The sequence below is a fragment of the Benincasa hispida genome, chromosome 3, assembly GCF_009727055.1.
Source record: "Benincasa hispida cultivar B227 chromosome 3, ASM972705v1, whole genome shotgun sequence".
Taxonomy (NCBI): Eukaryota; Viridiplantae; Streptophyta; class Magnoliopsida; order Cucurbitales; family Cucurbitaceae; genus Benincasa; species Benincasa hispida.
Genome location: NC_052351.1, coordinates 41940210 through 42084388, shown reverse-complemented (window position 1 = coordinate 42084388; position 144179 = coordinate 41940210). Strand labels below are relative to the sequence as shown.

The window sequence follows — 144179 nt, the reverse complement described above, 5'->3', positions numbered from 1 at the left end:
ATGAACATTTCATTTACAACAAAAAAAATATATACAATTTGTTCTTTACAAGATAACAAAAACAGATAAGATTATCTTCAAACAGCAACATTTCCCACTGGTTATATTGAGCAACCAATCTTCAGGAACTAGTTTGTCTGTTTTGCTTTCTCTACTCTCTTCTCAGCAAGATATTGAGGGCAATTCCTCTTCCAGTGCCCTTTCTCGTTGCAGTGGAAACACTTTCCCTTGTCTACAGCGTTAGCCTTGCCTTTTCTCCCAGCGGTTTTCTTCTTCCCTTTCCCTTTTCTCTTCTTAATAGGAATACTCTTACTTTGTGAAGAGGAAGCAACATCAGGCTTTTTTTTGGAGGACATTCCTCTCTTCTCTGCGATAGTAATGTGTACTTCCGGTTCTAGACCTTTAGCTCTCACTATTGTCTGGTAAGCCTGTAGCTCATTAAGAACAGTAGTTAAACTATATTCAATTTTATTCATAAGCGCATTCATGGAGAACTGTAAAAAAAACTCTTCGAAAGAGATTCTAGAATAAAACCGACTTGACTTCTCTCGTCGACGAAAACCCCATTTACTTCAACCACATTGAAGTGGATCATCATGTCCAGGACATGTTCACCAACAGAGGCCTCATCCTTCATGCGATCGTTGTAAACGTACTTACTAGCATCATGTCTAAGGGAGAAGGACGGTCGTCCAAATATCCCTCGTAGAGATTCCATAATCTCTTTGGCAGTACCTATAACCTCATGTTTCTTCACCAAAACATCAGAAATGCTACGCGAGGATATAGGCACGGGCTTTATCATTCGCCCTGATCCATCTATCGTACGTATCCCAAATAGTTCAATTTGCGTTAGAGCTTGAAATGAGAGGACAATCCTCTATTATGATGAATCATAAATCGTCTATCACCAGTATAGTATTCATATTTGATTTCCATATTGCATAATTATCCCCAATTAGTTTATCAGATGCCAACAATTGTACTAGTGAACTTATCATTCTGAAAAAATATAAATAAATTATAAGTGAAATGCTTTTTAAAACCAATCAAGTTTTAGCAAAGTAATAATATATCCAAGATTAGTTTTGCAACGATACTACAACAAGACATTCTTGACTAAATACTGTCTCCAGAATAGCTCATATTTAGATAGTCATTTAGCTACCATTTTTATTACTAACTCTTTAGTAATTCTGTAAGTGTAACCCTCTGTTTTTAGACCTTAGAAGTCCAATCCCAATGATGCTCTCGAAGATGGAAAGTCAAAGTTGAAACCCACTTGAGAAATCCTATCCATTTATGGAGTTTGAGTTGTTCTGAATCCTATGTTAAAAAACCCTCCGAGGGGATAGTCGTCGTTAAACGACTAGCGAGGCCGACTTAAAGACGACAAGCAGGCGCAACATTAGAATCTCACGGTTCAAACCAACAGATGAGACCGTAGGATATGTTGACACATATCCTTCACCTACTTACTATGAACTACTTCTCCCATTCACTTTGGTCTTGATCTATGATAAACACTTTCCAAATGGAGGTCACTCCAAGGGTGACATGAAGTGCTACACGGATCTCATGGTCGGAATTATCTAGGGACATGAGAATTGAAATCAATGTAACATATATTTGATTTTTCATTGAACAGCTTCCCCTCATTCACCATGATCAATTCACACAAACACTTCCCGAATGGAGGTCACTCCTAGGGTGACACGAACTACCGCATGAACCTTTTGGTGTGAACATCTTGAAAACGTGAAAATTATAAAATCAAAACATCATATTTGATTTTAAAGTGAACAACTTCCCCCATTCACCAAAATCTCGATTCATGTAAACATTTTTCGAATGGAGGTCACTCCATGGGTGACACGAAGTGCCACATGAATTTCAATCGTGAACTCTTAGGGACGTGAGAGCTAAACATAATCATATCATATATGTTTATTAATCTCTCACTGAAGTGTTCTAACATATCATATATATTATTTGATTTTCACTGAAGTGTTTTAATAGCATATTATATATGTTTAAACTCCCACTGAAGTGTTCTAATGATTAAACGAGGTATTCGTTTCTTTAGGCTTGTTCCGGCTAATTAAACAACCCAAGTCTAGGTGTTTATCCAAGTATAACTTTTATATTTGGATTTAACCTATGATGTTTAAGTGATAAGCCAGTTTTAAAACCTTAAATCACTCACGTATTGCTCGTAAAACCGGTTAACAACGTTCAATAATTCGACCATCATCCCCAGGTAAAAGGTGTTTTATAAACTGTCAACTTAAATACCTCCAGCAATCGATAGGATTATATACCGGTTGAGTTTGTAAACTGAGTTTTATAAGTTTAACGACCTATTTTAACTATTAAAACGAGTGGTTAACCTACGTGAGCATGCAACAATTCTTTGTTATGGATTTTAAACGAGTAGTTAACCAACGTGAACTGGATGTGAACCACCTGAACCGGACCAGCCAAAACCTTTTGAAGCTAAGCCGGATCGAGTTTGAAGAAAATCGGTCAAAGTAGTAAATACTCGATGATCCTCACTCAGTCAATGGGTCAAACTCGTCAAACCGGTTCAAAATCTCACTACTCGTTCAAATCTCGCTCCAACTCGATCTCTTATTGAAAACCAGTTAAAAAATCTCACTCAAACTTGATCTCTCGCTTCATGCTCGAAATCTCGCTCGAAATTCCATTAGAATCTCACTCGAACTAGAAATCTTGCTCAAACTCGATTCAAAATCTCGCTTGAACTTGAAATCTCGCTCGAAACGAAATCTCGCTTGAAACTTGATCAGATCTTGCTGCTCGATCACCAAATCTCGCTAGAATTGTGAGCAGCGTTAAAACGTTGAAGGGCAGCGTTGCAACGCTGCCGAAAGAAAATCTTGCTCTCACTAGAATTATAAGCAGCGTTTCAACGCTGCCTGAATAGAAGCTCAAGATTTGGAAATCTGCAGCTCGGCCTTCTTCACTTATTTCTTCAATTACAACTTAATTTCAACTCTAATGACTCTAAATAAATTATATACTATTGAGCACACATATAAGCTCATTAAACAAGAGTCAATTACAAATTTAATCAAAGAATCCAAGAGAAAATAAATGTCAAAACTCATAAAACCATATGAGTACACCATTTTCATATAACTCATGAAAAAACGCCCACCACACCAAAATTAAACCAAATTGAATGCTTAAATGATGCTCTGATACCAATTGTACGAGTATTTCAGCATATAACGGAAGCAACAAGGATCAATAAGCATTCTAATTCATCAATTTTGGTTATAAATGAAGCATGTTTACACAATAATAAGACGGTTTCAAGTCATACCTTTATAGAACTTTTAGAATCTCGAATTCAGCTACAAATCTTCTCCAATTCTTCTTGTGAACCACCTCAAGATCTTTCCTACTATTCTCTTGGAGCGTTAGATTGAGTTGTGGGACTCAGAGCTTCAATCAAGGGAATTTGGAGAAGAACACACAATTGCACCCATTTGAAGAACACATTCTTCAACTCAAATTTTTTAGCAAAAACTCAATTGATGCATGCCTCATTTCCACTTCAATCCTCTATTTATTGCAGGACTGTCATGCAATGGAGAAGGCTGCATGAGGTGTAGCTCATGCTTGGTGAATTGAAGCAAGAGTCAAGTGGGTTTTGTGTGAGCAACTTGATGAAGGTGAGTGGAAAAATCCCATATTTCTCATTTTGTGTTTTTCCAATTTGTTTTCAATTTTGTTTTATCAATTGATTTCTAAAATCAACTTAGTTTTCAAAATTAAAAACTTTATTAATTTTACAAAATTAATTTCATAAATTAATTTTCTAATATAATTAATAATAAATATTTAATTAAACAATTTAATTAATTCTAATTAATTTAATATCAAATATTAAATTAATCTTACACAAACCACCTTCATGAATTTAATATTTAAATCATATTTAAATATTAATTAATTCTCCAATTCCATTTAATTCTAAAATAAAACGCGTAATTATATCTCATATAGTTACTAATTCCCTTTATTCTAATTTGAACGTTTCAAATTAACCTATCACGTTACTTTAAAGTTAATTCATTTACGAGCTAGTAGGGAAACCTTGTGTACCTATAGGTCATAGGCTTCAACGATCCGAAATTAATTGGCTAAACTCTTTACACCGAATTAACCACCATTCATTAACTAAAGGGTCACTCCACTAAAGCCCATAGTTGCACTCCCCTCACTGTAGATATATTATATCCACTCGATATAACCATGATTAATAAGTTAACCCTTCACAGGTTCTTCGTGATAACGGTTGGGTCAAATGTTTGTTTTACCCCCGAGATTACCTATTGTTCTTAAGTCCCACTGATCCTCTAATGAACAATCGATTTGTGATTCAATCAACAAGTCAAGTCCCTCTTAAGCCAATGAGAAGGTGGGGCCCTTTGTTCAAGATCTGGAGTCAGCGCTTAAGGGAACAACCTCTCTTCTATCCCTGCAAGCGGGTATGAGTGAATTCCATATTGCACCCTATGTCCTGAGCTATCTATCCGTTCTTACCCCTGAAATAGAGGTCTACTGAGTCGGCGTTGTTGAGTGAACCCTCAACTACGCAAATCTAAGGATAATCCTGAATACAAAGGAGTTCATAGTTAGCTCAGAATTAAGGTCAAGTTACCTAGGTCATCACTTTGAATAGTCAGTCATAAACAGTAAAAAGTGTTATAAAGTAAGAGTGACTGATTTCGTGGTTCGATCTTGTACAAATCCATTGCATAGGATGCCCCCACTCCTCATGTCGTAACATGAACGAATTGGGATCACATCATCTGTAGCACTTTACAACTCTTTGTAACAACTACAGAGTGGGCCGCCTTCATTAGTGCTACCAGAATGAAGCACCCAACCTCATTCATATACTATAGATCATTTTGACTATTTACTCGAACCTGATCCACTTTTATTTTTCTACATAAAGTTCAAGTACTCATATAATAGTCATGGATCTTTTAGTGATTTATTTCTAAAACGAAATAAGCAATACATATTTTCAATAACAACTTATTGAATTTTCAGAATAAGTTTTATTATTTACAAACCACGAGTTTTAGGACATAAAACCTAATAGAAACAACCTCTCTGTTGGGAATGTCCTAGAACTCGCAGTTCGTGTTAAACATTCTATTTATCAATAAAATATTATTAAGTATTTTGTTCAATAAAGTTTTTGATTTTGCATTCTATTATAAAAATCAAATAAATATATCCATGGCTATAGTATGAATACTTTAACTTTATGTGGTGACATAAACAGGATCAAGTTAATAGTATATAGCCTAAATGGTCTATAAGTATATGGGTGAAATCGGGTATCTCATCCTGGTAACATTATTGGATGCGGCCCATTTGGTATAGGTAATGCAAATGATGTGATCCACAAGTCATTCATGTAGAGACATGTGAGTGAGGGTGTCCTATGCAATGAGTTTGCATATAGACTGGACCACAAAATAGTAACTTTTCTTTATAACATCTGTTTACTATTAAAACTAACTATTTGATACTTATCTAACCTAGGATAACTCGATCTTAATCTTGAGTTATTTATGAACTTCTATTTATTCGGGATTATCTTTTGATCTGCACGGATGAATAGCTGGGGACATAGCACGACAAGAAGGAATTCACTCCTACCCATTTCAGGGTTAGCAGATAGGTTGTTTCCTTAAGTACTGATTCCAAGTCTTGAACAATCGGGGCCTCACCTTCTCATGACAGAGAAAGGACATGATTCATAAGTATTATGAATCGAATTATTCATTATACGGTCAGTGGGAACTTAAGGAACGAGATGCATTTATAGGAGTAAAACAGTAATTTTGACCCAACTGTAATTACGAACAACCTGTGAAGGATTGACTTACTAATTATGGTTTATATGGACATAAATATATCTATAGTGAGGAGATTGCAACTATCGAGCTATAATGGTGTGTCTTGATAGTTAACGAATAGTAATTGATTCGGTTAAAGAGTTCTAACAAATTAATTACAAATCGTTGGAGCTCATGCTTTGTAAGTCCATTAGGTCCACTTTTAGTATTGATGTATGAAATTCGGGTTACGTGTTTGAAATGTTCAAATTCAATTTTAGGGTTTTCGATTGATTGTCTGATACAATTATAAATGTTTAATTTAATTAAACAAAATTAGAAAATCAATTGATATTTAAATTATGATTTAAATATAAAATTGATTTATTGGTGATATTGATATTTTATTTAGATATTAAATTAATATTATTTTAATTAAAAAATCATTTAAAAATTAGTTTTATATAAATTAATTATTTGAATTAATTTTATAAAATAAATATAAATAAATAAAATTCATTACGTTAATGGATTTTTTCAATTTTAGGAAAACCCACAAACTTTTTTTATGGAATGTCATCAAATTCCATTGATTTTGGTTGATGATCTTCAAGCTGGAGCTGCCCACCATGCAACCCTATACATTTGCATGTTATTTACCTATATATTGAAGCTCCATGCATAAAGATCAAGGAGATTGCTTAAATATATTTTTCTTAATTGATAACCTGAAAACCCTACTCTCGTTCATTATTTTTAACCCATTGGTTACCATAACCAACGCTGCCCACTACCTACGTCCGAACGTGGAAAAAATAATTAATTATCATATAATTAATCAATTAATTAATTAATTAATATAATCATATTATATTTATATCCTATAGTTTGATATCACATATCTACTACAGTATTTTCTCCTCTACTTGATATAAATCATATTTATATCTAATTTCCTCCAAAATAATGTATCTCATACATTTAGTCAATTATACATATATAATTAACCAGTCCAATTATATAATATATATTGAACTTCCTCTGCCAATTTGAACATTTTAAATTAACCCAAACACTGGTTATTGACTTTTATCCAAGCTACCCAGGGGACCTAATGGACCTGTGGCTCGAAGCTCCAACGATACGTGAATAGCTGACTAAACTCTTTAGCATGAGAACCACCATACGTTAACTATCAGTGATTCCACTAAAAGACCAATAGCAAAACTCTTCTTACCATAGATATATTTCTGTATCCATCAGATATAACCAATCATGAGTACAATCACCCTTCAAGACTCTCATAAGTACAGCTGGGTCAATTTACCATTTTGCCCCTGTAGTTTACATGTCACTCTTAAGTACCACTGATTCCTCTAATGAACAATACAACATAGTCCAACTATGTGTGAACATCTCTCGGGCCAAGAGAAGGTGTGTGGCACCACATCGTTCAAGCCCCAGAATCAGCCCTTAAGGGAGCTATCTATCTACTTACCCTGCCTCGGGGAAAGAGTAAATTCCATCTTGTGTAGCTAAGTTCCCACTCCCAAATCAGACGAATCCCCAAAATAGTAGGTTTGAAATCGGCGACTTGGCCATTCGTACCCAAACAAATCAAAGGACCGCCCTCAATGGCAGGAGTTCCCAACTCACTCAAGATTAAGGTCATGTTACTTTATGGTCATCCTAGTGAAGTGAAGTCTCTGTCATGAATGGTGTTATATAATGAGACGTTAACACTTCATGGTCAGGTCTTATATAAACTCTTCGTATAGGACGCCCCCGCTCACATGTCCCAAACATGAATGATCAGGATCAGACATCTGTGATAAGTCATAACACTTATGACCATTCCACAAAGCGGGTCGCGTCCGTAGCGTTACCAGGATAAGGTTTCCCTCCTATATCTATATACTACAAACCATTTTGGTTATCACTCAGACATGATCCACTTTGTATGTCACCAATACATGCTTGAGTCACAATCCAGATAACCAGGATTTTATGTTTATTGGTTTGTGGTAAAGCAATAAAACAAGTAAATGAGCAAAATACAAGATATGAAGTAAATATCATATATTAACAACACAATTTCGTACATAATGTTTACAAACTACAGGATCACGAGACTTTAGGCATCAACCCTAACAATCTCCCACTTGTCTTAAAAGCGAAATCGGGTGTACAATAAACTTAGTACAAAACAATAAACTAGGGTATAAAAGACCAGTACAAGAAAATCTCCCACTTGACCTAATCCAACCCAACGGGGAATCCATGAGAGCCCTCATAAACAGATCAACAACATTGTGCTTCAAAGCGATCTGTGTGACGATACGTTCTTCGATGCACTATCTAGCAGATCAGTCATGGTACTCCCGCTCTATGTGTTTGCTGCGCTTGTGACTTCTTTGGCTTCTTGGAGTTCGCCACGGCCTCACTAATTATCCAAATAGAGGGTAATGGGCCTAGACATATCTAGAACAACTTCCAGGTCTGTCAAGAACTTCCTGAGCCAGACGACCTCCTTAGCAGCTTCGCAAGCCGCTACATACTCCGCCTTCATAGTGGAGTCGGCGATGCACCCCTGCTTAGTGCTTTGCCATACTACAGCTTCTCCGTTAAGAGTAACGACTGACCCTGATGTGGACTTGCGAGAGTCCTTATCAGTCTGAAACTCAGAATCCATGTATCCTATAAGGATCAAATCCCTCGAACCACACAAGCATGTAGTCCCTCATTCTTCGAAGATACTTGAGGATGTTCTTCACTGTAGTCCAATGACCCTGGCCTGGGTTAGACTGATACCTACTGACTATGCCCACAACGTAGCAGATGTCTGGACGAGTACAGAGCATCGCGTATATCAAACTGCTAACAACAGACGCATATGAGACCCGTCTCATCTCCACAACCTCTTGAGGCATCTTAGGACACATTTCCTTAGACAAATTGACTTCATGCCTGAACGGCAGTAGGCCCTTCTTGGAGTCCTGCATCGAGTACTTGAGCAACATCTTGTCAATGTACGATACCTGAGACAGTGCTAGCACTCTGTTCTTACGATCCCGAAAGATCTGTATACCTAGAACAAACTCAGCCTCTCCCAAATCTTTCATTTGGAATTGGGTCGCTAGCCAGTTTTTAACTGAAATCAGTAGACCTACATCATTCCCAATGAGTAGGATATCGTCTACATACAACACTAAGAAGACTACTAAAGCATTGCTGATCTTCTTGTAGACACGAGGTTCATCAACGTTTTGATCAAAGCCATACGACTTGATCACAGTATCAAATCGTATGTTCCAAGATCGAGACGTCTGTTTCAGTCCATAAATGGACCGATTCAGTTTGCAAATATTTTGCTCTTGACCTTGGGCTAGGAATCCCTCGGCCTGTACCATATAAATGGTCTCATCAAGATTGCCATTCAGAAAGGTCGTCTTGATGTCCATTTTCCAGATCTTATAATTATAATAAGCTGCAATGGACAGGAGGATACGGATCAACTTTAACATGGCAACAAGCAAGAAAGTCTCCTCATAGTTGACTCCCTCTACCTGGGTCTATCCCTTTGCCACAAATCGAGCCTTAAAGGTCTGTACCTTCCCATCAGTACCCCGTTTGCACTTGAAGATCTATTCACAACCTATAGGGCAAACCCCATCAGGCTGATTTACAAGATCCCATACTGAGTTGAAGTACATCGACTCCATCTCCAGATCCATGACCTTAACCCATTTATCCCAGTCAACATCCTCCATTGCCTTCTTATAAGACAAAGGATCCTCAACGTCACCATCTGCTACAATAGCAAGGATTTCTGTGAAACCCATATAGCGAACGGGTGGGCTCGCAACCCTCCCACTACGTCGAGGTTCCCTCAACTCTTGAGGTGGAACCGACCTATTGGATGAACTCCCATCAACAACTCTTGTTAATGTAGCAGGCTCTTCAACAACTCTTGTTGAAGTTTCAGTAGTTTCATTGGAAAGCTCCTGCAGCATGACTTTACTTCGTGGACTGTGCTCCCTTATATGATCCTCCTCCAAGAAAGTAGCGTTTGTTGAAACAAACACCCTATTTTTCGTTGGATCATAAAAATAACCCCCTCATGTACCTTTGGGGTAGCCTACAAAGAGGCACAACCTCGATTGTGGTTCCAACTTCTTAGGATTAATCTCAAGCACATGTGCAGGGCAACCCCAAATGCGAAAGTGACGTAAACTAGCTTTACGCCCATTCCACAACTTCAAAGGTTTTCTTGCAACAATATTGGAGGGAACACAGTTGAGTATGTATATTGCAGGCTCCACTGCGAAACCCCAAAACAAGTCTAGTAAGGAAGCGTAACTCATCATCGAGCGAACATGTCTAACAAGGTCCTATTTCTTCTATCCACTACACCATTCTACTGAGGTGTACCCAGCATTGAGAGTTGGGAAACAATTCCATGTTCTATCAAATAGTCCTGGAATGCCAAGTCCAAAAACTCTCTACCTCGATTCGATCGAAGTGTTTTAATCCATCTATCTAATGCGTTTTCAACTTCAGCCTTGAACTCTTTGAACTTTTCAAAGGATTTAGACTTCCGTTGCATAAGATAAACATACCTGTACCTGGAGTGATAATCAATAAAACTGATAAAATACTCATAGCCACCTCGGGCTCGCACATTCATAGGACCACAAAGGTTAGAATGTACTAATTCAAGAGGCTCCTTGGCTCTAGAACCTTTTCCAGTAAAAGGTCGTTTAGTCATCTTACCCTCAAGGTAAGATTCGCACACAAGTAAATAATTTTCTTCTAACTCACTTAGAAGTCCTTTCTACACCAATCTCTCGATCCTATTGAGATTAATGTGCCCTAAACGTAGATGCCAAAGTTGGGCATTTTCTTTTGGATAAATTCGTCGACATTTTGATTGAGTTACGGTAGTTCTAAACATTTCAGTATTATGGAGGGAATTAATGGCTAACGACCTTAGCACATATAAATTCGATTCCACATTTGCTGTGCAAATAAAAACACCATCTTTATGAATAAACACTTTATTCAAATCAAAAGAGACAGTATATTTACATTGAAATAAACACTTTACAGAAATAAGGTTCCTTTTTAGTTCAGGAACAATATATACATCATTTAAAATAAGAAACCTATTCTGTAAAGCTAACTGGAGTCCTCCCACTGCCACAACTGAGACGACGTGCCCAGTGCCTACTCGCATCGTCATCTCACCAGCCTTCAGCTATTGCCAAGATCTAATCCCCTAAAAAAAAGAACAAACATGGTTAGTGGCGCCTGAATCAATTATCCAGGCAGAATCATCATTCTCCACTAAACAAGTTTCAAGCACAAGTAAATCATATTTACCTTTATCGGCCTTGGTCTTAGCCTTGGCTGCTCTCTTCTCCTTCAGATACCTAGGACAGTTTCTCTTCAAGTGTCCATCTTGGTTGCAGTGGAAACACTTTCCTTTAGCAACCTATGTACGCCTTCATGGGGCGACAGGCGGTGGGTTAGCAGGTGCCTTCCCTTTTCCCTTACCACCTTTCTTCTTCTTCCCCTTTGTAGAGTTAGAAGCAGAAGGTGCAGACTTCGTTCCTGAGGTCGAACCTCTATGAAATGTCTTGGAGGATAAAGTAACATTTGCCTCACCCCTATGCCTCTTTTTACTTTTCAGTAAAGATTGGTATATCTGCAACTCGTTGAGGAGAGTTGTAAGGTTATACTTCACTTTGTTAAGAATCAAATTGCTAACAAAGTGCAGAAAGCTCTCCAGCAAAAAATGTAGGATTATGCCAACCTGGCTGCCCTCATCGATGGTAGACCCATTCAACTCCGCCACATTGAAGTGGACCATCATGTTTAGCACATGTTCACGAACAGAGGTGCCTTTTTGCATTTTGGAATTGAATATGTATTTAAGAGCCTCATGCATAAGCTGTTCAGACGGTTGTCCAAACATCCCCTGCATGGACTCCATGATCTCATGCGCTGAGACCACAGACTGATGTTTCTTGGCCAATACTTTAAAAAGACTTGCCAAGATGTAGGCTCGGGCCTTCTTATTCACCCTTGGCCAACGCTCGTATGCCTCCCGAACATTTCGAGTGGCATTTGGAGCTGGAATAGGAGGACAAGCCTCCGTGGGAGCGAACATGAGATCCTCGATGTTTAGGATCATAGTGATCATGTGTTTCCATGTTGAAAAATTATCGCCTGTTAGTTTTTCGGCACTTAACGACGTTAACGTGGCTGTTGCCATTTGAAAAAGTTGCTGAAAATACGAGCAAAACTTTATTAGATTTTGCTAAACCACTTTTAAACCAATCAGTTTTGCAAAACAGTTTCAAGTACCCTAAGTAATAGACTTCTATTTTGGAATGATGCCCCAGTGAGGCAGGACAAACGCCATCGGTGGGGTGATCAGTTGCCCCTTCGCTGGGATGAGACATTCTCAACCATTAGGCAAAACCAACTCTTGGAACTGAACCTAATAGCCACCATTTTTTGGTCTAGAATCGTTAACCTTTAACTATTTCGCGCAAGTGTAACCCCTCGCTTTCGGTGCCAAAGCACCGCCTTAATGCACTTACCATAGAGAAAAGACAGATTAGGACAAGAGACTAAGTTACCTTATCCTCTTACAGAAGATCAAATAAAGAAACGTGTAAAACTGCCATCCTTTAGGGGGACACTCCCAGGGTGCCTCGAGGCGATGCACAGTAACTTTATTCAACCTAACGAGGGAGACTGAGGGATATGTTATCGCACTTCCCGCTCCTACTTACTATGAACATTCTCTCCATCCACCTTGATATTGACTTACCCAAACACCATCCGTTGGGGGGACACGCCAAAGGTGCCGCAAAGCCGAGGATAGATCTCATGGTGTGAACTATTTAGGAGAAAAGTGAAAGGTTTAAGTGAAGCATCTTATGCCCCAAGTACCTCCCACTGAATGTTCTATCTAGGGATTCATTAACCTAAACAATCCAGCTACTGATTTTAGTCTAAGTCAACTTTTTTAAACTCTGCTCATAAACAACATTTGTCTATGAAATATGAACAAGTTCCATTAGTCACAATTAAATACTTTAATGGACTGTTTTTAAGTTGCATGCATGCATCAAGTCTATCTAATTTACCATTCCAGGTAAGTTCCCAGGTAGGGGTGTTACGTTTCCGTCAACTTAAATACCCCAGCCTAGACAGAACTCGCCTTAGACAATAGGTCCCTTATAGATAGATTTACTACACTTTAACCTTTTATTAGCCAATTTAATTCTATTAAATTGATTAAAAGATTAAAGCCTTAGGGTTGCTAATCATATTAGAACCATGATCTTAGGTCTATGTGATCCAAGTTTTAAACATTTTAAAACCATGAATTAAACCTAAGTGAGCATGCATTTCTTTCTTATTTTTTTTAGTTCTAATTTCTCTTTAACTTTTAAAAAGAAACAACTAAAACCATTGCGCACAACTAGGCGTTTATAACACTTATAAAATAACCTATGTGTCATGCTTCATGCAATGTCCGGCCATTACTATATATATAACTTTTATATAACGCGTAACAACCAAGCAAACATGCTTTCATTCACCCTTATACTATAACAATTATAATATAAAGATGATGCATATCAATGCTTTTTATGCATGCATAAATATAACTCTTATATTATATGATGCATGAGCATGCTCTTACATAATTAAATCATGCTTCTCTAGATTATAACAATTACAATAAAGAGATGATGCATGACAATTGCATAACCTAAGGTAGGATTTACTATATGTGCATACCATATGACATATGAAAAAATATATATATACATTGCATGTAATAAACAAAGGATTATGGACTGGGATGAGCCTTTACAAAAAAAAACCGGGAATGAAAAACCCTATCTATTACATTTTTCATCGAGCAAACCGGTTCACAGGCAAATCGAGTCTTGAACTGCCAGGAGGTCTTCATCGTGTAGCAAACTCCGGCATGTAGACGATCGTTCAACGCGCATTAGATGATAGGAGCATAAATAAATAATCGCGTAGATGACGATGAGGCTGTGAAACCTGACCGTCCATGCGATCGTGTAGCGCAACGACAGGTAAACGATTTACCTTGAGTTACTAAGAGATCGTTTAGTCAGTTACTAAGCGATGAAGCTTGCTGACCTAAACGATCGTCTAGTGCATGCGCTTTAAACGATATGCGAGCGTCTCATTGTCTACACGATGCGTGCAACCAGATAAACAATTTACCTTGTGATACTAAGCGATCGTTTAGTCAGTTACTAAGTGATGAAGCTTACTGACCTAAACGATTGTCTAGCACGCGCGCACATTAAACGATACTCAGCGCGATCGTGTACCCGATCGTCAACCCGATGTGACCAAATCTTGATCGCATTCCCCATTAAGTAATCAATGCGTTTAACCGCGATCGCGTACTTCTTCATCTTTACGATGCGATGGACAGCGATCGCGTAGAACTTTTTCTGCACGATGCGATCAACCCTAGATCGTCTCCTTCCTCGAAGTGCCACAATGCTTGCCCAAAACTTTGACGAATGACTCAAAACTTCAAACAAACTTTGAATACAGACTCGATAACGATTATTAATGCCCAAAAATGCAAGGGCCTTTACAAATAACCGCAAATGTAAAAGGATCTTAAACAAACTGAGGCTAATCATCCCGAAAACATCCATTAATCCGGCACATCCACAGCAGATATAACATTTAAAACAGCATAGAAATGCACCCACCATGAATGTATATGTCATTCTGTTGCAAAAGATGAAATCGGAGTATCAGAACCTGGCTCTGATACCAATTGAAGGATCTCATACCGAGAGTTCCATGAGCGTATTCAGATCGCTCCGAGTTCACCGTGACTGAAATACAATATTATACATTCAACACATACAATTATGCAAATAAACTCTAATTAATGGCATGCTATGAACAACAAAAACACAAGGGAAAGAGTGCGATATCAGTTGAAGACGTTCTTCACACTTCGGCTCTCCAAGCAGCGGAACCCTCCAACAAACCTATCAACACCCGGCAGGAACGTCGACTGCAACAGCACGATCAACGCGAATACGAACGCCACAACGGGGATGACATCACCACTAATGAGCCCCAGGTATTCTCGGAGTGAAAACCCAAAGGGTAGGCTTTGGTGAATTTGGTAGAGAACGGAGGACAAACGAATCGTGTAGGCGATAAGCAAGTGGGAGAAAAAATAGTGCTATCGTATAGCAGAAGTACTTATTGCATAGCGGAGCTACACGATCGTGTATGAAATGCGGAACGATCATTTAGGAAAAATGTATACGATCGTTTAGATAAATCGTGAGGTAGACGATTGTTTAGACGAAGAAGCAACTATCGTATAGGCTCTCGGGCAATCGTTTCACGAAATCTTTTGGGCGGTCGAAGAAATATTGAATACACCATTCAAAATGAAAACTCTTTTCATTTTTAACCCATCGGTTACCATAACCAACGCTGCCCACTACCCACGTCTGAATGTGGAAAAAAATTATTAATTATCATATAATTAATCAATTAATTAATTAATAAATATAATCATATTATATTTATATCCTATAATTTGATATCACATATCCACTATAGTATTTTCTCCTCTACTTGATATAAATCATATTTATATCTAATTTCCTCCAAAATAATGCATCTCATACATTTAGCCAATTATATCATATATAATTAACCAGTCCAATTATATCATATATAATTGAACTTCCTCTTGTCAATTTGAACATTTCAAATTAACCCAAACACTTGTTCTCGACTTTATCCAAGCTACCTAGGGGATCTAATAGACCTGTGGCTCGAAGCTCCAATGGTACGTGAATAGCTAACTAAACTCTTTAGCCACGAGATCCACCATCCATTAACTGTTAGTGATTCCACTAAAGACCAACAGCTGAACTCTTCTTACCACAGATATATTTATGTGTCCATCGGATATAACCAATCTTGAGTACGATGACCCTTCACAGATGCTAGTAAGTATAGCTGGGCCAATTTACCGTTTTGCCCCTGTAGTTACATGTCACTCTTTAAGTACCACTGATTTCTCTAATGAACAATACAACATTGTGTGAACACCTCTCGGGCCAGGAGAAGGTGTGTGGCACCACATCGTTCAAGCCTTGGAATCAATCCTTAAGGGAACCATCTATCTACTTACCCCTGCCTCGGGGAAGGAGTGAATTCACATCTTGTGTAGTTGAGTTCCTAACTCCCAAACAGATGAATCCCCAAAATAATAGGTTTGAATCGGCGACCTAGCCACTCGCACCCATACAAATCAAAGGACCGCCCTCAATGGCAGGAGTTCCCAACTCACTCAGGATTGAGGTCATGTTACCTATGGTCATCCTAGTGAAGTGAAGTCTCTGTCATGAAGTCTCTGTCATGAACGGTGTTATATAACGAGACATTAACACTTCGTGGTCAGATCTTATATAAACTCTTTGTATAGGGCGCCCATGCTCGTATGTCCTCAACACGAATATTTAGGATCAGACCATCTGTGACCAGTCACAACACTTGTGACCATTCCACAAAGCGAGCCGCGTCCGTAGCGTTACCAGGATAAGGTTTCCCTCCTATATCCATATACTACAGACCATTTTGGTTATCACTCAAGACATGATCCACTTGTATGTCACCACATACATGCTTGAGTCACATCCAGATAATCAGAGATTTTATGTTTATTGGTTTGTGGTAAAGCAAATAAAATAAGTAAATGAGCAAAATACAAGATGTGAAGTAAATATCATATATTAACAACACAAGTGTTCGTACATACTGTTTACAAACTACAGGACACGAGACTTTAGAGCATCAATCCCAACACTACTAGCTTCTGATAAATTCTACGGAGAAGGGTACTCAAACTGGAAGTCAAATATAAATACAATATTTGTCGTTAATGATTTGAGGTTTTTTTTAATGGAAGAATATCCTTCTCTTCCTAGTTCAAATGCTAACCGAAATGTTTGGGAAGTCTATGATAAATGGGTTCGGGTAAATGAGAAGGTCAGAGCCTATACCTTAACAAGCATATCTGATGTGTTCAATAAAAAGCCTGAAGCCATGGTCACTACACGTGAGATCATGGTGTCGTTGCAGGAGATGTTTGGGCAATCGTCTTCCTCGGTACAACATGAAGCTATTAAATATGTTTAGAATTCTCGCATGAAAGAAGGGACTTCTGTTAGTGAACATGTCCTGGACATGATGGTGCATTTCAACATTGCGGAATCTCATGGCACTATCATAGATGACAAAAGTCAAGTTAGTATGATAATGGAATCTCTTCCAAAGAGCTTTCTGACATTTTTTACTAATGCTATAATGAATAAGATAAATTACAATTTGATCACTCTTCTGAATTAACTACAGACTTATCAATCCTTGATGAAAAACAAGGAAAGTGAAGCAAATGTTGTTTCACAAAAGAAATCTCTGAAAGGATCTTCCTCTGGAACGAAACCTTCAGAGGAAAAGAAGTCTGTTTCTTCTTCAAAGGATAAGAGTATCCAGATGAAGAAGAAATGAAAAGGGAAAAAGAAAATCCCTACTAAGAACAGCATGAATAATGCACCAAAAGGAAAATGTTTTCATTGTAAGAAGACAGGCATTGGAAACACAATTGCCCCCAGTATCTTACTGAAAAGAGAGATGAAAAGGAAAAACAAGGTGAATCAGATTTACTTGTAACTGAAACATGTTTAGTGGAAAGTTCTCACTTAACTGGATATTAGATTCAGGTATTGCTAACCATATGTGCACTTTTTTCAGGACACTAGTTCTTGGACTCAACTTTCAGAGAATGAAATGACTTTCAAGGTGAAAACGGGTCAAGTCATTTCAGCAAAAGCAATGGGAGACATCAAATTATATATTGGAGATTCTTACATTTTGCTTGAAAATTTTTATTATGTACCCAAAATGAAAATGAATTTAATCTTCATTTCTTGTTTACTAGAACATATGTACAAAGTAACTTTTAATATCAATGGAGGGTTCATTATTTAAGAGGTGTTCATATTTGTTCTGCTAAACTCGAAAATAACTTGTTTGTGTTAAAACTGACTTACACAAAAACCATTTTAAATATAGAGATGTTTAAAACGGCAGAAACTCAAAATAAAAGGCGAAAAATTTCTCCCAATGCCTATCTTTGGCACCTAAGACTTGGTCACATAAATCTCAACAGGATTGAGAGATTGGTAAAAAATGGTCATCTAAATCAGTTAGAAGACAACTCATTACCTCCATGTGAATCATGTCTTGAGGGTAAAATGACCAAAAGATCTTTTATAGGAAAAGGTCTTAGAGCCAAAGAACCTCTAGAACTCATTCATTCAGACCTTTGTGGTCTGATGAATGTGAAAGCTCGAGGAGAATATGAATATTTCATCAATTTTGTTGATGATTATTTGAGATACAACTATATTTATTTAATGAGTCACAAGTCTGAAACTCTTGAAAAGTTCAAAGAATTTAATATAGACGTTGAAAACTTATTAGGTAAAAGAATCAAAACACTTCAATTAGATCGAGGTGGTGAGTATATGGATTTACAATTCCAAAACTATTTAGTAGAACATGAAATTCAATCCCATCTCACAGCACCTGGAACACCACAACAGAATGGTGTTGTAGAAAGGAGAAATCAAACCTTATTGGACATGGTTCGTTCGATGATGAGTTATGCTTAGTTACCTTAATCCTTTTGGGGGTATGTAATACAATCCGCCGTATATATTTTGAACATGGTTCTCTCAAAAAGTATTTCTGAAACATCATATGAGTTATGGAGGACGTAAAGGTAGTTTACATCACTTTAGAATCTAGGGATGTCCAACACAGTTGTTGGTGCAAAATCTTAAGTTGGAAGACGTTTAAAACTATATCTATTTGTAGGATACCCTAAAGAAACAAAAAGGTGGACTATTTTATGATCCTCAAGAAGATAAATTATTTGTATCAACAAATGCTAAATTCTTAGAAAAAGATCATATTAGGAGTCATCAACCTCGCAGTAAATTAGTATTGAGTAAAATGACCAGAGAAACTACAGATAGATCAACAATAGTTGTTGATCAAACTAATCCATCAACAACAGTTGTTGCCCCATCACGTCCTTCTCAAGAGTAGAGAATGCCTCGACATAGTGGGAGGGTTGTTCATCAGCCTGACCGCTACATGGATTTAACAGAAACTCAGTCATCATACTTGATGATGGCCTAAAGGATCCATTGACCTTTAAACAAGCAATGAAAGATGTTGATAAGGAACAGTGGTTAAAAACCATGAACCTAAAAATGGAGTCAATATACTTCAATTATGTCTGAAAACTTATAGATCAACTAGATGGGGTTAAACCTATTGGTTGCAAATGGGTCTACAAGAAAAAAGGAGACCAAATTGGCAAAGTGCAAACCTATAAAGCCAGACTCGTGGCAAAAGGTGTTGCGAAATCGACAATTAAAGAACACAAAAAGGAACGTAAAATAGGGAAGATCGACATACAGATATACGTGGTTCACTAACAGTGTGTTAGCTACGTCTACGAGCAGAGGGAGAACAATATTATTTGAGAGAACGTTTTCAAAATTACATCAAAACGACACCTCTAGGGTTAAAGAGTTTATATAGCGCACTACTCTAAACCCTAGGGTCAAAATCGTAAATAACTGCAAATAAATAAATATGCTGAATACAAAATCTGACTAGGTTGTTTGAAGCGCCAGCAAACAGATTCAAGACATTTCAACAAAAGGTTTTACCCAAAGAGCGGAGGTAGACTATGAAGAAACATTTTTTTCTGTTGCCATGATAAAATCTATAAGTAATTTATTAACTTCAATTAAAATATCATATATAAAAACTTATATTAGTAAATTCTTAACTTTCTTTTCTTTTTCGGTCACTATCCAAACACATAATTTTAAATATATTAATTTCAAATCTTTCCTGTTTCAAACAAAGTATTGTATTTTAAATCATTTCTCAAAATTCAAATCATATAATTTAAAATAATTTATTTAACTTTCTTGAATCCAAATGAAGGGTAATTGATTGTTTGACTTTCAACTTGAAGTGAATGGAATGGGTGAAACATAATAGTGACGTTTACAAACTATTTAAAACATACGACTATATAAGTAATACTATTTGTAACACTACAATATTTACTAGTTCGTTCTCTCTTTCTTTTCTATCAAAAATAAAATAGTCTGTATCCCAAACACAAATTATTATAATCACAGACTATAATACCAATCTGACACTCTAAAACATTATTTCAATTTTTCATCATCCAAACTATACACTGTTACAACTACCCCATCTTTTTCAAACATACAACTGTCGCAACTACCATATCCTTTTCAAATCTAAAAAAATAACAAGGTCTCACAACTTACAAAATATCTCGAGCACGAAAGCTAAAAGACAATAATACATACGATTCAAGGTCTAGGACGACACTATATCCAGAAATATTTATTGATTTATTTATTGTACGGATTTATTGTCCCACTTGGCCAAATAGAAACCACCACATTAATTTCTTTTTTTTTAAATAATTCTAACCATTTAGAGGGATGAAAAATTAATGATAATGAGTTTCTTTTCCTAGAAGCTATTTTTTAATTTTGCCGTTAATGTTAAAAAAAAATCATCAAGATTTAGCTAGTTTTTTGTGATGAAAAGAACTAGAAGAGGGGCAAAACTAAAGCGAAAGAAATTATACAAAATGTCTAACACATGCATGTATAGTTAGTTTAGTCTCACTCCTATTATTTGAATAGTTTTTTCTTTGGAAACAAATTAATAAAGAGAAATTTTTATAGATAGAAAAAATATCGAATTATTTATAGAAATAATAAAAAAAAATACTAATAGACATTGATAGACTTCTATTAATCTCTATCAATAATATACTTGTATCAGTGACAGATTTCTATCCGTTTGTATCACTAATAAACACTGATAGGCTTCTGTAAGTCTCTATCAATGATATACTTCTATCAGTTTCCATCACTAATAGACACTGATAGACTTCTACCAACGTCTATTTGTGATATACATTAATAACAATGTCTATCACAACTATAATTAAATTTTGTTATTTGTAAATATATTTCCTTATATTTCTATTTTTGAAAACCTTATTATTAAATTAGAGTAAAACTATAATTTTTTTAAACATAAAATTTAAAGGGTGGATGGATGACTCATTTGATAAAAACACAAGTGGAATTTGACTTACTTTTTTAAAATATGTTTTATAATCTTTAGTTTTCAATTTTATGAAGTGAAATTACGAAATCAATGTCATTGTATACGTGTTGATCCTCTTAATTCTTTCTATCATTTTTTTATTTCTTTTCTTCCTTTTTGAAATTCAATAATGTAATTCTCTGTTTGTTGTTTTTTTTTTCTTTTTTTTTTTTAAAAAAAAAAATTGTTTTTTTCTTTTCTTTTTTTCTTTTTTTATTTTTTTGAATTTCAACTACTTGGAACATTTAAAATATTAAGAATTCTAAAAGTTGTCGTCAAAACAAGTCTAACTTAATTAATATAAACTTTTGTTAGCAAATTAGAAGTTTGACTTATGCACCTCACATGTGTGGATAACTAGACAAGTCTATAATTTCACTCGACAAAACGTTATCGAACATAAATTTTATAAAAGTAAGTAAATTTTCATTACAACTTTGTCACATGTATCGCATAATGAGGCAATTCTATCATTTACTCGACAAAATGTTGTAGAACATAAATTTGAAAAAGTATGTCAACTTTGGTTAGGACTTTGTCACATGGGCCGTTAGTAAATTAATTGGAAGCCTAGGAAATGAGTAAAGTGGTTACATAATGTAATAGAATAGCAATAAATAGTACAAAGATGGATACAATAATGTACTATGCCTTTCTGGCATTGAAAATAAACACATATTTCAACCATAGGTGACAGATTGCTGACAGTTCAATCAATGCAAAACCACTTAAAAGTAAATATTGAGTGGCCACATTTCAAAACTGAATATACATTCAATGGGATGCATTACCCCCATTGGTTATCTTATAATCTACCCTAAAGGTGTAGTTTATGTTGTACCAAATTTCATGAATTTCATATAGTTATTGAATATTATCGACACAAAAAGTGGTTACGTAGGTCAGCACTATTTTTTTCAGTTATAAATTTAGGCAGTTGAATATTAATTGGTGACCGATATTTCATCTCCAAACTTTGTAATGTTTTATGAAAGTTAATATAGTGTTCTTGTATCTTTAATTTCGCTCATTATGAGTTAATGTTTTCTTTAGTATTGAAGTATATGAACATCCTAAAGAAAGGATAAAAAGCCTCATATGTAAAAACTAATTTGACTAGTTTAGTTTGAATTTATTGATTTTCATTATTAGATTACTTAGATTAGTATATAAAGTTGAGTCTAAATCCAAAAGGATTAGGTAAATTTTGATTTTCGTAAAAGCAATTTAAGATTAAAGGATAGTGTTTTATTTATCTGAGTTCACATTAGCCATCGAAATATAGGTTTTTTTTTTAATGACTTAACCTCCTAAAAATATTTCGGAGAAGAAAGTCATAGGCGTTAAATTTGATTCACCAACAACGTTGAATTTGAGTTAAGGTTACAACTCCTTTTTAACCAAGTATGAGCATGTTTGAAGCATATTTTCTCATCATTCTATATTCCCATTTCAAATTTTCCCAAATCTCCAAATAATTTTTCTTTGTTACCAAAAGTGGAATCTTGAAGAAAATCTCTTTGTTTGTGTGAATAATTCCCTTGGAAGATGATACTTGTAATTCTTTATTACTTGTAGCAGTGTGCATTTGTTGAACTGATAACTTCTCATTTAAAAAGTTATTAAAGTTAGGGTTTTCAATTCATCGGTCGTCTACTACAAAATTACCCCAACACGTACACATTTTTTTAATAGGAAAAACTCATTCCATAATTAAAATTGTATATATAATGCAAGAATGGTAGAGATTGGAGATGCAAGCGTTCCACTGTATATCAAGTTTATATTGAGAGTGGCAGAGCTCCAATGGCTTCCACCGATTTTTCAGCCATTTTTTTTGCATTGCTCATTCTCTTTCTTTTCATCATTGTCTCTCGTATCAGGAGGTTGAAGTTCCATGGAGTCATTCCTTGGAATTGGCCAATCGTTGGTATGACACCCACTGTTGTTGCTCATCTCAACAGACCTCATGATCGCATTGCTGCAATCTTACAAGAAGCTGGTTCCACCTTCTTATTTAGAGGCATTTGGTTTTCAAATACGGACTTCCTTTTCACAGCTGACCCTTCAAATATCAACCACATCTTGAGTGTCAATTTCGAACGATACCCAAAAGGCCCTGATTTCAAGTACCTTTTTGACATTTTGGGAGATGGGATTTTCAACTCCGATTCAGATGCTTGGAAACAGCTACGCAAAACCGCTTATGCCTTGGTCCATGATGAGAAATATCTTCAATTCTTGCAGAAAATTACGGTGAAGAAAGTGAAGGAAGGGCTTGTTCCCGTTCTTGAAAGTCTTTGTCAAAATGGGTCGGTGTTTGATTTGCAAGATTTGTTTCAGAGACTCGCATTTGATTCAACTTGTATATTGGTCACTGGCATCGACTTCGATAGTTTATCCGTTGGAGTCCGTCATCCTTTCTCTGAGGCCATTGATGAAGCTGAGGAAGTCATCTTACTACGACACATTTTTCCTAAAAAGATATGGGAATTTCAAAACAAACTCCAAATTGGACAACCCAAGAAGATGAAACATGCTTGGGAAATCATAGATGAAACCATTGCCAAAATGATAGCCTCCAAAAGGGCAACCTCGGAAAATCAACTGAAAGAAGAGGCAGATGAGCAAGGAGGAGGAGGGGGAGTTGATTTGATGACATCATATATGATAGATATGAACAAAGATGATAAATTTTTGAGAGACACTGTTTTAAATTTCATGATTGCAGGTAGGGACGGTCTAAGTATAACACTCTCCTGGGTTTTCTTTTGTCTTTCAAATAATCCAATTGCCTTGGCAAAGATCAGAGAAGAGCTTGAAACAACGATTCCACCGAATGAAGCTCGTGATCAATTGCGGATATTTTCGATTGAAGAGGTGGACAAGTTAGTTTACTTCCACGGAACTCTGTGTGAAACTCTTAGACTATATCCTCCAGTCCCACTCCAACACAAGGTGTCAGTACAACATGATATCCTTCCAACTGGTCACCACATAAATCCCTATACGAAGGTTTTGATTTCTTTATATGCATTGGGAAGAATGAGTGATGTGTGGGGAAAAGATTGTATGGAGTTTAAGCCAGAGAGATGGATTTCAGAAAATGGAAGAATCAAACATGTGCCATCTTACAAATTCTTGGCCTTCAATGCTGGGCCAAGAACTTGTCTCGGGAAACAAGTGGCTTTTGTGGCAGTTAAAATAATTGCAGCTGCCATTATTCATAACTACAATATTATTCAACAACCAAACCAAGAGATTATTCCAAGTACTTCCATTATTCTTCATATGAAGCATGGATTCAAGGTCAAGGTTACAAAGAGATGGACTTGAAAGAAATGAAAACAGGTAAAGGAATTACAAATTTCTAGTATACTGTTGGTAAATTGGTCAAGAATAAAAGGAAACGTGAGAATTGTAGTGTTGCCTTTTCTTTGACATTGTTTGACGTTGTTGTGTGTACTTGGTTGATTTAGACATGGTTTAATTAGGTGAAGTATTGGAAGTCATGTTTCAGTTTTTACTTCTGGTCTGAAATGTAATTTTTTAAATTAAAAGAAAATTAATGTTACATTATAAAGTAAAATTACATAATCGATCCCACAATGGGGTAATTTTATAATTTCCCTTGCAACAAATCATACAACATAAGTTATAAAATTGTAGGTCAAATGTCATTTGAACATTCCCAATGAGCTATTAGTACAGATAAACAAAATTTGGAGCCTACAAAGTGAATAAAGAGCACTTCCACATAATGAGATAATTATTGTATAGAAGCACAAAAAAGGGTCTAAAATGGATTTTACCATACTTTTTGAAACTTAAGAATTTGGTCTCCTTCCTTATGTCATCGTGAACCAAAGATGCCAGAATACCTTTAGGGTAATTTGTTTTTTTTGAAAATGTTGATAATAGGATTCTTTAGATGTTTGAAATAATAAATTTATGGAATTATAGATGTTCGACATTCTTAAATAACCATATTTGTTTTGTAGAAATGTTTTTGAAGATATCCGAGAATACTTGAATAATTATGCTTGTTTTGTAGAATTTCTCCTAGAGAATATCTTAAATTTACATAATATTCCAAAAATTACTTTACGACTATTTATTAGTTTACAATTAATTTAATATAGCTTGAACTTTTGTGATATATTTGTTTTTATTAATTTGAATTTTCTTTTAAATTACTATAGTTTTCTTAATTTTATTTGTTATTTTTTTCACCAAAATGATAATATTAATTTAAGATTTTTTATAAAATTAATTTGAATATCTTTTTAAAAAACAACTACCAATATAATCAAACAGAGTAAAACACATAGTTCACATTTATTTTAGTTATAAAATTAAAATAAAGAAGAGCGTTGATGCTAAATTTTAGTCAAAGAAAAACACACTTAACCTTCATATGACATCAACGGTAAATTTGTAATTTAGGGAAGAGAGAACCTATGAAACAAAGAAAAATGGCTCTGATATGTAAGTCAGTAAGGAAACTAAAAAATGAAGAAGAAGTCAGAAGTTCTTAGATACCTCAATGGAACCATAATGGTGTATTTATGGAGAAAGTTGATCTAAGTTGTTCTCTTAGGTTTTGGAGTTGCTTTACAATAATTAGGTAACTTAACATGCCAAATAATTTGTCCGGTTTCCTATTTGGCTAGGGTTGGCTTTGTTCGAGACTGAGCATCTTTCCTAGCAAATAATGTGTGTGTGTGTGCGCGCGCGCAAAAATAGGAGGGTTAAAAAGGTAAAAGGAGAATGCTCTCAACACAAGAATCCAGAAACCCATGTTTTAGGAGGGCATTCAAAACTCCTGAGATACCCTTGTTTGGGCATCCTAGGATGCTTGAAATTCTCTAGATGCCCAAATATCATACATTACCACAAAACAAATGCAGTAAGCTAGATGCCCACTCCGTGGAAATATATCTTGGATTCACACGAAAGAAACAACTTCTAACCCTTAATTCTTTTTGCTCTCTTCCTCTTCCCGATTTCCCCTCATCTACTGTTTTTTTCCTTCTTCAATTGCAACGTTTGAAGTTGAACGTAGTTTTTCATTTTCATTTTATTTTTTACCTTAATTTTTGATGTATAGATAGAGATGAATATTAAATATTCATGGATATCTCTAACGTCCTTTATGAATGCTCATAAAATATAGAACATGCCATCTATTAAGAGTCTAATATAAATATGACTACTAACAACGATATCCATAACCTAGTTTAATAGTAAAAACAACTTAATTATTAATCTAAATAAATTTTATAAAATTTTGTGACTTATAGAAATATCAATCAATATCAATATTTTATCGATATATCTAATGCGTTTTGATATGTGCGATGGTTAAATACTCTATGATGTATTAAAAAACGCATTGTTTTGCCTAACTAAATCCAAGTGTGTAAATTTAACTAGGCACCTAGTGAGTCCAGAATCGAACATACAAATTTCTTGCTATTGATGTGATGACACTATTGTTTCGATCTTGACGCTAATTTGTTGTTAAATAAAGGCGATGAGTTTATGTTCCTAATTGTTGAAATGAAAGATAATGAATAAGTTGGAAATCACAATGGTAATGGAAGCAGCTTATGCAATGCGATGGAGTTTTTCAAGTCATGAATTAGGGTTGAGGCACATATTCACTAACATTCCCTAAGTAAATATACAAACCATGCGTCCAAGTAAATTTCTCGCAAATCATGACTACACTTCTCAGTATATTTGGCCACATTGTCATATTTCTAGGAAGCATGTGATGAGCTTTTAATGCAAGATACATTTCTTTATTTCTAAAGGTAATTTCTTCTTATTTTATGCAGTCTAACTCATTTACTTTTTCAAGCATAGATTCATTCTATTTAAAGCAATTTTTCAACTAATTCAAATAGCTTACAAAGCATGCATAAAACACGTTGAACACATGATCAGACTTTACTTAGTTCATGTTAGTTGTAGTGATTCTCAACTCATACAGAAATTAGTTACTCATGGATAAAGATGAAGAGATAGATTATTAATAAACTACAAATGCATTCATATTGATAAGATGAGTTTTTCAACATTTTACACAATATAAACAACTATAGTAAAAAGAAGATATAAAGCTAGAGATAGAAAGTCACACTACAAGAAATAACGGATATAATAACTAACGATAAAAGCTGTGATAGACCTTTTATAGCCTTTTTCGAAGATTATGACAGCCCAAGTTATTAAAAGTCTGGGACTTTCTATAGCGCTTTTGTATGACTATATCAGATGCTATAAGAGAGTAAGAAGATATAGCATGTATACCTTGCTATGGAAACATCTTATAGCTTTAGTTATTAAGGCTATCTTTAATGTATGATAGCTTATTCTTAATATTATCTTTAATATAAAATAACCTTTTCTTAATATATATAGCTTTATACATCAAAATTTCGTAATCCATTTACATTATAAGTGCTTATTTTTACCTAAATGAACACATAAAATACTTGATAATGCAACAAATACCATGACTTCCTTTTATATTTGAAATTTTGTAATTCATTTGTTCATTCCAAAATTTAAAAAAAAAAATTATCCAATAATAAAAGTATACCAAATATAATTTGTAACTATATAGGTTCATAAAATACAAAATGTACAAGGCTTTCAAGATTATGACATCATGGAATTGAGCTTTTGTCTTTGAGTCAAACTAGATCAAGATTATGGATAAAGAGCTTGAAATTGTTGAATTGGATGAAGTGAAAGTGGGGTCATGAGTTGATTTGAGTCAAACAATGGGAACAAATTTAGTGAAGTTGTTCCTTGAGGTGAAATCGACATTGAAATTTACAAGGCTTCATTATAAGCAATACAACCTGTAATTAAGAAAACTATTAAAAGACTTTCATCACAAACAATACAACATGTAATAATCACTTCAAGTTTCACTCAATATGTCATCCTCTAATTACAAAATAAGAACGAAAGATTAATAACTAAATCAAACGTCACAGAACAAAATAAGACCTGAAGTCAAGGAGATGATAAATCTCCAAGCCTAAACTACCTAACAGGTGGTCGTAAAGGAAATAACCCATTAAGATTAATAAATTAAAAAAAAAAAAAAAAACAAGGAAAGTTATAGAGCTTTTATAGAGGGCAATCCAAGTCTCATAAAAATGACAGTATGTTTAACAGTCTCTAAAAAATGCTATAAACGCAATAAACAATAACTAACCTTGACATTTCAGTTATTTTACTGCATCCATAAAAGCCAAACAACTTCCAACATTAGTTTGATCATTCCAATATATGTAATAACTAGATAACGTTGGTTTTTTTTTTTTAAGAGAAAGTTAAAATAATATATATATATATACACACACCAAAGAGGTGAAAGAAAGAAACCAAAACAGAGATAACTTTTGAAAATGAATTACATAGATAAAACTAAACTAGAACTTAAAGTTAATAACATGACAACTAAATTCATCAAAACAAATCAAACAATCCACTAAGGAAGTTGTTGAATGAGAGTTTTACCATATCAACCATGGGTCATTCAGACAAATACCGTTTCCATGTGTTATACGATCATACCATCTTAATCTCCTAAGAGCAATAAATTTAATGGACATAACTCAGTGATGAGCTATATATGTTTTTCTTACACTCAAGCTTTATTTTGTTTAGTGATTATAAGTTATTGAAGTAAAATAAGCTCAAGTATACAATTGATTATTCAACAGCCTTTTACATTTTTCTTTACAGTTTGTTATGTAACTATTTGTATCAGACAAAATGTATAAATATACATCACTTACAATTTGTAGAAACAATCTTACAGAAGCTTACAAGAAAGCTACAAGATCTGTAAAGAAAAATGACTTAGCTCTTGAATAAAATTCTTCTCCTTCCCATGGATGTAGGCATTGTATTGCCAAACCACGTATATCATCGTGTAGATCTCTTTCTCTTCTTTCTCATAAAAGATTGCATGTTCTTCTTCTTCTTCATTCTCTCGACGATCACACAAAAATAATCAGAGAGAAAAGGGTTAGCAAAAGTTTTTCTGCAAACAGTAGAGAGAACGTAAGAGAGAAAGAAAGTAATTTGTCTGAAAATAATTTTCCATCAGAGCAGAAAGCATTTCCTTTGATCAGGCAGAAGATAGTGGATTATTCCACGTGTTGCACATTAGCTGGAAGATCGTGGAACAAGCAGAACCAAGTTTTCTACCAACCAAATTTGGGGCAAAACAACTTGGGTTGATCACGGTTGGATCAGCAAAAAGGGCCAGCTTCATCATTTGGGCTTTTATTATTCAAGAATATCAAATACGCAGGCCCACAAAGTGGTATCAAAGCAAAAGACTTACAACATTGCAGTTCTTGAAGATTCAAGTTTTTCACTCGAAGATGTCAGTAGCAAGATTCGAAGTAGAAAAGTTTGATAGCAAAGGAGATTTTGGCCTATAGAAGGCCAGAATCAAAGTAATTCTCGGCCAACGGAAGGCTCACAGAGCTCTCCTTGACCGATCAACTCTCTCAGACTTAGTGACAGCTCAAGAAAAAGAAGGTTGGGAGCTGGTAGCTTATATTATGTTGGTCCTAAACCTTAATGATAGTGTTTTAAGACAAGTTTTAGATCAAAAAACAACCTATAGGATATTGACTAAACTGGAAGAATTATATGCTACCAAAGATCTTCCTAGTAAAGTGTACGTTAGGAAGAAATTCTTTACATTTAAAATGGATTCATCAAAATCTTTGACAGATAATTTAGATGAATTCAAGAAAATTGTTGCTGAATTTAAAACCTTAGGAGAAAAACTTGGGGATGAAAATGAGGCCTATGTGCTTCTTAATTCTTTGCATGAACCCTATAGGGAGATTAAAAATGCTCTCAAATATGGAAGGGATAGTATAAGTACTGATACTATAATATCAACCCTAAGAACTAGAGAGCTAGAGTTACAAACTGACAAAAAGGATCATTCTAGTGGTTATTTGCTAAAGGAAACATCAAATCAAATCACTCAAATGACAGAAAATCACATAATTCAGAAGAAAACAAGCCTAAACAGAAATTAAAATGTAAAAATTGCAAAAAGAAATGACATTTAATCAAAGACTGTTTTAATCTTAAAAGGAAGAACTAAAAGAAAGAAAAAGACTCTAAAGGTAAACAGCCCAAAGCTTCTGTGGTAGAAGGTTCTTTTATCTACTCATATGCTTTAGCCTCAATCTTAGACAAATCCAACCATGTAAATCCTCTAGGAAAACATGATTAGGTCTAGATTCTGGATGCACCTATCACATGACCTCAATGAGACTATGGTTCAACACCTTTAAAGAAATTGAAAGAGAAATGGTTTATATGGGAAACAACCAAGGCTGTAGGATAGAAGGCATTGACTCTGTTTCTATGAAATTTAAGGATGGAACTATTAAACTTCTTAAAAATGTGAGATATGTTCCACTTCTTAAGAGAAACCTAATTTTCTTAGGAATGCTTGATGCAATTGGGTATGAATACAGGGGTAAAGGAGGAACCCTTGAGGTGCTAAAAGATTCTAAGGTAATACTAGTTGGGGAAAAGATAAATGATTTATTTGTGGTCAAAGGAGTTGAAATGATGTCAGGGGCATATGTTGCCACCACAAATGAGATCATAGAGGCTGATGTTTGGCACAAGAGATTGTCTCACATTAGTGCTAAAGGCCTAGAAGTCTTATCTAAACAAAGGATTCTACCTAAAGGTCTCTCAGAAAATCTAACTTTTTGTGAACACTGTATTTTAGGAAAGGCCACAAGGCAAAGTTTCACTAAAGCACAACACACCATAAAAGCTATCCTAGATTATATTCACTCAGACCTATGGGGTTCAGCTCCTACACCTAGCCTAAGTGGCTCAAGGTATTTACTCTCTTTTTACTGATGACTTCTCTAGGAAAAGTTAGGTTTACTTCCTTAAAACTAAAGACTAAGTGTTTGATAAGTTTAAGGAGTGGAAACTCATGATAGAGAAGCAAACTTCTAAAGAAATTAAATAACTAAGAACTAATAATGGACTGGAATTCTATAGTGAAGAGTTTAATAAGTTCTGTAAAGAAACAGGAATAACTAGACATAAGACTGTTAGATTCACTCCTCAACAAAATGGAGTTGCTTAAGGACTTAATAGAATAATCATGGAAAGGGTTAGATGTCTTCTTTCAGATGCAATTCTTAGTGAAAGGTATTGGGCTAAGGCAGCAAGCTACACTGTTTTCACCTTAAATAGGTGTCCTCATTCATCCCTAACCTTCCTAACTTCTGAAGAAAAATGGACAAAACATCTACCTAACCTAGAAAATCTAAGGGTATTTGGATGTGTTGGCTATATTCACCAAAGTCAGGGGAAACTAAAGTCTAGGGCAGTGAAGTGTATGTTTGTTGGGTTTTCAGAAGGTGTTAAAGGCTTTAAGATGTGGAATCCTATTGAGAAAAGATTTGTTGTAAGCAGGGATGTCACTTTTAGAGAAAAAGAGATGTTTATTCAAAAAGAAAAGACAACTTGTGAAGTTTCTAAAGGTCCTAGTACTACTAGGATTGAGGTGGAGACACCTAAAGATTCTTCCACTAGTCATAACTCTCCTAATGAATCTGAAGAAGAAGAAGAGGAAAACTCAAGTGAGTCTACTGAGAATACTGAATCTCTACCTAATTTAAGTTAGTATTCATTGGCTAGGGATAGACAAAGAAGAGTCATAGTTCCTCCAACTAGGTATACTGAAACTAATTACATGAACCTAGTTCTAAATGCCACAATAGCTCCTAATGCCAAGAACCTGCTACTTTTGAAGAGGCAGTGAACTGCCCTAATGCTAGGTCTTGGATTCAAGCTATGTGTGAAGAAATGGAATCACTCACTATCAATAACACTTGGACCCTAACCCCTCTTCCTAAAGGATGCAAGCCTATAGCTTCTAAGTGGATATATAAACTAAAGGAGGGTTCTACCAAAGAAGAAAAGCCTAAGTACAAGGTTAGGATAGTGGCTAAGGGGTTTACCCAAAGGGAAGGCATAGACTATTCTGAAAATTTTTCACTAGTAGTAAAACAAACTTCTATTAGACTTCTATTATCTCTAGTTGCTCAGTATAACCTTGAACTAGATCAACTAGATGTTAAAATAGCCTTCCTTCATGGAAATCTAGAAGAGGTTATCTATATGGTTCAACCTAAAAGGTTTGAAGAAAGAGGGAAGGAAGACCTTTAAGGTCTCCTAAACAAATCTATTTATAGTCTTAAACAATCCCCTAGATGCTGGTACAGAAGATTTAATGATTACATAAAGAGTATTGGGTTTCAAAGAAGTACCTATGACATTTGTTCTTATGTTAATTCAACAACCTATAAGGACAAAGTTTATCTACTACTCTATGTTGATGATATGTTATTAGCTGGGAAATCTAAGGAGGATTTAAAACATGTCAAAGATCTCCTAAAGAAAGAGTTTGACATGAAGGACTTGGGATAGTCTAAAAAGATTTTTGGGATTGAAATAAGTAGAGACAGGGCTTCATCTATCCTCACCATTAGTCAATTAAACTATTGTGAAAAGGTTATTAACAGATTTAAATGTCTAATGTTAAACCTGTCACTATATCTATTGCTAGTCATTTTAAACTTTCTTCAGAGAAAACTCACCAAAGGAAATAGACATAGAACATTTGACTCAAATGCAATTAATTCCTTACAACCAAGTAGTAGGTAGTCTAATGTATCTAATGATATCTACTAGACTATCCTACTGTACTAGTCTTGTTAGTAGATACATGTCTAACCCTGGAAAAAGGCACTGGGAAGCAACAAAATGGATATTTAGATACTTAATATGGTCTAAACAATCAAAATTAACATATCAAAGTACAAAAGAAACAGAATTAGAGCTATATGGATATGTTGATTCAGATTTTGCAGGTGACCAAGACAAAGGAAGATCATTAACAGGTTATCTATTCTCATATGGTCCAAATTTATTATGTTGGAAAGCAAATCTTCAGTCAATCACAGCCCTATCAACTATTGAAGCAGAATACATGGCTTTATCAGAAGCATTGTGGTTAAAAGGGTTGATGAAGGATTTTGATATCAATCAAACAATAGTAAACATCTACTGTGATAACCAAAGTGTCACTCATCTTTCCAAAAACTCTCAATATCACTCAAGGACCAAACGCATAGATATTAAACATAACTTTGTAAAGGACAAAATAGAAAAAGGTGAAGTCGAAGTTTTAAAGGTTCATACCAGCAAGAATGCTGCTGATATGCTTACCAAACCAATTTCAAAGCTCAAGCTTGTGAACTGTCTTGGTCAGATCGGCTTCTAGCTTCTTGAAAAAGGGTGAAGACATGTCAAATCTGGAAGGAGAAGAGCTTGCATGTTGAGCTTAAGGGGGAGATTTGAAGTAAAATAAGCTCAAGCATACAATTGATTATTCAATAGCCTTTTACATTTTTCTTTACAATTTGTTATGTAACTACTTGTATCAGACAAAATGTATAAATATACACCATTTACAATTTGTAGAAACAATCTTACAGAAGCTTACAAGAAAGCTACAAGATTTGTAAAGAAAAGTGTGACTTAGCTCTTGAATAAAATTCTTCTTCTTCCCGTGGATGTAGGCACTGTATTGTCGAACCACGTATATCATCGTGTAGATCTCTTTCTCTTCTTTCTCATTACATGATTGCATGTTCGTCTTCTTCTTCATTCTTTTGGCAATCACACGAAAATAATCAGAGAGAAAAGGGTTAGAAAAAGTTTTTCTACAAATAGTAGAGAGAATGTGAGAGAGAAAGAAAGTAATTTGTTTGAAAAGAATTTTCCATCAGAGCAGAAAGCATTTCCTTCCATCAGGCAGAAGATAGTGGATTATTCTACGTGTTGCACATCAGCTGGAAAATCGTGGAGCAAACAAAATCAAGTTTTCTTCCAACCAAATTAATTTGGGGCAAAACAACTTGGGTTGATCACGGTTGGATCAGCAAAAAGGGTCAGCTTCATCATTTGGGTTTTTATTATTCAAGAATATCAAGTGTGCAAGCCCAACAGTTATGGCTTTCATTAAGTTGTAATGCCTCACAACTCTCCCTCGTTCTCATCCTAATCATATCAGTTTGTTGATGTAATTTAATTTAAATGACAACCCATACCAATATCCTAAAGTCTATATTTTGCTTCATGTATACATCAATTTAGTTACTGACCATGAGCTTGAACCTCCACAGTAAATGACTAACAAAACCACCCAAATAGTACCTAAGTGATACTATATCATTTTTAAAACATTTTAAAAAGCACTTAAATGTCATTTTACTATCAAAGTAATAAAAGAAGTTCCTAAAAAGTGTCAAGTCATAATTTGACTCTCAAAACAACCTAAAACGTGTCTAAAAGTCATTTTCTTTCAAAGTCACCTAAAAAATGTCTAGGTGTCACTTTAACCACAAAACCACTTAAAAAATATAGACTAAAATAACATCAAATAAAGCCAAGTTGAATAAAAAATAGAATTCAATAAACTATTGATACATAAAAACTGAGAGATGAAGTAGTACATAAAATGGAAACTAAATGAATGGACACTCAATACTCTTTCTACAAGTTTCAAGATCTCAAATTCAAGATTAAAAGAATCCCAACATCCAACACTCAAAAGTATTGAACCTAATATTAACACTTATAAACAAAAGAACTAAATTAAGCAAATTTATCAAACTTAATCAACCAAAACTTAACTAATGAACTTTATTATCCATTTACCCACCCCTACACTAACGTCAAATTCAATGTGAAAATACATCAATATTAATCTCAAATGAACTCTCAAGTTCATCAACCAAATGTTAATAATTCAACACTCCAATGAAACTTAATTAGCCTTCTCTACTACCAGAAAATGTCCAAGGAAATGCAAGTTAGAAACTAGAGTAGTTAGATATTTTGAAGAAGATACCAACTATCTACCAGCTCAAACATTGTTTGAAACAGAAGCTTTTGATGATTCACCATGTAATATATTCTTCACCAATCCACATTTGTAGTACACTTTGATACATTCTGGAGCCACCTTCGTGAGCTTATGACACATTAAAATCTTATAAAAGAGATAGATGTTAGCACTAAGTATCAAATTATATAGACAAGAAAAAATGTGCAACAAATTCCTATATGCAAAAAATGAATACGAGAGTTATTTGGCAAGCAAATAAGAAATTGATCTTCAATCAGAGAAAAAAGTTAAACAATGAATCTGGAGGAATAATATATCCTTTTTTCCCATCCCTAAAGAAAAGCGAAATAAACCCAACTATGAAATTCTTAAATTAAAATTGACTAAATGGTAAGTGAAAAAAAAAAATTATCTAACAGAATGAAGGGCATATCATGTCAAGCTTGTATCATCTTCCAAAGTTAAAAGCCAAATTTCATTTAAAAACCCAACCTTTTTGGACGATGAATACTAAAGCATTTTGAGAATCGAAACCAAAAAAACATTTAACAAAGCATTTTAAAACGAACAGTCACCCACGAATCATTTTGAGAACCAAAACAAAAAATGCACCCTATATCTAAAAATCAAAATTTATTTCCCGTCACCTATTATAGCTTATTTCATGAAACGCTATATTAGAAAGTTATAAAAGATCATGGTCTGCTTAATCTGAGTCCTGATTTCTGTATGCATTCACTTGCTCTTACTTGTCATAATGGGTGAAAAATGAGATGGAAAATAAGTATACAAGTAAGCCTACCTTAACTTTAGTCCTGATTTCTAATTGTGTCGAAATGTACAAGTTATCATATATTTCTTATAACTAAAATTTCTACTAAGATTGATGAATATCCATTTTTTAGATGAACAAAACCATAATGTACAAAAATTTATACTAGTAAATGAATGCATAAAACATTGATTCAAAAGAAGATAAGCAATGAATGTATAAATTATGGAGCAACTTATACTAATGAAATGAATATTAAATTTCCATGTATTTGAGTTCTAAAACAAATTCTTTACTCTATAAATGTTTCGGTTAAGGGATAGACAATTGGAAGGATATTAAAAAAGTAGAAAAAAAAATACAAAAACCAGCTAATATACCACATAGGTGTCTTAAAATTAAAATGAGATATTCATAATAAACATTGGAGCACCAATATCCAAACTTATACATACGTTGAAAGAAAATAGTCTAATCAATGCAATCCTGCTACTCATAAAACAATGAAATTTGAATTTGACCCTTCAATTACAAATTTAGTTAAATTCAACATTTAAAATCCATAAACTATCATACGTAAGTGGAGATAAAAAGTAACAAACACTAACCATGAACTCAAATTTGTGACTATATCAAATTGTTCCTACCAAAATTCAATAACTTGTTAATCACATCTAATAGATACAATTTCATTATTAAATACATACCTAGCATCACCAAATCAGGCATATTAGAATCTACCTCCACACCCACTTGCCTTTAGGTATTACAAATGAATTTGCCCAAAGAAACCAACACCACTTGTTGTTCTAATCCTCCTAAACATATATGTAGAGGCCTCCACAAGATAAGAATTAGTCATCATTCTAAGCATGTTTGGTTATGAGTTCGCAAAAAGTTAACAAAAATAAGAGATAAATAAAGAAACAACGATAGACACTTGTTTGCTTTGGGAAGAACAACCAAAGCAAACGGGTGCAAACTAGAACAAAGGAGAACTCAATAGTGAGACACTCTACTCGATCATTATCAATAGTGTTAGGTTAATAATAACCTTTTTGTACAAATAACATCTCTAACCTTGCATTATTTCCTTGAAGCCAAAAGACTAAGCTGAAAAAATTATCTAATACATGCAAACCATCAACACAACTCAAAAGTTCCATTCGCACAGGGCTAAGTGAACAATGTCAAACCCATCGTTGAAATAAGTAACTTCAGTAATTTGCTCAGTAGGAACACACACACGCACACATATCAACATCACATAACTGACAAAATGTATCAATTTTCTCAAACGAATAGTCACAAAATCAGCTATCAATTATTTTCGTATTGAATCCCTTATATAAAATTAGATAACACTTGCAAACAACCATTTCACAACCAATAATTCCAAAGATTTCTGACATACAGAGGCTAAGATAACAACATAATATAATCTCATTAAAATAATTCAAACCCTAAAATTTGCATTCTCACAACTAGATATAACTAGATGTTTTATAAACCAAAATATGAACAAAATAAATTGGAAAACTCAAAAATTTCGACGATACCCACAATGGAAAAGTAACATTATCAATGGAAGGAGGAAGACCCGGCTGTACCAGTGTCCAACAAAGCCTAGGAGTGCAATTATGTGCAGAGGAAGGAGACAAACTGAGGGGAAATGATCTAAAAGAGAGAGAATCGATCAAGAGAGAGAGACCAATTGAGAAAGAAAAGACAAAAAACCAAGAACTCACTAGCAATGATCCAAGGCACAACGCGATGTCAACTGGGCAAATTGTCACACCCCACCTCGAGCCCATCTCCTGAGCTCGAGGGGAGGCCTGAGGGACCGCAGATACCACCCTTTCGTGATACCTACTGCCCATGTAAACCTCTTTACTCTCAGTAAACTTTAAGTCAAGGAGATAAATAACAATTGGTCGAATAGGTCCATTTTATTACAACAATGTAATATTTATACAACTCCAAGACTTAACTACAACATTTACATCAACAACTCTAAAACATCGGAAGTGTAACTGTGGCTTGTGGCATATCTTAACCTTAGTAGCACCTTGGAACTCCTCACCTTTCGCTACCTGGGAGGAAAACATGAAAGAAAAGAATGAGCTTCACAAAGCTTAGTGAGTGGTAAGCAACTTCTGGGGTCTATTTCAACTCATAATAACAAGCATATCATATATACGAGGTTAATACTAAAAACTCCACTTTGAATGAGTCTGGTCTCAACTCCTATCTACATGCACAGTAGATAGTTAACTGTTACTAATCATAAACGTTTACTCTCTTGCGTTTTCCTTTGTTCCCTATGTACACATAGCTCCCCGCTTATGGGCTCAAAAGCTAGGCCCGTCGGCTCTCTTACCATCCATACGAGGTTCCTCCCATAGGCTCAGGAACTAGACCTCTCGGTCCCCTGACCATCTCGTGAGGTTCCATTTGGGCTCAAAAACTAGGTCTATTGACCCCTTGACCATCCCGATCATATATTCTCATTTTCATGCTATTTACTCATTCAGAACATAAGCATATACAATTTACTCTAAAATATATGCTTAAGACTTAAAGAAAAATACCACTCACCTTGGTAAAGATAGGAATCTTCCTCTTTAGAAGTTCCTTGATCTTCTCGGCCTCCTCTTTTGAACCTATAATTTTATATTCAACTTAAAGCCTCATATTACTCATAGTTCAATGCCTTATCTCCAGATAATTCCTTCTAACAAACATGCTCTAAATGTCTCAAGAAGCTTACCTTAAACTCTTAGATATAGAATCTTCTTGTGGTTTGGCCGGAATCCTCAAATCATCAAGACTGGCTTAACTTATCCAAAAGCTCGACCCTTCTGTTTTTTCTTCACTCTTCAACCCGATTCCTTAGAGCTTCTTCTCTCAGAAGCCCAACCATGAAAACTAACTCTCATAGCTTTCAGGTGGTTTGGAATCACTCCAAACGCACAAGTATCTAGGAGAAGTCTCGTCCCAAGTTAATGCTACTTCAGACTTCACTGTCCGACAATATCTTCTTCTCTTGGAACTTCATGACCGATGCATGCCCTTCATGATCAACGCATGGTCTCTTTCAAATACACCTTCTAACACTCTTCCTTGCATTCTTTGATGAGAATTTGGTTTATGAATTAAAGAGACATCTTGTAGTGGTATTTATAGGCTAAAGTAAACGATCCTTCTCATCTTTATCAAGCCTCCAATGCAAGACACCTCCTACTCTTGAAGTGTTTGTACCACGTTTGCCACCACCTACTTCCATGTCATTCATCTACTCTCATGCCACATATCTACTTGAGTTTTATTCCTCATGCATAAGACTCCTTTGCATGAAGCGTTATTTGTCCAGCTCCTACTAACACAAGTCTAACCAACTCTCGGTATAGCCATTTGTCCAGATGAGCTTCATCAGCTTTGCGTAACACAAGCCTCAGCACCGCTCCATCGTTTAGTCCATCGTGCAGCTTTCGCACTTTATCGCTTAGCTCCATCATCTATTGAATCTCTTGTTGTAACCAATTGTCTAGTGCCTGCGTCTATCGTATAGCACTAACGCTCGATCGTGTAGCTCAATTGTTTAGAAAACCTCTCGCACTCAACGATCTCACTCTCATCGATCTCGCTCTCAACGATCTCGCACATAGCCTATCGCTTAGCTGTCACGCCTATCATTTAGCTCCATCATGTAGTGCTAACGCTCTTTCGTCTAATGCATTCCGCTCATCGCATAGTGTTTCACCCACGCTCTCTATCGCGTCCATCGTTTAGCATTCTGCCTATTGTATAGCACCATCGTGTAGTCTATCGCTTAGTCGCATGCACATCTTCCAGCGTCTAAGCTCTTCGTCTATCGCCCGCCAATTGCTTAATGCTATCATTTAGTGCTATCGCGTAGCACTATGTTTTAGCTTTCACGCTTATCATTTAGCGCCTGCACTAATCGTGTAGTGCTTAACGCCTATCGTATGCCTAATCGTGTAGCACATCTCTTCACATCGTTTAACATCATACATAGTTACACGATCGCCATAGCACATCGCTCAGTGTTGCCCAAACCTATACAATCGTCTGCCTAGTGCCTTGCGCCTTAAACATTTTGCTCTCTTCGCTCTCTGCTCATATGAACTCAACGCATGAACAGTTAGGCAATGCCTCTTGCCAACGCCTTGACCAACATGCATCCTACCTAATAAACATATGGTTGCCTTGGCTTTCATACTACACTTAGCCTCATTTCATACGTTCAATGTTTCTAACACCCAACGCGTGGTTTCTTTTGACTTCATACTTTAGCCCAATTTTTACTAGTTAAGGCTCAGCTCAAAGCTACTCAAGGAAAATATATTCCAATACTTTAAATTTTCCTTCCTTTCAACATAGGATTTAACTCATACTTAGTTAATTCTCTTAATTACCTGCTTAAGTAGGGAAATTGAGATCTGGGTTTCACATTTACTTTCCCTTTAAGAAAATTGCGTCCTTGAACTTTCTCCTAGTTTATGATTTCACAACAAACCACTGTTGTAAATTCTTATAACCTTGTCTATTACCACGCTTTCCACTGCGCTACTCTAATTAACTTCTTAGTTTGTCAACGATACTTTCTCCTAGCCATCTCTTAGTTAGTCGTTGACCAAACTCTCTAAAAAAAACAATCAATCTCAAACTCTAAATGAGAATAATTAAATTCATACTTACCTTCCTCGGTAGACCTTTAGATAGCATTGTCAGTTCGAGCTCCAGTTGCTTGCCAGGTCATGTCACTTCCGCTATTCCTCTTAGTCTTACTTTGACTAACTATTAGGCTTCTCTTCAAACCTTTATCTATCCAACTTTTCTCTGGTTTTACTGAACTCAAACCTCAGGTTTTCTAAAACTCAACCTTCGATTTTCTAGAAACTTATGCTTTGATGCCAAACCGGTATCAACTCAATCTAACCTTTCCTAGTTTTTACGTAAACCTTTCCCTGGTACTAGGCTAACTCTTCAATTTTTCCAGAAACTCATGCTCTGATACCAAGTTGTCACACCTCGCCCCGAGCCCGCCTCCTGAGCCCCCTCCTAAGATACCATCCTTTCGTGATACCTACGGCCTATTTAACCTCTTTACTCTCAGTAAACTTTAAGTCAAAGAGATAAACGACAATTGGTCGAGTAGGCCCATTTTATTACAACAATGTAACATTTATACAACTCCAATACTTAACTACAATGTTTACATCAACAACTCTAAAACCTGGAAGTGAACTGTGGCTTGTGGCAGACCTTAACCTTAGCAGCATCCTGGAACTCCTCAACTTCGCTACCTAGGAAGAAAACATGAAAGAAACGAATGAGCTTCATAAAGCTCGGTGAGTGGTAAGCAACTTCTGGAGTCTATTTTAACTCATAATAACAAGCATATCATATATACGAGGTTAATACTAAAATTCTCGCGTTTTGAATGAGTCTGGTTTAAACTTCTATGTACACGCACGTTTGATAGTTAACTGTTACTAATCATAAACGCTTACTCTTTTGGTGTTTCCCTTTGTTCCCTATGTGCACATAAGCTCCCTGCTTATGAGCTCAGAAGCTAGGCCTGTCGGCTCTAAATGACCATCCCATACAAGGTTTCTCCCACAGGCTCAGGAACTAGATCTCTCGGTCCCCTGACCATCTCGTGAGGTTCCATTTGGGCTCAGAAACTAGGTCTATTGACCCCTTGACCATCCCAATCACATATTCTCATTTTCATGCTATTTACTCATTCATAACATAAGCATATACAATTTACTCTAAAACATATGCTTAATACTTAAAGTAAAATACCACTCAACTTGGTAAAGATAGGAATCTTCCTCTTTAGAAGTTCCTTGATCTTCTCGGGCTCCTCTTTTGAACCCCAAATTCCAGATTCAACTTAAAGCTTAGATTACTTATAGTCCCAAGCCTTATCTTGAGATATTTCTTTCTACATGCTTTAAAATGTCTCGGGAATCTTACCTTGAAATAATAGTTCAGAAATCCTCTTGGTTTTGTCAGAATCCTCAAATCATCAAGACTGGCCTAAGCTTACCTGACAGCTCGACCCTTCTGTCTTTTCTCCACTCTCCAGCCTGATTCCTTGGTGCTTCTTCTCTGGCAGTTTCCAATCATAAAAATTAGACTCTCATAGCTTTCAGGTGGCTTTAGAATCACTCCAAACACACGAGTATTGTGGGAGAAATATTCGTCCTAAGTTGATGCTACTTCTAGATTCACTGTCTGACAACATCTCCTTCTCTTGGAACTTCATACGCATGCCCTTCATGATCAACACATGTCTCCTTCAAATCTACCTTCTAACATTTTTCCTTATGTTCGTCGAAGAGGATTTGGCTTATGAATTAAAGAGACATCTTTTGGTGGTATTTATAGGCCAAAGGAAACGATCCTTCTCATCTTTACCAAGCCTCCAATGCAAGACACCTCCTACTCTTAAAGTGCTTGCACCATGCTTTGCCACCACCTACTTCCATGTCATTCACCTACTCTCGTGCCACTGATGGACAGAAATGCACATCCTTATAGGCCTTTTATTTAGAATTATGAAGGTTGTTAAGTAGAAGATGCGGTGATTATACTAAGAATTCATGAGAAAACAAGCTTGCGTTAATCGACATTAAGAATCTCGGCTAATCCACTATTATGCGTTATTATGTGTTTAGTTGTTTATTTTTGTAGCAAACGCAGAAATCGATCGCATGCGCAGAAGCCAGGCTATCGCGAAGACGACTGCATGCGAGGAATCTTTCCATCGCAAAGGTGAACGCATACGTTTGACGCATGGATGTTGTGGCCATTAACTGCATGCGTCCATCACATAGAAGTTGCAGCTATAGAGTAATAACCATAATAGAAAGCTGAGCGCAAGGGTGGTGGAATGCATTAAACTCTGGAAACCAAGCATGAATGCATACCTCAGGAGTATCAAAAGGTGATGTTGACATTTCACCTAGCACGCTGTTAGCAGCAGAGATTCAGAGTAGGTCCATCACGTCTGTCACGCCGTTAGCTTCAGAATTTCAGAGAAGGACCGTTAATGTTGTCGGCAATCAATCTCTATAAATAGAAACCGTAGAGTAGAACTTCAAATTATCCAAGGTTTTTCGCCTAATGTTGCCTACCTTAGGGCAGATCCTTGTGATCCAGACCAAAGCATGAGAAGATAGTCTTGAGAGTTCTTCATCCCCTCAACCATTTCGAGTGATGACCGGAGCCTTCGCCGGAGTTAGAGCTCGAGAGAGTTTACTCCACCACCATCCATGGCATCACTAGCAGCCTTGACACACATCTAATGGAAGTAAGACATTGCTTCCATCTAGCCCTTCATATCTCTTCTATCCCTGTATTGTATTACATTGAGGCTTAAGAACTTAATACATTTTATGATCAATGCATTTCTATATTTTCCTTCGATTACATCTCCATCTTCATTTACTTAGCATCCTTTACTTTCATTGCATCACTAAGTAAGACTGCTAGAGTATCGCAAATTTAATCATGCAGCATAGTCATATAAAGCATGTAGTAAACCACCGGGAGGTGTGCGTTGCGTGAGTGTTGTGAGAAAATCCTATTTACTTAGTGTGAAGTTGTAGCAACGCTTGCCTATAAATGAACACAATGCTTGTCTATGAGTAGAATCAGCAGAAACCAACTGTCCGGGAGGGTAAGTAGTTGATCGCATTAAGTAATGTAAGCAAGTGTTCACTAGAGATAGGAATAATCTTACGTCAACCATGTTTTATGTGATTACCTTGTCTTATTTATGCGTCCATCACCCCTTTAAAGTTGCTCGAGAGTGAGTCTAAAGAAAGAACCTAGGCTTGAGAGAGCTAGGTTAGAATCTAGGCTTGAGAAAGCTAGATTAGAATTGCATAAGCAAGAATGGAGACTTAGAATAAGCTTCATTTGTCATTACACATTGCATGCATCTTCGTCAAGTGTGTGTATAGCATGACCGCATAGCTCATGCTGGCTGGGGTTACCCTTGTGGTCAAGCTTAGTGTTGCGATGAAGACATCCTCGCCATTTTATCTATTTTCCCAAGCATTTTACTACGTATTAACAGTTTTCGGGTCTCCATCTCTCAAACACAAGAGTTGAGTTAAATATTGTGGGATAAATCTCAGAGCTTTCAAGTGGCTTTGGAATCACTCCAAACGCACGAGTATTGTGGGAGAAATCTTCATCCCAAGTTGATGTTACTTCCAGACTTCACTGTCCGAAAACATCTCCTTCTCTTGGAACTTCATGACCGACGCATGCCCTTCATGATCAATGCATGGTCTCCTTCAAATCTACCTTCTAACACTTTTCTTACGTTCTTTAAAGAGGATTTGGCTTATGCATTAAAGAGACATCTTCTGGTGGTATTTATAGGCCAAAGGAAACAATCTTTCTCATCTTTACCAAGCCTCCAATGCAAGACACCTTCTACTCTTGAAGTGTTTGCACCATGCTTTGCCACCACCTACTTCCATGCCATTCACTTACTTTCATGCCACATACCTACTTGAGTTGTCTTCCTCATGCATAAGACTTCCTTTGCATGAAACCTTATTTGTCCAGCTCCTACCAACTCAAGTCTAGTGCTTACGTCCATCGCATAAACTAACGCTCGATCGTGTAGCTCAATCATTTAGTAAACATCTCGCTCTCAACGATCTCACTCTTAACGACCTCGTGCATAGCCCATCGCTTAGTTGACACGCCTATCATTTAGCTCCATCGTATACCGCTAATGCCCTTTCATCTAACGCATTCGCATCGCCCAGCTACTGCGTCTATCGTGCACATCGATTCATTTAGCATTCTGCCTATCGTGTAGCGCTCACGCTCAATCGTGTAGTCTATCACTTAGCACTCGTGCATCATCTAGCGTCTAAGCTCATCTTCTTTCACCCACCCAACGCTTAACGCTATGGCTTAGTGCTATCGCATAGCACTATCGTTTAGCTTTCACGCTTATCGTTTAGCGCCCGTACTAATCGTGTAGTGCTTAACGCCTATCGTATAGCCCGATCGTGTAGCGCATCTCTTCGCATCGCTTAACGCGGTGCGTAGTTACACGATCGCCTAGCAAATCGCTCAGCACCGCCTAAAGCTATACGATCATCTGCCTAGCGCCTTGTGCTCAACATCTCGCTTTCTCCGCTCTCGCTCATATGAACTCAACGCATGAACAGCTTGGGCAATGCCTTGGCCAACATGCGTCCTACCTCACAAACGCATGGTTGCCTTTGGTTTCATACTACACTTAGCCTCATCTCATGCGTTCAATGTTTCCTAACACCCAACGCATGATTTCTTTTGACTTCATACTTTAGCAAAATTTTTACTAGTTAAGGCTTAACTCAAAGCTCCTCAAGGAAAATCTATTCCAATACTTAGAATTTTCCTTTCCTTCAACATAGGATTTAACTCATACTTAGTTAATTCCCTTAATTACCTGCTTAAGTAGGGAAATTGAGATCCAAGTTTCACATGAATGATAAAAAAAAACGACAACGATTAGTAGCACTACGGTGTTGGTTGTTCGACTGCATAGTGTTTAGTAGTCGGCAAATGACAACTGTAGCGAGAAACGGTTTTCTAATTCTTTTATTTTTTGGGAATAATGAAAATTTTGGAGAAGCGATGGTGGGGCAAAGATGAAGGAAGGAAGAGGGAGAAATAAGGGGAGGATTTGAATCCAACATTTTACACAGAGAGATAGGAGAAACATGTGGGAAGATTTGAGATTTTGGGAGGAAGAAGGCTTTGAAATCGATTTTGTTAGAGATAGAGAACTAAAATTTTGGACGGAAGAACTGAAATTAGTTTTGTGAAAGTGGGGGACTTGGGATTTTGGGAGAAAAATTTGAATCCAATTTTGTGAGAGTGAGGGAACTAAAATTTTGGGAGGGAGATGCTACACCTTTTCATAAAGTGTGAGAGACAGGATTTTCAATTTAGCGCCTATTTTTTGTTTTTGAACCCAACGCGCCTTTTTCTTTCACAGCATTGATTAACCCAATGTCATAAGGAGATGCTATAGAAAGTCATATTTGTTGTAGTGTCAAGTCGTAGGTGATAGTTTCTTGCTCCTTCCGACTTTTTAAACACTGCTTCTTGAGGATTGTGTTGAAGAAAATGGCTTCCCTTCTGCTCCAAGAGAGCTCTTAAGCTTTCACTCAAGATTTCATAGGGGCTCAAAACAAATATATGAGGTGAAGATTTTTGCAAAGTTTTTTTCCAATGTCTTCTTACTCTCCTTTGCATGGAAATCTTGTGGGGTATTTATAGGCGTCACGAGGTAGCTTTTCCATTTCTCACTAATGATTATTCTGACGGTATGCACTCAATTTCATACCCTGATACGTCGTCTGCTTCGCATTAGAAGTTCATTGGCTCAACCGTGAACCTTTCTTGTCAACTACCAACTTGGTCTTGACTTCCACTGCCTATGCGTCATGTCACCTTCCTTTTCTTCTATCGCATGAGTCTATGCATCTCTAGCTATGCAGTTTCAATATTGGCATCAGGAATTTCCTCTGCAATGAACAGTTGATCGTATGGCAAGATTTATGCCTTTCAAAAAGTACGGTTTTATAACTTTTAAGGGTTATGAGATGTTGTACACATGCGATTGTATAATATAGTGATATCATGAATTTTTTTACCAATTTTGTCGCATTGTCCATGATTTTTCTTAATTGTTTTAGATAAAAGAGATAAAATAACTTGTATTTCTACAAATTATATACAGTTATCAATATCCATAAAATTAAAATTTTGATATCCATATCGACATCAATATTTTAATCCTCAAGCAAGAGAGGAAACGATTGAGAGAGTGAGAGAGCGGAATGAGTTTGTTTGCAAAGAGCAGGAGAGTAGATAACAAAGTGTTTTGATAATTTCACATGAATATAAGGTAAGCAAAAGAACAAAAATCTTATAATTTTAGAATAATAAAGTTAAATTGGAAGAATATTGTTGTTTAAAAAAAAACAAAACAAGTACTTTTAAAATTATTTAGATAGAACATATAATTTTTTGTCTTTTATAAGATACATCTTTTCAAGAGAATGAGATCGATAATGTGAGTATCAACACGTGTACACAACACAATTCTATAATTTGACTCGTCAAAATATCAAAGAATATAAGTTTTAAAAAAGATGGGTGATTTTTCACTTCAACTTTGTGAAATTGGGCATTAGTAAATTATCTGAAAAGGTATGAAAGGAGTAAAGAGGTTATATAATGTAATGTAGCCCAATAATCGAACAAAGATGGATACAGAAAAGGTACAATGCCTTACTGGCGTTGAACAGAGTCCCACGTAGGCTTCCATCTTCCAACCACCGGTGACAAATTCACTGCTGACAGTCCAATCAATGCAAAACCACTGCATATCAAGTGGACAATACAAAAATGGTTGAGCAATCAATAAAGGACTGCGTTACCCCATTCGTATTATTTTTTTTTCCCTTTTATTAAATTATAAATTTAACAATTGGTTTTTTATTGGCAACTGTTGATTGTACAAAGAAGATATAGTTTAAACAATACCTAAGTACTTCTCATTAAACAAATTAGAATAATGAAGAGAGACGACATAAGACATTTTTAACTTGTTAGTTTCTTAACCTATTCCTTGAGGCCACATTGAGAACATAAGATCCATCAATCAAAGGTTAGTATAATACATAATCAATATTGACTTATGTATAAAAGATTTCCCTTCTTAAATTATGCTGTAATGTTTGATCGACTCCTTTTTAGATTGAATCTTTTCAAACACAAGTATATCTTGTATTATGGACCATCGTTTGAACTCCCTTAATATTTGTATGTTTCTCCCAAGACTTGAAAACATTTTTCACAAATGTTAAATGATTTGTAGTTCTATAATTTCACACAAAAAAACTATCAATTAAATATTATGAATTTAGGACAATTAAGAGTAAATATGTAATGCTCCGGGTCCAAGAGTTAGAATTTGAATTTAACACTTGATGGTCCTGACATTTTCTTGTATCCCCTACGACTTGGTAATGTCGTCCCCACAAATCAACATGGGTCCTTTCAACATACTTTGTTCTCACTCACATGTTCCTTAGAAAAATTCATAGGAGATCACCCAACATAGAATTACTCAAGCTAAGCATGTTTAACTTTGAAGTTCCTATGATTAAACTACAAGAAAGGAAGGTGCATCTTGTTAATATAGGTAGTAAAGACTTTCTTAACCATACTTTTATATCCTTTACATCCCTCTCGTATGTGATTTTGGTTTATTCATATTCCTCTCTTAAACTCGGGGCATTATAACAAAAAAAATAAACAAATTTGTTTCACCAATTTTCTTGTCTTGCAAGGTCAAATGTCTCTTATATATAGTAATTAGAATTGATAAAAAAAAGGAATATTAATCAAATTAAACAACAATAAACTCAATTGAAATTAAAGAATGTGTCAGGGAAAATGGAAAATATACAAGGCAAAATGAAATTCAAATTCAAATTCAAATTTAAATTCAAACATGCTTTAACTAAATAAAAAATAAAAGAGAAAACTTATATGTTTTGGTCAAAAATACCAATAACTAAAATTCTTTCCATATTTTATCTCTAAACTTTGTAATATTTAATATGTGTGATTAGATTTTTAATTTAGATTCTACTAGGGGTGTACATAGTCCAGGTTAGGTCGAATTGGAAGATTTTTGTGGACCAATTCAAAAATTTAGGTTGGCTAATAATGAATCTTATTAGTTTTTTTGGAGGGTCAACCCAACCCAACCCAACCCAACCCAAAATTTTCTAGTTGGGCCAAGTTGGGTCACCGATTTTTTTTTTAATTTGACTATTTTTTTCGTTACTTATATATATATTCGGGTCGGGTCGAGTCTGCCCAACTCTAAAATGGGATAACGCTTGACCCAACCCAAATTTAATATTTTTTAATATTTTTAACCCAACCCAACCCAAAATAAAATCTAACCCAATCCAGGGATTGGGTAGTCCGAATTGGTCCTTAGCGGATTTTTTGGATTCTACTAGGATTATGTTGTAATTATGAACTAAGTACTTTTCAACTAATTTTAATCAAATATATTTGATTATAATATGGGGTGTTTGAGTTCTTCAACCATACGTGTTGAACTAATTAAAAGAAGTTATTGTTATCTATTATTAATGTGTTAGGTTCACTTCATAGTGATGTGACTTATGAGAGTAAAAATTGACAATGAATGAGAATGACATGTGAAAGTGACAATGAATTAGGGTTTAATTATATTATTTAATTATTGTCTCATCAATAGTTTTTGACAGTTTTATATTTATTTTACTACGTTGGTTTATTTGTTGTGTCAGAGTGATAGAGAGAAAAAAAATCCATGCTAATAAACATAGTTTAATTTTTTTAATTTTTTTTTTTTACTTGAAGATCAAGAAGTTTTATTTATCTGTCATTTGTTATATGATATTCTATATTTTAGTATTATTTTTTTAGTTTAGTATTTTGTTTGTTTTTAAAAAAAAAAAAAAGTTACTACTTTATTGTTTGTTTTTATTTAACTGTGATGTTTATAGTTTAAAAAATTTAGTTTATTATTAAGTTTAAAAAGTTTAGTTTATTGTTATGTTTAAAAAATTGATGTTTATAGTTTAAAAACTTTAGTATTTTTAGTTTAATACAAAATTATTGTAATTTTTTTAATATATTTCTTATGATATTTGATTTTTTAGTATTAACTTTGAACAAATAGTTTTAAAAAATTTAGTTTATTGTTATGTTTAAAAAGTTGATGTTTATAGTTTAAAAACAAAGCCATTGAGGACATCAAATGAATAAATCGGAGCTGTCTGAGTTTTTTTTACAACATTGGTAAAGTGCAATAAACTCAAGCACATGATGGAGAGTTCAGATACGAGTGGATGACGACAAATCTATTAGACTGCATAAATGGTGTTCTTAAAGGAGCTCGAATATTACCTATAAATGTTCTTGCTCATATAAAATTCTTCAAGTGCGTAAATTATTGTGAAAAAAAAAAAAAGAAATAAGAGTTTCTTTGGAGCGTCAAGATAAATACACCCAATAATATTATTATATATATATATATATATATATTATTAACAATTTTGTTTAAAGCATATTTATAATAGTGGAGTAAAAATTCAGATATTCACACGAAAAATTAATAAATGGGTTGTAAGATCTAGTAAACATGAAGTACAAGATCGATATTAAGGTGTGTTTCATGTGAAGACCGAATGTCACAACCTCAATGCTAAAGGAGGAAATGTTCAAATATTGAGGCTAAACGGGTTCGAGCAGTACTACTCATGTAACAAGTGACAAGCATTTGGCATTCCATGGTCACATTTTATGGTAGTTTGCTCACATTATAACATGAACTACGAATATTTTATTAAGGACTACTATAAATTGTCGACATATGTTGTATGTTACTCTCCTCAATTTCAACCTGTACCGCATGAAGATTACTGGATCACACACCCTAATATGTCCGTCCTATATACTGACGAATGTTGTTGAGAAAACCTAGTAGACTAAAGAGTTTACGTTACCATAACGAGATGGATTGGACAGAACCAAGCACTGGACTATGATGTGGGTTTTGTAATCAACTAGATCATAATCGAAGAAGTGTTCTTCATTACTAAGACGTGCTCAAGACAGTTAGGAATTTTTATTGTTAATACTTTTTATCTTGTAAAACTATTTCGAATGTTCAGATGATACTTTTATTGTATATTTAATTTTTTTTATTATAATTTATAAAGTTGTACATTATTTTTTTTAATTAAGTTGTACATTATCTTTTTTAATTAAGTTGTACATTATTTAATTGATAAATAATTTTTTTTTTCTTTTAGATCATGACACTAAATCTAGGACCAATTGATCCCCATTTTTTATACAACCAATCGATTCATCGATCATCCATTATATGGCCAGATCGTACCATTGGCAAAATATCTTGTAGTCATCGAGAGGCAGTTGTTCAGCACACTATCCCACTCCACCCTCGAATACTACCGCTACTTTGTAAATCTGAATTTTATGGAGTTTCCAGATTCATTCAGTTAGAATGGCATCTCATTACATCATTGGTCAAGAGATGGAGGCCTGAGACGCATATATTTCATATGTCCATTGGAGAGTGTACTATCACTCTACAAGATATAGAAGTGTTGTTCAATTACCTGTTGATTATGAGCTAGTCTCCGGAGTGATGACGATGACTGTTACAAATTTGTCAACTGTACCTCGGTGTGACCCCACATGTTGATAAAATTAAAGGATCGAGGTTAAGTTTGATATGTTTAAGGACAAAATTGCGTGAGCTTGCCAATGATGCAGACGAGGAAACCATTATGAGATATGTGCAAGCATATATATTGCAAGTGATGGGTAGAAGTGACGAATCAAGTCATTTTGTTCACTTGATGTTTTTGTCACTGTTAGCTAACCTCTATGATGTGGGATAATATTCTTGGGGTGGAGCATGTTTGGCATGGTTGAATAGATAACTGTGGAAAGCAACAAAATTTGAAATTCGCGAGATAGTTGGACCTCTGATACTTTTGCAACTATGGGCTTAGGAACGATTTCTAACCATGAATTCACAACTACAACATGTAAATGATGCTCAGTTAGTTGGACGAGCCTACGATTCTCGGTATGTTATTTTAATTCATCTTAATATTTATATGACTGATATAGTTAATTCAGAATCTAAATTATCAATTTAAAATTTAGGTGGAGAGACAAATTTTGTGTGACTAGGACAACGATACATGTAGTCGGCCAGTATAGATACATGTTTGATCTGCTTCAACCTGATCAGGTACATTAATATTAAACCAAATTGATTTTTTTATACAGATTTTTATTGAATTTGTCTTTAATATTTTTCAATATAATATTTTGTGTTTCAAATTAATTGGGAGCCTTACAAACTTGTTATGCACACTTTGCCCAATTTTTGTAAGTCAAAGACAATAAATCCTCTCATATGTTTTCAGATTGATGAATGACATCTTGCTGACAGGGTAATGAGACAATTCAGTTTTCAGCAGGATCTCCCATCGCCTTGTTATATTGAACCCTTACTGCATGACATTGACTTAAGAACTCGAGATTGGTCCAAAAAAGTTGCACATTTGGTAGTGCGATGACACTATCATGCAAGGTCTATTGTACATCAACTGGTATAATAATATCACAAGGCACTACATTACTCGTCCAAGAGCAGCTGTGGGTCATCTGGTAAATAAAAAAATATTATCTAATTATTTTTAATTTAAATTTATTTTAAATATTGTCTAATTGTTTTATAATTCACATAGATTGAACAATAGTATACTCCATGATGTTGCTAATGATCCGAACCAGGTTCTTGCTATATGCAGTGACAACCAGAGCTATATGGAGAAGATAAATTATATGTACGATATATCTATTGTTCCTTCATCAGTTCCTAGGCGTAGAGGACCTGTTTGAGAAGAAGAAGAGTTCGATGAGGTTGCCCACAATGTGGAAGAATTGTCCCCTATGATGCAGATGTAGAGCCAAACTGATTATGTTAGTCCGATGATGATGATCCCAATATTTGATTCAGGATATTATGATTTAGAGACTGGTCCATCGTCTTCATACGTGCATGGAAATGGTCGCAGTCTTAGAGAATATAATGAATATTTATATTATGAAACGACTGCAAAGGTACCGGAGTAAGTTAGCAACATCAAGAGGAACCAGAGGAACCTCAAGTTCGAAATCGACGACGACGACCAGCTCGAGATTAACAATGTCTTCCTTGTGAGACACATTGATTTTTTAAAATTATTTTATATAAATGAGTTAATAGTTGTATTAATATGAATATTTTAATTTGCACTTTATTATTTTTAAATTATGGAAGAAAACGTGAATGAGATATCATTTTCTATGATATTTTTCTTAGAGTTAAGTTAAGAAGATGGTGATAAGAAATAATAACAAAGTGAGAGTGAGGTAGAATAGAAAAAAACAATATTTTTCTAAATACGTTTAAAGACCACAATATTTTTCTAATTTTTCCGTTTAAAATTCTAGAGATTTTGACCAATCTGAAATTTTGGTATGGAAGAAATTAGATGGAGATTTCAAAATTTTGATGAAAATTTCGAGAATTTCGATGGAAATTTCTTAGCAATTAGACTCCAGGGAAGTTTTTTATGTAAGTTTTATTTTATTTTATTTTATTACCTTGTAAAGCTTTCATTTATAAGAAATCAAAATTGATAAAAATAACTTATATTTATTTTTAATTTCACTCAAACCTTTCTTCATCGAATTTTTACATCATTTCACCTTAAAATTGAATTGATATGAATTTTGCTTCTTTTACCATCTAAAATTTTCATTTCTAAGAAAAATTTAGAAAAAGTTAAAATAAAATTTGATATTATTTTGTAATTTATTTTTCCATTTCTTTTTAAAATTTATGCTCTTGCATTGACATTTACACAAGTATTTACACCATGCCTATAAATATTGTCTTAGTTTATAAAAATGATTATTAAAAATGGTCAAATATAGTCTAATTAGGTCATAATCAAAGTTTCATTAGTTAATTATAACAATTTCTATCAATTTTTATAAAATTTCCCGAAATTTCCATCGATATCGATATTTCTATAATTTGGAACCCTTGATATTTTCATCGATATCGATATTTCGAACCTTGCTAATAAGTAACAATGTTATTGTCAATAAAAGCATAGTACAACTTTACTATATTTGAATTAAAAAAAAAAACCTTTACCATATTTAATTGATACGATTTTTTTTAGAGGTCCAAGGTTCAATCCCATCCGGATAGTTGTTGTAATTTGTAATAAAAAAAAAACTTTATCATATTTAATAGTAACTCATACACATTTGGTCAATCAAATTTTTGGTGTCATTGCCACAGACTATTTCAAATTCATTTTTTTTCTTAGAAATCGCGTGTTGGACTGTTGGTGGATTTTTTTAGTATTTGTGTTGGTGGTTGTTTTAGATTTGTCTTATTGCTTCTTGCATATAAAAAATATAATAATGATACTTTTTTATGTGTAGTTTTCTTTATTTTCTCTCATTTACATTTACATTCATACCATCTAAAAAGGGAATCAAGGAGATTTTTCTTTTTACCCCTTTTATTTGTTCGTTATATGGGTACATGTGGTAATTCCATTTTTAGATTCAGTTTTTATTTATCACGTTAGAGTAATTTTTTTTTTAAAGTTATAAACATTAACCAATTTTTCAAAAAATATCATTATTGTACTTTTATTGTTTTTAGATTTCATGTTTGTCTATATAAACGGTCTTCCTTCCACTATTCAATTGTTCCATCAATTACGTTTCATTTATGTCATAATTTAAAATAATTTATTTTTTAGACAGTTTTTAAATATAGAAAAATGAATTAAAATATTTATAAAATATAACAAAATTTTAGAATTATCAATGATAGACGTTGATAGACACTGATAGACGTCTATCAGTGTCTATCATTGATAGTTCTAAAATTTTGCCATATCTTGTAAATATTTTCAACAGTTTTACTATTTGAAATCATTTCTATTATTTTTTATATGCTTTTGTAGTTTTATTTTCGTGTTTCAAAATATGTTTAAATACATCCAAATTCACTTACTCATCCCCATATATAAAAAGGGAAAGAAAAAGACTATTGTTTTTTAAGTTCAATGAAATTTCTCACATGGTAGAGAAGAGGGTGATTTACGATGATTTTTATGTTCACTTTTTTATTTTGTAAATATGGAGTTTAGGTTTTTTATTTTTTATATACTTATATAACAATTATATAAGTTTGAGGACTCAATTTTTATCATTTGAGATTCAATTTTTACTATTAATATAAGTTAGAGGTTCTAATTTTAATACATATTTTTTTAGATGGAGCGCTCAATTTTTAGAATTAAAAGTTTAAGTATAGAATCGCAACTACCACAATATTTCACATTTAGTTTTTACAATTTTCTCTTAAATTTTGGATTATTCAAAACAATAAACAAATTCAATTCCAAGTGAATTGAAGGATGGTTTATTTGAGAACTATCTAAACCCATGAATATAATTAATAACTTACCATTCAAACAAAAATATTGCAAAGCTCCTTTCCTTTTTTTTCTTAACCATACGTGGAGTAGAAGAATCAAACCTCTAATTTTGAGATTATCATACATACTTGATGGTAGTTGAGCTAAGCTCATTTCGACAGATTACAAAGCTTCTTGTGTTGTGAACCTCGAATTTTGTGCCGACCAATTGAGCCGGTGAATATATACTAACTGAGCAATAGTTGAGTTGTGCTTCGTTTGGCACCGTACAGCCTCAAGTGCTATAAACTACCCTGACATTGTCAGAGTTACACAACCATAGGAGAATGTCAGAGAAAGGACATTATAAAAAGCCTCATTCAAGAATCTTAAAGAGGAAGAGTAAGTAATCTCCTTAGGAGAACCTTGACCTTACTTTTGTGTGTTTAGTTGAACTATACACTCTATGTACTAACTTAGACATCAGAGTATAGTAAACTCGACACCACACCAATGCGAGAAACTTTTATGCAGACCAACTCTAAAAACAAGAGACTAGACTAAGATTAGAAGTAGGTCGATGATCGAGCACACTATAATTCCATGACAACGACGAACATGTGTGAGTTTTTCACATCAATAAATTTAATTCTTGAACTTAAAAAAGACGAGTAGTATGTCCCTATACTTTCTATAGTTCGAAGTATATGCCTTCTAGTTAATGTTTTATTATTACTCACTTTGTAGAGATTCATTAGTTTGGACATCTGTATAAAAGGCTCCTCTTTGTACTTCAGATTTAATGAAATACATACCCTTCCCTTCAAGATTTTTCATGGTCCCTCTCTTTTTATATCAATGGGTACCACTGAATAGGTAATGAATATATTAAATAGAAAATTAATCTCTTAGACTTAGGATCTGTTTAGATTGACTTGAGAAAAAAAATTATTTTTAAAAAGCTCATTTTTATTTAAACACTTTTGATAAAAAAAGATTAAAATACATTTAAAAAACTATTTTAAATGATTGCCAAATACTCAAATTTCTTTCAAAATGATTTATTTTTTAATAAAAATGTATTCCAAACACTCCCTTAATAAACACAAAATCAAAAGTCATATAGAGATTTATTAATTAGGTATATATTTTAAAGTTCATGGATCAAGCTACATACAAATTTAAAAGTTCAAATACATATTTAATACTTTTGATAAAGCTTAGAGACTGATATATTTTTGACATATAATATAACAAAAGAAAGTTTCCATGTCTCTAGAAAACTGTGATAAACACATTTATTGACTCTTTTTTAATCCTTGAATCCACTGTCAAGGAAAAGTGCATCAATGAAACATATGAGATCTGTCATTATTGATTGTTTCACGACTTTTCAATTCAGTCAACAATAAGTATTTATTGACGATTATTACCTATCATGATAACATTTTCTTTAACAATTTATTATTGTCAGTAATTGACTCAAAAATTGATTTCTTCTGCGAATTAAACATTTATATTAACTTTTTCTGTCAATGAAAATTGTTATTATTCCTAACATTGGTGAAATGTCAAAGAAATAATTATAATAATATGTTATATTCTGTGAAACAATTTTACTTCTCAGTTGAATCATGTAAGAACCTGTAACAAAAGGAAAGCAAAATTAATTAGTTACTTTTAACTAACTCACTGTTATAATCTTTACTTATAAAAGGATCTGAAAAGAGGAGAAAAATAGTGTATTCTATATAAAAGAAGCAGAGACTTATCTTGAAATAAAAACCTTGATAGTTGAAGGCTTTGAAAGTGGATGTAGGTTGTAATAAACCGAACCACTATACATCTTCTTGTTCGTTTATTCCTCTTCTCTTCATGAGTCTAGTATTGTATGCTTGATTTACCTGCATCTAAACCATTAAACTTATCAGAAAGCTCTAAGAACAAAGAGGATCGAGGGGAAGAGAAAAAAAAAAAAAAGAAAGAAAGAGCTAAGAGAAACTTTTTCTGTTTTTGTGATATCTACAAACTGAAAAGAAAGAAAGAACAAAGAAAAATTTTCTTCCCTTTGTTTTATTTGAAAGACGTGGCATAATATGGTCCATACATGGCAACAACCACGCAAAGAAAAAAATATAGAGTAGCTTAACCTTTTCGGGCCCGCTTTTAACTTAATTTTAAAAGGTCTATTTCAACAACTGGTATCAGACCCTTTATATCCAAGAATTTCCAAGAAAAGCTACACAACTGCTCTAAGAACATGTCAAAAAATTCAGAAAGCCATCAAGATTCATTCAAGAAGATAACGATGGCTTCAACAAAGTATGAAATAGAGAAATTTAAGCACGAGCGATTTTGCTCTTTTGTCTAAGAAGATTTAGGTTATTCTCACTACACAGAAGACTTTGAAAGCCTTGGATGATCCAAAAATATTGCCTGCTCTATTGACTGTTGAACAGAAACAAGAAATAGAAGATAAAACCTATACAACACTCATTTTAAACATCACAGATACAGTATTGAGGCAGGTAATCGATGAATCTATAACTCATGATATCTGGGAGAAATTAAAGTTGCTTTATGACAAAAAGGACCTACCCAATAAGATCTATGTTCGTGAGAGATTGTTCTCATTCAAAATGAACCCTTCAAAGTCTCTTGATGAGAACCTTGAGGAGTTCAAGAAACTCACTAACAGCTTCAACTAAGGGAAAGAAAAACTCAGGACGGGAAATGAGGCTGCAATTCTCATCAACTCAATACATGAAGTTTATAAAGAAATCAAGTCAGCTTTGAAATATGGTAGAGATAATGTGACAGTGGATTCAGTGATTAATGCCCTAAGATGTAAAGAACTTGAGCTGAAGAACGAAAATAAGGCTGGAGGGACTGAGTCTCTTTACCCTAAAGGGAAGAACTTAACTAGAGGGAATCGTTTTGACAAAAATTAAAAGAACCATGAAGATAGACCTCCTTTGAAGTGCTTCATTTGTCACAAGGAGGGGCACTTCAAGAGGAACTGTCCTGAGAAGAGAAACAACTATAGAAGAAATTCAAGAAAGTTGAGAGACAATGACAGAAACGATAGAAACAAATATCATGAAATAAATGATAGCAAAAAACTAAAAGACTATGACAGAGGTAATGTCTCAATGGGTGAAAACTCTTATGAATACACCAAAATTTTACCAGCAACTCACTTGAAACTCATGAGAATTAAGACTGAGGAAAAGGTAGACTGGGTCATGGACTCAAGTTGTACATATCATATGACTTCCAAAGGGGAATGGTTTGTAAATTACAAATCATGGAAAGGAAGCTCAGTCTACATGGGGGATGATCATGACTGTACAGTCATGGAAATTGGCTTGGATTGCCTAAAGCTAGAATACAATAGAGAGATACTTCTAAGGGAGGTAAGACATGTACTTAAAATTAAAAGGAATCTATTATCTTTGGGAATGCTAGCTGACCAAGACTATTAATACATTGGTAATAAAGAAAATCTACAAGTAAAGAGGGTTGCAACGATAATCCTACTTAGAGTTAGAATGACTGGTCTATACTAACTGAAAAATGTGTCTCTTCCTAATGTTGCGTTACTATCTCAAGAAAACAAGCAAGAAGGCATTGAATTATGGCATAAGAGACTCTCATATATCAGTGAACAAGGCTTGAATGAACTATCAAAACAGGGGCTCATTCAACCTAAAGGCACTAAGAGATTAAGCTTTTGTGAGCATTGTGTCTATGATAAAGTTAAGAAATTCAAATTCACAAAAGGATTTCATACTTCAAAAGATAAGCTTAACTACATACATGTTGACTTATGGGGACCAACCTGAACTCCTTCTTGGAGTGACTCAAGGTACTTTCTATCCCTAGTAGATGACTACTCTAGAAAGATATGGACTTATGTGCTAAAATCTAAAAATCAAGCCTTTGATAGACTTAAAGACTGAGTGGCAAAAGTTGAAAAACTGAAAAGAGAGTAAAAACTCTTAGAACAGACAATAATCTTGAGTTTATGAATAATATGTTCACTAATTTTTGTAATGAGCAAGGTATAACTAGACACATAATAGTCACTTATACACCCTAACAAAATGGGTTAGCTGAAAAATGAACAAAACACTTATGGAGAGGGTAAGGTGTATGCTATCAGAGGCTAATCTCAAAGAAGTATTATAGACAGAAGCTTTAGCAATAACCACTTATACCTTACATAGAAGCCCCTGCACTTCTATTGACATGAAAACACGTGAGGAAATGTAGACATGTGTACCTCAAGACTTATCAGAACTAAGAGCTTTTGGATGCACATTATATGTACATGTGAGGCAAAACAAGCTTGAACCTAGGGCCCTAAAGAGCATGTTCATAAGGTATCCTAAAGAAACTAAAGGTTTTAAGCTGTGGTACTTTAGTTCTAATTGAAGTATTATGAGTAGATACACAATTTTCAGAGAAGATGAGATGTTTACAGTATCAGAGAAGGGTAAACAGCCAGATGAAAGAGTATTAAATGAGAATTCCACTACTTTTAAGGTGGAGTGCTTACCTAGAATTGAAAATGCATCATCAGAGAGAGATGCCTTGAATCCTTAAGTCATTGAAATAGAAGCAAGTGAACAAATAGCTCAAGACCAAGACTCTCAACTTGAGAACCTAACTGATTACAATTTGATAAGAGAGAGAAGAAGAAGGGAGATTAGGCCCCTAACTAGATATGCAAATATTGATTACGCATAAGATTTTGTTAACATTGTAGAAAGTACTCTTGATAAAGAACTTTATAATTTTGAAGAAGCCATGTCAAGTAAAGAAAAGGATAAGTGGATGCAAGCCATGGAAGATGAAATGAGCTCTTTAAAGAAAAATAACATCTGGATTTTAATTCCTCTACCCCCAAACAAAAAAACCGTCCCTTGGCAATGGATTTTCAAAAGAAAACTAGTTGATAATAGCTCAGGCAGGATGAAGTTTAATGCCAAAGTAGTTGCCAAGGGTTTTAGGTAGAAGGAAGGTTTAGATTACACTGAAATTTTCTCTCTGGTGGTCAAACACACCTCAATCAGACTGCTACTTGCAATAATTACTTGTGAGAACTATGAGCTTGAGTAGATGGATATGACTACAACTTTCCTATATGGAAAACTTGATGAATAGATCTATATGGATCAACCTTTGAGTTTTGAAGTTGAAGAAAAAGTGAAGTTGGTGTGCATACTGAATAAGTCTCTATATGGCCCCCAAGAATTCTCTTAGATGCTGGTATAAACGATTTGATGATTACATGAACAAAATTAACTTCACTAGAAGTCAGTATGATGTTTGTGTGTTCTTCAGAAAAGTTAAAGATGGAAGCCTAGTCTATTTACTACTCTATGTTGATGATATGCTCATTGCAGGGAGAGATATTGGAGAAGTAAATCAAATTAAAGAAGAACGAAGTTCTGAATTTGCGATGAAAGATTTAGGTCCAGCTAAAAGAATTCTAGGGATGCTCATTGAAAGAAGAAGATCTTAGGGAGATCTTTGTCTCCCAAAGTAACTACATTAGAAGAATCCTAACTAAGTTCAACATGTCGAATGCTAAAGCAGTTGGGACGCCCCTGGCACAACACTTTAAGTGCTCTGCTAAAGATTCTCCTAAGTTTGAAGAAGATATTTAGAAAATGAATAAAGTTCCCTATTCAAGTGCAACTGGCAGTCTAATGTACATAATGGTCTTACAAGACTAGATTTAGCTCATAGCTCAAGCTTGATTAGTAGATACATGAGCAATCCAGGGAAAGCTCACTGGGAAGCAACTAAATGGGTCTTCCTTACCTAGTTGAAAGCATAAATAGAGGTTTACTCTATAAATCCTCTAACTCCACTAAATCAGTGCCTAAAGGCTATGTGGACTCCGATTTTGCAAGTGACTTAGACAAAAGGCCTCTCACAGGGTTTACCTTCCTATTTAGAGGCAATGTGATCAGCTACAAGTTTAATTTGCAATTAGTGGTCCACTGAAGCAGAATTTATAGCTACATCATAGGCTATTAAGTAAGCATTGTGGCTATAGGCATTAACTACTAAGCTTGGCTATGAACAACCACAGGTGGAGCTACTTTGTGACAATAGATCCAAGCATATAGATGCAAAATTACATTTTGTCTTAGATGCAATTGAAAAAGGCCCAGTGATAGTGATAAAGGTACAGATAAAAGACAATGTAGCAGACTTCTTAATTAAATCAGTAACAAAAGCTAAATTTGAGCACTGCCTAAATCTACTCAGTTTAGTAGACCAGAACAGGAAACAACTATTTGGAATAGTGTCCTAAATCTCTTTGTAATCTCGTAGTTTGTAAATTTTGTATAAACATATTGTTGTTAATAAAATAAGTGTTATTTTATAAGCATATACTCAATCCAATAAACTAAGATCCAAGGTTATTTCATGTAATTTAAACAAGTATGTAGAGACATACAAGTGGATCTTGTTTAAATAATAACCTAAACGATCTATAGTAGATGGATAAAGTTAGGTACCTTATCCTGGTGACACTACGAATACGACCCGCTTTGTAGGTATTACAAGTGTTGTAAAGTACTACAAATGATCTGATCTTGATCATTCATGTGGAGACATGTGAGCGGGGGTATCCTATACAAAGAGTTTGTATAAGACCGGACGCTTTTGAAGCACAAGGATCATCTAAGCACTCAAATTCACTAATTTTGGCATAATATAAAGCATGCTTTTGAAGAAAAAATGAGTTTCAAGACATACCTCTTGTAGAACTTCTTCAAAGCTCCTTCATCAGCTGTAATCTTCTCCAAATCATGTTGTAGACAACCTCAAGATCTTCCCCATTATTCTCTTGGTACTCTAGATTGAGTTGTGGGATTCAAAACAAGCTTGAATCAAGGGTAGAAGGAGAAATGCTCACTGCAGCAACCTTGTTGAAGAACCTTTCTTCAAACCGAATTTTCTCTAAAATTCTCTATGGATTGCATGCCCGATTTTCACTCCAATTTCTTCATTATATTACAGATCAACATGCAAAAAGAAGAGTTGCATGAGTTGCAGCTCATGCTTGAAGAAGACAAGGCAAAGATATTGCCATTTGAGTGAGCTACTTGGTGATGGAAAATGGAAAAATATCTTTTTCAATTTAAGTGTTTTTGTTTGTTTTTCCATTTTCAATTTTATCTCAAAAAATCAAATTTTGATTTTATAAAATCTATTTTGATTTTCAAAATGAAAATTTAATTAATTTCATAATTTAATTATTAAATAGAACTTAATTAATTTAATATCAAATATTAAATTAATTTTAACACATATCCATCTTTATATATTTAAATCATATTTAAATATATAAATTCTCCTATTCCGTTTATTCTAAAATTAAACATTATTATATCTCATATAATTAATAATTTTCTTAATTCTAATTTGAACGTTTTAAATTAACTTATCACGTTATTCTAGAGCTAATCTGTTACGAGTTAGTAAGGGGACCTCGCAGACCTACAGATCATGGGCTCCAACGATCCGAGATTAATTGGCTAGACTCATTAGGCCAGATAAATCCCAATTCATTAACTAATGGGTCATTCCACTAAAGCCCATAGTTGCACTCCCCTCACTGTAGATATATTATGTCCACATGATTTAACCATAATCAGCAAGTCGACCGTTCACAGGTTGTTCGTAATAACAACTGGGTCAAGTATCTGTTTTACTGTCACACCCCGCCATAGACCACCCTCTTAGCCTAGAGAAGGGCGTGACTGTAGCAGTTATCAACCCTTTGGCTGACACTTATTGCCTAATAACTCTTGTGGAATAACTTTGATACCAAGATATAACTTATATACAGCAGAATGTCTTTAGGCTAAATTTTATTAATTCAGAAACATAACATATTTAGAGTCATTACAACACTAGATTCACAAGTCCCAAAACCCAAAAAACCCTAGTCCTTATATGAATAACAGTAACATGTGTATAATATTAATAGTAACCACCTAACAGACGGGTTACAAATCTCGTTATCCTTTAGTGGCAGAGCAGATGCAGAGCTATCTTAAGAGGATTTGACCGCTACCTATGGTGGGGGGGAAGAAAACATTTGAAAATGGGGTGAGCTTGCGCCCAGTAAGTGACTTTAGAAAGATTAATTGATTCTCATGCAAAATCTCAATAAAGAGTTTAACTGAAATATAAGCTTCTACAATATAAACATTTTCCAAGCATAAAAAATATAAAGCTATTTTAATCGTAAAACAGTAAAACTATTTCTCAGTTGAGGATAACCCTACTGTGGGTAAAAACAATCCCAACACCAACTACTAGTCAAGAGAAGACCGTTTTGCTCAATCTCTAACTCTACCTACGTGCACGTGGCCATACTAAGTACCATCATACCTTGGGTACTTCTGCTCAGATACCTTCTCAAACGTCCTTCAGTATCTGGTTGGTTTGGTACCTTCTCAAACGTCCTTCAATATCTGGTTGGTTTGGTACCTTCTCAAACGTCCTTCAGTATTAATAGATACCTTCTCAAATGTCCTTCAGTATTTAGTTGGGCGAATACCTTCTCAAATGTCCTTCAGTATCGTGTTTTAAGTAAAACTAGTCATAAATGACTTTCTCTTTAAAGTATGTAAAGTATAACACATATAAAAACATGGCTTTAAAGGTACTAACGCATGTTGCACATACAAATAGCTTTTTAACAAACTTCTCACTCATGCATGCGTTTAAAACATAATTCATAGCTTGCTTGGAAATTACTTTGTAAAACTAGCTGGCATGAGAATAATCTTCTTTAAAACATGCTTTCTATAACATATTGTAATCAAACATTTTAAGCAAATGTTTTAGTCAAAACATTTTAGCCACTCACCTTGATTGCTTAGGAGCTTTTCACTCTAGTAGCTCCCTTTTCTACCTCGAGCTCCCTTTTCACCCCTAGAATTCAAATTCAAATTATAGCTTAGATTTCTCATAGTTCTCTACCTTATTCTTAAATACTTCCTTCTACAAAAATATTCTAATATGTCTCAGGAAGCTTACCCTAAAATTTGAGCTTAGAACTTCCCGTGGTTTGGCTGGAATCACAAAATCTTCAAGACTGGCCCAGACTGATTCGACAGCCTGACCCTTCTGACTTCTTCTCAGTTTCCAGCCCGATCCCTTCGAGCTTTTTCTCAGGCAGCCCTACCTTGAAAACTAGACTTTCATATATTTCAGGTGACTTTGGAATCACTCAAACGCACGAGTAAATTAGGAGAACTCCTCGTCCCAATTTGATGCATTCTCTTCAGACCTCACTGTCTAATGCATCCTCTATGACTAACGCATGGATTTGGCTCTAACGCAAGGTTTGCTCCACTCTCCCACTCTTTTTACGGTATTTCTGAGTTGTGATCTAAAAAAATGAAGTCTCTTGGCTCTATTTATAGGCGTCCAAACCTTCTCCGGAGTTGACACCATCTACTTGGCTGCATGGCCATGTGTCTCCTTCTCATCCCATTAACGCAATGTTGTGGTCATCGCAAGCTAAGTGTCTTCTCCCACGTTGCCAACGCATGGGCCTCTAATCTGATGCCACCACCTCAAATTCTGAAGGCTTAAGTCTTTCCTCCCAAGAAGACACATGGTTTTGATGATGTTATCCTGATGATTTCATCCTTGCAACTCTTGGTTGCTCAACGCCTAGTCCATAAGCAACGCATAGCCTCTACTCAATGCATAGCAAGCCAATTCACAATCATGAAAATTCAACTTAGCCATCACAAGGAGCTAACCATCACCAATACATAGGGTGATCGTCCATTCTTGATGCATGGCTCACTCGCACGGCTTGCTTGGCATGGGCGCATAGTGCTGGCCACCAACGCATAGGCGTGCTGCATAAGTTGACCGCTCGACGCATGGGCGTGGTTTCCGCTCGACGCATGGGCGTGCTTCTTGCCGCAATGGGTTGTGTGCGGCACCTTGATGCTTGGCGGGTGCTTAGGCGCATGTTCGTGCTGCTTCGACGCATGGGCGTGCGGCATGTGCTGGCCATCACTCGCTTGCTTGCATGGGCATATGGCATGGGTTGCGTGCTTGGTTGCATGATAGGGCACCTCGATGCACGGCATGGCTGCTCGGCAGGTGCTCACCGTATGGGCGTGGCCGCTCGGTAGTGCGCTCAACGTATGGGCGTATCCACTCGACGCATGCATCCGGCTGAGGCTGCTCGACGCATGGTTGTCTTTCCATGCATGCCTCGCCTACCCATGTGCCTTTCAACGCATCATCTCCTTTTTCCTTCTTCAGCCGCATGCCTTCACCAACAACTCTTCCAACGTATCAACACCACTCTAACACACAAAATTCTATACTTAGCCAAATCTCCAAAATTTTTCCCAAAAGTTAACCTTCCAAATTTCCTCTTTTCTTCCAATTTCCACTCTTTTCTCTACCATTTCACCCTAGTTTCCACATCAACCTACTCATCACACTAATCTCAATAGGGAACATACTCAGGTAGAGAAATTGGGATTTGGGATTCACATTTACCCCCGAGATTACGTCTTATTCCTCAAGTCCCTACTGATTCTCTAATGAACAACTGGTTTGTGATCCATTCACTAAACCAAACTCTCTCAGCCCAGTGAGAGGGTGGGTCCCTTGTTCAAGACTTGTATTCAATACTTGAGAGAACAACCTTTTTCCTATCCCTAAATCAGGTAGGCGTAAACTCCATCTTGCGCCATATATCCCCAACTATCTATCCGGTCTTACCCCTAAAATGGGAGTCTTATTAAGCCGGCATTGTTGAGCCAATCCTCAACTATGCAAATCTAAGGGCAATCCGAATAAACATGAGCTCATAGTTAGCTCAGGATTAAGATCGAGTTACCTAGGTCATCTAGGTGAAATAGTCATTCTAAAACAGTAAACAACATTATAAAGTAAGAGTGGCTTATTTCTTGGTCCTGATCTTATGCAAACTCATTGCATAGGAAACCCTTACTCTTCATGTCATAACATGTAAAATTAGGATCACATCGTATGTAGCACTTTACAACTTTTTGTAACAACTACAGAGTAGGTCGTATCCAATGTTGTTACCAGAATAAGGTACCCAACCTTATTCATGTACAATAGATCATTTTGACTATTTACTCGAACTTGATCCACTCTTATGTCTCCACATAAAGTTCAAGTAGTCATAAAATAGTCATGGGTCTTAGTTTATTAGATTTACAATTTATGAGTTCAATAACAAGTATATTGATAATAGAATATGTTTATTATTTTACAAACTGCGAGTATTTAGAACATAAAACCCAACAATTCACATCATTCATTGCTTGGTTAAAAGACAATGGATCTTTTGAACTATCATCTGGTATGATGACTTGAGTTTCAGTTAAACCCATGTAGCGATCATGCTTTTGCAGAACCCTCCCACTACAACAAGGTATTCTCAACTCTTGCGAAGGATGTGAAGTTCCAGTTTCATCAAAAACTCTTGTTGATGGACCTGCTCTATCAACAACTCTTGTTGATACATTTGTCGTTTCTTTGGACATTTCTTTTATTACTAGCTTATTGCAAGGTTGATGATTCTTTACATAGTCTTCCTCCAGGAAAGTTGCATTTGTCGATACAAATATCTTATCTTCCTGAGGGTCATAAAAGAAATCACCTTTTGTTTCTTTTGGGTAGCCTACAAATAGGCATACTTTTTAATGATGTTCCAACTTTTTAGGATTTTGCACCAACACAAGTGCTGGACAACCTCAAATCCTGAAGTGATATAAATTTTTTTATGTCTCTCCAGAGCTCGTATGGTGTTTCAGAAACACTTTTCGAGGGAACCATGTGATGACGAAAATTAGTGAACACAATATGCGATGCATGTCTTAAGCTATGTGTTAATTCTCATACGTCGGTGGTCATGCATTGGAGTGAAAGTATGTGTTACTCTTATATGCAATAACCATGCATTCCTGTCACAAGTTTTCTTATGCTCACGCCAAGTATAACGCGAACGTAAGTTTCTTGGGTGATCCGAGGTCGAACTCAGGGACTTGTAACTAGACGTATGTGGTAACGTGTTTGCGGCAGATGTAAAAGAATGAGGGAAGGGTTTTAGGCTACAAACTACTCCTACTCCTAACAGACAAATCAATGGAAGTATGAATGAGAGGTAGAGACACAACAACTGTTGACACGTAGTAAAATGCATGGAAAATAGTGATGACGGGAAATTAGAAGTCAATTTTACTCGACAAACAACTTCCCTTGGACACGGTATGTGATGCATGTTCCTAAGATATTCATTGAGAGTCACGCGTCGATGGTCATGCGTCGGAGTGAATAATACGTTGATGAATGTATGCGATGACCTTGTGTCCTGCCATAAGTTTTCTTGTGTTCACACTAAGTATAACATGAACGCAAGTTTCTCGGGTAATCTGAGGTCGAACACAGAGACTTGTAACTATATGTTTGCGGTGATTGTGCATGCAGGGGTTGAATAAAAGAATGGAGGGGATGTTGTTAAGTTAATCCTACTCCTACTCCTATCTATCAGACAACACAATGAGAATATGCATGAAAGGTAGAGATGCGACAAACCTTGACATGAAATAAATGTATGGGAAATAGATAAAATACGGAGATGTTTTCTTTGCAACCCTTAAGAGTGACCGCAAGGGCAACCCTAGTCAACGTAAACTAATGCGATCTGCAACACTTATACAATAGTAAACTGCCTCCCGGTGCGAATGCTACGGCTTCTAATGCTAGAACGCCTGCGATGTATGTGCAGAGGTGTCTATAGAGCCTACACATAAGCCTCTAATTCTTGTCTATGAGATGATACACAAACAAGGTGACCACATATCATCATTCCTATTCCTAGGGTGCATACGATGCAATGTTGACAAACAGAGCTTATCTCTAATTCCCTATCTATTGTTTATGCCGAACTAATCTTACTCTCTCGAGTCTAGATTCTAACCTAGCTCTCTCAAGTCATTAGATTCTTTGTTTAGACTCTCTCTCGAGTAGCTCTAAAGGGGTGTTGGGCACAACATAAGATAAGACAAACGCATGAACTTGGTTGATGCAAGATTGTCACTATCCCTAGTGAACAACGTTGCTTAATGCATCCAACCACTTACCCTCTCGGGCAGTTGATTGTTGCTGACTTCACTCATAGACAAGCAATGTATTAGCCTATAGACAAGCGTTCCAGCAACTTCACACTAAGAAAATAAGGTTACTCACAAACTCGTGCAACGCACACCTCTCGGCGTGTTGCTACATGTTTCATATCCCTAATTCACATGACTAAGTATTCAATACCCACTAAGTGTTGCAATGAAAGTAATGATGCTAAGCAAGAAGATGGAGATGAAGTCGAAGGAATAAAGAAATGCATTGAAAAACACATTGCATTAATTTCTTAATTCAAAATATCATACAATACAATATAGGAAAAGAAAGGAAAAAGAAATGACCGGCTGAAAGCAAAACTTTACATCCAGCGGATGTGCGTCAAGGCTGCCGGTGGTGCCATGGATGGGTGGAGGAGCTGACTCTCTCGAGATCCAGCTTAGGTCGAAGGCTTCGGTCGTCACTTGGAATGGATGAAGAAGGTGAAGAACTCTCAGCCATCTTCTCACGCGTTTGTCTGGATCGCGGGGAAAATCCCCGATTGAAGGATAATCTCCGGATGATCAAATTTCAGCTCTTCAGTGTCTATTATAGAGCTTGGATCACCAACAGCATTAATTGGACTGCTCTGAATTTGACATTCGGCGCATTAGTCCTTTTCTGAACCTTTTCCACTAACGGCGTGGTAGGTGAAATGTCAACATCAGCTTTAAATTTTCTTAAGGTAGATGCATTGATGCGTTCATTCCACCTACCTTGCGTTGATCCCATTAGAATGTGTTCTCGCGTAGCCGCAATCATTCAATGGCCACATTCGCTTAACACCGCAACTCTACATGATGACCGCAATCACTTGACGAGCACAACTCCCATGCAATGGATGCATACGGCTGATTACCGCAACATCCATGCATTGATCGATGCATTTGCCTTGCGATAAAGTGTTTCTCCGCATGTGATCATCTATGCGATGGTTCGGTTTCCGCGTTTGCATTCATTTCCTGCATTGGCTACAAAAATAGAACATTAAACGCATAACTAACTCAAAATAACGGGTTAGTTGAGATTCGACATGCTGATCAACGCAAGCTCATATTCTTTGAATTCTTATCCTGATCGACGTATATTCTGCCTAACAACCTTCATAATTCGAAGTAAAAGGCCTAAGATGACATGCATTTCTACATGTCATCAAATAGATAAAACGTGAGGAAGTCTTCATCGCAACCTTAAGCTTGACCGCAAGGGCAACCTCAGCCAACGCAAGCTATACGATCATGCTACACACACTTGAGCCTATTCCTAGGACGCATGCGATGTATATGCGAAGTGTCGAGAGGCCTTATTCTTAAGTCTCTATTCCTGCTCATGTGCTCCCACACATAAACAAGATGACTACATACCACCGTATCCTACTTCTCGGACGCATGCAATATCCTTTTCGTAGAGTGCATACGTTGTGTAATAGCAAAGAGAGTTTATTTCTAAGTTCCTCATTCTTGCTTATGTGCTCCAATCTGCTCTTTCTAGTCTTAGATTTGGTTTTTAGACTACTCTCTCAAGTATGCCTAAATGATGAATGATGCGCTCATAAGACAAGGTAACCGCATAAACTTGGCTGACGTAAGATTATTCCTACCTCTAGTGAATACTTATTTACATTGCTTAATGCGACCAACAACTTTCCCTCCCGGGCAGTTAGTTGTTGCTGACTCTACTCATAGACAAGTGTTGTGTCTGTCTATAGATAGACATTGCTATAGCTTCACACTAAGCAAATAAGGTTTTCTCACAACACTCACGCAACGCACACCTCCCGATGGTTTGCTACATTCTTCATATTCCTATGCCGCATGATTAAGTATGTGATACTCTAGCAATCTCACTAAGTGATGCAATGAATGTTAAAGATGCTAAGTAAAGGAAGATGAAGCAGGATTCGAAGGAAACATAGAAATACATTGATCACAAAATGTATTAACTTCTTAAGCCAAAATGCAATACAATACAATATAAGAAAAGAAGAGAAAATGAAAGAACCAGCTGGAAGCAATGTCTTGCTTCTAGCGGATGTGTGTTAAGGCTGTCGGTGGTGCCATGGAAGGGCGGTGGAGCTGACTCTCTCGAGATCTAACTCCGGCAAAGGCTTCGGTCATCACTCGGAATGGATGAAGAAGATGAAAAACTCTCAAGCTTTCTTCTAACACGTTCGTCTGGATCACAAGGATCCACTCGAAGGTAGAAACTTGAATAAAATGAAGTTATGCTCAGTGGCTTCTATATATAGAGCTTGATCGCTGACTACATTAATGAACCTGCTTTGATTTTGACATTCGTTGCATGATGGTCCTTTTCTGAATCTCTGCTACTAACGGCGTGGTAGGTGAAATGTCAACATCATCTTTTGATTCTCCCGAGATATGCATTAATGTTTCCATTCCACCAACCTTGTGTTCATCCCACTATTATGGTTATCATTGTGTAGCCAAATTCTTGTAATGATCGCATTCGGTTGATTACCGCAACTTCTACACGATGACTGCAATTGCTTGATGATCGCAACTCCTATGTGATGGACGCATGCGGTTGATTACCGCAACACCCATGCGTTCGCCTTTGCGATGGAGAATTTCTCCGCATGCGGTCGTCTATGCGATAGCCCGGCTTCTGCGTCTGTGTCTGTTTTCTGCGTTAACTATAAAGATAGACAATTGAATGCATAATAACGCATAATTGTGGGTTAGCCGAGATTCTTAATGTTGAATGATGCAAACTCATTTTCTCATGAATTCTTAACATAATTGCCACATATTCTACTTAACAGCCCTCATAATTCTAAATAAAAGGCCTAAGATGACGTGCATTTCTGCCCGTCATCACCATGTTCAAAATATACACCGCAGTCCCAACTCATCATGTAACGAACCATGTCCAACAAGGTTTTGTTTCTCTTTTCTACCACACCATTTTGTTTAGGGTGCCAGGGCTATGAGAATTCCACGTTCTATTAAATAGTTCTGGAATTCTAAGTTCATATACTCACCACTTCGATCCGATCGAAGTGTTTTAATCTTTTTACCTAATTGGTTTTCAACCTCAGCCTTATACTCTTTGAATTTTTCAAAAGTTTTAGACTTTTAGTGCATTAGGTATGTTGGCGTTTGTGCCCTAAAGTCTCGTGTCCATTAGTTTATAAACAATTTTGTACGAACACTTATGATGTATAATATAAATGATATTTACTTCACTACTTGACTTTGCACATTTAGATGTTTTTCATTTTACCACAAACTAATAAACTTAATATCCCTGGTTATTTGTATGTAACTTAAGCATGTATGTGGTGACATACAAGTGAATCATGTCTTGAATGATAACCAAAATGGTATGTAGTATATGGATATAGGAGGGAAACCTTATCCTGGTAACGCTACAGATACGGCCCGCTTTGTGGAATGTCACAAGTGTTGTGACTTGTCACAGATGGTCTGATCCTGATCATTCGTGTAGGGGACATGCGAGCGGGGGCATCCTATACAAAGAGTTTGTATAAGACATCATTCATGACTAAGACTTCACTTCACTAAGATGACCATAGGTAACATGACCTCAATCCTAAGTGAGTAGGGAACTCCTGCCATTGAGAGCGGTCCTTTGATTTGCATGGGTGCGAGTGGCCAGAATGCCGACATAAACCTACCATTTTGGGATTCGTCTGATTTCGGAACTGGGAACTCAGCTACACAAGATGGAATTCACTCCTTCCCTGGGGCAGGGGTAAGTAGATAGATAGCTCCCTTAAAGGTTGGTTCTAGGGCTTGAACGATGTGGCGCCACTCACATTCTCATGGCCTTAGAGATGTTCACTCATAGTAGGACTATGTTATGTTGTTCATTAAAGGGATCAGTGGTACTTAAGATGGAAGATGTAATTATAGGGACAAAACGGTAAATTGATCTACTGTAATTACGAGCATCTATGAAGGGTCATCGTACTGATGATTAGTTATATCCAATGGACATAGCAATATACCTATGGCAAGAAGAGTTCAATTGTCGGTCTTTAGTGGAATGCCTAGCAGTTTTACAGATGGTGGATATCGTGATTAAAGAGTTTAGCCAGCTATTCACGTATCATTGGAGCTTCGAGCCATAGGTTCATAAGGTCCCTTTGGTAACTTAGATACAAGTTGAGAGTCAGTTTTTGAGTCAATTTGAAATGTTCAAATTGACAAGAGGGAGTTCAATTATATATGATATAATTGAACGAGTTAATTAAATATGATATAGGTAACTTTATGTATGAGATACATTAATTTGGAGGAAATTAGATATAAATATGATTTATATCTAGTAGAGGAAAATATTATAATTAATATATGATATTAATTTATAAGTTATGAATGTAATAAGATCACATTCATTGGATGGTTATAAAGGAAATGGGAAGGCGCCTCTTTGTTCTAAATAATGGAAAAATGCATTATAAATAGCAGACGGTGTGTTTATCTCGATGTGCGTGGATATTGTGAAAAAGATAATGTCATCATTCAGAAAAGCAGTGCCTATACGATAGTGACTGCACGGTCGCTTACATATACGATATTGCTAAGCGATCGCATACCGATTACACATCGCACACTATTATCTAAACGATCGTTTACCTTTTTCCTAAGAGATCGTTTAGCTCCTGATATTTACTAAATGATCGTATAGACGATCGCTTAGTTTTTTCAATGCGATCGTTTGGACGATCGTTCACCCTTTTCCTACACGATCGTTTTGATGATCGTTTACCTTTTCCTATACGATCGTTTAGACGATCGCTTACTTTACTACACGATCGTATACTTTACCTAAACGATGAAGCATACTTTACCTAGACGACTGCATCTCCACTTGTTTGATCGTTGTGTACGATCTCTCTTCCTCCTTCCCTCCACCAATCCAAACAAAGACCACACTTTGGATTCTCACTCCAAGAATACTGAGGGCTCTGAGTGGTGTTGTCTTCTCCGTTTTCCTTCTGTCCAAGTTGTGATTGTTCGAGGTAGACGGTTGGGCTTTAGACTCGCTGTAAAGAAGAAATCTTCATCTGGTATGATTTCTTGATCCCTTTAGCATTATGAAAGTATGTTTGAATGTATATGCAGTAATTCTGTCACAATGAATTGGAAAGATTTGCTTCCGCTTGTAGGTATTCTTGAATAAGAGTTCCTTCAAGGTAAACATGCCCATACTTGGAATAATCATCTATACAACTTATGAAATATTCATACCCTCCTCTTTCTCTAACATATAGAGGCCCACAAAGGTCTGAGTGAATCAGGTTTAAGGGTTCTTTGGCTCTAAGACCTTTTCCAGAAAAAAATCTTTTTGTCATTTTAACCTCAAGATAGGACTCACATGGTGGTAGTGAACTATCTTCCAACTTATTTAGATGACTGCTCTTAACCAATCTCTAAATCCTGTTGCGATTTATGTGATCCAGTCTCAAGTGCCAAAGATATGCATTTGGAGAAATATTCCTTTTCTTATGAGTCCTAGCAGTTTTAAATATCTCTATGTTCAAAACAGCTTTGACCTCAGTTGGTTTTAACATGTACAAGTTATTTTCTAATTTTGCAAAGCAAATCTGTTTATTTCCTATATTGATGAACATTTCATCATTTTCGAAATAAAATTTATAATTTTGTTCTAGCAAACAAGAGACAAATATTAGATTTATTTTCATAGAAGGAATATAATAGACATTTTACAAATAAATGTACTTATCTCCTATAAATAACTTCATATCTCCCACTGCTTTGGCTGAAACAATCTCCACGATCCCTACCTTAAAAATTGTTTCACCTTCTGTCAACTATCTCTAGGAACTTGTTTCCTATGACATAGTACATACATGATTAGCGGCACCTGAATCAATTATCCAGATCTTATCGTTTTCCACTAAACATTATTCGATAACAAGTAAATCATATTTATCTTGTTGTTCGAATTCAACATTCTCATCTACATAATTCATAATTTCATATGAGTTGGGAGATTGAGAACAATCCTCTGTTAAAACTTTTTTGTGTAACCAACCGCTAGTAATTTGTTTGTTGATTTGATTTAATTGTTTTGTACATCGAAATAGAGTATTACAGAAGAATTCGACATGCTGATAAAATTAAAAAAAATTCTAGTTAGCAAATTGTAATTAAATCCAAAGTCAAGTTTTAGCAAAAGTAATAATGTACCCATAACCATTATTTATTTGCAACGATAATTTAGTGAGTCAGAATATGTGCTATCGAGGGGCAATCAGATACTCCTTCACTAAAGCAAACAATTTTGACCAAACACTATCCCTGGAATAACTCTTATTCCTATTGTCTCCAGAATAACTCTTATTTATATAATCGTTTAGTTATCGTTTTCGGTCAAGATCTTTACTAACAATTTAGTAATTCTTGTAAGTGTGACCCGTTATTTTCAGATCCTATAGAACGGTATGAATTTACCTCCAAAATAGAAGACAATATCTAAGACAGAACTATAAAACCCTATTCATTTTACTGAAGCCTGGGTTGTTCCAAATCCTATATTACAACCCTCCGAGGGGATAGCCTTCGCTAAACGACTAGCAAAGGGCCGCCTAAAGTAAACCAGCAGGGCAACATAGGAATCTCATGGTTCAGACTAATGGAGGAGACCGTAGGATATATTGACACATATCCTTCACCCACTTACAATGAACTACTTCCTCCGTTTACCTTGATATNACCGTAGGATATATTGACACATATCCTTCACCCACTTACAATGAACTACTTCCTCCGTTTACCTTGATATTGGCTCATACAAAACACTTTCTGAATAGAGCTCACTTCCAAGGTGACACGAAGCATCATATGAATCTCACGGTGTAAACTATGTGGAGACGTGGCAGTCAAAATCTATATATCATATAATAGATTTATGTTTGAACAACTTTTCCTTATTCACCGAAATCAAGATTTAAGCTAAATAATACTTTCCAAAGGGAGGTCACTTCCAGGGTGACATAAAGTACCGCTTAAATCTGGATTGTAAACTCTTAGAGATGTGAAAGATAAAAATAACGTATCGTATATGTTATTAATCTCCCACTGAAGTTTTCTAATAACTCTATCATATAGAAGTTATTAACTGCCACTGAAATTATCTATTAGGTAGATTTATACTTAGGTTCTTTTCGGCTAATAAAACAACCCTAATTCTATGTGGTTTATCCAAGTATAACTCTTATAATTGGATTTTAACTTACGATGTTTAGGTGATAAACCATTTTGTTACCTCACATCACTCACGTATGCTTATAAAACCAATTACCAATGCTCAATAATTAGGCCATAAACCCCAGGTAGGAGGTGTTCCGTAAACCGTCAACTTAAGTACCCCTAACCTTAGATAGGATTATATACCGGTTCAATTTGTAACCTAGGTTTTATAAGTTTTAACAATTAAAATAGGTGGTCAACCTACGTGAGCATGCAACTGTTGTTTATGGATTTTAAATATCTAACCCAATTTTATAACAACTTATAAAACCTTAGACATGCTAAACATCCATAACATACATAAAGGCATTCAATATTTTATATAACACTTATATTAAATACAAGAAACCCTAACATGCATACTATATATTATAACTAATTATAACATACTTTCAATGCATGTAACATGCTTCCTATGGTGGGATTTTAAATCTAAATGACATACTGTATGCATATACAAGATTTATTTAATTATAACATGCATCAAATGCATAAATAATTAAACATAGACTGATATGGTTTTAGTTTTGGCATAAAAAAGCAAACAGAAGCCTAATTATTACAAACAACTTCAAAACTGTCTTTGAACCGCTCAAACCGCTCCAAATCGAACCTAAGCATCTTGAATCGGATAGGATGAGTCTAAACCAGACCAACAAAGTCTGAATTGGACCAGCCAAAACACCTTAAGGCTGAACCGGATTGGACATTGAGAAAACTGGTTGAACTGGCTGCTCTCGATCCAACCTCAAAGTCTTGCTAAGGCCGATCGTGCAGCGCTGAAGGCAATCATCTAACACCATCGCCTTTTGTTGACAAGAGGTACATGATCGGTTAATTTTTGCTGCAGCTAAACGATCAATTAGCTCTATCGTATAGAACTACACGATCGCTTAGTGTCATCTGTCTATCGCATAGAGCAATCGTTTAGTTCTCAGGTAAAACTAAACGATCGCTTAACACCATTGCCTAGCGCTTCATGTCATCGTTTAGTGTCTGTCATAGCTAAATGATTGCTTAGCTCTATCGTATAGAACATCATGGCGTCGTTCAGCATCATAGCTAAACGGTCGTTTAGTTCCATCGTATAGAAACTTCAATGCATCGCTTAGCAATGCATCTACACGATCGCTCAGCAATGCATGTAGACGATCACTTAGTGCTATCGCATAGCACTTCATCGCATCACTTAGCGCGCGCCGGAGCTGCAGGATTGTTTAGTGCCATCGTATAGAAAATTCAACGTATCGTTTAGTTCCCACGCAAAAGCTAAACGATCGTGTAATGCTATTGTATAGCAATTTGAACACATTGTTTATCTCCCGCAAGTACACGATCGTTTAGCATTCAACATCACAACAACCAATGCTCATTGCTATACTATCATCTAGCTTTTCTTCACATCGTGTAACGCCTGGAACTAGACAATCGCTCAACAACTGAACCTCAACAACGATTTTGAGCAGAAGTTGAAAACTGGAATAGCAGTTCAGCCTCCTTTACTTGTTTCTTCATTTACATCTTAATTTTAACTTTAATGACTCCAAATAAATTATAAACTCTTGCTAACACATAAAAGGTCATCAAACAAGAGCCAATTACAAATTTAAATGAGAAATTAAAAAGAATTAAAAGGCCAAAACTCAGAAAATCATATCAATGCATCAGTGTCATATTTCTCATATAAAACACCCACCAAACAAAGATTAAACCGAATTGAATGCTTATACGATGCTCTGATACCAGTTGTGGGAATGTATCAGCAACAACGGAAGAAACAAGGATCATTTAAGTACTCTAATTCATTAATTTTGGCAAAATATAAAGCATGCTCTTGTAGAAAACAAATGAGTTTCATGACATACCTCTTGTAGAATTTCTTCAAAACTTGTTCTCCAGCTGCAATCTTCTCCAAATCTTGTTGCAGACCACCTGAAGATCTTTCCCACTATTCTCTTGGTGCTCTAGAATGAGTTGTGGGACTCAAAACAGGCTTGAATCAAGGGATGAAGGAGAATTGCTCACAGTAGCAATCTGGTTGAAGAACTCTTTCTTCAACACAAATTTTCTCTAAAATTCTCTCTTGATAGCATGCCCGAAATTCACACCAAACTCTTCAATATATTGCAGATCAACATGCAAGGGAGAGAGTTGCATGAGTTGTAGCTCATGCTTGGAGTAACAAAAGGCAATGTTGATAGCTTTTGTGTAAGCAACTAGGAGATGGATAATGGAAAGCCAAGTTTTTCCATTTGTGTTTTGTTTTTTTAATTTTCCAATTTTATAAAAAAATCAAAACTTGATTTTTGAAAACCATTTTGATTTTAAAAACTGAAAAATAAAATTAATTTCATAAATTATTTTTTTAATAAAACTTAATTAATTTAATATCAAATATTAAATTAATTTTTACACACATCCATCTTTATGTATTTAAATCATATTTAAATTTAAATTCTCCTATTCCGTTTAATTCTCAAATTAAACATGTAATTATATCTCATATAATTACTAATTTCCTTAATTCTAATTTGACCGTTTCAAATTAACTTATCACGCTATTCTAGAGCTAGTCCATTATGAGCTAGTAGACCAGATTAATCTCTATTCGTTAACTAATGAGTCATTCCACTAAAGCCTATAGTTGCACTCCCCTCACTGTAGATATATTATGTCCAAATTGGTTTGTTATCCGTAATAACGGCTGGGGCCCCTTGTTCAAGACCTGGATTCAGTACTTGAGAGAACAACTTTTCTCCTATCCTTAAATCAGGTAGGCGTGAACTTCATCTTGCATCCTATGTTCAGCTATCTATTAGGTCTTACCCCTGAAATGGAAGTCTTATTGAGCTGGCTTGTTGAGCTAACCCCCACCTATGCAAATCTATGGGTAATCCCCAATGAACAGGAGTTCATAGTTAGGTCAGGATTAAGATCGAGTTACCTAGGTCATCTAGGTGAAATAGTCAGTTTTATATAGTAAACAACGTTATAAAGGAAGAGTGACTTATTTCTTAGTTCGATCTTATGCAAACTCATTGCATAGGACACCCCACTTCTAATGGCATAACATGTATGAATTAGGATCACATCGTATGTAGCACTTTACAACTCTTTGTAACAACTACAGAGTAGGCCGCATCCAATGGTGTTACCAGAATAAGGTACCCAACTTTATTCATGTACCATAGATCATTTTGACTATTTACTCGAACCTAATCCACTCTTATATCTCCACATAAAGTTCAAATACTCATACAATAGTCATGAGTCTTTGTTTATTGAATTTAGACTTTCATACAATTTATGAAATCAATAATAAGTTTATTGATTATAGAAAATGTTTATCATTTTATAAACTGTGAGTTTTTAGGACATAAAACCAAACAATTGATTAATTTAATAATTGATTAATCTTAATTAAATCTAATTTAATTAACGATTTCATTTAAACCATATTAAATGAAACATCTCTCACATAATATATAGTTTTAATTAAATTAAATTAAATAATTATTTAATTCTCCAATTATGTAATTACCAAATTAAATATCAAAGATTTAATTTACATTTGAATCATATTCAATTGTATTTCTCTCATAACCTATAGTTTAAATGTGCATCAAATACACATTAATGTTAACCTATAGTTTTAATATGAATCCAATTCATATTTAATTAATATTTGAACTCCTTCAAATATTTAATTCTTCCAATCCAAAATTAACTTTATATTATGAAGTTTAATTAAAATATAAACTTTATATTATAATGCATCATTATACATTATATTATTTCCCAAAGTGAATCTGAACATTTCAAATTCAATTCAAGACATAGTTACCTCAATTCTCTTTACGAGTTAGAAAGGATACCTAAATATCAGAACCTCCAATGATATGAGATTAATTGGCTATACTCATTAACCAAATTAATCAATATCCATTAACTGTGGGTACACTCCACTAAATAACCACAACTGTACTCTTCTCACTATAGATATACTTCTGTGTTCACAGATATAGACCAATGACAGCAAGTTAGTCCTCCACGAGTTTTTATAACACCAACTGGGTCAAATTACCATTTTTCTTTTGAGTTTCCTCTGTATCCTTAAGTACCGGTTCTCCTTTAATGAACAATCTATTTAATGTCTAATCAATAAATAGAAACCCTCTCGAGCCAGTGAAAGGGTAGGGCCCTTTGTTCAAGTTTCGGAGACACCACTTAAGAGAGCACTCATCTACTTACCCTAAAGTCGGGAAGGAGTGAAATGCATCTTGTATTATTATGTTCTTAACTCCCCACTTGATCTTGTCCCCAAAATGGTAGACTTAATGAGTTGGCGAACTAAAGGACAATTCCTAGTGAATATTAGTTCATAATACACTTAGGATGAAGACTAAGACAAGAGATTCGAACTTCGATAACTGCATGTGCTGCCTCGTTGGAATTCCTAAAGTTGGTGGAAGTGGCAATAAAAGTAGAAAAGATTTTAAGGATGGAAATATATGGGGAAGGGAATGGTTCAACAAAAAAAAAAAAAAAAAAAAAAAAAAAAAAAAACAGATAGGTATGCATGTCATCTTAGGCCTTTTACTTAGAATCATGAAGGTTCTTAGCTAGAATATGTGGCAATTTTGCTAGGAATTCATGAGAAAGTGAGCTTGCGTCGATCAAAATGATGAATCTCGGCTAACCTGTTATTATGCGTTCAATGTTCTATTTTTGTAGCTAAAATAGGAAGTGGACGCAAACGTAGAAACCGGACCACCGCATAGGCGACCGCATGTGGAGAAACACTCCATCGAAAAGGCGAACACGTTCAATCAACGCATGGATGTTGCGATAATCAGCCGCATGCGTCCATCGCATAGGAGTTGCGCTTGTCAAGCGATTATGGTCATCGTGTAGAGTTGCGGTATTAAGTGAATGCGGACACTGAATGATTGCGACTACACGATAACGCATGATAAAGGGATCAATGCAAGGTTGGTGGAATGAACGCATCTCTCTCAAGGATCAACGCAAGTCAATGCGTTGACACACATGGCCGCAATGAATTGCATTCAATATGGAAAGGGACATCCAGTAGAAGTCTGCCCTTAGAATTAACAATCTGTATACTCTATCCACAATGAACCGTTTGGAAACACCTACAACCCTGGTTGGCGGAATCACCAAACTTTAAGTTGGGACGTGAATCACAACCACGGGAGCCACAGTATTCATCAAAATAGTTATCAGGGGAATCGAGGCAACCCTCTGGTCTTCATTAATCTGGACCACAGCCCAGGTAATTTTCAAAGTGTACAACCCTATGACCAACAATTCTTATCTGACACCTCTTGCAGTACCTCGTCTCTGAAAATGTTGTTGAAACATTATATCAAGAAGAGCGAGGCAATTAGACAATCGCAAACTTCCTCCCTTAGAGAGCTGGAGGAGCAGGTTGAAAAGCTTGCGATTGAACTAAAGAATAAAGTGACTGGTATGCTGCCCAGTAGTTCGGGAGCATCGGGGCCACGTGGTAAAGAGCAATGTCAAGCAGTGACATTGAGAAATGGTAAAACAACAGCCCATGTGCCACCAGTACCAGATTCAATAACAAGACGAGTAGATTTAAATGTCGACGATGACTAATCAACCATTAATAGTAGAATCACCAGTTCAGAAGTAAGTACATCTATAAGAGATGAATCTCAGCAAGACCTGAATTCAAAAGCAACGCAACCTCCAGTTACTAAAACACAGCAAGCACAAGACCTCAATGAACAGCCAACTAAACAAGAAGTACGACGGGATCCTCCACCTTTCTCGTCCAGGCTGAAGAAGAAAGATGATAGTAAGCAATTTTGGAGGTTCGTGGATGTCCTCCGATAACTACACATCAATATCCCCTTGATAGAAGCTCTGGAACAGATGCCGAGCTATGTGAAATTCCTTAAGGATATACTTGCTAACGAAAGAGAGATCGGGGAAAATGAAACAATTGCATTAACATATGAATGCAGTGTGCTGTTTCAGAACAACATCCCCTCCAAAATGAAAAATCTTGGGAGTTTTACATTACCCTACTCAATAGGAGGGAAAAAGGTCGGAAATGCGCTATGTGATTTAGGAGCAAGTATGAACTTAATGCCCTTGTCGATCTTCAAGAAGCTAAATATCGGCAACGCAAGACCAACTACAATTACATTACAGTTGGTCGATAGATCGATAAAGAATCCCGAGGGCAAGATAGAGGATGTACTCATGCAAGTAGATAAGTTCACTTCCTTGTTGACTTTATTATATTAGATTATGAAGCTGACAGAGAGGTGTCTATCATCTTGGGTAGCCCATTTCTTGCAACAGGGCGAGCACTGATCGATGTACAGAAGGGAGAACTGACCATCAAGGTTGACGATCAGCAAGTGAAGTTAACGTTCTCAATGCGTTGAAATACCTAAGTGATATGGAGAATTGTCAATATGTTGAGGAATTACAGGAAGAACCTTGGCACGAGCCCCTAGAAGAGTTAGAGGAAGAAGATTTTGGAATCGACGCAATGTGGAAGGAGAATTGCGCCGCAATACAAGTTAAATCAATTTTTGAAACACTCAAGTTGTTCGAATGAGCATCGCTACGCACTAAGCCATCCTTGGAAGAAACACCTATGTTAAAGTTGAACCCGTTGCCTGTGCACCTCAAATACACTTACTTAGAAGGTAATAACACGTTACTGGTTATTATATCTTCCTCGCTGAGTAAAGAAAATGAGGATGCACTCATTCAGATCCTAAAAAAAAATGCAAAGGCTTTAGGATCGACCTTGGCAGACATTCGAGGAATCAGTCCCTCGTATTGCATGCATAAGATTCGTCTGGAAGAAGGAAGAACAGGATCAATAGAAAGGCAACGTCGCTTGATCTCTGCCATGAGGGAGGTTGTGAAGAAAGAAATAGTGAAGTGGCTGGATGCAGGCATCATTTACCCTATATCAGATAGCAGTTGGGTGAGCCCAGTGCAATGCGTTCCGAAGAAAAGAGGAATGACAATCATCACCAACGACAAGAATGAATTAATTCCCATAAGGACAACTATGGGGTGGAGAATCTGTATGATTTACCGCAAATTAAATTTGGCCATTAAAAAGGACCACTTCGCACTCCTATTTATTGATCAGATGTTAGACCGACTTGCTGGGAATGAATTCTTCTGTTTTCTTGACGGCTACTTAGGGTACAATCAAATTGCAATTGCGCCAGAGGATCAAGATAAGACAACCTTCACATGCCCATTTGGCACGTTTGCATTCCGTCCCATGTCGTTTGGGCTCTGCAATGCGCTAGGTACTTTCCAATGATGTATGATGGCGATATTTTCAGGTTTCTTGGAGGAGTCAGTCGAGGTATTTATGGATGATTTTTCAGTTTTCGGCAATAATTATGACTCCTGTTTATCTAACCTTGAGAAAGTCTTGAAGAGATGTATGGAAACTAATCTTGTTCTGAACTGGGAGAAATGTCACTTTATGGTTGAAGAAGGAATTGTACTGGGTCATAAAATATCGAAGGCAGGATTGAAAGTTGATCAGGCGAAAATCGACGCAATTTCCAATCTACCACCACCAGTAAATGTGAAAACGATTAGGAGTTTTCTGGGACATGCGGGGTTTTATCGAAGATTTATCCGCAACTTTCCCAGATCACAAGGCCACTAAGCGCACTCCTTGAAGCTGACCGCGAGTATGATTTTGATGATGTGTGCACTGCAGCATTCCACACACTGAAGAATGCACTCATCACTGCACCCATTCTAACTGCGTCAGATTGGACACAACCATTTACGTTGATCTGTGATGCTAATGGATATGCAGTGGGCGCAGTTTTGAGTCAGCGCAAGGACAAGGTATTGCATCCTATCTACTATGCAAGTAAAACGTTGAATAAACATTCTTTTTAAAACTAGAAAGGCATTTTTTAGCAGAAATTTATTATATAGAAGAATAAAGTAGGGTTTTGCTAGGAATTTTCAAGGATAGAAAGAAATTGCAATGTTAAGTAATGTGCCTAGGTGGAGCATTCGGAGCAATCAATCGACGCAAAATTTAGGATAGAAATTGAGCAATATTGCCTTAGTAGAAGATATGCTTGAGGACAAGCATATATCTAAATTTAGGGGTTTGTAGAAATACAAGTTATTTATATTGTTTTATTTAGATATTGCGGCCAAAAGAAAGGAAAGTTGCGTCAATTGTATAAAAATTAGCTAAGAAATGCAAGAATTATAAATTGTCGTCAATACACCCACTGACACCATTGCGATGGTAGAAAAGAATATTTCAAGTTTGTTTTGTAGCAAATCAAGTCACCGTATGCGTTCAAGGCTCAAGATAAACTAAACAACGCATCTACATCACATTGCGCCCATCATTCAAGAATGAATAGACGATCAACGCAATGACGGCACATGCGACAATCGATCAAGAACTAAGTGATCAACGCAATCTCAACCACATGCGGTAATAAAAAACAACACCGCATGTGGGCAAACGATCAAAGATGTAAAAAGCAACGCGATTGCGGAGGATTCTGATGCATGTACAGCTGACCATTGTGCATTTCAAATAGGATTGATTGCGTAACAGAAGGAATATTCACTCCACCATTTTTGAAAATGCCTTAACAATGAAGTGGGGACCACAATACAAAGAGTCAAAGCATAGCCTATAAATAGCTCCGGCCATTCCACTGAAAAGATATGCTTGAATATAGAGAAAAGTGTATATACTGATCTGAGAGAGAGACTGGTTGAGCGACTAATCATAGTAGATCTGGGAAGAATTAAGAGACAAAGTCGAGAGGTGAGTCTCCGGGAAAGAATCCTTTCGATCCCCACCATTAAAGCTTTGTACGAAGGTCACTTCTACTAGACGAGCAAGCCTGAGAGGGAAGCTCTTCTCTTCATCCACTCAACACGCCGGCAAGCAAAACCACCGTCCAGATCTGTGTCAAGACGTTGACACTCTTCTGTATTTGTTTCTATCTCTTAATCATCAATTGTATTCATCTTCTTAGTCTATCATTTACACCATGTATCAGATGCTTAATTCTATAATTAAATGTTATGATCATTTCCATCTTCATTTATCTGTCTATTTCCGTTCATCCATAATTCACTTTCTCCACGATGTTTTCTTAATCCCTTGGATAATTATCATCAATTAAGAACGTAATTAATTGGGTTAAGGAAATAATTATGTTTAGTTAAAGCATGCTAGATCACATCTTCACCTGTGATAGCAGAAGTGAAGATGCCATTCCGCCTATCGAGAGAGGGTTAGAAGAATGTGTTACCTAAAGCAAAAAGTACTTCTAGAGATGGAAGCAACATTGCTTTCACCACGTTCATCCCTATTTCACCATAGAGATATGGGAACGCGGCCGATCACCGAAAGGTGCCAAGGGAAAGCAGAACCTTAGTTGTATCTTTAACACAATTCACAACCTTGCAATGTTTGTACTAATTATCCTTTTCCCCTTCTGATTCATCCATAAAAACTTGCCATCACATACCACGATCCTTTGTATAAACTTCACAGCCAATCTCGAATTCAGCATCATGTATATCATGTATCTTATATCTTGCATCACATTAGCTTAGGTTTATTTTCACCGCAATTTATTTTATTAACACAACTTTAGTTTATCTTCACAATTTTACTTTACTACAATTTACCTTCCTATACAAACACACCCTTTATTAATTGTAAAAACACCAATTGTATATATCACAAATGTAACACATTAACGACAACAATCCCTGTGTTCGACCTCGGATTCCTCTGAGAAACTTGCGTTGAAATTATACTTGGTTTTAGTGCAAGGAAACTTGTGACAACGCATAGCATACTACAAGCATTTCAGTAATAACGCAAACATCTAGAAGTAGTATCGCATAAAGTGTAAATAAGCATAACACAGCATCCACACTCCATCTCCATCTTTCCAAGTCAGTAAGTTTATGGCAACATGAGCTTGTATGATTCACATTCATCATTGTCCATATCCATATATACTTATAAAGAATATCAATTCACGACTCTACAACTCCGTAGCATTTTCTTATGTTGTTTCTAATATGAACTTAATGGAGATAACTAAAGCCTTAAAGATCTATATCCCTTTCTTTGGGTGGTTCTGGTATGGATTTGATGGATAGTTGCAAAAATCTTAATAGCTCAGTTTTAAGTGGTTTTTCATTTGCAGATTTGATGAAGTTAGTCCAGGTATGGATTAGATGTGAAGTCTTCATAGGTCAGTTTTGAGTGCGATAGACTCAATGAAGCAATAAACGTAAATATGAAGGTGTGACCACCTTCTATGAAAGAGTTAAGGGTCTCTTTCTAAAGCATTCATGTAACCAAAGGTTTATGTGCATGGCCTTATATAGCACACTTTACATCCTATAATCAAGGAAAATTTCAGGAGTAAAAACATGTTGTGGGTATCTCAACCATAGTTAGTGAAAGTTTAAAAGGTAAACACGCTCTTTCAGGTTGTTGTATTACTTCACGATGCATCAATTCAAATTGTAAGATATTGTTGTCTAAGTTTGTTCTTCTTTCTTAGCTCATAATTTGATTTTCAAAATATTTTTGTTGTTCAATTATTTGCTATACCAATCATTCGTGGGGGATTGTTGGGAATGACTTTGGGCTTTTAGCCCAGTAAAAAGAAAAAGTAATTTTGAGAGAAAAGAGGCAGAAGTTGTCCTACATTGGAAGATTAAGGCTTCAAAAGTGGGTACATATATAAATGCTTGCAAGAGAGTTTCTAAAGTGTGGTGGTGGTAGAGGTATAACCCTTTCATCAAATGCACGTGTCATCGTCGTCGTCCAATTGAACAAACGGGTTTGGGTTCGCACTTGCACGAAAAAGAAATAACTTTTTACTATTTATCCTTCTTAAATTATAATAAAAAAATCATTTTATTACTATTAAACATTTTTTTACCAAAATAAATGTGTTAATTGGAATTAATTTCAAAACGTTTTTCACAGAAAAACCCTAGCTTTTCATCTTCACTGATTTTCTCTACTTTATGTTTCTAAGCTAATTTTCTGGTTGACTTCAATTCGTTCTCTGACAAGTGCACGTCAGAGTCCCGATGTTGTGTGTATTGAGGCTGATGTCCTAAATCTTGTGGGTTATGTAGTTTGTAATTCTAATGTACAAACAATTTTATTTATTTAATAAAATATGAGATATTTTATTCGACATTTAGTAGTATTGACCTAAAAACCAATAAACTAACGTCCACGGTTATCTTCTGTAGCTTAAACATGTATGTAAAGACATATAAGTGGATCATGTTTATATGATAAACTAAATGGTCTGTAGTAGATGAATCAGGCTAGGTACCTTATCCTTGTGACACTACGAATATGACCCGCTTTGTAGATGTTACAATTATTGTAAATTGCTACAAATGATTTGATCCTGATCATTCATGTAGGGACATGTAAGCGTGGGTATTCTACACAAAGGAATTTGTATAAGACCGGACCACAAATTGAATAATCTCATTATATAACACCGTTAATAATTGGTAGGCCATTGGATTCACCGTCACCCATCAATCCGTGCTATGCAAATAATATTTATATGCACCAAACAAACTAGTAGTACAAGCGGCAAGTCCGGGGTCAAACCACAGAGAGCTGATTGGATTCCTAAAAAATTGAAACTAGTAAGAAGTGACCAAAGGGGGCTTTTGTGAAAATTGTGAATTAAAATTGCACGAAAAATTAAATTGCACAATGTGAAAGAATTAAGAATGTGTAAAAATATCAATTGAACAAAATACTTAGCTTCGGTAGTTCTAGTTTATTTCATTCCTTTTCAATTCTATCATAGACTATTCAAAAGATATGTGAGAAATTTAAATTACAACTTAGCCTACTCGTTTAGAATCCTAACTGGTAGTCCATAAAATCAAGTTAATTAAAGGAAAAACGAGAATCCTCAACTAATCAATCAATCATCAGGCATTAAGTTCTAAGGCAAACCTAAGCCGAACAATTGATTTCCATCGTCTAACCAATTATTTGAGCGAGAATTATCTAAATTAGAAAGTAATGTTTATTAATTGGAATCCCAATTTAACTTCACAAACTTACTTAACTCTTGCTTCTAGGTGATGACTGCCTAACGATTACAAATTAGGGCAAATCAAAGCAATCAGTTATACATGCATAGCTAATTTGACAGATTATCCCATACAAGACAATTGAATAATAAACTCAAAATAAATTCTTATAAAATTTAGACAAGTCTCACAAAATTACATAACGCAGTCTCAAGAACAAATCATCTTCTACGAAACCCAAGCCAAGTTCTTATCCTTCAGCCACAAATCATCTTCAAATTCATGGTTATCTTTGTAACTTAAACATGTATGTGGAGACATACGGGTGGATCATGCTTAAGTGATAACCTAAATGGTCTATAGTAGATGGATAAGGCTGGGTACCTTATCCTGGTGACACTACGAGTATGGACTACTTTGTAGGTCTTACAAGTGTTGTAAAATGCTATAAATGATCTGATCCTGATCATTCATGTACAGACATGCAAGCGAGGATATTCTATATAAAGGAGTTTGTATAAAACTGGACCACGAAATATTTTGTTCCATTATATAACATCGTTCATAATAGAGACTTATATTTCACCAGGATGACCATAGATAACATGACTTGAATCTTGAGTGAGTTGTGAACTCCTGCCTATGAGGGCGGTCCTTTGATATCTATAGGTGAGAGTGGCCAAATCGCGAACTCAACAAACCTACCATTTTGGGGATTTGTCTAATTAAGGAGCTAGGAACACAGCTACACAAGATGGAATTCACTCATTCCCCGAAGCAGGGGTAAGTAGATAAATTGCTCCCTTAAGGGTTGATTCCAAGTCTTGAATAATGTGGTGTTATACCCTCTCCTGACCCCAAAGGAGTTTAGTCATAGTATGATTATGATCTATTGTTTGTTAAAGAGATCAATGGTACTTAAGGAGTAAGATGTAAGTACAGGGACAAAAGGGTAATTTCGCCTAGCTATACTTACAAGAAATTTGTGAAGGGCCATCCTACTGTTGATTGGTTATATCCAATGGACACAGAAATATATCTGTAGTACAAAGAGTGCAGTTTTCGATCTTTAGTGAAGTCCCGACAGTTAACGGATGGTGAATAATGTAATTAAAGAGTTTATTTAATTATTCATGTACCATTGGAGCTTCAAACTATAGGTCCATAAGGTCCCCTTGGTAGCTTAATAGGATTTAGTTGAGAATCAATTTTGGATTAATTTGAATTGTTCAAATTAATATAGGGATTTAATTATATATGATATAATTAAGTTGTTTCAGTTATATGTGATATAATTGTCATAATGTATTTAATACATTATAGCTTAATGGGAGGAAATAAATATTTGAATGAGATTCAAATATATTTTCTATAAATGAGATTCATAGTTGTTAAATTTAATATAAATATGATTTATATTAAATGTCATATAAAAGAGAAAAGAAACTATAGTTTATATTGTATGTGATACAATATTAAAACTATAGGTTATATGTTATATTTGATAAAACATATAATTATATATATATGTATATATATGTGTGTATATATCTATATATGTATATATATGTGTGTATATATGTGTGTGGGTGTGTGTGTGTGTGTGTGTGTGTGTGTATATAATATGATAAGTTATTTATCATATTCATATTCATATTGTTATTATTATTTTGATAATAAGGAAGGGAGTTACAACTCCTTTCCCATCTTTTCTCTCCACCCACATTAATGGGGGTGGTTATATTTTATGGTAAGGATAATAAAAGAAAAGTTCTCTTCTTCTTCTTTTGGAGATAAGGCTATTGAACGATTGAGAGAAAAAGACAGAAGTGTTCTGTGTCTTTTAAGTTTTGTGAGAAAGTTCTCAATCTTCTTCTTCCTCCACATTAAAGTTTTCCCTCTTAACTAAAATAGTCAAAGCCCACCACTCCTAGGTTCTCACCCTGAGAATACCAAGGTTTCATTGTGGTAGTGTCCAGGCTTTGGTTCAAGATTAATCTTGAAGAAGGTCTTTGAGAAGTTTGTGATCTGTTCGAGGGAAATCGTGAAGAAAAGGTCTTCAAAGGTGAGGCTTTTTTAAACCATTTTCTTTTAAAGCATGTTGTAATTTAGATTTAAATGCATATGTGTTTGCTTGTTTACTGTAAAACTTTATATTCAATAAATTATGCAAGGTCGTTCTTTGAAGAGCGGTTCGATCCGAGCAGTTCAAGATCCGATTCACCTGTTCTGAACTGGTTGACTCAAATTTTGTAATAGTTAGCATTTTATTTTCTTTTGAGAGGTTCTATCCCGATCCATCAACTGTTAGAGTAAATATACATGCAATGTATGTTTTATATTGTATGTCATAATATATGTCATATAATTTTAAAACGCACAATAGGTTTTGCATTTATTTTCATGCAACATCTTATATTATAAGTGTTATCATATGTGAGTATGCATGATTTAAATTACATAATGCATGCTCATGCATCATATAGTATAAATATTATAGTATATGTAAAGCACATAGAGCAAAAGTATCATATAATTGGGGAGATTATGCATCAAGAAGACGTCATCATCACATAGATAGCTTCGGAGCACAACGTTGTTAATCCGTTTATAAAGGCCCTCATGGCTAAGGTGTATAAGGGTCACCTGCAGAGTATGGGTCTATGGGATAGACCACATTTAGTCTAAGGCAAGTGGGAGATTTTGTACTTGGCAGATATTATGCCTAGTTTATTGTTTTTGTGTGTACTTCTATATTGGTATGACTTTTATACTGTACACCCCACTAGCTTTAAGATAAGTGGGAGATTGTTGGGGTTGATGCCCTAAATCTGATGGGTCCTGTAGTTTGTAATTGTAATGTACAAACGATTTTATTTATTTAATAAAATGTGAGATATTTTATTCAACATTTAGTAATATTAACCCAAAAATCAATAAACTAACATCCAAGGTTATCTTCTATAGCTTAAACATATATGTAGAGACATATAGGTGAATCATGTTTAAATGATAATCTAAATGGTCTATAGTAGATAGATAAGGTTGGTACCTTATCCTGGTGACACTACGAATATGACCCATTTTGTAGATATTACAATTGTTGTAAAGTACTACACATGATCTAATCCTAATCATTCATGTAAAGATATGTGAACAAGGTTATTCTATACAAAGGAGTTTGTATAAGACTAGACCACAAATGAATAATCTCATTATATAACATCGTTAATAATGGAGACTTACATTTCACCAGGGTGATCATAGGTGACATGATCTAAATCCTAAGTAAGTTGTGAACTCCTATCTCTGAAGGTGGTCCTTTAATTTGTATGGGTGATAGTGGCCAGATTGCCGACTCAATAAACCTACCATTTTGGGAATTCGTCTAATTGAGGAGTTGGAAACATAGCTGCACAAGACGGAATTCACTCTTTCTTTAATGTTGGGGTAAGTAGAATTGCTTTCTTAAGGGCTGATTTTGGGACTTAAACAATGTGGCGCCACACTCTTTCTTGGCTCGTAAGGGATTTGGTCATAGTTGGACTATGACTTATTGTTCATTAGAGGGATCAATGGTACTTAAGGAGTTAGATGTAACTATAGGGGCAAAACGATAATTTTAGCTCAGTTGTACTTATGATCAATTTATGAAGGGTCATCGCATTGTTGACTGGTTATATCCAATAGACACAAAAATAAATATGTAGTGCGAATATGCAAATGTCATTCTTTAATGGAGTGAATGACAGTTAATGGATGTTGAATAATTTAATCAAATGAGTTTAATTTATTATTCAAGTACCATTGGAGCTTCAATCAACAAGTCCATAAGGTTTCCTCTATAGCTTAACTGGGATTATTGAGAATTAATTTTGGATTAATTTGAATTGTTCAAATAATTATATCACATATAATTAATTTAAATTAATTAAATTAATTATATCACATATAATTAACATAATATATTTGTTACATTATAATATAAAGTTTATTTTGAGATGAATTAAGTATTTGAATATGATTCAAATATTAATTATATGGATGAGATTCATATAATTAAATTTAATATAAATGTGATTTATATTAAATATCGTGTATTATTGAGGAAACAAAACTATAGGTTTTATTGTATTTGATACAAAATAAAAATTATAAGTTATGTGTTATATTTGATATAACATATAGTATATATACATATAATTAGTTAGTTATTATATGTATATAATTATTATTTAAATTTTTAATTTCAAAATTAAAGGGAGGGAGTTACAATTTCTCGCCCATTAATTCTCTCTTAGAAAAATGTGTGTGAAGAGTGTGGTATTGGAAGTTACGAGAATACAAAGCCCACACCTCTTGTTATTCTCATCTCCTACAGAGAATACAAAGGAAATTCTTGTAGTAGTGTCCAAAGTTGGATTGTTGGAATTTTGTTCAAGGTGTTTGTGATTGTTTGTGACAGATTGAGAAGGAATTTCGTGATTTTTTTTTTCTTTTTACTTCAAGGGTAAGTAATTCTTCAAACCCTAATTATTCCTTCCCTAAAAACATGCTTTAAATTATGTTAAATTGCATTTTTTTGATCTATAAGTTTATATTCTTGATAAAATTGAAATTGGGATGATCTCCACTTCCACTGTGGACCTTCAGGTTCTTTCAGTGTGACCTTGAGGAGCAACCGACTTCTTGCGATACAACACCGAGGTCGCATTGTTCTTACTTTCAAGGCAGTAGCTTTGTCCACGATACAACAATCTTCATCTGGAATAACATTGCAACCCGAAATCGAGGGGAATAATTGTACGAAGGACCCTTTTATAGGGCTCAAATGAAAAGTAGCCTTAACTTTTAAATTAAATGGTTTTTGGCCTTCTGCTGATGTCATCATCCTATGAAATTACCACTTTAACATTTCTTCCTTCTTCCTTCTTCATTCTTCCTTTTGCAACATTTTTTTTCCCTTTTTCTTCATTTCTCTACTTTTTTTTTCCTTTTCTTTCATTTATTATTTTTTTCATCGTTATTGTTTCCATTTTTTTTGTTGTGTTTTTGTGTGGTCATCGCCTTCTTCGTCTACCATTCTTTTTCTCTGTTCATTGTGGTCATCTTCTTTTTCTTCTTCGTCTTCTTCGTCTTCTTCTTCTTCTTCGTCTTCTTCCTCTTCTTTTTCTTCGTCTTCTTCTTCCTAGTAAAATGTGATATTTATTCATGTCGTAGTAAAATGTCACAATCTATCAGTGATAGATACTACAAGACATATTAGTGTGATATTTATCGTGTCTATCACTAATAGACAGTTATAATATCATTAATATTAGTTAAATTATATGTTTAAATCTTATTTTGGTTCATGAACTTTAAATAATATTCTATTTTGGTCCCCAAAACTTTTAAAAATGTTCGTTTCAAACCCTAAACTTTGAATATTCTTTTATTTTAGGAATTTTTAAAAAAGTGCTTATTGTGGTCCCTGATATATCAAGTTTTTTTTTTTGTTAACTTTTTAACAAAATAGCGAGGTGACTTATATTATATATATATATATGCTACCAAATAAATTAGCTACGCTAAAAAATCTAGAATTTCAATTTTCAAGGTGGCAAAGCAAGAGTATGTAAAAGATATTTTTATTTCAAAATTTTGATCGTTCAATATTTTAGCATGTTGGTTGTTAGTATTTTACTTCCCCTTCTTGCTGAATACATCTTGAGTTGACTACAACAAAAATACAGACTTCTTCACATTTCTATTGAAAAGTTAACATAATTTTAATAGTAAGAATTAAAATAAACACTTTTTAAAAGTTTAGGAATTATAATTAACCGTTTTTAAAATTTAGGGACCAAAATATAACAAGATTCAAAGTTCAAGGACTATAATCGGAGTTAAACCCAAATTATAAATTTAGTTGATAAACAATGCGGTTTGTGTCTATTTAGTCTTTAAAATTTCAAAAATGTCATATAAGTTTCTAAACTTTCAATATTATCTTTAATAGGCTTCAGGATTTTTAATTTCGTGTCAATAAGTCTTTCAATTTTGTATTTAGATAGTAGATCCATAAATTTCAAAAAATTAGAAAACTCGGAGACTAAATTTGTAATTTTGAAAGTTTAGGAATCAAATAGACACAAACTTCAATATTTTATGGAGTAAGGGGTCGTTTGGCCCACTAACTTATTAACAAACTTCATCTTCTCAATTTTTTTTTTTTTTTTAAATTTTCATATTTATCAAAGGAATTCAATCTTCTTCACTATCTCTACTTTTCGCATTTACCAAGTAATTCTATTTGACTTTCTTAATTTACTTTTCACAATTATCTAGTAACTCAAATTTACAATTCTACACCTCAACACATATTTACTAACTCCACTCATTGGGCCAAATGTTCACCAAGTGGGCATTTGGTAGTCTAAGAGAGTTGGGTTAAGCCCATTCGGTTTTGTTTGACCAATTAAACGAAAACAGTGGATTTAATAACTCACCGTCTTACTCCAAAAAAACCAACCCTAATAATGTCTATTTTCAATTAATTCCCTCTTAACTCTCCTCTTCGACATTTCTCTCGCTCCTTTGTCTTTGTTTCACATTTCTTTCATTCTTATTTTTTCCATCTTCTCTCATCTTCATCCGACTAGTAACATTATCTTCGTCTTCTTCGTTTCTCTTCCTCTGATTGGCTCTTCTTGCTTGATTTTCTCTTCTTGCATGAATTTTTTTTGTTTAGATCTATTTTTTTTTTTTTTTTGCGAGTTCTTCGTTTAGATCTAATTTTTTTGGAGATTTTTTTTAGATCTTTTTTTGTAGGATTTTTGTTCATGTCTACTTCTTTTGTGAGTTTTGGATCTGTAAATCTGTAGATCTGTAGATCTGTAGGGTTTTGCATGGGTTTTTTTCATGGTTTTGGATCTACTTTTCTCTACATGTTAGATCTATAGGATTTTACGTGGTTTTTTTCTTGGACTTTTTTGGGGTTCAATTTTATGATTCCATGTTAGATTTTTTTCTTGGATTTCTTTAATTTATCTTCATTTTTCTGTGGGTTTTCCTTCCTTTTTTGTAGGTCTCGTCTCATTGCTTCAATAACGAATGTCCATTGTCGTTTTTTACTCTTCCTCAAATTTGGTGTGCAATGAAATTTCTAGTAGAGACTAGTGACCATGTTATTGGAGCTTGATGGGGGAGTTCATTCGTTCCTACAATATGTTATTGCTATTTACATTTTTTTTTCACATGTACTTGTACATTTGTTGAGGACATTATTATTTGACATCATAGGAATGAAATAAATTTATATTTTTTACCATATTATTTTTTCTACCTTCAAATGCTCATAGCCGTACGAATAGAATCTGTTATGTTGAATCCATTTAAAATAAATAAATAACTTTACTTTAATTTTGGAGGGTACTAAATTACCCAAGTTTTCAAAATTTTCATTTGAGATGTTAAATAAATATTTTGTTGTATTTAATCAGAAAAAATGCAATAAAATTTGGACAAAATACAAATTTTAATACTGGCTTTGTAAAAAAAAAAAAAAGAAAAAAAAATGAAGCGGGTGGTAAACAAACCTGCTTGAAAAATTTGTTTGGTAATTAGTTTCAGAAATTAAAAAAATTTGTAAGCAAACAACAGTAAGCGAACAAACTGTTTTAAAAAATATCAAATTAAAAAAAAAAATCAGTTTATGGTATACAAGTTTAAAAAGAAAACAATATCTAATAAAATTTTCAATAAATCGTTGGTAAACACATTTTTTAACAAAAGAACGTGTTTGGTAAACAAGTTTCAAAACAAAAAGTATATAAATTAGAATGAAACTAGTTGATAAATAGTTGGTAAATAAAATCAGATAACAAATTATTGGTAAATAGTTTTTTAAAAGTATAGTTGTTAGATAAGTTATAAAAAATATGGTTTGAGATTAAATCTCTACATAGTTCGTAAAACATAATTGGTAAACTTTTATTAGGTAAATGTGATCCATTTTTAGATCTAAGACAATAAGATATTTAAAGGAATGTAACTTTAATATACTATCACGTTCTCAACATCATTACGAAAAATGATGGGCTAAATATTCATATTATATAAACATAAATGGTTAAGTTATTGAGTTATTCAACGTTTATGTGTTTAACATGTTAATTTTTTATAATAATATTAAAGAATGAGTTGAGAATATATTATGTTTGAAAATTGAAAAAATTAAAGTTTTTATTGTTTTTGTCATAACATACTTAAGAAAATAGGTGTATAGTTGAAAATTAATCAACAATAATAAAAAAACAAAAAATCAATCTCATTTACAAAAACTACACTAGATGTCCCAATTTAACTCAACTTTGCACCTAAAACACACATTTTTTACACTCAATTGAACTCAACCCAACACCTAAAATATATACAATAATTATTAACTCAACTTTACACACAAACACAGACAATTTAATTCTCTAGATAATTTAACTTTTCAAATAATATTTATCAATTCAATTCAATTCAACTCTATGCTTTTATCACACGTCAAATGTCTTCTAACTATGTAATTTAGCTATTAACATTTTTAATAACTAGAGTTTACATGAGTAGAGGTTTAACGTGATGTGGTTTGAGCTGAATTATGGATGGTAATCCAATCACACCACCTTAGGGGCCATTTGGATTGAGGTTTTCTCAATGCCTAGGAATTAAGGATGTCTGGGAATTATATATCTAGGAATAAAATTACTGGGAATCAAGGATGACTATGTTTGGTTGTGCATGGGATGAGAATAGTATGTGTAGGAATAGTATGTGGGAATTAAAAAAATGAGATTGTGAAAACAAGTCCATGAGGGTTTATGCTCAAAATGGACAATATCATACCATTCTGGAGATAGTTTGAGGGTCTTGTCTCTATCAAACATTTGTTGAAATGCCTTGAATCTGTTTGTTGGCGCTTCGAACAACCAAGTACAGGGGTCTTGTTGAAAACCTATTCATAATTTGTATTCAGCATATCTATTTATTTGTAGTTATTTACGATTATGACTCTAGGGTTTAGAGTAGTGTGCTATATAAACTCTCTAACCCTGGAGGCGTCGTTATGATGTAATTTTCTGAAAACATTCTCTCTAATAATACCGTTCTCCCTCTACCCGTAGACGTAGTTAACACACTATTAGTGAACCACGTATATCTGTGTGGCGATCTTCTCTATCTCTACGTTCCCTTTTTTTTTTTTTTGTTCTTTAATTGTCGATTTTGTAACAATACAATCGCTTAAATTATCTACACGATCGCTGAGCTCCGCTACACGATCGTTTACAAAATACTATACGATCGCTTAATTATCTACACAATCGCTGAGCTCTGCTACACGATCGCTGAGTAACAAAATGCTATACGATCACTTACCAAATGCTACACGATCGCTGAGCTTGGCTACACGATCGCTTAGCTTTACTACACGATCGCTGAGTAACAAAATGCTATATGATCGCCTACCTAATGCTATACGATCGCCTACCAAATGCTATATGATCGCTTACCAAATGCTACACGATCGCTGAGCTCAGCTACACGATCACTGAGCTCTACTAAACGATCGCTGAGTAACAAAATGCTATACAATCGCCTACCTAATGCTATACGAACGCTTACCAAATGCTACATGATTGCTGAGTAACAAAATGTTGCACGATCGCCTACCAAATACTACACGATCGCCTACCAAATACTACACGTTCGCTTACCAAATGCTACACGATCACTGAGTAACAAAATGCTATATGATTTCACGGCTGGAAGGAAGGAAGGAAAATCATGGTAGGAAGCGGAAGAAGAAATGAAAACCCACATTTCTCAATGGGTATGCAATTCCTTCATTTGCGTGGGTAAAAGATACCTAGAAATTACCTTTTTTAAGATAAATAAACAAATCTCCCCGATCAAACATAGACTTTATAAATTCATTTCCATTCCCAGCCTCTTTTCTCTCTAACCAAACGGCTCTTTAAAGTACAAATGTATATATATATATATATATATTTTATGTGTCAGCCGTTTCCCCCCAAAATAAAAGCATTAGTAGAACTAATAAATTCCACTTTAATTGACCGAAGAGACGTCAAAGTGGTAATTTCATCGTACGAAAAAAGGTCGTCTGATTTTTCCACTACAGCTGTCATAAGGTTGAGACAATTTAATACATACTGACAAAATATAATCTTACATCATGCCTTTCCCCAAATGAAAAGATTATTCAAGGGCTCCTTTTCATCTCTTCCAGAACACACTATTTTTTATGATTGTTTTATTATATATATTTTTTTTTTCTTTTTTTTTTTTAGTGAAAGTAAAACTTCTTGACATACTGCTTAGTTGAGCTATTTTGAATGGATATTTTTCATGATATCTTTAAAAGGTGGAAAGAGGGTCAATTTTTAAATTCTTAACTTATTTAACTTATTCAATCAAATTCAACCTTAAATAAATATAATTTCATTCAAATTTATCTAGTGATTTTAACAAAAAGCGAAAGTAAAGGTCTATGGAAACTTATTTAACTTATCAATCAAATTAAAAAAAAAAAAAAAAAAAAAAAGTGAAGGTCGGATAATATGTATGTTTAACAAAAAAAAGCTAAAAAATATTAAAAAAACTAACCATTTCAAAATAGACTTATAAAAATGTCTAAATAGATTCACTTATAAAAATGTCTAAATACATTCACTTATAAAAATTTAAGAATTTTCATAGATATAATCATATATGAAAATAATTCACAAAATTCATCTACACTTAATGCGGAGAGATGAAAGAAAATAGATATTGTTTTTAAGTAAGAAGCGTAAAATGGAACTAAATAAATGAGGAAATATATTTATAAAAGGAAAATTCAAATATTTAGACAATTATAAAATTAGGATTGCGAAATGGACTGTTTAACTAAATCTTTCTACATTTTACAAGACTCTAGTGTACAGGCTATTAGATAACGACATTGAGATATTGTCTTATCTGACCAATTAATTGAGATTTGAGGATGAGTTTGTTTAGTTGTGGCTAATGGCCATGGAATAAAGAAGGATAAATTATGCCTTCATTCATTAAATAAAGTTAGATTTTCTTTGGAAATTTTGAGAATAAATTATAAATTTGGTCGATTTGAAAAACTTAATAAGAATTTAGCTCTATAATTTGTTATTGAAATTTAGTTTTTATAGGTTAATAACTTCCATCTTTTATATGAGAATTTTATTGGACCATAAATACTATTTATGATGTTTTATTGAACTAAAAAAATTAAATTCTAACTTCATGTAAAGGCAGTATGAGATTCATAGTGAAACCAACATTTTACCCACTTTTAACTAACATGTAAATCATATATATATATAGGATCAGGAAGAGAAAAATAGTGTAAAAAACTTATATGTTTCACTTTGCCCTGTATTTTCTCCAAGACTCCAGAAATCAAAAGCTACTCTCGTGGATGTAGGCACCTTTTGCGAACCACATTAAACCTTGGTGTGTTCTTCCTCTTTCTGTCCTTGCATGCTTGAATCTCCTTGAAATACCCCTCGATCTTTTGCTACTTCTTCGTTTTTCTTCTTGCTTGAAAAAACGACATTAAAAAGAGAAAGTTTAGAGAGAAGAATTTCATTCAAAACGAAATTGATTTGAAAGTTAAGTCTGATTAGAGAGGAAGAAGAAACTTACGTGTTGCAATTTCAAATCCTCTATATTAGATCCACTCGTGGCAATACCCATCTTCTTAGTTTTGGATCAATTCACTTCACTTAGGCCTTGGTGAAATTAGAAAAAAAATCTAACACTTTCTCAAAATTATAAGGATCAAATTTTGTATAATTCTATTGAAAAAAAAAATTGTCACAACTTTCGAGGTTGTTTTGATTTTTTTCTTTCTTTCTTTTTTTTTTTTTTATGGAAATGGATGGTAATCATAAATTGTCTACATATGTTTTCTTCGCTTTAAATTTTACATTATCTTTCACTTTTTGTGTGTTTTATCTTTTCTTTATTATAACCGAGCGAAGTCATAATGTATATCATTTCATCTATTAATACATTCGACATTTTTCTATTTTTCTATTTTTTTTCTCTATATAAAGCCAAAATATATCCAATAAACTAACATTTATTAACATTAACACACAAACCAATAAACTAACATCCAAGGTCATCTTCAGTAGCTTAAACATGTATATAGAGACATACAAGTAAATCATGTTTAAGTCATAACCTAAATGATCTGTAGTAGATGGATAAGGTTTGGTACTTTATCTTGGTCACACTACGTATACGACCCACTTTGTAGATGTTATAATAGTTGTAAAGTGCTACAAATGATCTGATCCTGCTTTTATGTAGAGATATGTGAACTGAAAGGAGTTTGTATAAGACCGAACTACGACATGAATAATCTCACTATATAACACCATTAATAATATAGACTTCCATTTCACCAGGATGACCATAGGTGATATGACCTGAATCCTAAGTAAGTTGTGAACTCCTGCCTATGAAAGCGGTCCTTTAATTTGTATGGGTGAGTGTGGTCAAATTGCTGACTCAATAAGCCTATTATTTTGGGGATTCGTCTAATTATTGAGTTGGAAACACAGCTACACAAGACGAAATTTACTTCTTTCTTATTGTTGGGATAAGTAGATAAATTGCTCCCTTAAAGGCTAATATGGGACTTGAACAATATGGCGTCATACCCTCTCTTGGCCCAAGAAGGGTTTGGTTATAGTTGCACTATGACTTATTGTTCATTAGAGAGATCAATAATATTTAAGTAGTTAGATGTAACTACAGGGGCAAAATGGTAATTTTGGCTCAATTGTACTTACGTCAATTTGTGAAGTCATCGCATTGTTGACTGGTTATATTCAATGGACATAGAAATATATATGTAGGGCGAAGAGTGCAACTGTCGATCTTTAGTAGAGTGATCGACAGTTATTGGTTGTTGAATAATTTAATTAAAAGAGTTTAATTAATTAATCAAATACCATTAATGCTTCAATCTACAAGTTCATAAGGTCACCTCTGTAGCTCAACTGAGATTATGAGAATTAATTTTGAATTAAGTTAAATTATTCAAATTAATTATATATGGTATAATTAATTTAAATTAATTATATTTGATAATTAACATAATGCATTTGATACATTATAGTATAAAGTTTATTTTGAGAGGAATTAAGTATTTGAATATGATTCAAATATTAATTATTTGGATAGGATTCATATAATTAAATTTAATATAAATGTGATTTATATTAAATGTCGTGCATTAGAGAAATAAAACTATAGGTTATATTGTATTCGATACAATATAAAAACTATAAGTTATGTGTTATATTTGATATAACATATAGTTCTATATTGTTCGGAGCTAAGTAGGTGTCGTTAGTTCTACCTAACCTGAAACAAACAATATTTGTAAAGCTCGAACAACAACCTAAACTAACTTGTAGTTAAAGTGGAAGTAAGAGGTCGATCCATAGGGAAAAGTTTAGAGAGGAGAATTTCATTCAAAATGAAATTGATTTGAAAGTTAAGTCTGATTAGAGAGGAAGAAGAAACTTACGTGTTGTAATTTCTAGTCCTTTACGTGGCTTCATTAGATCCACTCGTGGCAACACCAATCTTCTCAGTTTTGGATCAATTCACTTTTTGAGGATTTCTTCATGGATATTTACATCCTCAACCAATTCTTTTTCACTATTAATTATTTTTCGTTTTCGAGGATTTTTATCTTTAGAACCCACGCTTCTGGTGTGTTCTAGACTCATTAGTGACAACTTGTTATGTTGGGATATCAATTTTTTATGGAACATTTGCAGCTGATATATGTACGTTAGTTACTTTCTTTGTATCTATAAATATATCTAGTAATTGATTTGCTATATTTTGCAATTGAATTATTTTCTGAACTTCAAGTTCACATTGATCTGTACGGGATCTAAATGAGACAATCATGATGCATTCCATGTAATTTCTTTTTCCAATTTCTTAATTCCTCCCTCTGATGTTATAAAAATTGTCTCATTAAAATGACAATATATCACCCGGCAGGGGATCAAGATATTTAATAATTGATGGGGAATCATATCCAATATATATTCCTAACCTCCTTTGAGGACCGATCTTAGTGCGTTGTGGTGGAGCAATTGGAACATATACTACATACCCAAAATTTCTCAAATGGGAAATATTTTGCTCATGACCATAAGCTAATTGTAATGGCGAGTACTTGATAAGCTATTGGCCTAATGCGTACAAGTGATGCAGCATGCAAAATAGCATGTCTCCACATAGATGAAGGAAACTTAGCTCTCATAAGTAATGGTCTTGCAATTAATTGCAAACATTTTATAAATGATTCTGCTAAACCATTTTTGTATGAACATGAGCTATATGATGTTCAACATTTATTCCAATTGACATACAATATTTATCAAAAGCTTGGGATGTAAATCTACCAGCATTATCAAGACGAATTGTTTTAATTGTATAATTAGAAAATTGTGCTCTTAACTTAATTATTTGAGCAAGTAATCTTGCAAATGCAAGATTTCAACTTGATAATAAGCACACGTGTGACCATCTACTGGATGCATCTATTAATATCATAAAATACCTAAATGGTCCACTTGGTGGGTTAATAGGTCCGTTCACATATATCACCATGAATCATTCTAAAAATGTAGGTGATTCAGTCCCCACTTTAACTAGTGATGGTCTAATTATTAATTTTCCTTGAGAGCAAGCATCACATGATAATTTATTAGATTGAAGAATCTTCTGGTTCTTCAATGTGTGTCTATTTGAATTCTCAATAATTCTCCTCATCATTATAGAACTTGGATGACCTAATCGGTTATGCCAAATTGTAAATATGTATGGATTCACGAACTTCAGATTCATTGTTGCATATGTTTCAATTACTCGTATATAAGTATAATACAATCCAGAACATAAAGCAGACAATTTTTCCAATATACGTTTTTCATTTGAGACAGTAGAGATAATATATAGATATATATTCCACATTATTATTACTTTCAGTCTCAATATGATAATCATTGCAACGTATATCTTTAAAACTTAGAAGATTTCTCTTTGATTGACTAGAGGATAATGCATTGTCAATTGTAAATTTTGTTCATCTAGGCAAGATAATATTTTCTTTTCCAAAACCTTTGATTAAGTTTGCAGAACCTAATATCATATTTACTTTTGCTTTCAGCATTGTCAATTTGGAAAAGTATTTTTTATTTGTAAGTATTGTGTGCGTAGTTGTACTGTGTGCCAGACATAGATTTTCTTTGCTCATTTTTAAAACATTTAACATATGAAAAGGATTCATGTTTCTTCAGCGATGGAAGCAATAGGAACTCGTGCTGATAACGTGATGTGAAATTGAGGAGCACAATAGATATGGAGAAAATATAATAATAAATAAAATAAAATAATAAATAGTCATAAAATAATAAAATATAACTAAACTTATAAATAACTAAATTAAAAACAACTAAAATTATAATTTTATGGAAATAGGAATAAAAGAAATAGAAAATATGATTTTATGGAAATAGGAAATATATGAAACTTTCTTTTTATTCTTACCAATGTACATAATTTTAAGATCCACCAAATGTCAAACAAAGTGATAAGTAGGACGTGAACTTACATGAATACCAAGCATAAATTATTACAAAGTAAATAGACAACACGAAAAATGAGATGATTTTTAGAACACTAAGAATTCAAAAATGAGACATGACTCACCTAAAATTTAATACAAAAGATATAGCAAAAAAATAGTAGCAGTTATAAACCTCCAACAATCTAATAAAATTAAAACAAAAACGTCAACTTTAGTATTGGCTCTTTCATTTTCAATCTCTCTTCTGGTATTATTGACAATTCGTCCAATCTAGAAAATCTTTGTCGTTTTTGAACTTACGAGACCTTCCATTAAAGTGGTATGCTTTAACTTGTGGATCTTGTTTAAAATTATTATATCTCGGTAACATAACATATTTGGTATTTGAAAGTAAATTTGAAAAAGAAGTAAATCTAAGAAATAAATATTTAGAAACATGAAGATTTTATTGAAAGAAATATATATAATATAAATGAATATGCCAATGAGATCTTATTGACCGCAAGTTTGGCATATTCATTAGGGGTGTACATAGTCCGGATTGGACCGGGTTGGAAGATTTTTGTGGACCAACCCAAAAATTCGGGTTGGCTAATAATGAACCTATTAGTTCTTTTCTAGAGGGTCAACCCAACCCCTGTCTCTTATACACATCTAGATGTGTATAAGAGACAGGGTCGGGCCGACCCGACCCTGAACTTGGGTAACCTTGACCCAACCCAAATTTAATATTTTTTTTAACATTTTTAACCCAACCCAATCCAAAATAAAATCTAACCCAACCCAACCCAACCCTGGGTTGGGTAGTCCGGGTTGGTCGGATTACTGAGTTTTTTGAACACCCCTAATATTCATTCACAAAACCCCACACGTGAAAATGGCATGCATTGCTATTTTTTTTATGGTTTTCTTTCTTCTTTTTTGCTATTTTTTTTAAATCAAAATCTAAAATGTATTATTCAGTTCAATTTCCCATCAAAGTAAGCTAGTCATACAGTTAACCCATTGATCTTCTATATTCTTCTACATGTATCGCTCAGAAATTAAGGCTTTGTTTGTTGATAACTATTTAACTTTTTGTTTTTTATTTTTAAAAGTACACTATAATAAATTAGGTTATTCCCAACGATTTTGTTATGATGCCACAAAAACCATCGAAAAAACCCATTTCTCCTGACGGTTTTTTGACATAAGGAAAAATGAGTTTTCTCGACAGTAGTTTAAATGGCGTAGGGAAAAACAAGTATTTTCGACGATATTTTTAGACCGCCGGCATAAAGAATGGTGGAAAAAAATTGTAGATTTCTCCTGACGATATAGTCTAGGCGTCGGGAGAAATTAACATATCCTAATGGTGGAGGAGAGCCGGTGGTAGTTCTTTTTTAAAATATATTATTTTTGAAGGCTACCCCAATGGTAGTTTACACTACCGTCGGGAGAACCTGTCACACCCCTCCCTAGATTACCTTCTTAATCCGAGAAGGAATGTGAAGACAATAATTGTCAACCCTCTTATGACAATTACTGTCCAACATACTCCTGAAAGTTGTATCCTTAGCACTTGTTAAACCTGATTAGCAGTTTATAACTTTCTATAACTTACATACAGTTTTACAATAGCTTAAAACATATAATTTATTGTTAAACAGAGATATTAATATCAACATGTATAACAGTCTTAGAATACAATACAATTCCACTCTATTTCCTCTCCCCTGACATGGACATAAACTCAATAGCAGGACAAGATGAGCCACCTAAACTTCCACTCTCTGTGGATTTGAAAAGTGACTGACTGGCAGAGCTGCTAGGCCTTGGGACGTCGACTGCTATCTGGAGATTAAAACATTTTAAAAGAGTGAGTTGTGAAGCCTAGTGAGTGACTATCATAGGTAAAACCATACTTTAAATCATAAATAACATAAACATGATTATCCAAGAAACATTTATAAAATCATAATCAGGGTTTAGAAAATGAAATTGAAATCGTAAAATACATTATGTGGAACCCTGAAATAAAACTCATTAGCATCATTTCTGGAAACTCCACTAATCCACTATTTAGATATGTGGGAGAGCTTTTTTGCTCAATTTCTAATAACCTTAGTTGAGAGAGAGCCTTTTTGCTCGATCTTATCAACGCCGATAACATAGTGATATGTGCACGCAGAGCTAAATTGGGTCCTAATCACTATACCATTCCTTCAGTATCAAGGATCCCTAACATCACTGAAATCTGGGTACCTTACCATATTTTTAGTACCATCATTGGAGTAAGGTTTGTACAAGGCATAAACATTTAAATGCATAAAGCATAAATTGGTTATGTACTAAAATAATCAAACTTTATGGTTTCAAAGTAATGCATGATGTCTTGTAAAACATGGCGTACGCTTATAAAATTGCCTTAAATTTTTATCATGTGATACAACATAGTATAGGCTTAATGTAACACAATGCTAAACTCATAAAGAACTTCATCATTTAGAAACATGGATCACGCGATCTACATTTATTTCTAAGTCATGCGTTGGAGAAAAACCATGGTATAAAACTTCATATAAAATGCCTATGCGTTAAGAGTACATAATAATTGCATTGGAAAACATTTATAAAAATTTGTCACTCACAGGCTTGGGCTACTCCCTCATAGCCGATAGGCTCCTATAGGTGTTTTTCCTATGAGATTAAGGAATACTTTTGGTTAACGCCACTAACTCCATTTTCGAGCTTAACATAAATAATAAAGCTTAACATTAAACTTAGGGTAACTGCCACACTCATCAATGCATCGCATATCCTAACACATCCCATACTTAACCAAAATTTTACCTCGCAATTGGCTTGTAGGTGATATGCGACCACAAGTTGCTCACTTATGCATTAAGACACTCTTTTACGCTCATGCTCCCGTGCTCGCCAATGGCCAACTGGAGCTTCCAATTGCTTGCTTATTCCTTGTAAGCAGCTGTCTGCTTATTCAATTACTAAATTTCAGACTTCAACTTTCTCGCATGAATAACTTAAATTCCAAACATCAATTTGAGAACTTTTCTTCTACAAACTTATTCATGAACATCTTAGCTTTCTTATCTCAAAATTTGGGCTCCTGACTCCTTCTAACGAGCCCAGAATTCGTCAATCTTCTTACCTTGTTCGATCCCATCCAAAAGCTTGAAACACATAGTAAATTCTTCAAGTTTCAACCTAAATTCATGAGAATTTATTCTCAGCAACTTAAGTTATTCTTCAATCTCAATGAAGTTTCATGTTAGTTGAACTCTTCTCCTTTAATACAAATGAAATGGCCAAACTGATTTTCTTTCAGCCTCCTTTATATTCTTCGGAGTGCATGGTTATTATGCATGCTTAAAGTGACAGCTAGCCCACTAAGTATGATTAGGGCATATAAACATTTCAACTGTCCTACTAAGCTTGGTGGTTAAGTTGAAATCTTCTATCTCTTCACCAACGCCTAGGTTATTAAACCATCGCATGGGCATCCCCCTCTTTTGGTCAACGCGTCCCAACCTTTGCATCCTGCCTTCATGGTTTATGCCCATGTGTTAACGCATGCTATTCAACAACAATTCTATGCAGGTTATGGGTTAGCAGGAGCTTTCCCCTTACCACCCTTATTCTTTTTCCACTTTCTAGTGCTGGAGAAAAAAGGTGCAGAATTAGTTCCAGAGGTCGAACCTTTATGCAACTTTTTAGATGATGAAACAATATTTGCTTCATCCTTATTCTCCTTGCTTTTAAACAAGGATTGAAAAGTCTGCAACTTGTTGAGTAGAGTTGTAAGGTTGTAGTCAATTTTGTTCAGAACAACATTGCTACAAAAGTGAAGGAAGCTATCTGGCAATGATTCCAGAATTATGCTAACCTAGCTGGCCTCATCAATGCTAGACTCATTCATCTCAGCCACATTGAAGTGGATCATCATATTGAGAACATGTGCCCTAACAGATGAAGCCTCTTGCATCCATGAGTTGAAGATGTATTTTAGAGCGTCGTGCCTAAGCTGTGCAGACGGATGTCTAAACATTCCCCTCAGGGACTCCATGATCTCTCGTGCAGTGACCATGAGCTCATGCTTCTTGGCCAAAACTTCATTAAGGCTGGCAAAGATGTACGCTCGAGCCTTCTTGTTCGCCCGTGTCCATCACTCGTATGCTTCCTGAACATTTTGAGGAGCAGTAGGAGTTAGAATAGGAGGACACTTCTCCGTGAGGACGAGTATAAGATCATACTAAAATCGTGTTTATTGTATTTTTTCAACTAGCGTAGTTTTAGCCAGTTAGTTTATTCGTGACAAGCAAACTTAAGGTCTCAATAGCCATAATTAAATTGCTGAAAAATGAACAAACTTAATTAAGTCTACTTGCATTAAACTACTTTTAGGAAACCAATCAAGTTTTATCAAAATAGTCTAGTGTACACTAAGTTACTTATATTTTTTAATGATGCTTCAGTGAGGCAGGACAAAAGTCACTGTAGGATTATCAAATGCCTCTTCACTGAAATGAGACATTCTTAACCATTAGATAGAAATAACTTCTTGTGACTGAATCTAATAGTCACCATTGTTCGGTCCAGAACTTGTTAACATCCTTAACAATTCTGTGTAAATGTAACCCCTCATTTTAGGTCCTAGAGTCCCGCCTTAATGAGCCAGCCTTAGGGAAAAGTCAATTAGGACAAGAGACTAAAACAACCCTATCCATTTATGGAGATCAAATAAAGAGTTATGCAAAACTACCATCCTTTAGGAGGACACCCACGATGCCACGAGGCGATGCATAAAACTTTATCCAACCTAATGAGAGAGACCAAGGGATATGTTGTCACATGTCCCGCTCCCACTTACTATGAACACTCTCTCCATTCACCTTGGTATTGACCTACTTAAATGCCACCCGTAGGGGGACACCCATGGTGCCTCGAGGCCAAGGATGGATCTCACAATGTGAACATTTAGGGAGAAATGTGTAGAGGTTAAAGTGAAGTATCATATACTCCATTTTTCTCCCATTGAATGTTCTACCTAGAGTTCATTAACTTAGAAAATCCGGCTACTGATTTTATCTAAGTGATTTGTTTAATTTTCTCGAAAACAATACTTTCTTTTGATGATTAAACAACTTTGATTCAAGTCTAATTAAACTCTTTAACAGACTTTCATCAAATTTGCATGCATGTAACAAATCTATCTAATTCACCTTTCCAGGTAGGTTCCCAGGTAAAGGTGCGACGTTTCAATCGACTTAAGTACCCCAGCCTAACCAAAACCAATCATAGAAAAAAGGTCCCTTATAGATACATTTGTTACATATTTAATCTTTTATTAGGAATCAATTTAATCCTATTAAACCAATTTAAAATATTAAACTTAGATTTCTAATCTTACTAGAAACATGATCTTAGGTCTATTTCAATCAAATTTTAAAACACTTTTAAAAATTGATTAAAGCCTAAGGTTTGCATGCAACTCATATCATTAATTATAACACTTATAAGAAATGGAACAATTAAAACCAATTAACATAACAAGCTAGACATATATAACTTTTATATAAGTAAGTAATGAATTAAACTATAGCATACATTCCATACAAATATTCAACCTTATATTATAACATTTATAATATAAATGATGCATGGATATGCTATAATGCATGCATACATATATTATAACTCTTATATTATATGATGCATGAGCATGCTTTATATAATTTAAATCATGCATACTAATATATTATAACATTTATAATATAAAATGATGCATGAAAATAAATACATAACCTATGGTGAGTTTTAAAACTATATGACATACACTATAGCATATAAAATAAGCATACATCATATGCATATTTAAATTAAAGTTGATGGACCAGGATAGTTAATCTCAAAATAAAACAAAAAATAAAAGGCTAAACTATTCCAAAGTTGGGTCCACCGGTTTGGAACAAGTGAACCGGATCTTGAACTGCTTTGAAGCCTTGCAACTTGATCGTGTAGCAAATCTCTTGATCATCGAGCAACGAGCATCGAGTATAAACGATCATGTAAATTCTATCACGTAGCTTTTGACTATGCGATGAGCATGAAAGTCCATGTGATCGTGCAACGTGCATCGAGTAGCGTATACCATGCGTTCGTGTAGCTAAAGATTATATGATGAGCATGATAGTCTACACGATCGAGTAGCGTGCGCCGAGTATCTTATACTTAATGATCGTTTAACTACTGACTATGCGATGAACATGATAGTCTACACGATCATTTAGCATGCATGCCTTGCATCGAGTATCATATACCACGCTATCGTCTACCCATCGAGTGCCTTACGCGATCATGCAGCCAACGTAACACGATCGTGTATACAACTCTACGACAACTCTACACAATCGTGTAGCATTAGCTACGCGATCATTTAGCAGATGATACACGACCGTGCAGAAAACTCTACACGAATTCATAGCAAAAACTAAACGATCATTTAGCTCTCCTACACGATGCGATCACTGTTTTGTCTTCTCCATCAAAATGCATTGCAACCTTCACTTATAAAGCTTCACGAACGACTCAAAACTAAAACGAATATAGACTCGATTGCAAGTTTAATGCCCAAAAATGCAAGGGCCTTTATAAATTAACTTTTGTAATGTAAACAGAAAGCCAAAACAGAGATTAATACCCTGAAACATCCATCAACAACGATCCACATTCATTCAACAATTAAACGCAATGCAAAACTTAAAACCCACCAAAAACTGTAAACGATTTCAATATAGAAAATGGAATTTAGAATCAGAACTACAACCTGACCCTGATACCAATTGAAGGAACTCGTTTACAAAGAAATCCATGAGCGGAAGCGGATCGTCCAAATTCCATTTCGATTGAAAACACATATTTACAGTAAACATATAGTTTATGCATTCTAAAAATTACAACATGCATTTTAAAGAACAAAAAAGAGTTCAAGCGATTATATCTCTAAAGAATACTTCTTCTCATACAACCCTCGAACAGTCACAAACTCTTCAAACAACAACAAGAACTTGAAGACCCTCTTCAAAAAAATCAAGAACAAAAAATGAGACACAACCATTTAGTTTCCTCAATATACTTGGGGTGAGAACCTAGGAGTTGTGGGCTCTGACTATTTTGGTTAGGAGAGAGTTTTAGAGAGTTTAGAGAAGGAAGACGAATGAGAAAGAAACACTATCGTATAACAAAGAAGCCTCAATCGTTTAGTTCAAAGCTTCTATCATATAGACTTTGTAAAATTCGTGTAGATTTTGTTATGGAAAAATAAAATTATATTTTATTTATCCCATTTGCCACAAAAACCACTTAACCACCCAATAAGGTGTTTAGAGAGAAAAAGAGATTAATTATCCAAAATAATAAATAATATAAAAAAAAATATGATAACCAACTTATCATATTATATTTATAACATATAGTTTTAAGATTGCATCATATACAATATAAACTATAGTTATTTTCTCTATTTTATGACATTTAATATAAATCATATTTATATTAAATTCAACAACTATGAATCTTATTATAGAAAATATATTTGAATCACATTCAAATATTTATTCCTCCAACTAAACAATAATGTATCAAATACATTATGTCAATTATATCATATAAAATTGAATCAATTTAATTATATCATATACAATTAAATTTCTTCTTATTAATTTGAACAATTCAAATTAACCCAAAAACTGATTCTCGACTAAATCCTTTTGAGCTGCCAAGGGGACCTTATGAACCTGTAATTTGAAGCTCCAGCGGTACGTGAATAATTAATTAAGCTTTTTAATTACATTATCCACCATCCGTTAACTGTCGAGCACTCCACTAAAGACCAACAGCTCCACTCTTCGTACTATAGATATATTTCTTTGTCAATTGGATATAACCAATCAACAGTAGGATGACCCTTCATAAATTACTCGTAAGTATAGCTGGGCCAACCCCCGTAGTTACATCTAACTCTTTAAGTACCACTAATCCCTCTAATGAACAATAGATTATAGTCCCACTATGACTAAACCCCTCTTGGGCCAGGAGAGGGTGTGGTGCCACATTGTTCAAGACCCATAATCAGCCTTTAAGGGAGCAATTTATCTACTTACTCCTGCTTCGAGGAAGGAGTGAATTCCATCTTGTGTAGCTAAGTTCTCAGCTCCCCAATAAGACGAGTCCCCAAAATGGTAGGTAGGCTTGTTGAGTAGATGATCTGGCCATTCTCACCTATACAAATCAAAGGACCACCTTCATAGGCAGGAGTTCACAACTCACTCAGGATTAAGGTCATGTTACCTATGGTCATCCTAGTGAAATGAAAGTCTCTATTATGAACGGTGTTATATAATGAGACTAAACATTTCGTTGTCTGGTCTTATACAAACTCCTTTGTATAGAATATCCCCGCTTGCATGTTTAGTACATGAATGATCAGGATCAGATCATTTGTAGCACTTTACAACATTTGTAACATCTACAAAGAGGGTCACACTCGTAGTGTCACCAGGATAAGGTACCCAGCCTTATCCATCTACTACAGACCATTTAGGTTATCACTTAAATATGATCCACCTGTATGTCATCACATACATGTTTAGGTTACAACGATAACCTTGGATGTTAGTTTAATGGTTTGTGGTTAATGCAACTAAAATATCACATATTTCATAGACAAAGTGAATAAAATATCATATATTATAAATCACTTACAAGTTTGTTCATATAAGGTTTACAAACTATAGAACCATACGAGATTTAGGGCATCAACCCCAACAATGGTAACAACATAAATGTATATTTGTGTAAAGTATAATTAGTGTATGGTATATTGAGTTTGTTATTGTTCTTAAATTGGTTTGTTTCAATATGTAAATAGGGGGAGGGAGATTGCATGAAGTTCATTTAAATTTGTTAATGATCTTATGTTGGGTTCAAATTGGTATTGGGGTAATTGCAAAGTTATATTTATCTATAAGTTGGGTTTTAAGTTCTATACTGATGTTGAGATTATTATATGGTATGTTGAGCTTGAGATTAAAATGTGTAAATATGGGTTGATTTCTTGCAATTTGTTAATGTTCTTATGTTGAAGTTTATTGTTTTATGTTGAGTTTGAGATTAACTTTGAGATGAGAATATACTCTATTAAGTTTGAGCTTAAAGTGGGTGGGGGAGGGGAAGATGACATGAAGTTCATTTATATTTGTTAATGTTTTTATGTTGAGTTTAAAGTTGGTATAGGGGTAATGTAAAATCATATTAAGTTTAATTTGAGTTTTAAGTTCTATATTGAGTTGGAGATTGAAATATGTAAATATGAGTTAGTTTGCTTTGATTTATTAATGTTCTTAAGTTGAGTCTTAAGTTTTATATTCATTTTGAGATTGGTATATGGTATATTGAGCATTAAAACTATTTAACTTTGTATTATGTAGGTATCTAGAGATTTATGTTGAAAATGTATCTTCTAATGAGCTAAATTAGGTTGTAAAATTGTATTTTATAGGTACTTTGTGGATATTATGTAATGTTATTTCGGGTTAAAATTTTTGATTATTATGTTATATTTAAGACCAATCTTATTAGTAGTTGCTTATTTGACAAATTTTTAAGATTCAAACATATTTTGTGGATATTATTTAATGTTGTAGACTTCTAATTAATTTTATCAATTTCTATTTTAGTTTATTGATATCTGTTAGATTCAAACTGGTATGATATTTGTAAAAAAAAAATAATAGTTACTAAATAAATAAATAAAAAAAAAGATATTTCTGATGCCTAAATATATAAACCTGACGGTACAGGTGTTGGAAAAAAGTGTAATTTCATGAATTTTTTTACCCTTTTCCCGATGCTAAAGTAGGTCATTGTTGGCAAAGGTAACTTCTCTAAACGCTAAAAGGAACTTTTTCCGACGTTAAAATAATCATTCTCGAAGGTCAAATCGTCAATTGAGCGTTGGGATAAGTAACCATCTCCCAATGCTAAAAGGAATTGTCGGCAGAAGCTTACTTATCTCAACGGTGAAAAATAATTTTTACCATCAAGAGAAATACCTTTTGTTGACGGTTCTTTTTAGCATCAGCAAAAATCCTCCATCCTTGTCCCGTCGCAAATCTTTTTCTCTCGAAAACGAGGCTTTTTTTGGGTCGGAGAAGGTTTTTCCGACGAGACTTTCTCAACGATAATGCCGACAATCAAAATGCCGTCGGGAAAGGATTTCTTGATGATTTTTTTAGTTTTCCCAACAGTTTTGTCTGTTAGGAGAAGCTGAATTTCTTGTAGTGGTAAGTATATTTCCTTTTACTTCCCGCTAATAATTTGCATCATTCTTAAATACAATAGTTGAATTTTTAACTAAATTTCAAAAACAAAATAAAATTCGTCTTAGCCAAAATTTTGAAAACATTAGTAAAAGGTAGATATAACAAATCAAGAAATTTAGAAGTGGAATGAGTGTTTACAAGCTAAAATTTCAAAAACAAAAACTCAAGAATCAAATGGTAATCACATGTGGCCTCAATTGTATATAAATTTAGCTCAATTATTAAGGCTCTGTTTGATAACCATTTCATTTTTTATTTTTTGCTTTTTGAAAATTAAGCTTATTTCCTGCTTATTTCTTACATTGATTTACACTTTCTTAGTTATAATATTGAATTCTTAGCCAAATTTAAAAAATAAAAACAAGTATTTCAAAACCTACTTTTTTTAGTTTTCAAAATGTGGCTTGGTTTTTTAAACTATTAGTAAAAAGTAGATAACAAATGAAGAAATTTGGAGGTAGAAATAATGTTTATAGACTTAATTTTCAAAAACAAAAACTAAAAATTAAATGATTATTAAATAGACCGTTACATGATACATAAATAGTAAGAAATTTGATTAAGACACTTAAACATTATTAGTTTTAGTGAGTTAGTTTAATATGCTAGTGTTCACCTATACAATTGAAGAAGACCTATCTAATTTTTTAAATCATAAAAAAGAATATCTAGAATCGTAAAATAAATAATCCACCCGTGGAATATATACATATCTATATCTATATAGATATAGATATAGATATATACATACATATATATATTTTAACCAGTTGAATTTTGGTCAGATTGACAACTTACAAATCATAATATTTAGTAAAGTTTCTATTAAAATTGTGTATATGAAACATGACTAATTACATAACCATATAATTTTCTCCTTAAAATATAGAAAAAAAGTATTAATTTTGATGATATAGCTCAAATAAGTACACTTCAACTAATTAAGATATTTAAAGTCATAGTTTTGAATTTCTCTGTCTCACATATGGTTGATCTAAGAAAAAGGTTAAAAGGAAACATAGAAAGAATCCTAAATAATTAATAATTGTATCAATTATCAAAACACCCACTTTAATAATTGGATTAATTTAGGCCCTCCAATAGAATCCTATTTCAAAACTGTTAAATAATAATTTTTAAATGTTCATTAAATTTCTTTAGATACAAGAATTAACGTGATATTAGAGAGAACGAATTGGAATCAAATTAAATAAACAATATCAGCTTTTTATTAATATGAATAGATAGAATTACGTCATACGTGTTCTTTTGGCTACTTTGATAGAATTTTGGGTGAAGAATAATTTTGTTTGGCTATTTTTATTAATTTAAAAAAAAAATCAAGCAAAATAATTATAATTACAAAAAAGTGTAATTATTCACTTATTAAAGATTTAAATTGATTGAATCATTAGTAACCAAAATTTCAAACCATTTCAAAATTGGGCAAACATTTTACAATCTGGACCTCTTCCTTTTAACCATCATAATCTAACATTAAACGAACATCACTCCATAAATTATTATGACATATATTAATTACCATCTCAAATTATCACTCTCAATTATTGACTAAAGAAAAATTCAACCTCATTTTATTGTCCATCCTTCAAAATTCATTGTTTAATCATTTTGTAGGCATCAGAGTAGAGATTCCCCACGTTGTAGGTTGAATTCCCCACGATGAATTACTCTTCGTTTATTTTTTTTTAGAAAAATATCAATTAAATGATTTTTTAAGAAAATTTTTAAATTTTTAGTTTTTCTGTTATGAATCTTTATTTTAATTGTTAAATGTTTATGAACCCTTCTTTAAATGCTCATGAAAAATTCTTAAGCATTTTAAATGAAACGAAATAAAATTTTATATTAACTATCCATGCACCAGAGTTAAGAAATGTAGACAGATATGACGTTAATCAATAACGGGGCGATTGGGACATGACTTGATTATTATAGTCTCAAATTATTATAGTTGGGTTATAAAATAGTTTCTGTTTGGGTATAAATTATTTTAGTTTGAGTTGTAATAGTATGTGTTTAAGGTATAAACTATTTTAGTTTGAAAGAGAAATAGTAAACACTAGCAAAAATTTATAAAATGATGAATGCAAAATGTAAAAATTATAGTAAATAGTAAATACTGTAGCAAATGGGGTTTCAAAGATAGTGTTGTCTATAACTAATTGGGAGTTTGAAATAATATTTATTGTACAAAGAGGTGGTTATTATAGTTTTAGGATAATCTTGACTCCAAATGTCCCTTAAAGGGACGTTTGGGGGTAGGTCTGGAATCTTAGACCTGGAAATGTTAAGTCTGGGTTTAAACAGTGCATGTTTTTGAAGTTTGGGTTTAAAAAGCTTGTGTTTGGAGTGCAGGTTTAAGTAACTTGGGAACGAGGTGTAGATTTATAAATATTTAGTTTGTGAAATATTTTCTTGTATTTAATCACCAGTTAGATTTTAGATTAGTTTACATTTGTCATCTTAATTGTTTTAATATAGTTAAGTTTACAATAAACTAAAAAATTTAGAAGAATATTTTTTTAAAAAAATTAGAAAAGAGATTTTGACTAAAATTATAATTTTATTTCATATATTGTTTTAATAATTTGATATTTTAATCTTACTAGATTTTGAAATAAAATTTCATAGACTTTTGTCATTTTAACTAATTTGAAAATGATCAATTTTCTTTTTTTTACCATAATATACTGACTTAAAATTGAAATAAACTAGTATTTTAATATTACATTCAATGATTGAAAAACTATATTTTTTTCTTATCAAATTACATTTGAGGAATAAAAAATTATAAATTTAAGTTTTAGTTTTTATTTGGTCGCTAAGTTGTTTTAAACATTTTAAATCTTTACGTTTAAAAAATAATTCTTAAGTCTTTGAGCTAGTTAATTGAGAAACCAAAAAAAAAAATTAAAATGTTATTAAATTAAATTAGAGTTTTTAAATATATATAGTTCTACACGTATAACCTAAATAAATATAACTATATAATTGCAGTCTATTGGCGTGTTTGGAATGACTTAGAAAAAAAATTCAAAAATTCATTTTTAATTAAACACTTTTGATAAAAACTCATTAAAATAATAATAAAAAAAAAAACCATACATGTATTGCAATTCTTTCTTAAAAGTGTCTTTATATACAAATTTGTCTAGTTTGTTATATACTGAGAATATTTTTATTAATGTTTTTCAAGGTTGATTGGTGGCCGGAATTTTGCCCGGGGGTTGTCAAAGGTTGATAATGTTGGGGTTGATGCCCTAAATCTCGTAGGATCCTATAGTTTGTAATTGTATTGTACAAACATTTTATTTACATAATAAAATATGTGATGTTTTATTTCAAAATTAGTTATATTAACCACAAACCAATAAACCGACATCCAAGATTATTTTATAGCTTAAACATGTAGGTAGAGACACAAGTGAATCAATATTTAACTGATAACCAAAATGGTTTGTAGTAGATGGATAAGGCTGGATACCTTATCTTGGTGACATTACGAGTATGATCCGCTTTATAGATGTTATAATTTTTATAAAGTGCTATAAGTGATATGATCCTGAGCATTCATGTAGAGACATGTGAGTGGAAATATTTTATACAAAGGAGTTTGTATGAGACCGAACCACGAAATGACTAGTCCCATTATATAACGCCGTTCATAATGGAGACTTATATTTCACCAGGATGACCATAGGTAACAAGATCTGAATCCTAAGTGAGTTGTGAACTCATGTCTTTAAAGGTGGTCCTTTAGTTTGTATGAGTGAGAGTAGCCAGATCGCCGACTCAACAAGCCTACCATTTTGGAGATTCGTCTGATTGGGGAGCTAGGAACACAACTACATAAGAAAGAATTCACTCCTTCCCCAATGTTAAGGTAACTTGATAAATTGCTCCCTTAAGGCTGATTTCGGTGCTTGGACAATATGGTGTCACATCCACTCCTGGCTCGAGAAAGGTTTGGTCATAATTGGATTATAATTTATTGTTCATTAGAGGGATCAATGGTACTTAAGAAGTTAGATGTAACTACAGGGGCAAAACGATAATTTTGGCCCAGCTGTACTTACGAGCAATTTGCAAAGGATCATTGTACTGTTGACTGGTTATATCCAATGGACACAGAAATATATCTGTAGTGCAATGAGGGATGGATGAATAAGCAAGCAACGGAAGAAATCAGAATCAATAAGCACACTAGGTACATTTAATTTGAGTTTTAAAAGCATGCAAAACCAAATTTCCAAAAGAGGGTTTCATGAAACATATACCTTTGAAGAATTCCTCCAAATTCAAGCTGCTCCTCACGATTTCTCAGCTCTAAACCTTTAGTGAACCACCAAGAGATCTTCGCTAATATTCTTAGCCTTGAATTTAAGTGGTGGAACTCAAGATTGAAGTGAATCTGTGAAGGATTTGGTGTGGGTTTGAGATAGGAAAAAATATTTCTGCAGAAAATCACTATTTTCAGCAGTCCATTTTTTTTTCAATCAGCTCAAATTGGATATTCTTTATATCTCTTCTATATAGCTTATCCATGTAGCCACTTGAAGAATACAGCTGAAGCCACTTTATTTGAACCTAGAAGTGGGCTAGGTGTTGACATTTTGATAATACACATCAAACATCCAAAGAAATTGGATTTTCCACTAAGTCCAGTTTCTTTATTTAATTCAGTTTACAATTAAATTGAATTAAAAATCAATTTTCAAAATTTATTCAATTTAAATAATTAATTAACCAAATTCAATTAAGAGAACAACCTTTTTCCTATCCCTCAATCGGGTAGGTGTGAATTTCATGTTGCACCCTATGTCCCCAACTACCTACCTGGTCTTACCCCTAAAATGGGAGGTTTATTGAGCCGGCGCTGTTGAGTCAACCCTCATCTATGCAAATTTAAGGATAATCCCAAATAAACAGGAGTTAATAGTTAGCTCAGGATTAAAATCGAGTTACCTAGGTCATCTAAGCGAAATAGTTAGCCTTAAACAGTAAACAACGTTATAAAGTAAGAGTGACTTATTTCTTAGTCTGACCTTATGCAAACTTATTGCATAAGACACCCTCACTCCTCATGTTAATACATGAATGTATCAGGATCACTTCATTTATAGCATGATAACACTTGAAATGTGCTATCATCTTCCACTTAACTCAGGGTTGTTTAGCTACTTAATTTGGTTTAATTGATTATTTTGTAGGACTCAAGTGTAGAGGTAGTCAAATTAAACGTTCGAGATTAAAAGGCGAAAAAATGACGAAGTTAGGAGCTAAATCAATCAAATGACGAAGTAAGAATTTTGTTGCACTACCGAGTGTCGCAACGCTCTAATTAAGCTTGAGTCTAATGTTAGCTTGATGCTATGGGACAAATTGCTCGGTCACAGGGTAGCGTCGCAACGCTGGCCTGAGTCATTGCATCTTTATTGAAGAAGTATAGTGTCCAACATCGTATCGCAACCCCATACCACCCTCAGACTAATGGGCAGACAGAGGTGTCAAATAGGGAAGTAAAGATAATTTTGAAAAAGGTGGTCAACCCAGGAAGAAAGGATTGGAGCCTCCGACTTGATGACACTGTATGGGCCTACAGGATAGCTTTCAAAACTCCTATTGAGATGTCTTCTTACTGGATGGTTTATGGTAAGGGTTGCCATCTTCCAGTTGAAATCCAGCACAAGGCTTATTGGGCAATCAGGAAGTGCAACTGGGACTTAGAAGCAGCTGGGGAGGCCAGACTTTTACAGCTTCATGAGTTAGAACAGCTGAGGTTAGAATAATGTTTTGATAATTCTTTGATTTATAAGAAAAGAGCAAAGAACCTTCATGACAAGATGCTTGCACTCAAGGAGTTTCAAGTAGGACAAAAGGTACTTCTTTATAACTCTCGATTGAAATTTATGCCTGGTAAACTCTAGTCCAAGTGGATTGAACCCTTTGGTATTTCTCATGTTTATCCTTATGGTGCAGTAGACATTGTTAATCTTGAGGCAGGAAAGGTTATTAAGGTCAATGGGCACAGGTTAAAGGTCTTCCATGATGGCGACTGTAAACCCCGTACTCCATTTTTCCTACATAAGTGAGTAGTGTGCATGTTAAGTAAAGACTAAGGATATGTTAAAGTAAAGTTGTGAAAGGAAGTAAAGAAAGTAGGAATATGGAGGAAGAAAATTTTAAGTGTTGGGAAAACCTAGTCTTGGGTGAGTTTTAGAAAGTTTAACAAGTGAAAAATTGGCTAAGTATAGAAGCCAAGAGAAGGCATGCGTTGGTGTTGGGAAGCATTGACGCATGAGGCATTGTGTGTAATAACCAAGACTTGTAAAGGTTGAGTGAGGCTAAGTGTTGAAGCCAAGAACAAACTATGCGTTGGGACTAAGGATGAACGCATGAGTTCAAGGATCTTGCATGATGCATTGACAAGGCATCCGGCAGTAAGGGGCTCGCAAGGTTAGTGAGCATGCGGGCAAGGCATGTTGGGCATTGGCGCAAGGCTAGGCACTGAGCCTAGCGCACACGTGCAAGGGATGCGTTGAGGCTTGTGTGATCGTGCAGCGAGGAAAAGCCATCGCACAATGAGTACGAGCTAAGTGCGAGCGAAGAAGCACTCGGTTGCGCGCGAGCAAGGCGCTGGCCGTTGAGGCATTGCGTGAGAGTGATCGCATAGGGCATATGGGCTGCACGATAGGTGCTAGCGATAGGCAGTAGATGATAGGCGTCAAACGCTAGACGATTGGGTATGTGATGTGCGCAAGGCTAGACGATGAGTGCAAGGCGTTGAGCGATGAGGTTTAGCATGCGCATTGACCAATGTACGACGATGAGCGCTAGGCAATGAATACTCGATGCATGCTAGAGCTATGCGATGGATCGAGGAAATATGTGATAAGGTAGGTGTTTGTGCTGGAAGGTTGTGCAATTGTTTAGAAGCGTTGGCAATCTTTACGCAAGGTACATGAGGCATATGATGTGATGCTCGGTGGTTGAGCATTGAGGAAGACTTAACGCTTGGTTGATGATATGTTAAGACTAGATATGCGTGGGCTAGGACATGCGTTGCTTAGGAGTATGCGACTAAATGAGGGATGCGGTAGCCTCAAGGTGAGCTGTGTGTTGGCCAAGTTGGGCGATGCATTGTGTGAAGGAGGCATGTGACCATGTGGTTGCAAGCGTTGGCTTGAATGCTGACCCTTGCGTTGATGATCAAGAGCAAAGGATCAAGATAGTGACTGATTAGCTGAGCCAGCTGTCATGCTTAGGTTTGTTATTATCTCTTTAAGGATGAGGTGGCAACTTGACATTTAGGGGTTAGTATGCAGCTACAAGTATAAAAGGGAAACTTGGATTTGAAGAGAGGGTTTGAGCAATTTACTCATGCAAATGGAGTGATACTAGAGCCATCCAAACCTTGAGTGTGTCTAGTTGTTGAGGTTGAATTTCTAGAAGGGAAATCCAGAGGAGTCAGGCTAGAGATTGAAGAATCTAGCTGAAGGTCGAGCTCTTGGGTAAGTTTGGGCCAGTTTTGATGATTTGAGAATTTCGACCAAACCACGAGGAATTCTAAGCTGAAATTTTAAGGTAAGCTTGCTAAGACATTTTAGAGCAAGTTTGTAGAAGGAAATGGCTTGAGAAAAGGCTTGAAAAATTAGTTATTAAAATTGAAATTTGAGTCTGGAATCTTGGAAAAGCAAGCAGCTGCTTGGGTTGAACAAACAAGCAGCTTGAAAGGCCAGGCGATGATGCTAAATGCACGCATTGATGGTTAAGCTGCGTGCAAGGGATGAGTTGGTGCAAGGACGCAGTGAGATGCGTTGGACCATGCAACGCGTGTGATGACTAAAATTAGGTGGAACGCAATATGCGATGCATGTCTTAGGTTGTGCGTTTATACTCATGTGTCGGTGGTCATGCGTTGGAATGAAATGTATGCATTGCTCTCATATGCAATGACCATGCATTCCTGTCATAAGTTTTCTTGCACTCACGCCAAGTATAACGCGAATGCAAGTTTCTCGGGTTATCCGAGGTCGAACTCAGGGACTTGTAGCTAAATGTATGTGGTGATGTGTTTGGGGCGGATAAATAAAAGAATGATGGGGGTTTTAAGCTACAAACTACTCCTACTCCTAACTAACAGATTAAGTGGTGAGAATATGATTGAGAGGTAGAGGCACGACAACTGTTGACGCGTAGTAAATGCATGGAAAAATAGATAAAATGTGAGGATGTCTTCATCGCAACCCTAAGCTTGACTGCAAGGGCAACCCCAGCCAACGCAAGCTATGATATCATGCTACACACACTTGTGCCTAATTCTAGAACGCATGCGATGTATATGCGATAGTGCTGAGAAGCCTATTTCTAAGCCTCCATAACCCGCTCACGTGCTCTCACACATAAGCGTGATGACCACATACCACCGTATCCTACTTCTGGACGCATGCAATATCCTATCCGTAGGGTGCATACGCTGTGTAATATAAAACAAAGCTTATCTCTAAGTTCCCCATTCTTGCTTATGCATTCCAATCCGCTCTTTCGAGTCTTAGATTTGGTTTTTAGACTACTCTCCTAAGTATGCCTAAATGATGAATGATGCGCTCATAAGACAAGGTAATCGCATAAACCTGGCTGGCATAAGATTATTCCTATCTATAGTGAACATTTGCTTACATTGCTTAACGCGACTAACCACTTACCCTCCCAGGTAGTTAGTTGTTGTTGATTTTACTCATAGACAAATATTGCGTCTGCTTATAGACAAGCGTTGCTATAGCTTCATACTAAGCAAATAAGGTTTTCTCACAACACTCACTCAACGCACACCTCCCGGTGGTTTGCTACATGCTTCATATTCCTATGCCGCATGATTAATTATGCGATACTCTAACAGTCTCACTAAGTGATGCAATAAAAGTTAAGGATGCTAAGTAAATGAAGATGGAGATGGAGTCGAAGGAAAATAGAGAAATGCATTGATCACAAAATGTATTAATTCTTTAAGCCAAAATGTAATATAATAGAATATAAGGAAAGAAGAGAAATGGAAGGACCAGCTAGAAGCAAAGTCTTGCTTCTCGCAGATGTGTGTCAAGGCTGCCGGTGGCGCCATGGATGGCCGGTAGAGCAGACTCTCTCGAGCTCTAACTCTGACAAAGGCTCCGGTCGTCACACAGAATGGATGAAGGAGATGAAGAACTCTTAAGCTTTCTTCTCATGCTTTCGTCTGGATCACAAGGATCCGCCCTAAGGCGAGCCTCAGGCGAAAAACCTTGGATAAATTGAAATTCTGCTCAACGGCTTCTATTTATAGAGCTGGATCGCCGAAAGCATTAATGGACTTGCTTTGATTCTGACACTCACGGCGCGATGGTCCTTTTTTGAATCTCTGCTGCTAACGGCGTGGTAGGTGAAATGTCAACATCATCTTTTGATTCTCCCGAGGTATGCGTTCATGCTTCCATTCCATCAACCTTGCATTCATCCTTCTATTATGGTTATCATCATGTAGCCGCAATCTCCTTGCAATGACCGCATTCACTTGATGGCCGCAACTTCTCAACAATGACCGCATTCGTTTGACGACCGCAACTTCTATGTGATGGACATATGCGTTGATGGCTACAACATCCATGTGTCGAACGTATGCGTTCGCCTTTGCGATGGAAAAATTCTCCACATGCGGTCGTCTTTGCGATAGCCCGGCTTCCGTGTATGCGTCCGCTTCCTGCGTTAGCTACAAAGATAAACAATTGAACGCATAATAGTGGGTTAGCCAAGATTCTTAATGCCGAACGACGCAAACTCATTTTCTCATGAATTCCTAATATATTCGCCGCATATTTCATTTAACAATCCTCATAATAATTCTAAATAAAAGGCCTAAGATGACGTGCATTTCTGCCCGTCATTAGCATGCTAATGTCGTAAGCTCGAGTGGTGTGTGAGCGTTGGACTATGCAAGTAAGCACACAAAGTGTTAGGAGCAAGGATACGCTGGAGCATGAGGCGCACGACTGGACGAACACATGGGCATGTGTTGATGTGCCATAAGATGGGCACATGGGCAATATGATTGGTGCAAAGGTTGCTATGCAATGGGCTGAAGGCGTGGGCTGGAAACATGAACGCATAGGAAGCTTAAATGCCTAAGGCAAGGCAATGACGCAAGCAATGGACGCATGGTGAAGAAGTTACTGCCTAGTCAAGTTAAGGCCTAAGAATTTGGTTAAGTGTTCAACACATAGTGAGCTTAGCGTTGAAAGGTAAGGCTGCTCACTAAGACAAAGTAAGCTAGTTATGGAATGTTAGTCCCAAAAAGGGGGCCAATGCTAATGAATAGAATGTATTGTGATGTCCACAGGTTGACACTAAAAGGAGAAGTATATTAAGAGGATTGCCAAAGACAGTGAGTGACTTTAAATGCTTTAAATGAAATGCTAATGCTTTATGAATGTTTTAACAATTCATGTTTACTGAAAACTATTTATGATAACTATTTTCAAATAGTTTCCAATGTAACGCATCTCTCTTTAATGTCATATTATGTAATTTAATGATCGTGAGTATGCATTAGTACTGAATGCCTTGGACAACCAAGTCATATAGTGATAAGAATGTGTCTCAGAACATATGAATAGCTCAATACTGAAGGACTAGATATGAAGGTACTAGAGCTAAGTCCTAGGCATGAGTCTAACGATAGGATCCAGTCTACGTGCACGTAAGACAGTTAAGACTAGGAAAAAGGTGATGGACAAAGGTGATATACCTTATCCTAGGGAAATACGAGGTAAGGTGATGGACAAAAAAGAAATACCTTAACCTTATATAGCATGAGTAAGTCTAGGTAAGGTGATGAACAAATGTGACATACCTTAACTGAGGTTCATACGGGGTAAGGTGATGGACAAAGGTGACATACCTTAACCTGTGTTAGTATGAGGAAAGCTAGGTGGAAGGTAGTGGACAAAGGTGACACACCTCAATCTAGAGTAGCTTGGAGAGTTAAACAAAAGGGTTCCTTCTCCCAGCTAAGCAGTTAAATAAGGTAGAGAGTTGGACAAGAGGGTCACTCTCAAGAAAGAGGCCAAGTATTGAGAGCTAAGCAAGAGAACCACTCTTAAAGTAAGAAATAGTCTAGCAATATACAAATGTGATATGTTATGCTAATGTTTATGTGAATGTTGTTTATGTTTTCAGCTAAAGCTTTCAGTTTTACTATCAGTTTAATGTATGGTGCTTATGTTTTAAATATTAGTCACTCACTGGGCTTCTAGCCCATGTTTCCAAATGTTTTTCTCCCCCAGGTAGTGGTTAATTACCAGAGGACGTCTATGCTGCTGCTCTACCACTCAAAGACACAAGTTGAAGAAATTGATGACTCTGCAGTTGTTAGTACACATGTGTCGGTCATATGGGGACTAGTATTGTATGTTGGGCTCACAAAGTTGTAATATACATAAGTGTATGTATGAAAAATGCTTAAAACCCTGTAATGTAAATGTGTTAAGTTTCGAGTAATTTATTCATTTATTTTGTCAAGCCTCATTCTTCCTATATTCTTGTTTACTATGGTTTTTGGAGAAAAGGGAGCTGAGCAAAGTGTCCTACATCCTTCCTTCATTCTATTGTTCAGGGAAGTATTCTGATCCATCGTGCTTTATTTTTTAGTACATTAGGGACAATGTGTGTTTTAAAAGTTGCGGGTGGGATGTTTAGATTTTTGGGCCAATTTTTTCAAATTTTTATTGATGATATTATTTGTGATCCTTGAGCGTTGTGATTGGACAATACTTACTTGTTTAAGTTGGTCTTGTTGTTGTGTTCTTTATGATGACTAGCCTATGACGCACTCGTAGGAATTGTTTTTGCATTAGAATAGGTCAGATGAAAGGGTTCATAATTTTCATGAAATTTTTAAAAATTCTGTTTAATTTTTTTTTTAACATTTCCAAGTTTTTTAACATTTCCAAGCCCTTTGCATATTTATCTTGACCCTGTATGCTTTCTTAGAATTGAATTATGAGATTATAAGTTTGTTGTCACTCCGATAGGCCTTGGTGATAGATATTAATTTTTTTGCGATTCAATTTAGTAATGCATGCTTGAGATGTAGTCAATTGCTTAGTTTAAAAAAAATATATATTATGCTTGTTTAGGGGTCTACTCCTCTTCTTCAAGGGTATGATTAACCTAGGGTGGCCATGCCACCCGTGGTTTCACTCTGAGCTAAAGTATCCCAAACAAATGAGTAAGCTTAGGCGCTTTTGAAGGAAAATTGGCTCGTAGTTGGATGATTCGCATGACACCGTATGGGCAAGCCAAAATGAAAGTCGATTTCCTAAATTAAGTTTCCCCTTTTTATTTCTATAAAATAAAATAATAAAAAAAAGAAAGTAAAAAGCATGTAAAAAGGGCGATGGTGAATACATTTTGACCAATCCAATGATACGTCATTGCCACTTTGAATTTAAGAAAGCTAATTTAGGATCCTTCGAGCTAGGGTAGGAGAAAATAACTGGAAGATTCATAAGGCCATTTTGGGCTCGCTCTTGTTCAAAATAAATAACTTTGAGCTTGTACATGCATTAAAAATAATTTTAAAATGAATTTTCAAACTGTTCATAAAATGATAGAATGCTTTTTTATTACCCTTTTTATTGCGAATCTGATTCTGGTTGACTGTTGAGGCTTGAGTAGAGAAAATTTTAGTTTGGCAAGCTGATTATTTTTTAATGATTTCTTGTTTTAACTTGCTCGAGGACGATCAAGAATTAAGTTGGGGGTGTTTAATAGCACTCAGGGTTGTTTAGCTACTTAATTTGGTTTAATTGATTATTTTGTAGGACTCGAGTGTACAAGTAGTCGGATTAAGCGTTTGAAACTAAAAGGTGCAAAAATGATGATGTTAGAAGCTAAATCATTCAAATGACGAAGTAAGAAGACTGCTACACTTTCGCGTGTTGCAACGCTTTGATTAAGCTTGAGTCCAACGCTAGCTTGACGCTATGGGACAAAATGCTCGCATGTAGGTCAGCGTCGCAACGCTGGCCCGAGCAGTGTAATGCTTCAGAGAATCCATGACGCCACCGTCGCAATGCACCGTGACGCGGAAGGACAGGAGAAGCTTGCAACGCTCCTTCAGAGCGTTGTGATGCTACAGGGTTTGATGGACGCATAGCCCTACCACGTGCGCAACACAATGTCAGGCCAGCACTACAACGCCTGTTTGAAGCTCGGCCATATACGTCGTAGAATTCCAATGCTCTTCCTAGTTTTGCGACGTTGCGACAATTTTATAAAAGGATAATTTAGGTCCATCTGATGTGATTAGACCAAGTACACCCGATTTTGAACACCGCTGCTCTGTTTCGACCTCGTTTTAGCTCCATTTTATACCAAAACTCCGTAAAGAATTCTTTCCCTTGTCAATTGTATTGAATTCAAATATGTTTAGTGGCTAAAGGGTACGAACTTAGCTTGGGTTTATTAGTTAATTTCATTCCAATTTAATTCTTGAGACTTGATTTGTAATTATGTGAGTTTTATTATGAATTTATGAAATTTATCTTGAGCATATTCTTAAATATTTGTGTATGGGATAATCTGACAAATTAGCTACGCATGATTAATTAATTGATTTGATTGGCCCTAATTTGTAATCGTTAGGTAGTCGTCACCTAGAAGCATGAGTTAAGTCGGTTTGTTGTGTTAATTTGGGATTCCAATTAGCAAGCATTTATTTTCCAATTTAGATAAATTTCACTCAGTCAATTGGTTAGACAATGGAAACCAATTAATTGGCTTAGTTTTTCCTTGAATCTCAATGTCTGTTAATTGACTGATTGTTTGAGGATTCTTGCTTTTCTGTTTATTAACTTGATTTTATGGACTACGGTTAGGATTCTAATCGAGTAGGCTAAGTTTTTAATTCAATTATTCTCGTGTATCTTTTGAGTGGTCTATGATAGAATTAATGAGGAATGGATTGAATTATAATTACCCAAGCTAAGTATTTATTCGATAAATAAATTTTCACAATTTTTTGCGTTACACAATTTTCGCTTTCACAATTTATTTTTAACAATTATCACAATCCCTCTCCCCCCCTTCTGGTTACTTCCTAAGAGTTCCAACTTTTGAGGAATCCATATTTGACTCTCTGTGGTCTGACCCGGGTTTGCTACTTGTACTACTAGTTAGTATAAAGGGTTAGTTTGGTGCATATAAATTTATTTGTACGGCAGTCTTTTAGGAGCAACACCATAAGGCCGACTCGTCATAGCACCTTACAATATATTGTAACAACTAAAGAATGATCCGCATCTGATAGTATTACCAGAATAAGACACCTAACCTTATACACATATTATAGATCGTTTTGACTATTTACTCGAACTTGATCCATCTTTATCTCTCCACATTAAGTTCAAGTATTTATATAATAGCCATGTATCTTAGTTTATTGGATTTAGTCTTTATTATCACAATTTACATATTCAACAACAACTTTATTGAGTAAAAATCAAATAACATCTTTATTGATAATAGAAAATTTTTAACTTTACAAACTGCAAGTTTTAGGACATACAACCCAACAAAGAGTGCAGCTGTTGGTCTTTAGTGGAGTGCCCGAAAGTTAATGGATGTTGAATAATTTAATTAAAGAGTTTAATTAATTATTCAAATACCATTGGAGCTTCTAGCTATAGGTTCATGAGGTCCCATCTATAGCTCAATGAGAATTAATGAGAATCAATTTTTGGATTAATTTGAATTGTTCAAATTAAATGAGAGAATCAATTATATGTGATATAATTAATTCTACTTACTTATATATGATATAATTACTAAAATATATTTGATACATTATTTGAGTGAAATAAATATTTGAATTTGATTCAAATATTAATTATGCGAATTGGATTCATATAATTAAATTTAATATAAATAAGATTTATATTAAATATCATGCATTGTTGAGAGAATGAAAATTATAGGTTATATTGTATTTGAAACTATAGGTTATATGTTATCTTAGATATAAAATATAATTTAATATATATTATAGGATAATGTAGTTATCATTAATTTATATGTTAAATTATTTTAATTTATTTTGAAAATGGTTTGGGAGGGAGTTGTAACTCCCTTCCCCTTATTTCTCTTTATTTTAGTGCATATGTTGAAGTAGTGGCGAATAGACTTACAGAATTCCAAAAGAGAGATAGAAGTTTTCTCTGGAAAAACACTTTTTTCTCTCAATCACTTCCTCTCTTCTAAAAGCTTAAGAGCCCACAATTCCTTAGTGATTCTCATCCCATTAGAGAATACAGGAGGCTCTTTTCGTGGTGGTGACCATTTGGATTGAGTTTGTTCGTGACAGATCCAGAGAAAGAAAATACGTGAAGAAGGGTTCTTCAAGGGTAAGATCCAGAGATAGAATTGGTGGATAGCATTCTGTATATGTTCATGTGATGAATACTTGTGAATGTGAATGGTTTACGATTATTGGATGTTTTTCGTGATTGGTCTGTTTAGATTTATCGCTTTCAATTTACAAATTAATTTGTAAGGCTCCTGTTTTGGGCATTATTATTTGTGATTGAGTTTGTAATTTAAAGTTTTGAGTCGCTTGTACTGTACCCGGTGTGTTTCGGAGGAAAAATAAAGCAATGTTACGATGTGGAAGAGATCATTTAGTGTTTGCTAAGAGATCGTGCAACATTTGTTAAGAGATCGCGTAGCGTTTGCTAAGAGATCCAGCATTTGCTGAGAGATCGCATAGCTTTTGTTGAGAGATCTCTCAGCGTTTGCTAAGGGAATGTTGCTAAGAGATGGCTGCTAAGAGATCATTGGTGGGCGGTTCAAGGCCCGGTGCACTTGTTTCGAACTGGTTGATTATTATTTTCTAATAGTTAGATTTTTTAATTAATTAAATTAATATAAGTGTTATATTAATTTAATTAATTATTAAGGTGTCTAATCCCGATCCAATAATTTTTTTTAAATTATACATTTAATGTACGATTTATATTTATTATTATATGTCATATTGTATGTCATATAATAAAAATCCGACCACAGGTTATGCATTTAATTTCATGCATCATTTATATTATAAGTGTTATAATATATATAATTGCATGATTTAATTAATATAGCATGCTCATGCATCATATAATATAAATGTTATACTATATGTTTGCATGCATTAATAATATTGCCATGTATCATTTATATATAAATGTTATAATATATAATTTTGAGTACGTATGGATGAATGTTATTAATTATTTCATTACGTTATTATATAATTGTTATATATAGTTAGTAATGAAATGGAAATGCATGAAGCATGACATTACCTTAGGTAATTTATAATTATTATAATTTACCAAGTATCTCATTCGATGAAATTGATTGGTTTTAATTTTGTTTCAGTTTTTTTTGTAATCATTATAATTAAATGAATTTAGAAATTAAAATCAATAATTTAGAATTGCATGCAAACCTTAGGTTAAAATCATATTTAGAATTTTTTAAAATATGATTCACATAGACCTAAGATTACTTTTCTAATAAGATAAGAAATTAAATTTAATCATTTAATCGGTTTAATAGGATTAAATTAATTCTTAATAAAAGATTAACTTTGTAACAACTATATCTATAAGGGACTTTTTTGTCTAAGGCTAATTCTATCTAGGCTAGGGTATTTAAATTGACGGAAACATAACACCCCTACCTGGAAATGTGAAACCCGGATCCCAATTTCTCTACTTAAGCAAGTAATTAAGGAAATAAACCAAGTATAAGTTAAATCTTATGTTGAAGAGAAGAAAAAATCTAAGTATTTGAGTAAACGTTTGAGTAGCTTTGAGTTGGAGCTTAACAGGTGGAAATTTGGCTAAGTTAGAAGCCTAGGACAACCATGCGTTGAGTCTTGTGAGGCATGGGCACATGGTGAAAGTTAGCTATGTGTTGGTCTTGATATTGGAGGGTGTCATGTTGGCTAAAGTGGTAGATGCATGAGGGCAACATGCGTTGGTATAGGGTGTGCGACCAAGACACCAAGCAATGGGTCAAACCATGATGGACGCATGTTGGTTGATTGTTGGCATGAGGCACTGCCCAAGCGTTGGCGTGACAAGGGTTGCTCATGCATTGGGATGACAAGAGGTTGCGTGAACAAGAGCGAGGAAAGGCCATCAAGTAACAAGGATGGGCTAGGCGCGAGCAAAGATGTGTTCAGTTGTGGGCGAAGCGTGGGCGTTGGGCGTTAAAGCATGTGCGAGGGTGATTGCATAGCTGCTTTTGAGGCAGCACAATAGTGCCAGATGATAGTGCTAGACGATGAGCGCAAAGCTAAGCGATGAGGCTGAGCGCGCGTGTTGTTCAGTGTGCGGCAATGAGCGCAAGGCGTTGGCTACTCGATGCGCGCTAGAGCTTTGCGATGGGCCAAACCATGATGGGCATACGGTGCGCACAAGAGCTACACGATGAAGCTATGTGGTAGGCCAAGCCATGATGGGCGCATAGTGTAGTGTCTATGCGTTGATGGGCTTTGCGACACACAAGGCTACGAGGTTAGGTAGTAAGTGTGTTGGTCTTGTGGATGTGGCTATGGGCATTGGCAAGCAACAAAGGCATACTTGCATTGGTCATGAGGGTATGCGTTAGCAAGAGGCTAGGCAATGGCAAAGCAAGCCTTGGGTGTTGATGTAAGGGCACATTAGTAGTAGGCATGCGGTGAGAGCATGCGATAAGACAAACTATGAGACATTGGCTTTCGACCTAGCTTGACCCAAGGTTTGGCATGTGATGGTGTCATGCGTGGACAAATAGGCCGAGTGATGGTTGAGTGGTGACTAACGATGCGGCCAACAAAGGGATAGGCGTTGGAAAGCTTGCAACCATGCGATGGGACTAGGTTGGTATATGCGATGATCAAGTCATGTGATCAAGTAAGCATGCGACCATGTAATTGGAAGAATGCGATGACAAGGGGAACTTGGAGAGCAAGGACCGCGTGCCTATTTAAGAATGAGCCGGTGACTCATATACAGTGGCTTGGTTAAGGGAACCCATCGACTGAGTTAGCAATTCATCCAGACAAGTGGCTAAACCGTGAGGATTTTGAGCTTAAGCTAGGAAAAATTTTAATGAGACATTGAAACGATGACATTAGTTGATTAAGTTAAAACCTTCTGAGGTGGATGAATATTAAGGCATGCAACGAGGACTTATGCATGAGGAGGACAACGCAACTTCATGCAAGTAGGAAGTGGCATCGAAGTAGGTGGTGGCAAAGCAAAGTGAAGACACTCCAAAAGTTCTTAAGTAGGAGGTGTCATGCATTGGAGCCTTAAGAGATGATGAGGATCGATTGCTAGAGGCCTATAAATACCACTTCAAGGCTTCTCTTTGGATCATAACACAAATTCTCTTCAAAGGAAATTAGGAAGAGTGTTTGAAGGCAGATTTGGAAGATGCTTTGCGTTGATCATGAAGAGCTTGCGTTGGTAGCACAACCATGCGTTGATCAAGTGGTTCCAAGAGGTGGAGATGCTATCGGGTAAGGTCATGAAGTAGTATCAAATTGGAATGAGGAGTGCTCCCAAACTACTCTTGCATTTTGGGTGATTTTAAAGTCATGCAAAAGCTCTGAGTGTCTAGTTTTCAAGGAAGGGCTTCCGAAGAAGAAGCACAAAGGAATTGGGCTGGAGACTAAAGGAAAGACAGAAGAGTCGAGCTCTCGGGTAAGCTTGGGCTAGTCTTGATGATTTGAAGATTCTAGCCAAATCACGCGTAGTTCTGAGCTGTGATTTTAAGGTAAGTAAGTTAAGATATTTCTAAACCTATTTTAGAAAGAAGTGTCTCAAAATAAGGTCTGGAATGATGAGTAATCTGAGCTTTGAAATGAATTTAGAATTTAGGGTTCAAAAGGAAGCCAAAGGAAATGAAGGAACTTGGAAAGAGAGAAAAGTTCCTACCAATCAAGGTGATTAGTATTTCCTTTAAGGTCTTAAGCATATCTTTCATGTTTACATTTATGTTGTGAATGTGTAGTCGAAACGAGAATGAGAATATGTGGCCGGGATGGTCAGGGGGTCAGCAGACCTTGTTCTTGAGCCCGGAGTAGAATTTCACAGGATAGTCAGAAGGCCATAAGGCCTAGTTCCTGAGCCTGTGAGAGGAACCTCGTATGGGATGGTCAGAGGGTCGATGGGTCTAGCTTATGAGCCCATAATCGGGGATCTATGTACACATAGGGAACACGAAAAAGTATGCATTTATGATTAGTATCAATTTAACTATCTACCATGTGTGTAGGTAGGGTTGGGAACAAACTCATTCAAGGCTGAGGTTTTGATGTTGACCTCGTAATGTGATATGCTTTTATTTGCTATAAGTTGAAGGAGACTTGTTATGTTGTTACCACTCACTGAGCTTCTTGAAGCTCATTCTTTTCTTTTATGTTTTTCTTCCTAAGTAGCAAAAGATGAGAAGTTCGAGGGTGCTACTAAGGTCAAGGTCTGCCACGTCATAGCCACACTTCTGGTTCTAAGTTATTGTTGTAAACTTTGTAGTTTAGTCTGGGAGTTGTATAAACGTTATACTATTTGTAATAAAATGAGTTTAGCCAAACAGTTGTTGTTTATATCCTTGGCTTAAAGGTTAATGAGTGTAAAAGGTTCAGATGGGCAGTATGTATCACAAAAAAGTTGTATCTGCCGTCTTCATGCCTCCTTTCGGGTTCTAGAGGTAGGCTCGGGAGGGGGTGTGATAGGAAACTTACCTGGAAAGGTGAATTAGATAGATTTGTTACAAGCATACAAGTTTGATTAAAGTTTGTTAAAGAGTTTAATAGAGCTTAATAAAAAATGTTTACCTATCCAAAGGCAAGTGTTGTTTTTGGGAAAACCAAACAATCACTTAGTTAAACTCAGTAGCCTAATTTTCCTAAGTTAATTAACCTAGGTAAAACACTTAGTGGGAGGAAAATGAGGTATATGATACTTCATTTTTATTCTTCATGTTTCTCCCTAAAAGTTCACACCGTGAGATCTATACTCGACCTCGAGGCACCTTGAGTGTCCCCCTATAGATGGCATTTGTATAAATCAATATCACGGTGAATGGAGAGTTTGTTTATAGTAAATGGGTGTGGGACATGTGACAACACATCCCTCGATCTATCTTATTAGTTTGAAGTAAAGTTTTGTGAATGGCCTTGTAGCACTTTGAGTGCCCCCTATAGGATGGCATTTTTGCAACTCCAGCAAGGGATAAAGTTATTTTAGTTTAATGTCCCGATCGGTTTTTCCCTATGGTTGGCCTTATTGTGGGGGGGGGGGGGGGGGGGGGGAACTCTAGGACCTAAAATGAGGGTTACACTTACAAGAATTGTTAAGGGAGTTTAAAAGATTCTGGTCAAGCAATGGTGACTAACAATGACAGTAATAAGGAGTTGTTCTGTCTATTAGTTGAGATTGTCTCATTTTAGTGAAGGGGAACCTGATCACCCTACAGTGACTTTTGTCCTGCCTCACTGAAACGACATTCCAAAATAGATGCTACTTAGGGTACATTAGACTATTTTGCTAAAAAATGATTGGTTGTCTTGATGGTTTAATACAATTAGACCAATTATAAATAATTTGTATGGTTTCAGCAATCTTTTCAATATGACTTCTGCTACGCTTACTTGCCGCTGACAAGCTAACGGACGAAAATTACACTTCGTGGAAAAATACGATCAACACAATCCTTATCATCGATGACCTTAGTTTTGTCCTTAAGGAGGACTTTCTCCCATTCTAGCTCTCAATGCTGCTCAAAATGTTTGAGAAGCATACGAGCGATGGATACGAGTAAACGAGAAGTCTTGAGTGTACATCTTGGAAAGCCTTTCCAAATTCTTGGCCATGAAGTGGGAGCCCATACTCACGGCTCGTGAGATTATGGAGTCCTTGAAGGGAATGTTCGAATAACCGTCTGTACAACTCAAGCATGACACTCTCAAACACATCTTCAATGCCCGTATGCAAGAATAGGCATCTGTTCGAGAACATTTTTTCAATTTGATGGTCTACTTCAATGTGGTGGAGATGAATGGGTCCATCATCGATGAAGCCAGACAGGTTAGCTTCATTCTGGAATCTTTACCTAAAAGTTTCCTACAGTTATGTAGCAATGTTGTTATGAACAGGATTGACTACAACCTGACCACCTTACTCAACAAGCTACAAAAATTCTAGTCCTTGATGAAAAACAAGGAACAAAAGGGTGAAGCATGAAGGAACTCTTTTTACAGAGGACCTTTGAGTAGAAGCGGATTGTCTAAACCCCACTGTGAATAAATGCATATGTTTACAGTCATGCAAAACAGATTATGCAACAAAACTTAAATTATGACATGCTTCTAAAATAAAAACAAAGGATAAGAGATTATACCTTTGAAGCATCATTCTTCAAGATAATCCCCCGATCGTTCACGAACGCGTCGAACAACACGATCTCCCTCGATCAGCAACAAGCAGCAACTCGATCCTCGAACCAATTGGACACTACCACTATGTTACCTTGGTATTCTCGGTGTTAGAATCCAGGAATGGTGAGCTCTGGCTTATTTTGGTTAGAGGGAAGGTTTAATGTGATGGAGGAAGACGATCAAGTAAACAAAGAACACTATCGTGTAGATGAGAAAGTCTTTCACATAGGCAAGCTACTCGATCGTTTAGTCTCTCAAGTGATTGTATAGTAAGACTTTCTTACTTGATTGATAATCTCGTCCATTGTCTTTTTTTCACACACATTTTTGGAATAATTAAAACAATTTTATTTATCCCAATTTGCCATAAAATCATATAACTACCCACTAAGGGTGGTTATTGAGAAAAAGAATTTAATTATTGTATAATTAATAAATATAAATAAATATGATAACTAACTTATCATATTATATTTATAACCTGTAGTTTTAATATTGCATCATATACAATATATAAACCATAGTTCTTTTTCTTTATTTTATGGCATTTAATATAAATCATATTTATATTAAATTCAATAACTATGAATCTTATTCATAGAAAATATATTTGAATCATATTAAATATTAGTTCCTCCAATCAAACAATAATGTATCAAATACATTAAATCAATTATATCATATATAATTGAATTAATTTAATTATATCACATACAATCAAATTCCCACTTATTAATTTGAACATTTCAAATTAATCCCAAAAACTAATTCTCAACTTAAATCCATTGAGCTACCAAGGGGGCCTTATGGACCTGTAGCTTGAAGCTCCAACGGTATGTGAATAACTGATTAAACTCTTTAATCACACTATCCTCTATCCGTTAACTAACGGGTACTCCACTAAAGACCGACAACTGCACTCTTCACACTACAGATATATTCCTGTATCCATTGGATATAATCAATCAATAGTATGATGACCTTTCAGAAATCGTTCATAAGTACAGTTGGGTCAATTTATCATTTTACCCCTTTAGTTACATCTAACTCCTTAAGTACCACTGATCTCTCTAATGAACAATAGATCCACTATGACTAAACCTCTCTTAGGCCAAGAAAGGGTGTGGCGCCACATTGTTCAAGACCCGGAATCAGCCCTTAAGGGAGCAATTTATCTACTTACCTCTTCTTTGGGGAATGAGTGAATTCCATCTTATGTAGCTGAGTTCTCAACTCCCCAATAGGACGAATCTTCAAAATGGTAGGTTTGTTGAGTCGGCGATCTGGCCACTCTTACCCATGCAAATCAATGGACCGCCCTCATAGGTAGGAGTTCACAACTCACTCAGGATTAAGGTCATGTTACCTATGGTCATCCTAGTGAAATGAAAGTCTCAATTATGAATGGCATTATATTACGAGACTAAGCATTTCGTGGTCCAATCTTATACAAACTCATTTGTATAGAATATCCCCGTCCGCATGTCTAATGGATGAATGATAAGAATCAGATCATTTGTAGCACTTTACAACATTTGTAACACCTATAAAGCGGGCCATACTCGTAGTGTCACCAGGATAAGGTATCTAGCCTTATCCATATACTACAGACTATTTAGGTTATCAGTTAAAGCACGATCCACTTGTATGTCTTTACATACATGTTTAAGTTACAACGATAACCATGGATCTTAGTTTATTGGTTTGTGGTTAATGCAACTAAAATATCAAATATTTTATAGACAATGTGAATAAAATATCATATATTATAAATCACAGAATGTTTGTTCATACAAGTGTTTACAAATTACAGAACCCTATGAGATTTAGGGCATTAACTCTGACAATCTCCCACTTGTCCTAAATCTAGGGAGTGTACAAGATAATCAAAGTACAAGTACACAAAACAATAAACTATGGTAGAAACATCCAGTACAAGATCTCCCACTTGCCCTAGTCCAGCCGTGGTCTGACCCATAAACCCATACTTGGCAGATGACCCTCAAACACTATAGCTGTGAGGGCCTTCATAAACGGATCGACAATGTTGTACTCTAAAGCTATCTGCTTGACAATCACTTCCTCTCGATGTATAATCTCTCGGATGAGATTGTATTTCTACTCAATGTGCTTATCATGCTTATGACTCCGAGGCTGACGGGAATTCGCCACAATGCCACTATTATCACAATAAAGGGTGATAGGCCTAGACATGTCGGGAACAACTTCCAGATCAGTCAGGAATTTCCTAAGCCAAACGGCCTCCTTAACAGCTTCACAAGCTGCTACATACTCGACCTCCATGGTGGAGTCCACAATTCACCCTTGCTTGGTTCTTCGCTAAACTACAACCCATCCATTAAGAGTGAACACTGATTTTGAAGTGGATTTCCTAGAATCCCTATCAGTATGAGAATTAGAGTCTGTGTATCCTGTAAGGATCAAATCGTTAGAACAATACACAAGCATGTAGTCCCTCGTTCTCCGAAGATACTTGAGGATGTTCTTGACGGTTGTCCAGTGACCATATCCTAGATTAGACTGATATCTACTGACTATCCCCATGACATAGCAGATGTCAGGTCTAGTATATAATGTCGCATACATGAAACTGCCTATGGAAGATGCATAGGGGACCCATCTCATTTCCTCAACCTCTTAAGGTGTCTTAGGACATAGTTCCTTAGACAATGTAACTCCGTGCTTGAAAGGAAAAATGCCTCTCTTAAAGTTTTACATCGAGTACTTGATCAACATCTTGTCAATGTACGATACTTGAGACAGTGCTAGCATTTTGTTCTTTCGATCCCGAAAGATCTGAGCCCCAAGAACAAACTAAGCCTCTTCCTAAATATTTCATTTGGAATTGGGTCGATAGACAGTTCTTAACTGAAGTCAGTAAGCCTATGGCATTCCCAATGAGTAGGATATAGTCTACATATAACACTAGGAAAACTACTGAACTATTGATGATACAAGGCTCATCAACATTTTGGTCAAAGACATAAGATTTGTTCACATTATCAAATCTTATGTTCCAAGATCGAGATGCCTGTTTCAGTCCATAAATGGACCGATTCAGCTTGCAAACCTTTTGTTCTTGACCTTGGACTATGAACCCCTCGGGTTGCATCATATAAATGGTCTCCTAAAGATTGCCATCTAGAAAAGTAGTTTTGAAATCCATTTTCCATATCTCATAGTCAAAATATGAGGAAATGGATATGAGCATGCGGATATACTTCAGCATGGGAACATGCGAGAAAGTCTCCTCATAGTCAACTCCCTTTACCTGGGTATAACCCTTTGCCATAAATCTAGTCTTGAAGGTTTGCACCTTCCCATCAGCACCTTGTTTCCTATCAGGTAGATCTATAATATCCCAAACTGAATTGAAATACATAGACTCCATTTCGAGATCCATGACTTTGACCAATTCATCTCTGTCAATGTCCTCCATTGCGTTCTTGTAAGACAACAGATCCTCAACCTCATCATCAGCTACCATAGCCAGGATTTCAGTTAAACCCGTATAGCTAATAGATAGGTTCACAACCCTCCCACTACGTTGAGGTTCCCTCAATATTTGAGGTGGATTTGACCTACTAGATGAACCTACATCAACAACTCTTCTTGAGGTAGTAGGCTCTTCAACAACTCTTCTTGAAGATTCAATAGTTTCTTTGGAAAGCTCATTCAACACGATTTTGCTTCTAGGTTTGTGCTCCCTTATATGATCCTCCTCAAGAAAAGTAGAATTTGTTGACATTAATACTTTGTTTTCTTTAGGATCATAAAAATAAGCCCCTCATGTTCCTTTGGGTAGACTACAAATAGGCATAACCTCGAATGTGGTTCCAGTTTCTTAAGATTAGCCTCAAGCATATATGCTAGGTGTCACAATCGCTCTTTCGAAAGCTTCTCTTAGCGATTGTGCGGCACTTGTTCCCGCTCACGAACAAGCCAGCCAACTCGAATACGGACTGCCGGTGGCACACCGAATGCCTCTCGCAACCTCCACCCCCGTTTTAGGGAAAACGGTTTTAGAAAACGGGTTTGGAGAAAAGGTTTTCGTAAGAAGTTTTTGTTAGTGTGAATAAAGAAAGAAAGATTGTAGTAGACTAGAAAGCAATAAGCAACAACAACAGCTTTATAGAGTACTACTCCGGGTATGAGGAAGTGATGGTTAGTCTTATCCCCATATAGTGCATTCTGAACAAAAAGCCAACTGGCGCCCTTGCATATGCAAAAGGGCGAGTGGTCACTTACAATGAAAATGTAAAGAAAGCAAGCTAACTAAGCTAATACAATACAAGATATGAAAGTATGCTAGAAGGGGGTTGGATTGGGCATGCGGCCATGGGCAACAGGCCCTGGACAAGCATGACCATGACATTCTCCCCCACTTAATTGGTTGACGTCCCCGTCAACTGACCTTGTTCAAAATTTGCGATGGCTGGAGCTGCATTTTTAGAATCTTTGGCCCGCTCCCAACTGATCTCTTCGTCAGGGAGATCCTTCCATTTCACTAAGAACTCTGTCAGTTCTCGTCTGGGTCTTCCAATACGGCGCGTACGTTTATCCAGGATTTGTGCAACTTCTTTCTCAGCAGAACTCTTCATCGTGACCGGTGGGCGCCTTAGCATGTTTCGCTGTTCATCCTCGGGATCGGGATGATAGGGCTTCAGGATACTCACATGGATGACAGGATGAATCTTCATCCATGAGGGTAACTGAACCCTATATGAGGTTCTCCCGACCTTCTCAATTACCTCCACTGGACCTTCATATTTTCTTACTAGCCGTTGGTCTTTCTGGCCTCGGAAACGAAACTGTTCCGGTCGTAGCTTGATCAGGACCTTGTCCCCGGCTTGAAACTCGAGGGCCCTCCACTTCTTATCAGCCCACTTTTTCATCCTTCTTGATGCTCTTTCTAGGTAGGCGCGAGCTATCTCAGAGGTTCTACTCCACTCCTTAGTGAAGTTATGTGCCTGAGGACTTTTGCCTGCATAAGGGTGGTCCACCAAGTGTGGCATGAGTGGCTGTCTACCGCACACCACTTCGAAGGGCGTTTTTCCGGTTGCGGAACTCTACTGGTTATTGAAGCTGAACTGAGCCACATATAACAACTGGACCCAGTTCTTCTGCCTAGCGTCGATAAAGTGACGCAGATATTCCTCGAGCATACTGTTGAAGCGTTCCGTCTGGCCGTCAGTTTGGGGATGATAGCTAGAGGAGTTATTCAGTGTTGACCCCAATATTTTGAACAGTTCTGTCCAGAATGTCCCAATGAATCTTTCGTCCCGATCGCTAACAATGCTCACGGGGACGCCCCATAATTTCACGATGTGTTTAAAGAATAGCTGGGTAGTCATCACGGCTGTGCACATTTTCGGCGTTGGGACGAAAGTGGCAAATTTTGAGAACCGGTCGATGATAACAAGGATCGATTCGAACTCTCCCACCTTGGGCAAATGGGTGATGAAGTCGAGAGACACGCTCTCCCATGGTCTAGAGGGCACAGGTAGGGGTTCCAGCAGACCCGCTAATTTCGCCCTTTCGACCTTATCTTGTTGACAGACAAGGCAAGTCTTGGTAAATTGCATGACATCGTCTCGAAGGCTTGGCCAATAGTAGCCTTGTTTCAGAAGGGCATAAGTCCTCTGCCAACCATTATGTCCTACCCACGGTGTGTCGTGACACTCCTTCATCAGCGACCTTCGTAACTCCCCGGATCTGGGGATGTAGAGGCGATTGCCCTTGGTGTATAGTAGATCATCTTCCACCCAGAACTGGCGTGTCTTCCCCGCTCTGGCCAACTGTAGGATGGCCTGCACCGCTGTGTCATTTGTCAAGTGAGTTTTGACAGTTTCTCGTACTGTTGCACTCAACGTACTTGCTTTGTTAAGTGCGGGCGAACATCGCACTGCGGCCGCATTGTTCGCTCTTTCGGCTAAGAGCATCAGCCGCTTGGTTACTTTTTCCCGGTCTATGTTCGAATTAGAAGTCGAACTCCACTAGACACTCCTGCCACCGTGCCTGTTTCGACGACAACTTCGGTTGGTTGAAGAAGTGACAAATGGATTGTTGTCGGTCTTTGACCACGAACTTGGCCCCCAAGAGATACTGCCTCCAGGCCCTCAAGCAGTGAAATACTGCTAACATCTCTTTCTCGGAGGCGGCATACTCCGTTCGGCATCATTTAGTTTCCTACTCTCATACGCGATAGGGTTCGTCTTGAGAGGAGGACACCGCCCAACGCGAAGTCAGAAGCATCAATCTCTACTTCAAATGGCTTGGTCACGCGGCAATTCCGAGGATCGGCCCTTCAATCATCACTTTCTTCAAGCCCTCAAAGGCGGCTTGACATTCAGGAGTTCAGCTCCATTGGCTATCCTTCTTCAACAGTTCGGTTAATGGCCCTGTTCTTCTCGAGAATCCTTCTACGAACCGCCTATAGTAGTTGGCTAGTTCGAGGAAGATCGTAGTTCGTCACGGATGATGGTACCTCCAATCTCTAATCGCGGCCACCTTCCCCTCCTCCATACCAATCCAACCACACTCAATCACGTGGCCGAGGAAATTTATGCGCTCTTGGGAAAAGGAGCACTTCTCTCTCTCTTTACATACAACTGATTTTTCTCAGCTTTTCGAAGACTAGTTGGAGGTGACGTTGATGGTCCTTCAGCGAGGCACTATAGACCACAATGTCATCAAGATAACTACGACGAATTTGTCGAGTATTCGTTAACACTTGGTTCATTAAGGTACAGAAAGTTGCTGGAGCATTAGTGAGGCCAAAGGGCATCACGAGGAATTCGAAGGCCCCATATCTCGTGACACAGGTCGTCTTAGGTTCGTCTCCTTCAGCAATTCGGACCTGATAATATCCAGACCGTAGGTCCAGCTTCGAGAAATACTTAGCACCGTGAAGCTGATCAAATAAGTCAGTAATGATAAGAAAGGGGATATTTCTTGCGGACTGTGAGCTTATTCAAGGCCCGATAGTCGATGCACAACCGGAGGCTCCCATCCTTCTTCTTCTGGAACAGTACTGGGGCTTCGTAAGGGCCTTCGCCGGCCTGATAAATCCTGCATCTAACAACTCGTCTAACTGTTCTGGAGTTCGGCCAATTCTGGCGGCCATTCGATATGCATTCTTGGCAGACGGCTTGCCCCTGGTAACAACTCAATCTCATGGTCAATCCCCTTCGTGGGGGTAAGGACTTGGGTAAGCTTTTCAGCATGACATCCCGATACTCTTCCAAGACAAATAGAACGTCTTGGGGATCTCCTCTTCAGTGGACTCAACTGATTCTATCGGGATGGCCATGAACGTGGTTCGTCGTGGGCCAGGCCTCTCTTCTCAATTGGAGGGCTGAGATCATTCTCACCCTATTTGGTTGCTTGATACTGGCTTTGGACACAGGTGGGTGTAGATCCGGTAATGACTAAACATTTGGCGAGGGGCACTGGTATGACTTTATGTTCAAGTAGGAATTCCATCCCCAATACCCAGTCGAAATCATCCATCTTGACAATCACGAAGTCAACGAAGCCCTTCCAGTCTCCTAACATCACCGGATTCTCTTCGCTATCCCCGTAATCGGTAGGGCTGCGGAATTCACAATTTTCATTTCCCTGCATCTCTTTCCCAAGTCATGTTCAGGCAGCGAGCTTCTGTTTCAGCCATGAAGTTATGGGTAGCCCCAGAGTCAACCATAGTGTTTTTGGCCGATCTTTGGTTGACCCAAGCGTCCACATACATGAGTTCTTTCTCTAGTGGCCCTTCGCCTTTTCCATTTTCTTCTGGAGCGCAGATAAGAATTTTTAATGCCCCCATCCTGGGATTCTCAATTTCTACAGCTGGCTCGGTTACCGTCTCCTTCAGTTCAGTCTTGTCTTCGGAGGTAGAGGCTAACGTGGCTTGAAAAGCATTGAATGCGGTTCGATTTGGACATTCGCCCGCCTGTGTGGCCCTCTACATATGAAACAAGACAGGGGCGATTGTAATTGTTTATGTTGCGGCGGCCCCCGCCAGTTGTTTCTGATCTCAGTTGGGATGATTTACGGCCCCCTTTCTTGTCTTCTCTCCCCCAGGTCTGGGAGGCAATGATGTTTTGTTTCCATTTGAGAAAGTTGACTGCTTCCTCACATCTTGTGAGTCAGTGCTAAGATCGTATAGCCGTTTAGCTGCTGCATAGGCAGAGGGGAGATCTTGTACTCTCTGTTCATATTGTTTTGATTTCGCCACGGTTTCAGCCCTTCAACAAAGAAAAAGACTTGTCTTTTTCAGACATATCTCGTATGTCTAACATGAGTCCTGCAAACGGTTTTACGTAGTCCCTGATGTTACCTGTTTGCTTCAGCTCTCGGAGTTTTCGTCGAGCCAAGATCTCGACATTTTCAAGGAAGAACTGCGAGCAAAGTTCTTGTTTCAATCTATCCAAGTATCAATAGTGCATCGTCCTTCCTGTATGTCTGTAAACCGTGATCTCCACCATAGTTTTGCATCTTCAGCTAGATGCATGTTGCTAGTGTGACTTTCGACTCTTTCAGTTACTGTGTTCGTCGCCTTGAAGTATTGCTCAAGGTCGAAGATAAAATTTTCCAGGGCTTTTCGTTTCTCGTACCCCACAGAAGGGTTTCGGTTCTGGGATTTTTATTCTGCTTACTGCCATTACTCCCCCAGATGGGGCTTGGTTCCCTACCGCTCGGATGGTGAGATTCACCTTAGCACTCACATCCGCTATCTC

At 35.4% G+C, this 144179-nt stretch overlaps 2 protein-coding genes across 2 annotated transcripts; one reads left to right on the top strand and one right to left on the bottom strand.

The window, feature by feature from the left end:
- The first annotated feature begins 22821 nt into the window (after positions 1-22821).
- LOC120072964 (alkane hydroxylase MAH1-like) lies at positions 22822-24845 on the top strand. The gene has a single exon (XM_039025505.1). It carries the CDS (start codon positions 23055-23057, stop codon positions 24582-24584), a length of 1530 nt encoding a protein of 509 aa, XP_038881433.1. The 5' UTR covers positions 22822-23054; the 3' UTR covers positions 24585-24845.
- A 16436-nt stretch (positions 24846-41281) lies between these two features.
- Positions 41282-140459, bottom strand: LOC120073574. The gene is made up of 2 exons (XM_039026397.1): positions 139859-140459; positions 41282-41358 (listed from the first exon to the last, which is right to left on the bottom strand). Exons 1-2 carry the CDS (start codon positions 140457-140459, stop codon positions 41282-41284), a joined length of 678 nt encoding a protein of 225 aa, XP_038882325.1.
- Between the last annotated feature and the right edge of the window lie 3720 nt (positions 140460-144179).

Bases quoted from the DNA above. Each gene is read 5' to 3' on its own strand.
- LOC120072964 (XM_039025505.1), top strand. From the start codon at position 23,055: ATGGCTTCCACCGATTTTTCAGCCATTTTTTTTGCATTGCTCATTCTC.
- LOC120073574 (XM_039026397.1), bottom strand. From the start codon at position 140,459: ATGCCACACTTGGTGGACCACCCTTATGCAGGCAAAAGTCCTCAGGCA. The intron at 41,359-139,858 runs GTCAGTTGACGG...TTTTCTTCCTAG, and splicing joins CATCGCAAATTTTGAACAAG to GTAGCGAAGTTGAGGAGTTC.